The sequence below is a fragment of the Pristis pectinata genome, chromosome 10, assembly GCF_009764475.1.
Source record: "Pristis pectinata isolate sPriPec2 chromosome 10, sPriPec2.1.pri, whole genome shotgun sequence".
NCBI lineage: Eukaryota > Metazoa > Chordata > Chondrichthyes > Rhinopristiformes > Pristidae > Pristis > Pristis pectinata.
The window spans coordinates 71,882,907-72,011,436 of NC_067414.1; the positions used below are offsets into that span (position 1 = coordinate 71,882,907).

At 40.0% G+C, this 128,530-nt stretch overlaps 1 protein-coding gene across 1 annotated transcript; it reads right to left on the reverse strand.

The window, feature by feature from the left end:
- Positions 1-974: 974 nt before the first annotated feature.
- taf1b (TATA box binding protein (Tbp)-associated factor, RNA polymerase I, B) lies at positions 975-65,573 on the reverse strand. Its single transcript, XM_052025012.1, has 15 exons — positions 65,415-65,573; positions 64,219-64,317; positions 62,294-62,381; positions 58,751-58,848; positions 47,748-47,843; positions 39,894-40,041; positions 38,199-38,361; positions 31,941-32,040; positions 20,811-20,958; positions 17,885-18,062; positions 17,747-17,793; positions 14,960-15,050; positions 11,570-11,640; positions 7,972-8,194; positions 975-1,362 (listed from the first exon to the last, which is right to left on the reverse strand). Exons 1-15 carry the CDS (start codon positions 65,430-65,432, stop codon positions 1,161-1,163), a joined length of 1,770 nt encoding a protein of 589 aa, XP_051880972.1. The 5' UTR covers positions 65,433-65,573; the 3' UTR covers positions 975-1,160.
- Positions 65,574-128,530: the final 62,957 nt, after the last annotated feature.

Below are 128,530 nucleotides of genomic sequence, written 5' to 3' on the forward strand. Positions count from 1 at the left end.
TCAGATGGCAACGAGGAGGCTTACAGGAGTGAGATAGATCGGCTGGTTGAGTGATGTCTCAACAACAACCACCTCGCACTCAATGTCAGCAAGACCAAGGAATTGATTGTGGACTTCAGGAAGGGAAAGTCAGGAGAACCAGTCTTCACTGAGAGGTCAGCAGTGGAAAGGATGAGCAGCTTCAAGTTCCTGGGCATCAACATCTCAGAGGATCTATCTTGGGCCCAACACATTGATGTAATCACGAAGAAGGCACGCCAGTGGCTCTACTTCATTAGGAGTTTGAGGAGATTTGGTATGTCACCAAAAGACACTTACAAATTTCTATAGATGTACAATGAAGAGCATTCTGACTGGTTGTGTCACCACCTAGTATGGAGGCTTCCATGTGCAGGATCGAAAGAGGTTGCAGAGGGTTGCAAACTCAGCCAGCTCCATCACGGGCACAACCTTCCCACCATCAAGGACATCTTCAAGAGGCAGTGCCTCAAGGTGGCAGCATCCATCATTAAGGACCCTCACTATCCAGGACATGCTCTCTTCTCATTACTACCATGGAGGAAGTGGTACAGGAGCCTGAAGACCCACACTCAATGATTCAGGAACAGTTTCTTCCCCTATGCCATCAGATTTCCGAATAGTCCATGAACCCATGATCGCTACCTCGTTATTAGTCTTTTGCACAAATTTACTTAGTTTTTGGCAACTTGTAGTAATTTATGTCTTGCACTGTACTGCTGCCACAAAACAACAAATTTCACTACGTATGTTAGTGATAATAAACCTGATTCTGACGGTTAGAAAATCTAGCAAAGCAGCACGATCACAGGCCCACAAAGTGGCTGAGGAGTCTCAGAGGAAAATAGGCCAACATTTAACATTAATCTCAGGAAACCACTGTCATCTTGTCTTCCTACAGGGTTGGAAATATGATAAGAAATGCCTAACAAACACAAACTCAACACAGGAAATTTAAGGCAAATCTTGAGGGTATATGTAGTTATTTTATTATTAAAATTTTCATCCCAGATACAACTGGTTATTATCTAAACAATTTTAAGTTGATCTTCAAAAAAAACAAATCTTAGCAACTTCCAGCAAAACAGTTCAAAACTGTCAATTTTCAGTTAGAGTTGATTGAAGCATGCAATATTTTCTCTTCATGGAACCAATTTAGTTTTCTTGCAAGTTTTTCCAGGTTTCAGTACTTCTGATACATCAAACAGTTTATGTTCCAATTGACAAACTTCATTATGTAGTATGGAGAACTCTACTCCAAGTAGGAAAGAGAAAAGTTTTAGCACAAACAGGTAACTTCCAGGAAAGTGCTTCATTTCAGACTTGGTTAAGTGTCTGCAGGACCTGAATTGGGGGAAAAAAATTAATCAGAAAAATTCAGTTCTCAATAACATTCTGCATTTATTTATAAAAGGGTGGTTTTAAAAATATGGAATTATAATTCCAAATGACATGCTTCGATTTGAATAACCTTCCTCCCAATTGAAACACCATTCCCTCTTCCATCTACCCACATAGGCACTTTACCATAACTTCCCAAAGCCTACCAATTAAATGCAAGAGAACTAATTTAAAATGATTTTAAACAATACCCGTTAAAAAATGTTATTAAATAGGTAAAAGTTCCTTGCAACCAGAATAGAGGTTTTTATTCTGCTAATCTGATAGATTTATAATTAGCTCCCAGAGATCAAAGGAGATATTTTCAAGCCCATTTTGTGAAGAGAAGATCACTGTAGTATCCTCCTATTTATTAAATAAATTGTGAATACTCAAGCCCTAATAATTACCAATACACCTATTATTTGTAAGATTTTGGTAAATTAACATTCCCAAAGCAAATTCCAGGTTTCCTCTGGATAGTCCCTCAGGTTTAGTGCAATTAAATCTCCAGATCATGAGCTTTATCACCATATTTAATCAAACAACTGTGTGACCCAAGGCATTGGTGAGACAATGCCAGATGCAAATCACCCAGCTGCTTTGCATTACAGTTATCAAGTGAACATGGAGAACAAGTTATAGCACTTACCTTAAATTCAGGAACACAGGAACAAAAATAAATTATTCAGCCCCTGAAGCATGTTCTGTTTGTCAATTAGATCATGGCTAATCTGCACCTTAACCCCATTCATCTACCTTTGTTCCATAATTCTTAAAGCCCTTACATAATGGTTACAAAGTTCTGAAAATTTCATTTGTCCCAGCACTTACATCATTGAGTGGGTTCCAGATTCCTGTTGATCTTTGCCTGACAAAGCACTTACCGATTTCACTAAGTGACTCAGTTCTAATGTGATTTTGCTTCCTTTGCTCTGGATTCCTCACCAGAAGTAATAGTTTGTGTATGCACCTTAGAGAAATCCTTGATTTTTAAACACCTCAATCACACTTCTTACTTTTTCATCCAAGCTTCTAAATTTCTAAGGAATGAGAAGAATTGCATCATCGTTGTCCTCTCATTGCTTATTGCTTCTATTCACATAAACTACTCTGAACCAGGATATACGATTTTCTACTCCTTCATGCAAACTCCATTATATAGAAAACTAAATACAAAATAAACATCTGCTCTTAATTAACCCTTTCACTAACTTCTTGTAACTGGATCCAAGTTAAACAATACAAATTTGCCTAACTACCATCTTCCTTACCAACTTTCTTACAAAACTGATCCAGGTCATTTATTTTTTTGTCCAAAAGGAGGATAAGGGCCAACTCAGCCTTTGACCAATCAATCACTTTCTAGGTGCTGGCTAGTAGGGTTATCAACTAGTTATTCTATTATTTCCTCTATTCCACCACCCCACCCACCATGCATACTGATACTGTCTGACTTGCTGAGTATTTTCACTACTTGGTTTTATTTCAGATTTTTAGCATCAATAGTATTTGTTGTAATATAGTCCCCTGCATATCATCTTTTGGTAGCTAATAAATGAATAGGGTCATGTCAAAAATAAGCTTGGGATAAATCAATTGACACTCAGCATCTCAGCTGGATGTGTAATTAGCTATATTCCACACACTATTTGGTTTAGCTGTAATATTTATAGTCCCTTAGATATTGTTGTATTTTTTTTAACTCTAGTGGGACTATCATGATTTTTCAGTGGAAAAACATGCTTAATCATTAAATCACCTGAAATCTTAAAAGTACAGCTGAATTAGCACTAATAAATTTAAAATGCAATTCAATGAAACTACAAAAGCAAACCTGAAAGCTTAAAAAGAGACACTTTAAGCAAAAACAAAAGGACTCTGTTGGGGTTTTAAATGTTGGAACACTCAAAGAAAATGAGCAAGCTCTGAATCCACCAGTAATACATGAACAAAAGGAATAATGTTCTTTAAAGTCTGAATAAACCATGTTAACAATTTGCTTCCTTCAACACGTACAAAAATATGCATTTTATTGATATAATCTACCTAGCATCGATAGGACTCCATTTTGGAATCAGCTCCAAAAATTCCAAGGTTTTACCAAAAAGATTATGTTACAATTCATAAAAACACCTTATAAACAATTAGATATATTTAAGTTTTTTTTTAAATCTGCAATTATTACATTTGCTGTACAAAATCACTCCTACTTGAAAGGATTTTGGTTTGCTGGAGCTTCTGAAATATGACATTTCTAGCTACACTTTCCTCAGTACAATTATGAGGGATGGGAGTCAATTAAAATGGTAAAGCACAGTTGCTGGCCGTTAACACTCAGTCCTACTGTAAAATAAAATGGCAACAAACACGGATGTAAATTTTTGTCTGCAAATCTTTAGTGAGACTTGGAGAGAAAAAAAACAATATTATGCTCACCACACTATATCCTTAAATGCCTTTGCATTTACATAGGGTTAATTGAACAGGGATGGAGATGGTGTTGAACCACTTCTCTACATTCATTTCAAATAGCCACATACCACAGATTTTGCATTGATGCAAAACCAAAGAATGTCAAGACCATTGATGCAGGAGATCTACAAAAATATCCTGTTCAACTGAAACATGCTGTTTATGTCAGCAACAAATACTGGAACAGATTGCTCACAACTCCTGTCATGGTTGAACATAGGCAGCACACAGGTACTTTCATTGTTTTAGATCTTTAGAAGCAGTGGCAGCAGGTAAATTCACTCCAAAGATGAAATGTATACATTATCCTTACCAGCATTTTTGTTATCAAGCAAGATAAGGGGCTCAAAGTCAGTATCTTGTTTGATAACAAAAATGCTGGTAAGGATAATGTATACATTATAATGTACACTAGGCCCAATTGAAACTCAAGTCAGAAGGTCAGTTGTTTAAGGCCCACTCTACTGATTTGGGTGCAAATCAACAGAGTGCTAAACCAAGGCCTTCTGCACTGTCATGTGGATGTAAAAGAACTCATAGTCCTATTTTAGAGGAACATGAGAATGGTGTTCTTGACAGTATCCCTCAATCCACAACACTAAAACAGGTTAGCATGTGCAAATTCCCCTCTGCATTTTCTGTTACATAACATTACAACAATTAAATATTCTGGAGCTGTAGTCAGTGTTTTGGGATGTCCTGTGTTTGTGAAAATTTGTTTAAGGTATACTTGGTTTTGTTTATTTCTTCAATTCAGTTACTACATTTGTTAGTGCCAAAAGATCAATAAAACTACAAATGATTTTTTTTTAAAAAGAGTTCCATTGGATATGGCACTAGCAAAGCACACACACCAAGAAGTTGCAAACAAGAAAGCATTTCAAAGAAAATTAATATTAAGCCGTAATCTGTATTTTTCAAGCTAATAAAAGGTGTTTCTTAATATTTAGCATGGCAAAATTGCTGATTTAATAATATTAATATAAATTTCAATTTTTAAAAACGCTTTTATTTGAACAAATACTGCATCGAGGCCTGGCAGAATTCATTACTCAATAGACTTCGATAAACGATTCTACCTCATGCTCACAAATATATTCATCATTATTAATAGTTGCAAGCAAAACAAAGCCCATATTACTGCAGTTTAACTATCCATTGCAACAAATGTAACTGTGTCAAATGACTTTTCTCAACCTTAACCCTGACGTACTTGATGCACAGAAATTATTCAAAGTTCAATCCTGGAAGAGAGAGTTCTCGTCACGGAAATACAATGCTGGCCCATTGATTGTGTTTTACACGTACTAAAGAACTGATTATTAAATGATAAAAATACTTGTCTGTGAGTATGAAGTAGAACCATTTATCAAAATCTATTGATAAATAATGAATTCTGCCAGGCCGAGATACAATATTTGTTATACAGTTAATCTGAAGTCAAATCTCATTATTTGATATCTTAAATGATACACCTTTGCAGAAAAAAACTCAGAAATTACTCATAACTCTAAAATTCTTTCTGCAATGAAAGAATTTACACTAAAACGTGCCTGACTTGTCATATCTTGGAAAATTCTACATACCCAGAAAAAACGCACCTGTGAATAAGCAAATGTAATACAACACTTTGTTTACTTTTCATCTGCCATACAATGAAGGCTCAGTCAAGAAAGGGATATACATTCAAGCACGGACAAGTATGATACGAAAAACTATGCAACTGCCATCATGGATTACCCAATATTTTCCAAGCATAAATCAAATATACATTTTAAAAAAATCTTTAAATAGAATATCAGTATGGAATTTCACTACAATTATCAAGAGAATTGCTGGAAATCTGAAAAAGAAATTGCTGTAAACTGCAAGTCAGGCAGCATCTGTGGAAAAGGAAACAGCTAATGTTTCAGGTCAAAGGCCCTTCATCTGAAGACTAGAAATGTTAACTCTGTTTTTCTTTTCAAGAATGCTGTCTGACTTGAAGGTTCCAGTTTTTTGTTTTATTATAGAATTTTGCTACCCCTGTTGCATAGAAAATTTTTAATTTTACTTTTAACTTATTTAGTTTCATGAGGAGAAATTGCTTTCCACAGAGGATTGCAAATCTTGGGGATTCTACATCTTAGATGGCTGTGGCTGTTTAAGTACATTTAAAGCAGAGTTCAATAGACTTTTGGTCATTAAGGGAATCATAACATAAGAAACAGAAGTAGGAGAAGGCCCCTCATATCTGCTCTGCCATTCAATAAAATCATAGTTGATTTTCTTCCTCAATGCCTCCTTACTGCACTACCCATATGCAAAAAGTCTATCAATCACTATTTTGAAAATGCTCAGTGACTGAGTCTCCAGAACTTCCCTCTCAGTGAAGAAATTACTTCTCAGCTTAGCCCTGAATGACTAACCCCTTATTTTGTTTCTGTAACCCTTCGGGCTAAATGCTTCAGTCAGGGAAAACAGCATTCCCTCAATTTTGGTTTTTTTTTGCTTTTAGTAGGGTTGACAAGTTGCTGGAGGAACTCAGTGGGTCAGGCACCATCTATGGAGGTAAAGGAATAGTCGATGTTTTGCAGGTCCTGATGCAGGGTCTCAGCCCAAAATGCCAACTATCCCTTTGCCTTCACAGGTGCAGCCTGACCCGCTGAGTTCCTCCAGCAACTTGTTTGTTTGCTTAAGATTCCAGAATCTGCAGTCTCATGCCTCCAACCCTGCTAAAATGTTGTACATTTCAATGAGATCACCCCTCATTCTTCTACACCCTTGAGAATACAAGCCCAGGTCTGCTTGATAGCTTCTTATATATTCCTTGTACCTTAATATATCCCTTCCACATCCACACTCTCTCAGAAGTGCATCTGATGAATACTTGTTGCATTCCCTCTGTTGGAATTATATTTCAGGTGTGCTCTCACCCTGTATAATTGCAATAGGATGTCTGTACCCTTATACTCAAATCCTCTTGTAATAAAGGTCAACATACTGTTTGCCCTCCTAATTTCTTGCTGTACCTGCACATTACCTTTCAGTGTTTGTGTGTGAGGATACTCAGGTCCTCCTGAACACCAGCACATTTCAATCCCTCAACATTTAAAAAAAAATTAACTATTTCCACCCCCCCCCCAAAGTGAATGACCATACACTTTTTCACCTTTTATTCCACCTGCCAAGTCCTCACCTATTCATTTAGCATGCCCACATATGCCTTTGAAGCCTCTCCACATTCTCCTCACAACTCATAATGCAATCCAACTTCGTATCTCAACAAGTCTTGATATATTACAGCTTGTCCCCTCATCGAAATCATGAATATTGGATCAACAAACAATCTGCCGGAGGAACTCAGTGGGTGTCTCCCCAAACATTAGACTGTGAACAGCTAGGATGCCAGCATCGATTCCCACAACACCTCCCCGGTCATGGCCTCCCAGCTAAAGCAAAACATCTGTTAATAAATCCTCAATCCACTGCTGTACATTATCCTCAATCCCATTTAGTCTAATTTTGTTTAATAATCTGTTGTTTGGTACCCAACAAAGGCCTTCTGAAAATCCAAATACACCACGACTACTGGTTCTTCCTATTGTATTTTGTTCATTATACCCTTAGTCTACTCTAAGAGATTCGTCAAATACAATTTCTCTTTTACAAGTCAATGTTCATTCTGCCCAATCTTATCATTAATTTCTAGGTGTCCTGAACTTCATTAATAATGGATTTGAGCATTTTCCAAACTACTAATGCCAGACTAACTGGTCATTTGCTGCCTTCCAAACTGTGGGAATCATTCTATATCTATGAAATTAAGGGATACTGGCATTAAACAGGAAAGCAGAGTTAAAGCCAGCATCGGTCAGGATTCTAGCGAATTGCAGAGCAGACCAGAGGGACAATAGGGACCTGATCCTGCTGCTTGTTGTATTCTTATTTATAAAAATTGTGTAAAATTATATTTAACCACTCTTACAGATACGCCTGACACTAAATTGAATGTGACCTTATTAATAATTCTGATATTTAATTGCAAAGTCAAATTCAAGAACTGATGATTATAAATTTTCAAATGATTGCATTGTTTTTAGAATAAAATTAACATACTTCTCATTGCAGATCTTCAGACAACAGAGCCAGTAGCGATCGTTGACATTTACGATCCTTTCACTTTTTTCATTATCGTATCCTTTGAGATTGTCTCCATGAAAGCAAGGTCTCTCCGGGTTGCCTTCATTCCAACTGAACCGGAAACTGGAAGGTTCTCTCTTTTCCAATGCTGGCTGGGAACCAAGTCTAACAAATTGTTTCATAAGGCTGTGGATAATACCTAAAATTAAAGAATTGCCAAATTTAAAACTGGAAGGTAACAAGACTCCAGTTTCTTTTACAAGCACCAACTTCTCAATACTAGCTAACTTTGAGATTATGTGGTCAGTTTTCTGTTCAACAAGGTGCAGGATATCAATAGTTTTTTCTGCCACCTCGCATCAGTTACCAATGCACCCCAGTGATCAGCTCCCTCCAATGGCTGGTGAAGAATTATATGACATGACAAGTCTGAGCTAAATAGAAGAAAATTGCTCACTAGTTCATTCAGAGTTCAGCCAGAACCTCAACTGGGCCATGAAAGTTAGCTACAGCTCCCTGCCCTTTCAAGCGGGAGTTTGTTTGGAGCGACGAGAGGAGCAAAGTCTCTGAGGTGGTGGAGAAATCATCTAGTATGTTCTTTCTTGATTTTGGTTTTGCTAACAAACCATTGGTAGCCCATGGATGTCGGCTGACGCTATCAGGTTCAGCGACAGAACCTTGGAGCCTTCCTTAGTGTACTATTACACCAATGCTCACTACTCAGGCTCAGTCATCTGCCAAGATATCAAGTAGCTGCCAGTACTTGCTAAGTAAAATTTAAAGAGTCAGTGGCTCCTTCATGAACGAGTTGAAAAAAATGTGATATTTAAGAGGCATTTAGACAGGCAGAGAACGGAGGGATATGGATCAGATGCAGGCAGATGGGATTAGTTTCATTTGACATCATGGTTGGCACAGACATCATAGGCCAAAGGACCTGTTCCTGTGCTGTTCCATGTTCACCCTCAATTTAGTTCCAACCTAAAATACCTCCAGCAAGATGTATTCACTAATAAAACAAAATGTAGGTTTCCACTTTCCCAAATCAGCCACCTCTGTGGCGCTGAAAGTGCTAATTTCTGGTAGGTTGTCAGTTCTGTGTTAAAGATCTCTCTCTGTAGTATTTTGATCAGAACTAATGCATCTGGCTAAGAGCAAACCATATATTTCAGTGATCTACCACTCATTTGGTGATCCAAGCAATCTTCAGGTTTTGACAAAATTCCATGTGTTCCCGTCTTTTCATAATTGCTTTAATCAGATGATTTTAATTATAATCTGACACCAATTGTTAATAAATTAATTGGCATCTCATGTCCAAGATTTGAAATATCACTGCAGAGTCCATTTCTGATCAAACCTTTTACTTGAATCTACAACTTTGATTTTCTCAATTCTTCCTCATTATCTTCGTCCCAAAATAATATCAATGAATAATACAGGCTACTTACTTAATGATAGTCTTCCAACAGCAACCCACTAGTAACCTTTTCTGATAGTTGTTTTGCCTCACATTCATTTCCAGCTAATGAAAATGATAAAAAGGCTGCAAATGCTGTAAATCAGAAATATAACCAGAAAATGCAGGAAACATTCAGCAGGCTAGGTAGTGTCTGTGGAAAGTAAAAACAGTAATTTTTTTTTAAAGTTATAAACCTTTCATACAAGTGGCTTATTGAACGTTTCTGGCATTTTCTGCTTCTATTTCCTTTCCAGCTAAATTCATTTTTGCAGCTCGATAATTCTCTGGGCAGGTCCCGGCAGATCGGAAGACCGTTAATGTCACGCCACTGCTTAAAAAAAGGATATAGGCAAAAAGCAGGTAACTATAGACCAGTTAGCTTAACGTCTGTAGTCGGGAAAATGCTTGAAGCCATCAGTAAGGAAGAAATAGTGAGACATCTGGATAGAAGTGGTTCCATCAGGCAGACACAGCATAGATTCAGGAAGGGCAGGTCCTGTTTGACAAACGTACTGAGGATATAATGAGCGCAGTGGACGGAGAGGAACAGGTGGATGTTGTATACTTGTATTTCAAGAAGGCGTTCGATAAGGTGCTGCATAAAAGACACATCCATAAGGATGCATGGAGTTGGGAGTAATGTATTAGCATGGATAAAGAATTGGTTAACCAATAGAAGGCAGAGAGTTAGGATAAATGGATGTTTCTCTGGTTGGCAATCAATGGTGAGCGATGTGCCATGGGGTCAGTGGTGGGCCCACAACTGTTCACGATATACATTAACAATTTGGAAGAGGGGACCGAGTGTAGTGTATCCAAGTTTGCTGATGACACTAAATTGAGTGGAAAAGCAAATTATGCAAGAGGATGCAGAGAGTCTGCAGAGAGATATAGATAGGTTAAGTTGAGTGGGCAAGGGTCTGGCAGATGGAGTACAATGTTGGTAATGCAAGGAAAAATAGAAGATCAGATTATTATGTAAATGGTGAAAGACTGCAGCATTCTGTTGTGCAGAGGGACTTGGGAGTGCTTGTGCATGAATCGCAAAAGGTTGGTTTGCAGGTTGCAACAGGTTATCAAGGCGGCAAATGGAACATTGGCCTTCATTGCTAGAGGGATTGAAGTTAAGAGCAGGGAGGTTATGCTGCAAATGTACAAGGTACTGGTGAGGCCACACTGACTACTGCATGCAGATCTGATCTCCTTACTTGAGAAAAGATATACTGGCTTTGGAGGCAGTGCAGAGGAGGTTCACCAGGTTGATTTTGGAGATGAGGGGTTAGCCTGTGAGGAGAGGGACCAGCTGGAATTCAGAAGAATGGAGAGGGGATCTTATAGAAACATAAAATTATGAAAGGGATAAACAAGATAGAGGCAGGAAAGTCATTTCCACTGGTAGGTGAGACTAGAACAAGGGGACATAGCCTCAAGATTTGGGGGAGTAGATTTAAGACTGAGATGAGGAGAAACTGCTTTTCCCAGAGAGTAGTGAATCTGTGGAATTCTCTGCTTAGGGAAGCAGTGAAGGCTACCTCGTTAAATATATTTAAGACACAGTTAGATTTTTGCACAGTAGGGGAATTAAGAATTATGGGGAAAAGGCAAGTAGGTGGATCCGAGTCCACGGCCAGATCAGCCATAATTTTATTGAATGGTGGAGCAGGCTCGATGGGCCAGATAGCCTACTCCTGCTCCTGGTTCTTATGTTCTCATGTAATTGGTCATTGGTTAACACTAATAATTGGGAGAGCATCAAAATCACCATTAAGCAAAACCAATAGCCTATTTCAAGAATCAGAAATCTAGAATAACTTCTACGGATCACAACATTTTATATGTGAGCTCCAACCACTGAGCACAAATAGGCAATACCCACTCTTGGAAAGTTGGAACGGGTATAGAGTCACTTCCTCCAGGTGCACAGGACCTGACTTTGCTTGTATCCTTAGAAGCCAACATAGATAAAATTTTACAATTTTCCTCAACTGAATTGTTTAGACAATGCTCATGCATATTGATATAATTTAGAAATATTTGAAAACTGAAAAATTTACACCAAAAACAAAAAACATCGATGACCAGTAGTAATACTAAGAAGATAAAAGCACCTACGTTTCCTTTTGTAGACTACTGCCTGGTCTTTTACAGAAAAGAAGAGTGGTTTTTCACATTTCCACAGGTACCTGTGAAATATAATGCACATCTTAGCACTGTTTTTAGACATATGTTGCAATATCTTAATCCAAGTTTTCTTCACCAATGTGAAATGAAGGCACTCAAATGCACACCATCACAAGGAAGACAAATACTACTACAATGACTCAGAATTACAGTTAGATAAATCTTTCCAATTTGTCTTTGCTGAAATCAATGCACAACTCAATTGCTGGGCAAAGCTAGGATACTGGCCCAGAAATTCATTCAAACAGTATTTTTTTTTGAAAAGATGCATTATGCAAATTAAGTATGAAAGTCAAACCACTCAATAGTCAGCGCATTCAAGGAGGATGAGAGTCTTGTGTCTGTGCACGTGACACGCCTGTGCAAAGTGGTCACCCCGCTTTGATGCTGATGTTTGAGGTTGCTGCTACAAAGCTGACGTGTACACACGTAGGCAAAAGTATAGTCTGAAGAAGGAAAATCTTAACAAAAGCACGAAGGTCTGCTGGAATATTACTTAAAAGCTAGATTCTCTACCCAACCTATTATAGGGAGTTCGCCATAGAGGAGAACAAGGATTCTTCTTTAATGGACCACATGCCCTGAAAAATTGCAGTTAAGACTTTGTACTTTTGCAATGGGAGGTGGAGGACTGACCTTTCCAATTCTTACACTGGACGTTCAATGTGTTGCCATAATGTCTGATTGTGCAGTGGGGTGCTTGCTTCCATGCCTGCCTGCTCCAGGGTCAAGTCATTTGATTCCACCTCATTTCTTGCAAAGGTGACCCCATTGTGGTGGAAGATCATGCAGATAAGTTAGCAATTCCTAGAAATTATATGTGCTTACTGTGCACTACGACATCGATGGGCTGGAAATTGTAGCACTTATGTGCACAAATGTGCATGCAAAAAAATACCCCCATCTCAACATCATACACCTCTTCCCCAAAAGAACCTGGTACATAATGGCATTTTTCTTGCATTTGATGATTTTCTACTTGAAATGCTGACTGATATTGCTCAATCCCTTTTGCAAATCATTATACAGTCAAAATCTTTTCCAAGGGCCAACTCAAGGACTTAATAAAGGCTGCAAATTCAATAGTTAATGGGACATACAGGTGTTTCAGTGGTAGCACGTATGACCCTAGAATGGTATGTAGTCTCCCTGGTGCCATGGTCAAGTATGTCATGGAACAGTTGCAGAACATCTTGCAGCTGGAGTGTAAACAGTCACAGGTTATGGTCCATATCATAACAGCAACATGGGTAGAAAGTGAGGTGAGGTCCTTCAGGCAGAGTTTAGGGAGCTAGGAAAGATTTTTAAATCAAACAGGATTTCAAAGGTGATTGCTGGGTTACTATCAGCGGATATTCGTGAGTACAGAAATAGGAAGATAAAACAAGTGAATGTATAACTGGAGAAATAGTACAGGAGGGAAGGCTTTAAATTCTAGACAAATTGGGACTGTTTCTGGGCTTGATGGGTTGGATTTTTAACAGGAATGCAACCAATATCTTCAAGGGCAAGATGGGTTTAAGCTAGTTTGGCAGTGGGGTGGGAAACAGAGGGTTTAATCAGAAAGCAGAAAAGCTAAGTTGGAAACAGAAGGCTGGGTTCAAGTGAAGGCAAAGAAAGAAGAAAAGGGAATAATGAAAGGGAATAAAGGGGTAACAATATCCAGAGTACATCAGGAAGGGGCAAAAAGTATAAGCTCAAGAGTACAGCTCTAATAAGAGGGCAAGAAAAAAAAGCCTCAATTTCTAAACTTGGCAGTATTGTAAGTGTGAAGAGGATAGTGAAAGATTGCAGCAGGGTATAAACAGGCCAATGGAATTTGCAGAAGTGTGGAAATATGAAGTTTAATGCAAAACAATGCAAGGAGTTGCATTTTTGGTAGGAAGCAAGAGAAGAGGCATTAGAGAATAAAGGATACTGTTCTAAAGGATTGTAGGAGCAAATGGACCTGGGGGCAGGGGTTGGTGGGTATGTGTGTACACATATCATTGAAAGTGACAGAGTAGCTTGAAAGACACACACAGTTCTAAAGGTACATATATCAAAAGGCACAGAATACAAAAGCTAAAAGCCAGAAAGTTTTGCACTGGTCCAGAATCAACTGGACATGCTGTTCACAATAGGATGCAAAGGGGGGGGGGGGGTCCAGGAAAGATTTATGAGAATGGTTCCTGGAATGAGGGACTACAATTAAAAAAGGGATAGATTAGAGAGGCTGGACTTTTCTTTGAAGAGAATGCAAAGGGAGATTTGATAGAAGTATTTAAAATGATGAGGGTCTGGTCAGAGTTGATAGTGGAGGCCAGTTTCCCTTGGTGGATAGGTCAAGGACTAGACATGACCAGCATGAAGTAAAGGGGAAGTGTCTGCTGTCACATTAGATTGGTTTGAAAAGATTACACCTTGAAGAATTATAGGTAATAAGAGTATAAATTTTATGCAGTGTGTGGTTGGAATCTGGAAAGCACTGCCTCTGAACGGTTGAGCCAGGTTCTGCTGTAGCCTTCAAGGAAGCACTTGGATATGGTGCACATTGGCTGCACCATATCCTATACTACTTCTGTGACTAGAACTCAAAAGTATTCATTTGACTGTAAAATGTTTCATGTGGTCACATCAGATAGATATTAATTCAAGTTTATTTTGATGATAACAGGGATGGAATCACTTTAAATGTTCAAGGCTGTTTGCAGAATGATTGCATCCTCCTGATCCCTCCGATTAGATCCTTAGCAGAGGTAGGTAGGTAACTGGGTGAAGAACCATGAAAGAATAGGGCAAGGAATCTTCAGGCATTCTGAAATAACTTTTTGTTTAAAAATTGGGGGAAAGAATACAATTTTCTAAGAACAAATTTCTGTAAATGATTATAAACTTGAGATAACTGAATAATTCAACAGATCAAAAATAAAATCTCTGCAGATTTCTTGGCTTATGCCCTCTTCCAAGTCTATGCCCCAGCTCTAGTGTACTTTACACTCGGCATGTGTTTACAGAACTTTGTTTACTATACCCTACATGTGGAACTCTTTCCTCCCAATCTATTTAAACAACGATAGTCACATCCATCCAACGCTGGTTGATCACACTCTCATCCTTCTCAAAGCATCTGTATAGAGATTTTCAGTTTTAATCAGAAATTTACATTTTTGGTTCATCTTTGGTCAAATCTTTCATATGGTTACAAACTTTTAATCTAGACATTTATAGAAACAGATCAAAAATTAGGCCACCATAAATGGATTTTTTTAAAAAATCTGAATTTTCTCATAAGTGAACTGCTTGGTAATGTTTCTATAAAAGCAATAATGGATTGTGTACCTGGCTGCCTGCTCTTCCACTTCCTTTTCACTTTCATCCAAACAGCTTTTCATTACCTTGTACCATTTTCTGAACTGAAAGTGTTTAATACCTAACAAGAATGCAAGTCATGAAAGGAAAAAAAAGTTGTAATGAAGATCTATCAGGATTGACTATTTTCAACATTCTGATTTTATTTTAAAGTCACAAAGTTAAATCACCTATTTAAAATACTTATTTTTTGCTTAATTATGGTGTAATTTAAAAGAAAAATGTATTTGAAGCAGATTGGCACATTCACAGAGGGCATTTTTTTTTCATCCTAATGTGTACCAGCTTATTATGAACATTTGTATTTTGAAGGCAGAAGCCCCCTAATTTATTTCTGAACTGGTGGATCAGGATTATCACTTCACTTGCAGATGCATGTTAATACATAACCATGCCATAGAGCTCAGTCCATACACTAAAGCTTTTGGGAGCTGACAAATCAAATAAAAGTAAACATTTTATAATTAAGTGATTCACTGCACTTTTCTCAATAGTATTTGTTAAGAAATAAAGGCACTATTAATTTCTTTTTTGAAATGGAAGCATAATTGCATTAAAAAGGTCTAGGTGATAAGGTCACAAGGATTCTCCCAGACCACCGCAGTTCAGGTGACCACAAGAATTACAATCATTCACACAACTGAACTGATTCCAAGCTCACACTTAATGCAAATACACAGCTGCATTTTCCTACTGAGGCACATACTGTATCCTTCTTCATAACAAATTCTTAGCTGCAGCAGATATCACAAATATAGGAAGCTGGGAGAGATCTTGGAGGCTCATTCAGCACAGTGTCTTTCATATATCAACTCACCCACTAACCATGGAGATAGTGGTTCCAATTAGTAATATTGCTAATATACAGGGACCTTTTAATATTTTACACCCAGCCACCAAGCCCAACTCATCTTAAGATGAGACATATTGACTTAAGTGCTTGGTCACATATAAATGAGAGAGGGGACAAGAAACATGTCTATTCTCTGCTAACATTATTAGTAAAATTGTTCAATGCATAAAATTTATATATGAATAGTCTTTTTCCAAAAGTTAAATTAACAGAAAGCTGTAAATTTAGAACTAATAAAGGAAAATCACCACAGATTAGTTGGATTAATCAAATATGACTCTATCCTAAGTTTTATTTTGAAGAGATAGGCGAGGACAATGTAATTGTTATATGGGCTTTCAAAAGCATTCAAAATGTGATTCGATGTCTAAAATAAGAACCATGGGTTAATACCAAAATGGGTACAAAACTGATTAAAGGACAGGAGTGAAGAATTATGATGAATGGCTGTTTACCCAGACTGGAGGAAGGCCTCCCAAAGTTCAGTATCAGGACTGCATTTTTTTTTGTGTGTATACATTAACATCTTTAGCTTAGGGGTAAAGTTACAATGCCAAAACTGCAGATGACAAAACAACAGTGCAGTGAATAAAGTATATAACTGTAATGGCACAAGAGACTTCCATTCATCCCATTAAGTCCATGCCAACTCCTTGGAGAGCAACTCTCATTCTCCTGCTCTTCCCTCCACATCTCTGCAAATGATTTTCCCTCAAGTACCTACCCACTTTCCCTTTTGAAGGCATCAAATGATTTTGTTTTACCACCACCATTACAGGCAGAGAGTTCCAAATCCTAACTACTCACTTCCCCATTGCATCTTTTGCCCAAAAAATTTAAGTGTGTCCCCAATTCCTGATCCATTCACTAATATGAATGGCTTCTATTTATCCTCTTGAAGCCAGTTAATATCTTGTTCACCTCTATTATTCTCCCCTTAACCTTCTTTGCTCCAAGAAGAATCCCAATTTCTCCAGTCTAACCTCACAGCTGAAATCCTCATTCCTGGAACTATTTTAGGGAATCTTTTTCTGTATCCTCTCCATGACCTTCTGAAGTATCTAAGTGTGGCACTCAAAATTGGAATAATAGACCAGTTGTGACCTAACCAATGTCTTGTACAGATTCAACACAACTTCCTTGCTTTTGTGCTCTATGCCCCTTTTTATGGACCCCAGGATCAAATACACTTCACTAACTACACTCTCATCATGCCCTTCCACTTTCAATGATTTACGTACATATACACACCCTGGTGCCTCTGTTCCTGTACCATGTGGAAGATGGTAATAGATTTCAAGAACACACAGCAAATAAAATTGGAACTTAAAAAATGCAGGAGTGCAAATAAAAAAATTTTTTAGAACATTTCAGCAATACAGTTACATGGATTCAGAAGCTCAGGTTGTCCTTCCAGCAGAGGAGGCTAAGAAATTTATTTAGGATGACGTTGAGAACAGAGTCAATTCACTGAGACCATACAGAAGCCTAGCATAAAGGGCAGGTGTCCACCATATCACAAACTACCCATCAGGCAATTCTTGCCTCATCTGTAGCAGAGACTGCAGTTCCCGTATGGACCTCATTGGTCACACCAGATGCTAAGGAACCAGAATGGAAGCAAGTCATCCTTTACCACGAAGGACCACCTACCAAGACAAAGTCTTTGAGAATTGGATAAATACAGAGCAAAAAGAACACAGATAGAATATGACGAGTGGAAGAAAAATGGCTTGCTCTGTGAAAGGGCCAATCTATATTTGATGACTTCTTGATCTTCCTCTATACTGTACAATTCAATGACCAGAATATAAAACCAAAAAGAAATGTATGGTATGTCACTCCTGATTGCCATAATACTGGAATGTAGATTCACATATCTTACAACAAATAGCATGAAATACCTTCACAGTTTTGCTTGTTTATCTCATCTGCTCTGTTAGATAGCAACCTGTTAAATGGTACAAAATTAAAAAACAATTTTTAAAAATCAGACTGTTGCAACTTCTGCAATACTTTACAATATACATCAAGTGACTTACCATTCATGCTTGTCATCAAGCATAAACAGGAGTTTCAGAGTAATCACAATCACTGCTACAGCCTGAACTTCATAATTGATGGTCTTTGCCCCTCTAGACAATGGGTGAAAGGTCAGATAATCCACATTGCCAATGCCCATTTTCTTCACCAATCTTTGTGTCCAAATATGCATGCTCTCTGGTTTGAGATCACCAATTAAAAAAAAAGAAAAAGTTACTTTAACCACAAAGTATTTCTTAAAGCTTTATAGGAAATTGTCCATATTTTCCTTAAGCCTAGTAAAAAGCAGTTTGGGTTCCAATGCAAACACCACCACCTCACTCATTACTCATCCCAGTTTAGTTGAATGTTTATAAACAAACATTACATCTTAGCAAGATTTATTTTCATCTTTAGGATAATATATTGCCAGAGCAGCTAGATTAATTAACAATCTGTGATAGTCAACCTTCTAGTATAAATGACTGTGAACAATAGAGAAAAACAACTAATGGTTGGTGCCAACTAGTCTTTACACTTCTAACTGAAGGTAAAATAGTTTGCTGGAGTAGGCAGGACTCACTGCAAAGTTGGATTAATATCATGTTGGTGACTGTTCTTGTAGTAATAATTTTGATCATCCAATGCTGTGAAAGACTAAGATTTAGTCCCTTACATAATGATCACCCTGTGGGATGTTTTATTATGTATATAATGCACTATGCAATATACTCCTGTAAGTGTTTGGCTGCTTATACAGACCTTAAATCAATAACATTTAGGATTTATTGGTATAACTATTAATCCATTTGCACTGTTGAAATTACTTCCATTTTATACACAGCTTCAAGTAACAACATTTTGTATTTTCAAAAGATTGGCTTTCACATCATTTGTAAAGTAATAGACATATACAAATGGAAATTAATACAGGGCCAAGTTCAGAGTTTTAACATTATTTAAAACCTTTACCTCAACTACTTATCTGTTCAATACCCAAGTAGCAAATGACCTGAATTTTATAGATTTATTGACAATGAAATTATCAATGTCTACTGTCACTTCACCACAAAATGGCAGCAATATCTGGAGCGTGCAGATTCACAGTTAAACATGGAAACTGAGAAGCTGCTCCTACACAAGCAGCACCGTCTTGCAGCCTTCTCCAGTTTATCAAGAAAAATTGGTGACCAGGGAAGAAATGAATGGGTTTAAGAGAAAATCATGCTATCACTTACCCTGAACGAGTTAGCTTCATTATACAAAGTGAGTTTTTGAAATAGCATGGTCATAATTTTTGCTTGACAAACTCTCAACCTCCATATTACCAAATTTGTTTGCTTGCGGATTGTAAGTCAGTTGAATAAACTTTAACTTTAAAACTAATAAAAAAAATACTCCATGTTTGTGATGTTTCAGTATCAACCTTGATCTTATGTGAAGGCACCATTTTTATTAAATGCTCCGTAAAATGATTAAAACATTTAAAAATTTCACTTCTTACTTATTGGTGTGTTGGTAAGAAATTTTCAATATGGTTGGCTGCATGGTCTAATATACACCACTATTGGTGGACAATTGAACTGGTGCCTGACAGCAACTGACATCAGAAAGAGGAAGTTAATGTCACAGGGGCAGCTAGATCTTAAATGAGCAGCTTTAAGGTCAATGGCAGATGTTGTTGCTTTCCCAACAAATGCAAAATCCAAGTCAGAATATTGAGAAGGTAATTCAATAACCGAATGTTTTACTTTTTGTTTAAAATATACTACTGCACCCACTTTGAGACCGAAGCTGCAGGGATTCAGATTCTTTAAAGATTTGTAAAAAGACAAAAATTGGTAAAGTTTAACACAGTTGTTGTTTAACAGCTCTTAAACCTGCCAGCTAAAGAGCTACATCCCAAACGGCAATCTCCCTGGAAAGAGCAAACAACCATTGTAAATCCATTATTTTGCAGAATATTGTACATATTTATTCCAAAAAAAAACACAAGTGTTTAGGCAGGGCTTTTAACCCATGATGTCCCTGTCAGCTGAAAATGAGCCACCCAGTCTAATCCCCTTTAGCATTTTGTCCATCATGGCCCTTCAAGTATAAATCAACGTACATTTTACACGCAATGAGGGTTTTACTCCCTCTACAATATTTTCAGGCCGAGAGTTCTGGACGATCTCTGGGTGAAAAACAGTTTTCTCATCACTTCAAGTACCTCCCCTTGCTAACACCAATTCATCTTCAAATAGCTGTATCTAGTTCAAGTCACTAAATAATTTCCCAGCCTTGTAAAAGTGCCTTACCCTACTGTAAAATATTTACATTTATTCTACCTTTACCTTCTCCATAACCATGTTAAACCAAACTAAAATTATGACTATCGTACTTGTATTCCTTTCACTGCCCTGCTTTACTCCCTAGAAATAAATCCAACACTCCCCAACCCCAAATGTAATATCAAATAACCCAAATGTAATATCAAGTACATTGTGTACTTGATACTTAATAGACAAAAAAGTGCAATTTAGAAATTCTGCAGCCTTGTATGATTACATCCTCATTAATGTTAATAGTAATTGAAATACTTCACTTTTGTTGACTTGTTGGTTTGCATGTCAGAAATGTGCCTATAAATTTGTTCTTCTATCTACTTCAGACCGTTTGCAAGTCTAGAGTATATTTCCAAGGTTTCTTTCTTTATTGTTCTTTAGTTCAAACCATAAAGCATCACTTGACGATCCTTCCAACACATCTTGCTTCCCCTTTTATTCCTCTCCCTATCTCATCTAAAAACCCTGAGAACACACATATTAATTTGCATTCCTGTTCCAGCCCCCCCACCCCCAGCATGTTTCAGCTAAAATATGCTTCCAATTTAGATAAGGCAGAAGTAGCAACAGTCACTGATGTTCTTAGCTGTATTTTTTTTTAGTACTTGTAATAGTTTACCTGGCAAATTAGCTTCCAACAAATACTTGATACAGAGTAAATTTGGATGCAAGAAACATTTTTCAGTTATTTCAGGAAAACGAGGCATATCCAGAAACTCAGCAAGTTGGTGCATTTTCCTTTGGATTTCATCATAGGATGGAATAGACTGCAACAAAAGTCAACACAAAAGGATCTTAAATTAGCATAACAGCAACATTGAAAAGCACCAAAGCTCCATAGAGAGGTGTAATGAACAATAAGACTAGGGCAGTACAGTAGCATAGTGGTTAACGTAATGCATTATAGCGCCAGCGACCTGGGGGTTCAATTCCGGCCACTGTCTGTAAGGGGTTTGTACGTTCTCCCCGTGTCTGTGTGGGTTTCCTCCAGGTGCTCTGGTTTCCTCCCACATCCCAAAGACATACAGGTTAGGAGCTGTGGGCATGCTATGTTGGCGCCAGAAGAGTGGCGACACTTGTGGGCTGCCCCCAGCACATTCTTAGCAACGCAAAAATATGTATTTCACTGTGTTTCAATGTACATGTGACAAATAAATAAATATCTTATCTTTTGTAGTTGGCAATATTAATTAGTTGCTGCTAATTAATCCACACAAGATCATGGGTAGATAAAGGAACTGGTAATCCAAAACAATGATGGAACCATACTCCAAGAAATTAGGTATTGAAAATAATCACATGGTCTTAGTAAGTCTCTCTTTTCAATCCTTCCAATTTGTAAAATTTTTTTATTTCACCTCTGGAACCTTTCAATTCAAAACAGACACGACGAAAGGCTTGCAAAGATGGGTGTGATGGGAAATGGAAATTTCACTGTAATGCACAGCTCTTCAGAAAAAAAAAGAACCATGGATATCAGGAGAAGCCATTCCTGATAATTCTCTGGCTGTGGCAAGTACAAAATTAGATAAGTGTTATCCCACCCAGCCATCTGATGATAGAGAGGCATTGTCAGAGGATGGTGTGGTTCACCCTGTCAATTAACTCAATTGGACATTCCTGTGATATTTGCTGCTTGATCCTCATCATTTTCCAATAACAAAACATTTACAGTAAATGAAAATCAAAAATCCAGATGCCAAATATCTGATGAGTTCTAGACTTGAAACATTAACTGTTTCTCTTTCCACAGATGCTGCCCAACATGTAATGTGCTTCCAAAATTTTCCTTTTAATTCACATTTACAGGTTCTCTTCTATAGGTTTTCATATCTCCCAAGCAATTTTAAAGAACCACACAACAATTCAACCAATGTCCAAATAATAAAATCACCATACTTCCTTTGGAAGATCTTCAGATAAGGTATCAAGACTAATATATCATGGCATAAGTTAGCTCAAACAGCATCAAACAAAAAAGTGAACCATGGAATTGTGGACTCCTGTAACATCAATGACAAGGTCAGTTTTTAAAAGTGAGTTTATTATAAGGAAAGATAAACACAAAGAGACCACATTACAATTTATGAGTTGGAGATGGGGGTGAGAGGTTTCTATTTGCAGGTCTAGATATACAGGCAATAATTTTGCATTGCAATCTTCCATAGGGAAGAAGGTAATTAAGACGTCACATGTAGCCAAAGTGCATTCAAGTTCACTATTCAATTAACTTGGAGGTTAATTCAAAAGACGATTTGCAAAATGTTGCCTTAGAACAGGATGCACAATATGCTGCACAACTACAGCTACTTCAAAAGAATGAATGATTTCCCCCCTTCTCAGTCAAGAAACTTCACCAATTTGCTTACCGCATGATAATCCACTTTTCAGCATGAGCCATAGCCAGTCTAGCTCGAGTCAGAAAGTTGTGGTTCCAGCCCAATTCCAGAGGCTTGAATAGAAAAATATAGACCCACACTCCAGTATAGTACCAGAGGACCACAACAGCGTCAAAGAAACTTTAATATTGATATCTAGCTTTGCTGAAAAGTGGCTTCTTTGGTGTGGAAACTAGTCCATGTTTTCTAGGATTTTCTTCTGAATCTTTACTGTCGGGGGCAATATCATACACTAGGGTAGGTAGATGCATCAAGCTTATAAAAGGAGAGAAAAAAACTCTGGAGGACTCGGGCTTCGGTTCGGAGGACTCGGAGCAGCTAAGTGTTTTCTCTGTTTATCACTTTTATTAGGGTTTTTGGGTGTAAGGGTTGGTTTTTTGTTAGGGTTTTTAGTGTAAGGTTTAGATTTTTTAATAAGTTTTTTTAAGTAGTCGAGTGGGGGCTGGACTGCGCCAGGCGCGGCGCGGGTAGCTTAAAAAGGAAGCAGTCTATAGAGCGGGCAGCGGAGTGAGTGGCAGCAGAGTGTTCTGGGCTTTGGCTCAAGGGGCTTCGGCGTGAAGGGGCAAGGAGGGTAAGTAGCTGGTAAGTAGGTAAAGGCAAGGTTTACCTTTTGTTCATTATAGATTTGTAGGTGGGACTAACTAGGGAAAAAAGAAAGGTAGTCAGATGGAGGACATGGTGGTATGCTGCAGCTGTTTGATGTGGGAACTCGTGGACCTTGCTGCGGTCCAAGATGGCCACATCTGCAGTAAGTGCTTGAGGCTGGACGAACTTCGGCTCAGAGTTTGATGAGCTGAGTCGCAGCTACAAACACTGCGCAGCATAAGGGAAGGAGAGAGTTAGTAGACACGGTGCATCAGGTGACAGTCACCCCCTTAGGGTAGGTACATCTGAGGTTCAGGAGGCAGATAGAATGGTGACTGTCAGGGGAGGGAAGAGGATAAGAAGGAGTCAGGCAGGCAGACAGGACAGAGAACCCCGGAGGCTGTTCCCCTCAGTAACAAGTTTTCTGCCTTGGAAGCTGTTGAGAGGGGAATGACCTGCAGGGTCCTAGCTGCAGTTACCAGGTCTCTGGCACTGGGACTGGTACTGCTGCTCAGAAGGAAGGGTGGGAAGAGACATGCAGTAGTGATAGGGGACTCGATAGTCAGGGAAACTGACAGGAGGTTTCTGTGGCAGTGAGCATGAATCCCGGATGGTATGTTGCCTCCCAGGTGCCAGGGTCCGGGATGTCACTGATCGGGTCCACAGAATTCTTGAGTGGGAGGGAGAGCAGCCAGAAGTTGTGGTCCATATTGGCACAATGACATAGGTTAGGAAGGGGGATGAGGTCCTGAAGAGTGAGTTCAGGGAGCTAGGCAGGAAAATTGAGGAACAGGACCTCAAGGGTAGCAATCTCGGGATTGCTGCCAGTGCCACGTGATAGTGAAGGTAGGAATAGGAGGAGGTGGCAGATAAATGCGTGGCTGAGAAGCTGGTGCAGGAGGGAGGGTTTTAGATTTCTGATCATTGGGATCTCTTCTCGGGAAGGTGGGACCTGTACAGAGAGGACGGGTTACACCCGAACCAGAAGGGGGCCAATATCCTTGCGGCGAGATTTGCTAGGGTGGTTCAGGAGGGTTTAAACTAGTTTGTGAGGGGGAAGGGAACCGGAGTAGTAGGTCAGAGGAAGAAGGGAATGGGGAAAAGTTAGATCAAACAGGTAGAGAGGCTTTTGGGGAAGGGGAAGCAGAATACAGGCTATAAAAGTAGTAAGGTAGATGGACTGAAGTGTGTTTACTTAAATACAAGAAGTGTCAGGAATAAGGGGGATGAACTGAGGGCTTGGATAAGTATGGGGGACTATGATATCGTGGCTATTACTGAGACGTGGCTGACATCAGGAGAGGAGTGGATATTGAATATTCCTGGTTTTTGGTGTTTTAAGAGGATAGGGAAGGGGGGGAAGAAGAGGTGGAGGGGTGGCGATACTGGTCAGGGACACTGTTACGGCTGTGGAAAAGATGGATGTTGTAGAAGGATCATCTCTAGAGTCTGTATGGGTGGAATTAAGGAACAAGAAAGGAGCAGTTACTCTACTAGGAGTATTCTATAGGCCCCCCGGTAGCAGTAGAGATATAGAGGAGCAGATTGGCAGGCAGTGTTTGGAGAGAAGCAGAAATAACAGGGTTGTTATAATGGGAGACTTCAACTTCCCAAATATAAACTGGAACCTGCTTAGTGCCAAAGGTTTAGATGGGACGGAATTTGTTAAGTGTGTCCAGGAGGGATTCCTGACGCAGTATGTTGACAGGCCGACTAGAGGGAATGCCATGTTAGATCTAGTTTTAGGAAATGAACCGGGACAGGTGAAGGATCTATTGGTGGGTGAGCATTTGGGGGACAGTGACCATTGCTCCATAACCTTTAAACTTGTCATGGACAGGGACAGGTGCAGAGAGGACAGGAGGTTTTTCAATTGGGGAAGGGCTAACTACAAGGCTATAAGGAGAGAACTTGGGAGTGTAAATTGGGATGTCCTTTTTGAAGGAAAATGTACCATGGAGATGTGGTCGATGTTCAGGGATCTTATGCAGGATGTTAGGGATAAATATGTCCCGGTGAGGCAAAGAAGGAATGGCAGGGTGAAGGAACCGTGGGTGATGAGAGAGGTGGAACGACTTGTTAGGGAGAAGAAGGTAACATACGTGAGGTATAAGCAGCAAGGTTCAGACAGGGCCCGTGAGGAATATAGGGTAGCAAGGAAGGAACTTAAGAAAGGGCTGAGGAGAGCTAGAAGGGGACATGAAAAGGCTTTGGCTAGTAGGGTTAAGGAAAATCCCAAGACCTTTTTCAAGTACGTGAAGGGTAGGAGGATGGCTAGGGGTGAAGGTAGGTCCAATTAAGGACAAAGGTGGGAGAATTTGCCTGGAGGCGGCGGAAGTGGGAGAAGTTCTCAATGAGTACTTCTCTTCGGTATTCACCAGGGAGAGGGGTCTTGATGATGCGGAGGGAGTGCTGGTAGGGGTAATGTTCTCGAGGTTGTTGATATCAAGAGAGAGGATGTGTTGAAGTTGTTAAATAATATTAAGACAGATAAATCTCCAGGGCCTGACGGGATTTTCCCCAGGCTGCTTCGAGAGGCTAGGGAGGAGATTGCTGAACCGCTTGGTAAGGATCTTTGAGTCCTCGTTGTCTACGGGGGTGGTGCCGGAGGATTGGAGGGTTGCGAATGTTGTCCCCTTGTTCAAAAAAGGTAATAGGGATAGGCCAGGGAATTATAGACTGGTGAGTCTCACGTCTGTGGTGGGTAAGCTGTTAGAAAGGATTCTAAGGGATAGGATTTATGAACACCTTGAGAATCATGGACTGATTAGGGACAGCCAGCATGGCTTGTGAGGCAAGATCTTCCCTTCACAAGCCTGATAGAGTTCTTTGAGGAGGTGACCAGGAAGATTGATGAGGGCAGTGCGGTGGATGTGGTTTACATGGATTTTAGTAAGGCATTTGATAAGGTTCCTCATGGTAGGCTTCTTCAGAAGGTCAGAGGCCAAGGGATCCAAGGAAGCTTGGCTGTGTGGATTAGGAATTGGCTTGCATGTAGAAAGCAGAGGGTTGTGGTGGAAGGAGTGCCCTCAGATTGGAAGGCAGTGACTAGTGGTGTCCCGCAGGGATTGGTTCTGGGACCTCTACTTTTTGTGATATTTATAGATGACTTAGATGAGGGGGTGGAGGGCTGGGTTAGTAAGTTTGCAGACGACACTAAGGTAGGCGGTGTTGTGGATAGTGTGGAGGGCTATCAGAGCTTACAGAGGGTATATTGATAGGATGCAGAGCTGGGCTGACAAGTGGCAGATGGAGTTCAATCTGGAGAAGTGTGAGGTGGTACACTTTGGAAGGACAAACTCCAGGGCAGAGTACTGGGTGAATGGCAAGGTACTTGGCAGTGTGGAGGAGCAGAGGGATCTGGGGGTTCATATTCACAGTTCATTGAAAGTTGCCTCACAGGTGGATAAGAGCAGTTAAGAAGGCCAATGGGATGTTGGCTTTCATAAGTCGCGGGATTGAGTTTAAGAGCCACGAGGTCTATGATGCAGCTTTACAAAACTCTAGTTAGGCCACACTTAGAGTACTGTGTTCAGTTCTGGTCGCCTCATTATAGGAAGGATGTGGAGGCATTGGAGAGGGTGCAGAGGAGATTTACCAGGATGCTGCCTGGATTGGAGAGTATTGAATATGAGGAGAGGCTTAAGGTGCTAGGGCTTTATTCACTGGAAAGGAGGAGGATGAGAGGAGACATGATAGAGGTATATAAAATATTGAGAGGAATAGATAGACAGTCAGCGCCTCCTTCCCAGGGCACCAATGCTCAAGACGAGAGGTCATGGCTTTAAGGTTATGGGTGGGAGGTTCAGGGGAGATGTCAGAGGGAGGTTTTTCACCCAGAGAGTGGTTGGTGCATGGAATGCACTGCCTGGGGTGGTGGTGGTGGAGGCAGATACATTGAACAGGTTCAAGAGCTTGTTGGATAGGCATATGGAGGAATGTGAGATAGAAGGATATGCGGGAGGAAGGGGTTAGGTAGTGTGAGGGTGGTCTGATGGACGGCACAACATGGTGGGCCGAAGGGCCTGTTTTGTGCTGTATGGTTCTATAATGAGATGTTGAGTAGTTAGTTGAAAATAGGGCTGATGAAATCATTGTCTTCTTTTAGACAGTTCCTTGGATCAAGGATAACTTGCATCCAGTGGATGGTAAGGACTCTGAGGTGGCAAACGAGACCAAAGTTGGAACAATAGATTCTTCCACAGATGGGGCACGTGGTGGTTGGGTGGCTAGCTTTTGAGGTGGTCTGCTCTTTCCTGCTGCTTATGCAGGGTCTCTGTGTGCTCCCAATGCATAGCAGGAGATTCTCAACACCATCTCAAATCCTCCTTCCCCACTTTGGCAATCATGGGCTAGGGATTCCCTGAAGTCAGTGGGGATTTCGTATGTTGAAGGCGGCTTCAGGAACATGTTTGAATTATTTTTCTCCTGTTGCCTGGTAATCTTTGCCCCATGATAGGATTCAGAATAGATTGTTTATTTCGGGAGTCTGGCATTGTACTTGGAACCAAAGCAATTGCCCAATATAGCCACCTGAGAATAACTCGGGCCTCAGTGCTGGCCTGGGAGAGGACAGTGGCATTGATTCACATGTCCCTCCAATGAATTTGAAGGATTTTGTAGACAACATTGGTGCTGTTTTGTTTTTAAGTGCCTTAAGATGCTGCTGTCAGTAGCCCAGGTCTCAGAATCATATAGAAGAACAAGGGTCACTGTTGCCTTCTACACACAAATATGTGTCAAATAGGGGGGATGACCTTCATACACTCTTTTCCTTAAATAGATGAAAGACTGAACCTGCAAATTGAAAGTAATGGTGAATTTCATCATTCATGTCTATTTTCACAGAGAAGTGGCTCCCAAGATATAGGAAAGTGTTCTATGTTTTCCAGGGTTTCTCCATGAATATTCTAGTCAGAGGGCTGTGCATGCAGCAGGGCAGATTGGTAGGGAACTTGTGTCTTGCAGATGTTGAATCCAAGGCCCATCCTCTTGTATGCTTCAGTGAAAGTATATGATCGTTTGAAACTTAGCCCCCGAGCATGTGCAAATTAGGCATCATCAGCATACTGCAGCTCAACTACTGAGATCTGGGTTACTGTGGTTCTGCAGTATCTTTCAAAGGTTGAAAGCTTCTCATTCACTGATTAGCTTGACTCCTGTGGGAAATTTGTTGGAAGCAAGATGAAACACTGCCACAAGGAGGATTGAAAAATACATCGTGGCAATGATTCGGCCTTGTTTGGCATCAGATCTCAATGACAATGGTCATGTTATACATTAATATGTTAATATCATGACTTACATACCAGCATGGAGAAAACCCAAGATGGAGATGAATTTCTGTGAACAGCCAAATTTGAGGAAGATGTTCACAGTCCATCTTGATTGATGGAGTCAAAGGATGGTGGTGCTTGATGCATTTTTCTTTGAATTGGTTGCCAATGTGCCTCTGGATGGGCAGAATCCACAGTGGTTCAAGGAGCTGCTCTTCAACCACCAGGAGGAGCGATGGACAAGGAGCTAGCCATGACATTCCCTGTGTAGGACACCCATGGAACCCCCTGTAGTTACCACGGTCTTTTCTTACAGTTGGTCACGATTACAGCATCTCACAGATACCCCAAAATACCCACCATTTCCTAGATGAGGCGATAACGTAGTAGGTCTGTGAGGAGTCCTTCACCAGCAAGTTTTAGCATTTCAATGGGGATACCATCTACACCCAACATCTTGTTATTTTTGAGCTTGGATATGGTCTTCTCAACTTGTTTTTGCTCAGGAATGCTAGCCCAGACAAGCTGCTCGGGGACAGCATCATGGTTGAGGAGGTCTTTGAAGTGTTCCTTCCATCAAGTGTCAACTTACTTCACTGTCTCTTAATTCCTTAGTTCTCAGTGGGGTGGGGCCTTTGATAGTTTTTATGGTGTTGTACCACCCATATGTCATGGCTGTTGACAATTTGCTGAGCTACTTGTGTTCTCTCCATCCTCCATCTGTTCTTTTCCCTGGAAAAGCAGAGCTTCCAGTTCAGGAACACCTTGTCTGTGGTTAATTAGCTCCTCCATCTCTTATTTTCTATAACAAGAAGAACCAAGAGTGATTGGATGAGAATGACTAAGAGTCTGCTCACAGGTGCCAATTGCAGCAGACTTCAGTGCAGCTCATAAACTGTGCACATTCTGTGATCCTATTGGCTGGGAACTAGAAGGTTGTTTGTGTAGCACTGTCTGAGAACTGCCAGCTTTGTGGGGTTCTTGAGAAGTTCAAAATGGATCTTCAAGCAGCAATATTTCTGTTGTACTGGTGGCTTGCGGCCAAATTGATGGAGATCATAGATTAGATGGCAGTCGGTCCAGCAGCAATTGGTGCATGTCATGGCATGGATGATATGCAAATTCTGCAGCCCTTTGCTAGGATGATAAAATAACCTGGCAGGTACCATTACTTGCAGAGGGTGTAGTGAAACAAGTAAACATCACAATGGAGCATCAACCTGTTCTAAGGCAACATTTATAACAGGTAAATTGTAATCAGGGACAATGACAGATTTCTTTCTCACTAACCTTAGTCAGAAGAATTAAATCTTATTGAAACCTACAAGATCCTAAGCAGGCACAACAGGACAGATGTTGAGATGTTTTCACTAGTGGTAGAATCTTGAATGCAGGAACATAGTTTCAAGATAAGGGGTCAGTCATCTAAAACTGATGTACATAAGAAATTTCTACTTGCAGAGAGTGGCGAATCTCTGGAATTCTGTCCCAGAGCATTAGAAGTATTTAAAGGGTAGGTTGGTACATTTTTGAAAGATCAGGGGATCGACTGCTATAGTGATCTGCACAGGGGAGTTGAGGCCTATGGTAGATTAGCCATGATTATATTGAATGGTGAGGGGTCGAGTGGCCGACTCCTGCTCCGATTTTCTTGTGTTTTTGCATGTAACCTAGGGAGCACCAAGATGAAATGTATTTTTATGCTTTATTCATTGTTGCTTCTGCTGAAAATAGCTAAATTAACACAGACTATGGATTAAAACTGGGACCTTATTTCGTTGCTCACTGGATAAATGCAAATAGAAAATGGGTGCTTATACAAATACCCTGCCATGTTCTAGCAATAATTAAATCAGCAATTCTATACTTATATATAAAAAAATGCTTCTGAGTACTATCTGGTAAAAAACATAGAATGGATGCATTATGAAAATAGAAAATGGACCAATGAGAAGGTGACAAATTCTTGTCCTGACCGCACAAAGATTTCCACAGAGAAATTCAAGTGGAAAGAGAAGCTATTACAATATCCAAAGCCAATTCAGAAAAAAGTTGTTGGTGTTACTGAATATATTCAAAAATAATAAATTGAAATCATGAAGTTTTCCCAAAACAAAAGTATTTTGGTTGCCAATCATCATCATCATCAAGTGGAACTGCCTCAAGTCCACTCAAGATTAACATCCATGACCTGACTGGGAAAAAAAAATGCCTAGGCAGAGGGAGGGAGCATAGAAACAAGCAGCATTATTTTCAGCTAACAACATGAAAACAAAGTACAGGACATTTGCTAATGTTTAGGATCGTACTGGGCCTTTTTCAAGAGTATATTACACACCATCCAAATAGTACTACAACTCGTCCATAAAATAGTCAGAGATATCAGATTCAAAATCCCTCAAACTCCAAGCGTACTTCCACAAATGTACTGTTGAAAGTATGCTGACTGGTTGCATCATGGTCTGGTACGGCAATTTGAATGCACAGGAACACAAGAAACTGCAGAGAGTAGGGACTTTCCCGAATACATCATGGGCACATCCCTCCCCATCAGTGGTAGTATCTACAGGAGGCACTGCCTCAGGAAGGCAACATCCATCAAAGACCCCTATCATCCGGGCCATGCCACCTTTGTGCAGCTGCCATCGGACAGGAGGTACAGAAGCCTGGAGTCCCACCACCACCAGATACAAGAATACCTACTTCCCTTCAGCCATTTGGTTCTTGAACCAACCAGCAAAACCCTAAATCATCACTACAGTTTAGCAACACCATGACCACTCTGATCACTTTACACTAAAATGGACTGTTTCTTTTTGTTCTAATTATGTTTTTTTTCTTGTAAAAATTGTGTATCATTTATGTTTAATTTACGTTTTCCTCGTGAATGCTGCTTATATTGTGTTATGTGCCTGGGTGCTGCTGCAAGTAAGTTTTTCATTGCACCTGTGCATACGCCAATAAACTCAACTTTGGACATTATACATGTGGATGTACCTTCCTATACTCATTTGTGATTCCTTTTCCTTTAATTGGTCCACTAGTAACAGATGCAACTTTTACTTAAGTTGAATAAATCCAGTAGATTTTATATCAAACTATCCCCACACATTTTTGTAACATACATTTTACTACAAAATCCAAACACTAAACTCTGAATTCTTAAAAGAGCAATTGCTGTCCAAAAAGACCTCTCAATTTGAGTATTAGATGTGCTTTCAACGGACAACTATTGCATCATTCATTTACCATAATCTTTATCCATACACACATGTAGTACTGCTCGGACTGGTTAGAACAAATCTGCTAATTACATGCAAAAACAAGGAAACCGAAATCCTACACTTTTCTTGTGGTAGGAATACTAGACAGCATCACAAGACAGTGCAGCAAGTTGATAAGAGATATAATGTCACGATCTACTTTCACAATATTACATTAGTATCTGCAGCACATTTTCTTTCAACTTAGGAAGATGTACATCTTTACCTGTACTTGAAAGATACGGATGTCTGGTCCATAAAGTTTCATCTCTTCAGGAAAATACTGGAAGGCATTTATATATGGTACATGCAGGTCTGAAACAAACCTATTATTTCAAAAAATGCATATTGAAGAAAAATTAAAGGTTAAACTGGATTTCAGAATGGCATAGAAGTTGCACCCTCAACGAGTGTTTGTTTCACTTAAAATATGGTAGAATTGATTCTGTTGGCATCCCAAACCTTTTTTTAAAAATAAAAAGGCTGAAGTCTCCCAGCCCTTTAAAAAGGGTAAGTATTTTTTTTTGCCTCCAATTTCCAACCACCAAAATCCTGGTCTAAACCATTAATCACTATTCACAAATAAGGAAGACAAGACAGTAGCAAATCCAGTCACAAAACACAGGCAGAGCATGAAAATTTGGACATCCAAAATGCCATTATTACCCAAAGAGGAATCTCTATTAAGTCAAAATAGATGACAGAAAACAAACCTGCTCTTGCAGAGTAGCTTTGATGTAGTGAAACATTCCAAGCTGCTTCACACTGAGCACCGAGCAATGTAGCCAATGGTAATAGTAAAATGGCTTTCAATCACATTGGATTGAGTGACCTTGGAGACCCTTTACCAAAATAGCAAGTTCAGGTAATTTTCAGTCATAAGGAGAATAGTCACTACATTTAGCTCAATAGAACCATGATTTACACCAAATGGTTTTATGAATAAAATAGGAACCAAACCTTGACAAACTTACCAACTTGAAAACAGGAATAAATATTTTGAAATCAAGGCATTATACACTGGGTTACGGTTAAATAAATCAGCAAGCACAGAAATGGTAAATGCACAGAATAGTATGAGTTAGGACATGGCCAGTAAGGTTTTAGATGTTCCTATTTGGCGAGGATCCAAACAGCAAGGAGTTCATTGAGTCTAGTAACAAGGTCATAGGAAATAGGTTCTCCACGAAGATTTGCTGTTGATGTAGCCCCATTAATGCAAGAATTAAAAGATAATCTGCTATCCGACAATTCAGAAATCCCAATGATTCAGCATCTAGCTCACTGGGTACCAATTACTGGATTCACAAGATCACAAGATAAGGGAGCAGAAGCAGGCCATTCGGCCCATCGAGTCTGCTCCAAGGAAAAGGGAAAAAGAAATGGGGTGGGAAAAAAAGAGAGAGAAAAAAAACTATTCTAATCCCATTTGCCAGCCTTATCCCCATATCCCTTGATACCCTGACTATTTGATATCTGTCTATCCTCCTTGAATACCCCCACTGATCTGGCCTCCACTGCTGTGCGTGGCAAGGAGTTCCACAATTTCACCACCCTCTGGGTAAAGAAACTTCTCCTCATCTCTGTCTTGAAACTGTACCCTCTAATTCTAAGATTGTGCCCTCTGGTCCTGGACACGCCCACCAAGGGAAACAGCCTAGCCACATCTACTCTATCCTTACCTGTCAACATTTTAAATGTCGCTACGAGGTCCCCTCTCATCCTTCTGTACTCCAGCGAGTACAGTCCAAGAGCCGACAAACGCTCATCATACTTAAGCCCTTTCATCCTGGAATCATTCTCGTAAATCTCCTCTGAACCCTCTCCAACGTCAGCACATCTTCCTAAGATGCGGGGCCCAAAACTGCGCACAGTATTCCAAATGAGGCCTCACTAGCGCCCCATAGAGCCTCATCAACACTTCCTTACTTTTTATACACTATACCTCTCGAGATGAATGCCAACATAGCATTCGCTTTCTTAACCACCGATCCAACCTGGTGGTTAACTTTTAAGGTATTTGTATGAGTACCCCCAAGTCCCTTTGTACTACCGCACTATCAATCTTCTCTCCTTCTAGATAATAATCTACCCGCTTATTTCTACTTCCAAAGTGTACAACTGCACATTCTCCAACATTGAATCTCATCTGCCATTTCCTTGCCCATTCTCCTAAACTGTCTAGGTCCCTCCTGCATTCTTTCTATTTCCTCTATGCTCCCTACTCCTCCACTTATCTTGGTGTCATCCACAAACTTAGCCACACAACCATTTATTCCATCATCCAAATCATTGATGTACAAGGTAAAAAGGAGAGGCCCCAACACCGACCCTTGCGGCACACCACTAGTAACCGGTAACCAACCAGAACGAGATCCTTTTATTTCCACCCTTTGCTTCCTGCCAACCAGCCAATTCTCCACCCATTTTGCTACCCTGCCCATAATTCCATGACCTCTCATCTTATTAATCAGTCTCTTGTGAGGCACCTTATCGAAGGCCTTTTTGAAAGTCTAAATACACAACATCTACCGCCTCTCCCTTATCCACCCTACCTGTGATTTCTTCAAAAAACTCCAATAGGTTGGTCAGACAGGACCTCCCCTTCACAAAACCATGTGACTAGGTCCTATCTTGCCTTGCGCCTCTAGGTATTCGGTAACCTCCTCCTTGAGGATAGACTCCAATAATTTTCCCACCACTGACGTCAGACTAATAGGTCTGTAATTGCCTTTGTGCTGCCTCCCAACCTTTCTTATACAACGGAACTACATTCGCTACCCTCCAGTCCTCTGGAACCATGCCAGAATCTATCGATTCCTGAAAAATAATCGCCAACGCCTCCGCTATCTCCACAGCCACCTCCTTCAGAACCCGGGGATGCACCCCATCCGGTCCGGGAGACTTATCAGCCTTAAGCCCCTTTAGTTTTCCAAGCACCTTCTCCCTATTAATCTCAATTGAACTCAGCTCCAATTCGTGAGACTCCTGACTAATGGGCACATTGCTTATGTCCTCCACGGTGAAGACCGATGCAAAATATTCATTCAATTCCCTTGCCATCTCACTATCATCCATTATAATACCTCCTGCACGTTATCAATTGGTCCTATGTCAACCCGTGTCTCTCTTTTATTCCTTATGTATTTAAAAAAACTCTTAGAATCCTTCCGAATGTTGTCCGCCAGCTTCCTTTCGAACTCATCTTTGCTTTCCTAATGACCTTCTTAGTTTCTCTCTGCAGATTTTTAAAATCGTTCCAATCTTCTGTTTTCCCACTAATTTTTGCTACTTTGTACGCCGCCCCTTTTGCTTTTATTTTATCCTTCACCTCCCTCGTTATCCACATCTGTGCCTTTTTTCCATTCAAAACCTTCTTTTTTTCTTGGAATATATCTGTCCTGCATTGTCCTTATTTCCTGTAGAAATTTCTTCCATTTTTCCTCTGCCGTCCCTCCAGCTAACTTACTCCTCAATCAATTTGGGCCAACTCATCTCTCATACCTTTGTAATTTCCCTTATTCCACTGAAATATCGATACACCAGTTATCAGCTTCTCCTTCTCAAACTTGAAACTAAACTCAATCATATTGTGATCACTTGTTCCCAGTGGTTCCTTTACCTTTAGTTCCCTAATCACCTCGGGTTCACTACACAGCACCCAATCCAAAACAGCCGATCCCCTGGTGGGCTCCTCAATAAGTTGCTCCAGAAAAACATCCCTTAGACATTCCACAAACTCACTCTCCTGAGTACTACCGCCTTGCTGCATTTCCCAGTCCACCTTCATGTTAAAATCCCCATAATTATCTTCACATTGTCACTCTGACATGCTTTTTCTATCTCAATCTGCAACTTATGGTCCACTTCCTGACTACTGTTCGGGGGCCTATATATGACTGCTATTATTGTTCTTTTACCCTTGCTATTTCTCAGCTCCACCCATAAGGATTCCACCTCCTCTGACCCAATGTCCTTCCTTTCTATTGATTTTATATCGCTACTAACCATCATGGCCACACCTCCCCCTCTGCCTACCCTCCTATCCTTCCTATATACTGTATACCCCTTGACATTCAGTTCCCAATCACATCCATCATGAAGCCACGACTCAGTGATTGCAACGATGTCATATTTATTAACCTGTAGTTGTGCCACTAGGTCATCTACTTTATTCCTGATGCTACGTGCATTTAAATATAGTATGTTTAGACTGGTATCTGCTATTGATTTTATTGTACCTCTATTGATCAGCAGATTATCCTGACTTTCTACCTGTCCATCCTTCTTACTATCTTCGCTACCTACTATCTTAGACATGTTCGTGTAGACCTCATCCCCTATCCTAACATTCGGTATCCGAACATCCTCATCCCCGATCCTAACATTCTGTATCCTAACATCCGGATTTGTTGTACTTCTCTTATTCAGTAAATTATCCTGACTTATCACCTGCCTGTCATTCTTGCCATCCTCAATGGATTCGTTCTATACACTTTCTCCCTCACCTTAGCATCTTGTAACCTAGCATCCTGGTTACCATCCCCCTGCCAGATCAGTTTAAACCCTCCCCTACAACTAAATTAAACATTCCCGCCAGGATATTGGACCCTTTGGAGTTTAGATGCAACCCATCCTTAGCAAATAGGTCTTGCCTCCCCCAAAAAAGGTCCCAGGTATCCAAGAATCTGAAGCCCTGCCCCTTGCACCAGTCACTCAGCCACGCATTTAACTGCCAGAGCTTTCTATTCTTCCTGTCATTGATACGCGACACGGGTAGTAGTCCTGAGATTACTACCCTTGAGGTCCTACTTTTCAACCTTCTCCCTAATGCCTTGTATTCCTCCTTCAGGACCTCTTCTCTTTTCCTACCTACATCATTGGTACCTACATGTACCAAGATTTCTGGCTGCTCACCCTCCCCCCTCAGAATATTCTCGACACGGTCTGTGATATCCCGTACCCTGGCACCAGGGAGGCAACACACCATCCGAGACTCATTTTCGCTATCGCAGAATCTCCTATCCGTACCCCTTACTATCGAATCCCCAATAACCACTGCATGTCTCTTCCTCTGCTGGACCACAGTATCAGACACGGTGCCAAGGTCCTGGCTGCTGAGGTCTTCCTCTATGAAGTCATCCTCTCCAACCGAATCCAAAATGAGATATCGGTTTTTGAGGGGGACTGCCACTGAGGTGCTGTCTACATAATCTTTATAACTCCTGTCTATCTCCTGCTCGCTCTCCCTAACCAACCGAAGGTCATCCAGCTGCTGCTCCAGACTCTCAATCCGTTCCTTGAGGAGCCGCATCTCGGTGCACTTTGCGCAGATGTAGTTATCAGGGAGTCTGGTCGTCTCCCAGGGGCCCCACATCTGACACTCCAAACACAACACTAATCCCAGATGCATCCTGCTGAATATCACTGAGCTCAACACTAAACTAAACTAATAACTCACCCCTCTCTATAATCTCGCCTCTTTCCCGCTCTCGCCGAAGCCCGTTGAGCCAAAGCCGAACCCACTCTGCTCCCTCTCACTCAGCTGCCCGCTCCGACGCTGCCCGCTAGGTATGCTCGTCTGCTTTTTAAACCGCCCGCGCGCTTCCGGGTGACGTCACGCGCCTGCGCAGTCACTCGCCGCTGTCCCGAACGCTAGAAAGAGAAAAAAAAACCTCGTTATTTTCCGGCAATCTCCGCTCTCTCGTCGCTGGAAAGAAAACCTGAAGGCGAACCTTCGACTTTTTAAATCGCCTCCGCGCACTTCCGGGTGACGTCACGCGCCTGCGCAGTCACTCGCCGCTGTCCCGAACGCTAGAAAGAGAAAAAAAAACCTCGTTATTTTCCGGCAATCTCCGCTCTCTCGTCCCTTTCCACCCACTGGGGCTCTGGTTCCCCTTCTCCTTTGAAACCTGCTTGGTTTTGTTTCCCATTGTTTCCCTTACACATACCAAGGCAACTGGAAATTTTACTGTTCTATATTAAAATCTAAAAAAGTGAAGTATTCATCGGAACAACATCGAATACTCTTGAAGATCTGTTAATCCAGCATTGCCAAAGTCCAGAGTATGCCAGATTAATGGAATTTTACTGGCGTTTAAAAGGAAGAGGAAACTGCCTTTGCAAGCATATGTTTTTCTATACACCTACAGAGAATATTTTTTTTGAGTGTGACCTTCACACTAAGTGTTAGACGATTATACAAAAGTCAATACAGTGATTTCACAGTGCTTTTTTCTGACCTGGAAATTTACACATTTGCAAAGGCATTTAGACTTTTGAGATCTTACAAAAGCAATTCAGCTGAAACGCAATTGCATTTTCCTAGTAGAATTACACCTTGTGTATTGCCTTTCTGTACTGCAGAGAGGGAGAATGAAGATACATGCAATCTACTACTTTACAAAAAACCTCAACATCTTTTATTGTGAAACACTTAATATAATCAAAACACTAAGATAAAAAGTCAATGCCATTGCCTTACCGTAGGAGATCTGCAAGAGTAATTGATTCTCTGAGCCAAAGCAGTCCCAAGTAACAAAATGCTAGTGTCATAGGCATAGACATCAGTAATCTCTTACGACGTGCAGCACGCAAATATAGGCTGCCATCAACGGATCCTGACCGTATAGATGATCTTTCATCCTCTGAGAAAGAAATGCATGACAATGTTGGTGGTTTTTTTTTTGAAAATATAAAATACTCCCATCTTCTTTCCCTTCATGATGTGCTTCATGACTGGCGCTAGTCATGACAACATAATAACTGGCATTCACCATCAGTATTCTGCAAAACTTACAGCAACTCCAGGATTGGAACACATTTGTTCAAACAAGTAAATCCAGACATTGCTGTGAATGATTCCACATTATCCTGCAAGCTACATGACAGATTGAACTCAACACACAGACTAAGGGAGTGAGAACTTGGGCTAATTGCTCACTGTTTACAGAGGGAACTCCAAGAATCTGTACCAGATCCGAGGAGGCACAAAGAGTGATTCCCCATAGATTTTTTTTTTAAAATGGAAAATCATGGGACTTTATAATGCAGAAATTTGTGAGAGACCAAGGCAATTGTTAATTTAAAATAAACTCTTGCATGGTGCTTTCATTTTAAAAGACAATCTTTTAAGACAGGTCTGTTTTAATTCTACCTAATGGTTTGTTAATTTAGATTTTATTTTCTACTTAAAGTATTGGAATTTTTGTTTCAAGTATTCAAAGATTTGAAAGTTTCTGAATATTTTTAAATTTTAAAATTGAAGCAGCTCTGGATAAATTTGGGACATGACAACCTGTTAATTTTTTTTTAGTTCCTTATTTTATGGGTGGTACTAGTCTTGACAGCCCCAAGTTTACACTCACAAGACACCACGACGTCAAAGGTCACTTTATGGAACAAAAAATCTCCACATTGATTTTGGAAGGATCAATGAAGTGTGCAGATTTTAAAAATCAAGTTCAGCAGTGAACAACGTCAATTTGCTGCTGAACACACAACCTAGCAATTATGAATGCAAAATAATTTTACTGCAAAACTCTAAAATCAGGCACACTTGGAACTTTGGTGGCACTGGATTAGCAGATTTTCCAAACTGTATGCCATTATTAATTCGAACACATCTTTAGTTCACTTTTATTTTAAATACAAGATGTTACATGGTAAAATAATAAATGTTACAGTAAATCTGGTGAGTTTGGGAATTAGGGCCTGAGGAGCCAGATGCCGAACCATTGGGATATCCAGTAGATTATCAGAGTTCTACTGTGGTGAAATGTGATTAGTACATTGATCTGATGGTCTCTTGAATTGTCTCCCTCCCCCAAAAGGAGATCCACAGCTAAAATAACTTCTAACCAAGTAGTACAAATTTGGATAAACCTGAAGACACCAGGAACAGATAGTATTGCAACTGATTATAACAGATACCAATTCCTTACAATGGACAACATCTTCAACAATTTTGTCACACTCTTCCAGTGCATCAAAACAAAATAATTAGAACTGATCCATCTACTTGACTCTAGGACATAATAAACTATATCGTGGGAATGGGAGTGGGTGGTAGCATATTTTCATAGTAGGAGATATGGATAAGTAGCAAAACCTTCATCTCAAGTGAATATTATATAGTGTAGCCTAGAAACAGTAAAATGTTATTCAAGCAGTCTCATACCTGATAAAAATGCATTTTTGGATAAGTTAATACTGTTGTCTTGAGAGGCACATTCAGAATTATTTTCAAACAATGAAGGGCATCCACACAAGGATGATATGTCTGTATCGGTGTCAAATCCTGATGAACTAGAATTGACTTCAGAATTCTGTATTAAGATGGAAATATAGAGGCAAGAGAAAAGAGAAAAATGATTAAGGAAAACATTTAATTTCAAGAGCTTGCTTAGGCAATTAGAGGAAAATTAATAAGCCCAATGTAGACTTTTTAAAAATTAATACACTAGGTTTGCATTGAATTCAATACACAAGTTAGCCATTTAACACCTACTTGGTTCTGGATAATTTGATAACCAATTCACCCTTGTTTAATATCAATGAACAATTAAATTCATATCCAGAGTTGATGAAAAAAATGACTGTCCTTTCTCCTGTAAGTAGTCCAATCCATTCAAAGTTCTGACGATCTGAAACATTAAATGTTTTCTTTCCTGTTGCCTAATCTGCTGAGAGTTTTCAACTTTTTCTGTTATTGGAGTATTTGGATTGAAAAAAAATTCTATTAACATGCAACGTCTTTCTTTTCCAAGAGAAATGCTTCTTGAATAAAAACTGATGGGTTGGATCACATCTTGCGTACTCCACTCACAGGAAGCCCACCTTACAGTGCTGCCAGTTTTGTTGCTGTGGCTGTTCTATGAGGTGGAGTGGCACACAGGTGGTGGAAACAAGTAGCCCTGACCTCAGACTTCCCCAATTGCATCTTGGCAGTTCGTACCATCAGAAAGCATTTTCCACTATTTCTAAATGTCTCTGATAATCATGGACATTTAGAAACAATGAGAAAACATTTATATAATTAAATATAATTAAACAATTCATGAAAACTAACATTCAACTTACATAAATTTTAAAACATTATTAAATAAAATTTAAAAGACACAAGTGAAGATCAGTGGACCCATTCAAATGAATGAGGTCACAATCGATACGACTGCCATGGCTGTTTCTGCTAATGGACTTGATATGAAGAAGTATTTCCAGCCTCTCAGTTCTGTGTATTGTACAATCACCACTGACTTGGTGCGGAAGGCTGTAATGTGCTGACACATATTACAGTCAGTGAACAGCTGTCCAAATTACAAATTCGCAGGAATTAAAGCCATTGGAACTAGGTGACACAGTGGGACAGAACACTGTCCATTTGCCTTTGAAAATGAACTAAATACAAACAGAAACGAAGGGGAGGTTTTCCATCCCCCATACAAGGTTCCCACTTAAAAAAAATTGGTCAATCTCAACACAACTAACTTTATAAAGGTGGCCTTAAAGCAGCATACTGGTGATTGTTGTAACAACATTTTCAGTTGCAGTTAATATTAAAGTAAAATTTTGGGACAATATGGAGGAAGCTTTGTTTTTTTGCACGCCCCCCCCCCCACCAAAACCCAAATAAATACATATATGAAATAACCATTTCTACTGCAATTAACCAATGCAACTAGCCCATGTGCAGGATGATCTTTTGCAGAATTTAAAAAAAAAGTATATAAACAACAGGACTGAGAGCAGTACCCCCAATGTTACAACAAAAATCTCTGTAAAGACCAGGAATGGCAAAAGTGCTTCACCAGCTTGAACAGTTGGTAACAACTTTACAATCCCTTTACAACTCCAGAGATATTGTTACTGAAGGAGCCAATCCAGATCATTTAAAATGTACACTTTCTCTTTCGGCCACAGTACAGCACTTGCATTACTGCCTCAATATCATTGGCAGAGAAAGTAATTATGCCAAACTTGTAACAGGTTTCTGATGTACTTAAGAAACAGGCATCAACACTCACAGGTTTGTTAATTTTGTAAAGTGTATCAGCATACTGTGAATCTCTGGGAATGAACAGAACTGAGAATTATCCAGATGGTGATGAGGTGGCGTACAGGAGTGAGATAGATTGGCTGGTTGAGTGATGTCTGAATGACAACCTTGCACTCAACGTCAACAAGACCAAGGAATTGATTGTGGTCTTCAGGAAGGGGAAGTTGAGCGAACACACACCAGTCCTCATTGAGGGGTCAGTGGTGGAAAGGGTGAGCAGCTTCAAGTTCCTGGGCGTCGACATCTCAGAGGATCTATCTTGGGTTCAACACATTGATGCAATCATGAAAGAAGCCAATGTAGAGCCAGTGGCTCTACCTCATTAGGAGTCTGAGGAAATTTGGTATGTCACCAAAGGCTCTTACAAGTTTCTATAGATATACAGTGGACAGCGTACTGACTGGTTGCATCACCGCCTGGTATGGAGGCTCCAATGCACAGGATCGAAAGAGGCTGCAGAGGGTTGTAGATTCAGCCAGCTCCATCACGGACACAACCCTCCCCACCATCGAGGACATCCTCAAGAGGCAGCGCCTTAAGGCAGCGGCATCCATCATTAAGGATCCTCACCATCCAGGACGTGCCCTCTTCGCGTTACTACTATCAGGGAGGTGGTACAGGAGCCTGAAGATCCACACTCAATGTTTCAGAAACAGCTTCCTCCCCTCTGCCATCAGATTTCTGAACGGTCCACAAACCCTTCAACACTATCTCATTATTCCTCTTCTGCACTATTTATTTTTGTAACATAGTAATTTTTAATGTCTTTATGTCTTGCACTGTACTGCTGCCGCAAAACAAATTTCATGACATGTCAGTGATGATAAACCTGATTCTGATCAGTACAGTGACACCTTCACACAGATATGCCACCGATTGCAGGCATACAATATACAAGACTGACCTTTTTACTTTAAATTTAGAAATAAAAACCAGGGTTCATGAAAGCAACAATAACACACCCAGTGATTAGCTTAATAGTTGTGGGTAGGCTTCCTGGAATCTAAAAGAACAATTGAAGTATCTGCAAAGATGCAAATATATGGAATCTATTACACATTAAGCCAAAGTGAAAATTCTACTGCCACTATAAATCGATAACTCATAGAAAACATTTCAACTAGTCCTTAAATCACTAAGTGTACAAAAGATCTACATGTCAAATAAGCTATTATATACAATTACACATAATTACTACTAAACATAATCCTAATATTTTGTTAATTTTCTCAAGTTAATAAAGGGTATAGTCAACCAAACAAAACTTAATAGCCAAGGAACTTAATTTAATAGTGCTGGGATTCATCCACTGGGGATTATCACGACTTAAAAGAAACTTTTGGACTCATCCATGACTCTCCAGTTAGACTGCTACTTTACAAGCAGTAAAACAATGCAAATGTGTTAAGAACTCCAAGGCCTAAGACTGCTGCATGATGAGACTGCTCATTTGATAACTGCTGATAACCAGGTGAATCCAAAACTATTCACTTTTTTCTTTTACATGTGTATATTAAAGGGACAGTAATCACTAAAATACTCAAGTTCTTAGAGCTGCATCTTGATAAACAATTGTGGAAGAGCCACAGAGCCAAGGCCTGGTGAATTATATATAAAAATGACCAATAATTTACAATGTCCTGGTAATGAACCAATAGCCAGAAGATTGAAAAATATACCCCCAAAAATACCAAAGAAAGTCACACAGTTTAATCCTATATGTATGGTCTTCCCCATCCTATGCTCTTCTACATGTTGCAAATCAGGTTATTTAAGGAAATTTGCTGCACAATCATACAATTGTTAATGAACAGAAGGAAGCTATTTGGCTCATTGCATCCATAGATGTCGTGTTTAGTTAGTTCCATTACACTTTCAACAAAACAGATTATAGGGATAAAAATTTTACTGATAAAATTTTGTTACTGCTCATTTTACAATTAATTTTAAAGAATAAAAATTCATGTACAGATTGAACCAAAAGAGCAATGTACAATTTAAGAAACAAAAACAACAAGTTGCCTCAACATGGAGATAGATCTAGAAAATGTCTGGATCTCCACACAATTGTTCTATCAAATTAATCTGATTAAATCTATTCTAGCACTTGTGGGCAAGAATTACATGAAAAGCATATTACATTCAAGATTCTAAATCGCTTAAGTGTAATTCCAAGTGCAGCATACTTTTTTTTGTAAAATAGTGGCTGCATTACACCTTGTAGCTTCATTAAATGCAAAGCAGCACACTTATTGGAATCAACCTCCTGCAAGGTTTTTGAATGGTAGAGATTGTGTTTCATTCATGTTCAAACATGTAAAGACGTGCATGCAAACAAAACACCTATACTAGAATATGGTGTGCTCCACCACATTCACTTGGGTCCATTGGTATTCCACTTTTTATACAAAAACAGAACACACAATAGACTAAGATTTTTTTTTCTATTCATGACTTTTAATGAAATGCATCACTTTGCTTTTACAAAAAGAACCAATTCAGAACTTTGTTAATTCCAATCGCTGCACTAAGAAGGGTCAATAGCAATAAACCTTGCCTTTGATGAAAATTAAAAAAAACAGCTAGTTCTGATACAGTGTTACAGACCCAAAACACTGACAGTCTCTCTTCCAACAGATGCTGCCTGACTTGCTGAATTTTTCCAGCATTTGTTTTTGTTTCAGTAGTGGTTAGCGTAACACTATTACAGCATAAGTGACCCAGGTTCAGTTCCAGCAGCTGCCTGTAAGGAGTTTGTACATTCTCCCCATGTCTGCATGGGTTTCCTCCGGGTGCTCCGGTTTCCTCCCACATTCCAAAAGACGTACGGGTTAGGAAGTCGTGGGCGTGCTATGTTGGCGCCGGAAGCGTGGCGACACTTGCGGGCTGCCCCGAGAACACTCGATGCAAAAGGTGTATTTCACTGTGTGTTTCAACATACATGTGACTAATAAAGGTATCTTATCTAGATCAAGACCTGAGTAATTATAGGGAGAAATCCCATGTTGGATACCATGGACTTCCAAACTTTCTTTTAAAAAGGGTTCCATCATTTCTTTAATTATTTTTGACCATAACAAATTTAAAAGCTTTATATTGCACTAAATTAAAGAAAATTATATTGGGACAGCAGCAAAAAAAATTATGCATTATTCACTATGATAGTAGAAAATTGGCTTACAAGATGTGGTAGAAAATTTGGAACTAACCATCGAGTTATTGAGAAAACAATTAGAAGCAACCATCATTGATTTTGAAGGAACAATTGTGCTTCAGGCAGTGACAGAATTTAGTGCAACATGCAATTGTGAAAATACAGCAAGTGGATTTAACGGAAAAGCAGATTTACTCAAAGTGTCTAGCAAGATACCACAGAGATCATATAAAACAAAAGCAATGGCAATGGAATTAGGAAAGTCATACTTATTAGAAGAGGAGAAATAGAGAGTTGAAGTTAGGCAAGGTTCTTGTGGATGGATAGGGTGAAAGTAACTGTGTGCCACTGTGGTCAGTTTCAGTTCCAATTTTATATGCAACTACTTGGATGCAAGGAGAGAGTTGTCTGGCAAACTTTGAATAACAGACTAATTACAATATAGACCCCACAATAATTCTGAGAGTCAGGAAATTACAAGAGGATATTCATAAGATATGCTAGAGTGGAATATGGAAAGAAATGTCAGTAAATGTGAGGTGGTACATTTAGGTTAAAAATACTTCGGAGGGTATTGGTTTATTATGGTCACATGTACGGAGATACAGTGAAAAGCTTTTGATTTGCATGCCATCCAGACAAATCATGCCATACATAATTACAACAAGGTAGTAATCAGAAAACAGAATATGGTGCTACAATTACAGAGAAAGTACAGTGCAGATCAAATAAAGTGCAAGATGGGAGAAAGATAGATGATGTACTGGAGAATTCACAAGTTTGCAAGACATTAAAAAGCAGCACCTCAAGTGGATGAGACCATTGAGCAGTTCCCTCAGGGATGTGTCCTTGGTTCAATTACCTTTAGGTGCTTCACTGGCATTCTGTCCATCTTGTAGTCAAAAGTATCATTCCCTCCCTCCATCATGACAGCTGCCTGGCTGTACTGTGTATTGTCGACAAATGCACCGCAGCACAAGTTTTCACCTTCAAAACCTGCAACCTTGCCATCTAGCAAGATGAGTGCAGCAAGTGCACAAAAATATTTCACTTCAGTTTCTCACCAAGGCACAGACCATCTGACTTGAAAATATATCATCATGTTAGTCAAAATTCTGGAACCTCCAATGGGAGCATCCTCAACAAACAGAATGCCATAGTTCAAGAAGTTAGCTCACTGCTACCTTTTTAAGGACAAATAGGGATGAAAAATAAATGCTGGCCTTTTGAGTAAATGCTGGAAGAACTCAGCAGGTCAGGCAGCATCTGTAGAAAGAGAAATAGTTAACATTTCATCAGAACTGGGAAAGAGAGAAAGAAATTAGTTGAGGTAGCACAGAAGCTGGGGATGGGAGATGGGTGGAACAAGGAGAATTTCTCTGATGGGGTGAAATTGGTGGTTGTCAAAAATCAGATTAAGATTCTTCGTCTGTGTAATGTGCTGCTAATGTTGAGTAGTCCAGACTACATATAAAAAAGGGAAAAAGAAAAAAAAAGTTTCTCATTTCCCAGTTCCAATGATGGGTCCCAGATCTTAAACAGATGCTGCCTGACCTGCTGAGCTTTTCCAGCATTTGTCTTTTATTGGTATTGGTTTATTATTGTCACTTGTACCGAGGTAGTGAAAAACTGGTCTTGCATACCGATCGTACAGGTCAATTCATTACACAGTGCAGTTACATTGAGTTAGTACAAAGTGCATTGATGTAGTACAGGTAAAAACAATAACAGTACAGAGTAAAGTGTCACAGCTACAGAGAAAGTGCAGTGCAATCAGGTGCCAGGTCACAACAAGGTAGATCTTGAGGTCATAGTCCATCTCATTGTATAAGGGAACCGTTCAATAGTCTTATTTTCAGCATCTGCAGTCTGCTTCGGATTTTCATTTATTGGCCTATTCAGTAATGCCCAGATTCCATTAACAAAATAAATAAACATATGCTTTAGAACAAGGCGTACAAAATAAAAATTCAAGATGGATTGGTAATCTATACAAACCATAACAAAGTTAACAATGGGGATCTATGTACAGTTTGGCTCTATGTTCTTGAAAAGATGGTAAGGAAATAGCAAAGGTACATTGCAGAGTCACTGGGATCTTGCTTGGCATGAGGAAATATACAGAATGACTTGAAAAATTCTAATGTTAAGTTCCCATTAGAAGATTGGAAGGTGATAAATTGGCTGTGCTTAAAATTACGAAAGGATGGCCCTTATTGGATGGAAATAGTGTTTGCAATGATGGAATAATAAGACAAATACACAAAGATTAAATGCAAGAGATTTAGGACAGACAGTAGTGCAGTCATAGAGTTGTAAGACTGTGGAATGTTCTAGTGTGACTGATGCAAGATCAAGATAATAGAAATTAGATCGGTAGTTAAGTGGCTGGAAATCAAAGGCATATGGGAACAGGACATGCATATTAGAATATGGTTGTATGGAGGATAAACACCGGCATGCAACTTCAGTGAAGAGTTCACTTTGTATCCCTAATTTTTAGCACAATAGAGGTCAAATATTCCAAAATATAGACACAAGAGACTGCAGATGCTGAAATCTGGAGCAAAAAAAAAATCAGCTGCTGGAGGAACTTGGCAGACCAGGCAGCATCTGTGGAGGGAAATGGACCAAGACGAAGGGTCTTGACGTGAAATTTCAACTGTCCATGTGCCTCCACAGATGCTGCCTGACCCACTGAGTTCCTCCAGCAACTTGTTCTAAAATATACTTGAGATTAAGCATCTTTTTCCATATACTAAAAACATAGCAGTTTTCTTACTCACAGCTGATACCGCCAATATTTGTTTAATCACACCTACCGTCCGTTTTCCGGTGAAGGCGGCAACTGGTTTGTTTGTATAAGCCTGTTCACTTTTTTGCAAGTAACGCCTCCAAACATTGCACAGGATTTCATCCTAGGAAAAGAAAAATACATTCATCTATAATGCTTCAATATAGGGAGTGGTTCAGTGATACTACACTAGTGGTGTTCAATTGCACTTGAAAGTAATAGACTGCAAGTTCCCAGAACATTTGAGATCATAATCTCAGTTTCATTGGGAAGAATCCGAGCAGAAAATGGAGATGGCGAAGACAAGAAAATCAAAAGGCAATAGGAGATAGATTTAAGCTACTTGGAGTAATCTTTTCTACAATCATTATTTAAGCTACTTGGAGTAATCTTTCCTACAATCATTATCCAAAAATATATTGTTTGCTATCACCTACCTACTTACCCATTCAATATCACAATAGATGTGAATAAGTGTTAACGAAGTAAGAAATTAGACAAAAAAATAATTATGCAGTGAGATTATAGTTAAGTTAACAAAGAAAAACCAGCCTTGTGCATACATTTCAAATTAAACAAACTATTGCAAGTAGAATAAACAGGTCTTAATAAAGTCAGAGAGTGCCCCCTGCTGGATTTTTAAAATCCTATAAAGGATGCTCCATATTTTCACTAAAATACTGAATATTAGAGATAGCAAAGATACTTTAAAACAATGTATTTTGCAACAGCATCACAAACCCCCTCTAGGTACTTTCTCTGGTAAACACTAACAGTAGTTTAATGTCATAGTGGAAGTGTAACACAAATACAGAAGCATATTCTCAGTGAATATGCATACTAGGTTGAGGCTTAAAAGCAGTTTTTTTTAAGATCAGAGACAAATCTATTGCTAGTTAAGGTTCTTCCACACAATAACACAAAACACTCGTTATTTACTCCATTGTCAAACCAGTAGGTTTAAACATGAAAGATTAAGTAGAAGAGATGGGAGGCTATATCAGATGAATACCATGGAAGCATAAAAGCAATTTGGAATTTGGATAAAAGACTAAATAGCAAGAAGAAAAATGAAAAGGGCATAAAGAAAACCAAGATATCAGATGTCAAATTGCAACTTGAGCACCAAATATAGATCTCAAAACCCTAATTTGATTCACTGACTAAATCCTCAGTGCACAGAATTAAAAATGATTACGGTGTTATTTAGGTTCATGCATTTTAAATATTTTAAAATGGTTGTTTCTCCAGTTCTGGCAGTGCTCACATATCTACCTGTATTTAGACTTAAATTTATACATAACACTTATACAGAATAGAAGGAATAAAAAAGTAACATGAAGATGAAAGTATCGACCAATATAATTAGATCACCTACAGTACTAACAAAAGATACAGGGTAGGCCCAACTAATTTTGTTGAAACTGCATAAGGCTTTGTTTACTGCATTACCAATGCATGTTAAAAATGACCATCTCTTTATAAATGTTTCATAAATGATCAGTAAGCAGGGGATTAAAAAAATCTTTTTTGCTATACAGTGCTCGATTCAATGGGGTGTACCCCAACTGGGTTGAAGAGAGTTTAAACTAAATTGGCAGGAGAATGAATAATGGTAGAAGAGGAATGAAACACACAAAGGAGTGAGAGTGTAAAATAATACTAAGCAGCAGCAGCAATTAATTGGGAACATATTCTGAGAGATGACAATGAATAAAAGGTGGGTTTAGAATGCAAAAAATGTGAATAACAAAGGTTTATGAGCTGCAAAAATAAAGAGTCATAGATTCATACAGCACAGAAACTGGCCCTTGGGCTGCCGACCATCAACCATCCATTTACATTAACCCCAATTTTTTCTCTCCACATGCTGATCAACTTCCCTCAGATTCCGCCATTAGGGACAATTTAGAGTGACTAATTAACCTACCAATGCAAATCCTCAGGATGCGGGAGGAAACTGGTTCACCGGGAGGAAACACACACAGTTGCAGGGAGAATGTGCAAACTCCAGACACATAGGGCCAGGTCAGGACTGAACCTAGTTGTGCAACTCTAGTAGTTGTGTGAGGGTGTGATGCACTATCAATAACAAACATGACTCAAAATAAAAAGGACAGAAATGGCACCTGTAGGGTTGTGCAGATGGCCTGTCAAAAGGTCCATAGACAATCACAGGATAGCTGCTGGTGAGCATCAGCAACTTCTGTCCCTGAACTCATTGAATCCTGAGGCAATTCATAATCACCCAGGGGAACAAGTACATCATATCTGATCCCCAAAACTTTATGCCAGTCATAGCCATGTATAAGTGTGGTTTTAAGTTATCATTCACATTTTTATTAAATGACGTAACTGTTTCTAAACATTTCCAGCCATTAGAAGCAAGTGGCACAATGGCACAGCTAGTAGAACGGCTGCCTCAGAGTTCCAGCAATTGGGTTCAATCCTGACTTCTGCTACTATGTGGCGTCTGCATGTTCTCCTTGTGACTGCATGGGTTTCCCCACCCGTTCTCTGGATTCCTCCCACACTCTACCAAGATGTGTGGGTTGGTAGGTTAATTGGCCACTGTAAATTGGCCCTAAGTGAGTGGCAGAATCTGAGGGGAATTAATGGAAATGTGGGGAGGATAGAAATGTGTGCTTAATGGTGCATAGACTCAGTGGGCCTACTTCCATGCTGTATATGTCTATGACATTTGGAAAAAGTGAAAGGATCTTCAGAAAAGTAAGAGCTGTCAAAAGGCTCAGGGTGGTCCTTGGGCAAGTCCTGGAATTTAAGTGTGAAGTAATGCACTTTGGGAAGTTAAACCAGGGCACAGTGAATGACAGGGCCCAGGAGAGTGTTGTAGAATAGAGAGACCCAGGGGTACAAATACCTATTTCCCCAAAAATTATGTCACAGGTAGATAGGGTGGTGAAGGCAGTGTACAGCATGCCTGCCTTCATCAGATTGGGCATTAAGTACAAGAGTTCAGACATCATATTACAGCTGTACAAGATGTTTCCGAGACTGCACCTGGAATATTGTGCAGTTCTGGTCACCGTACTATAGGAAGGATGTAATTAAGATAGAGAGGGTGCAGAAAAGACTCACGAGGATGCTGTCAGACAGGAGGGCTTAAGTTATGAGGATAACTTAAGGATAGGCAGGGATTGTAGCAAAGGAGGATGAGGGGTGACCTTATAGAGGTTTATAAGGTCATGGGGGACATAAATAGAGTTGGATTGCCAGTCTTTTTCCCAGGGTAGGGGAGTCTAAAACTAGAGAGCATAGGTTTAAACTTAGAGTGAAAGATTTAAAAGGGACCCAAGAAACAAGTTTTTCCACACAGGGGGTGGAAGGTATATGGAATGAGCTGCCAGTCAAAGTGAAAGAAGGGGGTACAATTACAACATTTGAAAGACATTTGGATGCGTACCTGGATAGGAAAGGTTTAGAAGGATATGGGTCAAATGGGACTAGTTCAGGAAGACACCTTAGTCAGCATGGATGAGTTGGGCCAAAGGGCCTGTTTCTTTGCTGTATAAGCTCTATGAATCCATGATTTTGGAATGACCATGGTGGTTAGACCTTGCATGTGTTGGGAACCCTGCAGCTGCAATAGATTATTGCAGATCCAGGGCTAATGTGAGTGAGGGGGTGAGTGTAGACAGGCTCTTGTCCAAACCAGGCCTATATTCTGGATACAAAGTGTTCACAAAAGATAGTGAAAGAAAATGTGGAAGAAATATTGTCGGAAAGGGCAGTTTGAAGTTATATTGCTTAGAAATGCCATACAGAATCCATCTGGTTGGAGATAAGAACTAGCAGGGAGTTATCAGATTACTGAGAAATTCTGTACCACCAAATAATGAGGGATTCAGCAGCACATCTGCAGAGAAAAAAAAAATCACCCAAATGTCCAATAACCGGTGATATTGGAGCACTTCAATATTAATTGGGATAATATTACAATAAAGAATAAGAGACGAAGAGCTTTCTGAAATGTGTTCAAGATAACTTCCTTCATCAGTAGGTTTTCAACCAACTAGGAAGGAGGTTCTGGTTACATTTGATTTTGGGAAATGGAGTGGTCCAAGTGGGCTTTGTAACAATGGGAAGATGATGGGAAATGCAATCAGATGCTGGTGTTTCGGATTAATAATGAAGAGGGACAGGAAGGAATATAAAATAGAGAATTGGAGAATGACATACTTCAATGGGATGAGACAAGATGTGCCCAGGATTAAATGGAACCAGACAGTTGCATATAAAGCTTAAAAAGAGGACAATAAGTTACTTTTAAAGAGCAAGTGTTTCAGGTACAAATTAGTGACATTCCTCAGGGGGTTGTAAGAGAACTAAACCCAGAGATCCCTGGGTGACAAAAAAAAGATGAAAAAAAAGTAGGATCATATATTGCATGTCAGGTCAGTAATTCCAGTATGAATCGGGTATATTATGTGGAGAGAGGGAGGAAGTAACAAGAATGAGAGATTATAAGAGAATGGCAGTTAACACAAAAAGAAAACCCAAAAGTCTTATGCACATAAATAGCAAATGGATGGCAAGAAAACAGGTAGAGCCAATTAATGATGGTTTTTTTTACATAGAAGCAGAAGGCATGCTAATTGAGTACAGAGGGTGGAGGGTATAAGTGTCTTCCTTTGTAGGGAGATTGATGCAATGTTGCCAAAATTTTAGTAGAAGTAATGATGCAAAAATAAAAATGTTGCAAATACTCAGCTGATCAGGCAGTATACATGGAGAAAGAAAGAGTTAACATTTCAGGTTGATGACCTTTTATTACCTTTTACCAGATGCCATCTGACCTTCTGAGAGTTTGCAACATTTTCTGTTTTATTTCAGACTTGCAGCGTCATGCTGCTATTGACTTAATTCCATGGAACTCAATTATTGCACATTTCGATGATTTCCCTGAAGACGTCTACTGGATCCCTCATCATTTAGTAGCACAGAATAGCTCAGTTACTTGATAACTCCCTGCTGTTTCTTATCTTTTGGAGATAGTAGAGTTAATGGATGGGAGGATATGTTAGAATAAAGCAGATGGGATGCTCCCTAACTTGAAAGTGGTGAGAATGCAGAGGGTTTTTCCACATAATTTTGCAAACCTCTCCAAGCACAGTGTACAGTGTAGAGCCAGTACAGATTTGTTAAGGCAAATCATGGTTACTAATTTGGTTTAATTACTTGATGAGATAGCAAAGAATATATTGAAAGAATGCAGCAGGTAAAGTCCACAGAAAAAAAAATACGAATTAGCAAAACTGAGTTCCAAATAATTAAAGGTCAATAGCAGAATGGATGAAAAAAATGACCTGAGAGCTAAGAGTTATGTTTAAAGCACATAGCAGATAGTGGTATCCCCAAGGACCAGTGTTGGCACCACTGTTTCTTTTGACATGGACATGGTAACAACATGATAGGTCACATGTATATAACTTTCTTTAGAATTTCCAAATAAGCAAATGACACAAAACTGAGAACTGAAGAGCAAGGAGAACAGTAATAAATTGCATAGGGACATGGATAAGCTGGTTGAACGGATAGATAATGGCAGATGAAATTTAACAGAGAAGTGTTGAATTAAAGTGGATCAGGGCAACACAAAGTCTAGAATTCAATCCTGAACTCAGGTCCTGTCTGTGTGGTGTTTGCATGTTCTCCCTGTGATCACGTGGGTTTTCTCTGGCTGCTCCAGTTTTCTCCCATATTCCAAAGACATTCAAGTTGGAACGTTATCTGGCCACTAGAAATTGCCCCTGGTTTATAAGATTAAGATATTTATTAGTCACATGTACATCGAAATACACAGTGAAATATGTCTTTTTGCATTGCTAAGAATGTGCTGGGGGCAGCCCACAAGTGTCACCACTCTTCCGGTGCCGACATAGCATGCCCACAGCTCCTAACCTGTACGTCTTTTTTGGAAAGTGGGAGGAAACTGGAGCACCTGGAGAAAACCCACGCAGACATGGGGAGAATGCACAAACTCCTTATAGGCAACAGCGGGAATTGAACCCAGGTTGCTGGTGCTGTAATAGCATTAAACTAACTGCTATGCTACCGTGCTAAGTGATAGCATCTCAAACGAGTTTATGAGAATGTGGGAAGAACAAATAACAAGGGATTAATGTAGGAGTAAAGTAAATGGGTGGTTGATGATCAGCATGGACTTGATGGCCCAAAGGGCCCGTTTCTATGCTGTATTTCTCTATGACTCTGAGGTACATGGAAAAGGTAGTGCAAGATTTGAATCAGAACTATTAAAGACAAAAAAAATAAGAGCAGAAAGAATATTCACAAAGAAAAGGCACAAAAAAGGAAATGAAGTGTAGCATGGCAGAGATAAAGATACAAACTGTGTTCTGCACCTCAGTTTCATTAGAATGAAAATGTTATTTAAAATATACTTTAATACTCCAATATCAATTCACTCCCCCAGTTTCACGAGTGCAGGCTGAAAATAAACCATCTCCCAAAAGCAAAACTTTTTTGAAGCTGCTGGTATTCAGAAATATTAAACAGAGGATATAAGATAACATCAATGATAACAGCTTTTACTTAAAGAAAATGCTTGACCACATATGTGAGGACTCAAATTATCAAGAACTGTTGAAGATGAAAGAATCCATAATTAATCACAATGCCTCCACTAATAACATATCATGTCATAGAAAACATTCAAGATTGCTCTGCAATGAGGTTTTCAGGACTCTCATCGATAAAATTGTTCAAAAACAGAGGCAATTAAACTTAACCAAACTTAAATAGGAATCAAACCCATCAAAGCTACTGAATATCTTTGACATTATGAAATAATCAATTTCCCTGCCAATTTAATGAATTTAATCTCCCTGCCAATTTAATGAATTTAATCTCTCTGGTCTATCCTTTTTAGAATTGTTAAAATAATATTCTTAAAGTAATATTGCTCATGGGAATAGAACATTAGTTTTTAAACATACTTTACACATTTTATACCTATATATAAACCTAAGGAACACAGCAAAAGCAAGCAAAAAAAAAGCATAATTCAGAGATTTACTCATGCCTTGGTAAACTGCAGGAATTTTCAGAGGAGGAAACAAATTAATGGATGAAAGCTATCCAGCAGATAGCCGCATGATAATTTTGCACACAAAGACTAAAGAATGTTAAACCCCACTAAATTAAATAGAAAAAGGCACATGATGAATAGAAAAAAAATAAATCACCAGCTTAGAGCAGCAAGTAGTGGTGTTCCAGTAATGGTTTGGGTCTCTGCTATTCACAGTCATCTCACATAATAATAAAATATGATGAAAATATAAAGCTATGTGGCCATGTTATGAGCACAGGGACACTGATAAGACTTAAAGAAGTCTCCTTCAATTAATTGGATGGGTTAAAGAACAGCAAATAGGATTTAAATTGGATAAATCTAATTAAAACAAGGTGAGTGAAATCTGCACACAGAATGACCTTTTTTTTAAGAAAAGGGGAAATACTCCATTTATTGCAAGTTACTGCAAAGACAAGCAATGACATCATAGACATATGACAATGACCCGAATTTATCTTTGGGGCAATATCACATGCCAACAAAATAATAGCTTTCATTGTAATAACTTGCAGACAAACCAAAAATTGAAAAGCAGCAATACAAAACTTAAAAAGGCAGCAAATGTCGGTCACAAGACACCATGGGAAATCCAGAGTGATTGACAACCACTGAAAGCTTCTACTCATTATAAAGCCATTATCAATGAGGTTAATCAAGAACTAGGATGCCTCTCAAGGGCAACTAACAAAGGAACAATCCATTCAAGTCCTGTGCAGATCATGGTGAGACATTTGGAACAGTATGCATAATTTATGGCACACTCTCTGTAAAATAACACTAATGTATTGCATTAGTGACAACATCAGACAACAAAAGAATAATTCTGAAATTCTAAGTTATGAAGTTACATTAAGCCAGAGTTTACCACTAGTGGCAACCTATTCTGCTGACCTATGTTGCAAGTATGAACATGCCTTTTGTGCATTAGCCATTATGAACTAACTCTCCAAAGCTGCCCAATCTAAAATAGTGTGTCCTGGACGACCTAGTAATGCTCTCATGCAAGGATCCCAGAAAAAAAAAACTTCACTCACAAAACAGCTGGAAAATTTTTCCACATTTTTAATCCTCTGGTTTAAATAGGAATTAAACCTGTCAATGCTGCTGAATGTCCATATACATCAATTGCATTTCCCTCAATGGCCCTCTCTGTTACTTCATCAAAATCTCCATGAAGTTGGTTAGACTCAAATTTTTCTTTAAATTCACGCTGCTTTCTGTAATCAATCCATTCTTGTCAGAGAACTGCTAATTCTGCCCCTTATTATTTTAGTTACTAAAATGGTGCTTACTAAGCAGATTACTTGAAGTGGGGAATTAAAGATTTAAAGTAAAGTAAAATTTGACTAGACTCAGCCAACACTAAAAGAATTGAAGCAAATCCCTGCCATCCATCATCCCATCCAACAACACTTGATGTGTAGAAGAGACAGAAAAATTACATTACCATGCCATCAAAAAAAGAGAGAGTATAACTGGTTAGGAAAAGCATTAAACATTAAAGTAGATAGATAGTTAACACTGGAGATCAGGACTATCTGGAGTTTGCACATTTTCCCTGTGACCACATGGGCTTCCCCTGGTGCTCCCACTTCCAAAGACATGCAGTTAGTAGGTTACTTAGTTAGTGTAAATTGCCTCTAGTGTGTAGGTGAGTGGTACAATCTTGGAGAGATGGGCAGTTGATAGGAATCTGGCGAAAATGAAATTCGATCAGCGTAAATGGGTGCTTAATGATCTGTCCAGACACTGTGAGACAGAGGGCCCGTATCTGTGCAGTAACTCCATGATTATGACTCCATGATACAATTAAATGATTTGAGATAGGACATCAAAAAGTGTTACAAGGAGACCAGTTGTCAACTGCAGAGTTGGTCAGGTTTGAATAGTGGGATTGGGTGAAGAGGAGTTTCATTAGATCAAGGGTTTGGAGAACATTAAGCTGAGCCTTTGCTCAAGAGATTAAATATGGGACAAAGTTCAATACAAGGATATAATCGTATAAATTTCTGTTTTAGATATGAATCTCTAGCATCTTTTGTTTTTATTGACAGATAGATTGTACCCATTCTACAGGAAAATCCAGTCTTTAGTCTAAATGTAATACCCTTATTCTGTAGCTAGGCCACCAATGCAACAATGTGATTACAGTGGACGTTATGAAGTAGTTAAAAAACATTACAAAGAAAGAAGACCCACGTGAACTGGAAGACAGTTTAAACAAGGAACAGTAAAACCATATTGGCTGGCTCCCATCTTTGGACAGGGCTCCAATACCATATCCTAACACCCAGCTCCAATGAAAGCTACAAACCTTACCTCACATCTATTTTACCCATTTCAATGGGTAACATGCTTCACCACATCTCTCCTTTTCTACTTGCCTCATTGTCTACCACCCGTGGAGAGAGAGTGTGATATGTCTTTTGAAATTACAAAGCCACAACTGAAGCTCTAGTGTATGGGAGGTTAAACTGAAAGTCAAAGGAAAATGGGAAGCAAAGAGTAGTTCAAGTCAGATGGGCAATGAAGTTTCTAAGTGCATTGAAGGCATATTTCTAGAGTAGTAAGTCCAAGAGCCAGCAAAAAGGAAAGTCAGACTTGGTTACTAATCCAACAATAAGGGGCATTAATTGAACATCTATCATAACATAATGATTTAAATATTAGGTTTAAGAAGAAGAAACTTAACGTTTTTACTAGGATATGTGATTTGCCAATTCTAATTTCAATAGGATGAGATGAAGACCAATGACAGCAAGCTGGGATTAGACAAAATTATAGAAGTGCTCAAGAAATTATTTAGGTTAATACAGAATCAACATACATCCTGAATAAGACCTCCACTTATCAAATAAAACATTATGGTCAATGGAAGCAGTAAGGTTATGTGAAATTGAAGGAAAAGGCATACAAATGTGTAAAGAATACTTTAAACTCAAGCAATCAGAAAGACAAAGAACAGCAAAGAGAAAAGAAATAGATCAAGGACTGCAAAAACAAAAAGGAATAAGAAAAGAAATATATGAGCAATATGAAGATTAAGGGTCTTTGTACAATTATATTAGAAGGAAATGATTGTCATTGGAAATGACAGACAAAGGTAATGCTGTGAACTAAAATAAGAAAATAGAGAATTTGTTGAATGACTGTCAGTAGAGCAAGCAGATAATAAACCTGACATTCTCAAGGAAATTAATAATGAATCAAAGCACTGGACTTCACACCAGGAAAATGAATTACAAAAACAACAACACTTAACTCTAACAAATCTTACTGTGCTATGACCTCATAAACACCCCTATTAGGGCATACAATAAATTATTAGTCAGGAAGTCTGGATATGAATCATAAAAATAAGATCCCAAAAAAGCCACTGTTACAATAGTTACTGAATAAATATTTCTGTGCAAGTCCTCTGGACAAATTATGCATTTTGTTTTTTAAAAAGCAGAATATTTACTCCTGATAAATTATGATCTATACACAAGTTAAAGCAGCAATCTTTCCATGATGCGTTATTCAGAAAAAAAAATTGCTCTTCTAAAATCTAAAACATTATTGCATTGCCCACCTGCAACAAAACTGCCCTTTATCGTGTCCACAGTTCTATTATTAAGGCACCACACAGATCTACCTGCAGACTGGTAGACACAACACAGACACAATCTAACGTAACTTGTACACTATCATTCTTGTCACTATCTTTGATGCCAATATCTGTCCACTCAAAATAAGACAAGTCCACACATGCTACTTCAAGAAAGCAACCTTTCTGTGTTTGATTTTAATAAATGATAATAAAATTAGATTGCATGGCAGCAATTAATATCGGAAACAGTGTGCTGATTTGAGCTGGTAAGCCTCAGCTCATCCTCTAAATCCTTATAATCTATGATTTTAAGTATCACACTTACTTTGATCAGTGGAGATGCCCCCAAGGCTACCAAAGCCTTAGCTTGCTGATTCAAAATATACTGAAAGCCTTCACAAACATACCATTCCCAGCCTTGATCTGCAACACAACATGAAATGCAGATTAATACATTGCAAATTCAGATTTGAAATTATTTATTCATCATTATTCATAGGAGATCAAATATGGACTTTCATGTGACTAGATATAACATTCCATCTAATTCTATTCATGCATGTTAAAAGGTTTTTCTCTTTATCTGGACTGAGGACGGCCAAGACTGTTCAATTACAAATCTTCCACTAGATGTATTGCAGCAATTAAAGATAATTTTAATGTTATTTGCACAATTCAATTTGGAGCAATATAGTACACTTCGCACTTATCCTTGAGATTCAAAGGCATTACTGTTACAGAGTGCCCCACCATTCGTGGAGGTCACCATTGATTAGAAACTGAACTGGATCAGCCACATAAATACTGTGGCTAGAAAAGCAGGTCAAAATCTGGGTATCCTGTGCTGAGTGACTTACCTCCTGACACCCCAAATCCTGTATGATAAAATATTCTCCCTTTGCCTAGATGAATACAACTCCCACAACTCTCAAGATGCTGGACACCCTTCAGGACAAAGCAGCCTGCTTGTTTGGTATCCCATCCAAGCCACTAAACATACATTCCCTCCAGCACAGTCACTGCAGTGGGTACCATCCACAAAATACACTGCAGTTACTCATCCAGGCTAATCTGAAAACACCAATGAGCTCCAAGACTTTTACCAGCAAGCAGTACTTTTTTTGAAGGTGGCAAATCATTTTTCTGGAAAGGTTTTTAAAAACAAATAGGCAGAACTGAATAGAATGATTAAGAATCTGGAATTATGCCACATTTACTGTGGACCACAGTATGGAGCATCATTGGCATTTTGCTAATGGTATATCATGAAGTGACTTTATAGAAGTTTGCTTCCTCTATAGCAACATACTGAATTTTAGCCTAAAGAATCCTGCATGATGCAATAGGAATAAAACATTTAAGGTAACTTCCTGTACTACTGCTGTCTATTTTATCCACTCCAGTAGTAACCATTTTTCAGTAATTTCAATTTGTGTTTGAGGTGCAACAAATGAAGTTAGCTTCTTTCAGCAAACCATGTATTTGCTTTGAAACAAAATGTATTTGTAGCAGATTGCTTGCAGGATAGAGGTACTTAATACCAGAGACAAAATGATGTACATTGTGCCTCCAATGAGTGCTAAAGAAGCCAACTATAGCACATCTCTGATAATCTGCTATCCGATTATGCCAATGGTTGGGCATTGAGTCACCAGGTGATATTTTAACCCTTTCAACTGACTGAGGCCCTGGTTCCAGTGCTCCCTTTCAACACAGGGCTTACTGATAAATTTATTATAATACTGTGCAAGTTATTTTTTTTAAAAATGAATCCAAATTTCATTGTAATACAAGGAACAGCATCTGAAAATCTGCTAGTCCAGCACCATCTAAATCCCAAACATGCCCAATTATTAGATATTTACTGTATTTTGATATTGGAGCAAGAAACTGCAAATGCTAGAAATTCAAAACAATATCAGGAAATGCTGGAAACACTCAGCAGGTCAAGCAGCATCAGCAAGGAGAGAAAAGTTGACATTTCAGGTTATGGCCCTTCTCTCTCACTCTCTACAGATGTGGCTTACTTTGTTTCAATTTGTTTCTTATTTCTCTTTATTCCTCTCCTGGCTTTAGTTGCCAGTTTTTAAAAAGTAAACTTTGCCTTGACAACTTTGGTTGGCACCCTACCATAGATACACTATTTTCTCCACTCCTCCCATCTCTGCAACTTTAAACATATCACACTTTTCCTCTTCTGAGGAAGGGTCCTAGACTTGCTATGTTGACAAATTCCCTCTGCTTTACCTGTCAAATGCTTTCAGAATTTGCTGCTTTTGGCTTTATATAAATAACTTTACTCAATTTGGAAAGTCATCATTTTTATTTTATTTTCACACATCAATGGGTTTGAATAAAGTTAGGTTGAGTCTATCCTTGGACAATTGAGTCAAATAGCATGGGTCTGGATGCTTACAACTTGACTTCAAATACATTGGTTCAGGTCACCAGCATTTGGAAAGTTTACAAAACATTACATCTCTTTAATTTTCCAAGGACATGCAAGTTACTTATCCAAGTGAAATCTGTTGTGTAACTTTCCCTTTTATTTCCCCCCCCACCCCTAAAATTTTGATGAACAGTATTCATGATTTCCAGTCCATCATATCATCTTTACTAGGAAAACACATGGGCTCTTATCAATTTTAGTAAGCAAAATGACAGTGTTTAATCCTGAAGCAATGTATTTTAGCATACATTTGGCTTATATAGTCATAGTAATTCCTATTAGAGCAGGGTTCACTTAAAGGTTTCAAATATATTTCCATCAAGAATTTTTGTTTTAAATATATGGCTGGTACAAAAATGCAAGGTACTTCAAATCCAGAAATTTAATAGATGGGTAGAAGGGATTAGAGGGACATAGGAGTATGCAAACAGAAGTTGACAACTTTCAGCAGAGTATAGAGTAGCTGAAAGCTCAGCAGTACTCTGTTTATAGTACTTGGACATATAAATTTAAATTGCAATGCTGAAGGTTAAATGTAAATTTTCAATAAGGGAATTAATCTGATGCAATGATTCTAGTGAAGTAAAATCTCCCCAGCCTTCAAATAGCCATTTGTGTCCAGTTCCGATCATCACTGCTGTGAAGTTGGAAATCTCATGGTGATGAAATCATATGTGATGTAATCTATTATGCTATCTTTGTATACTGATTCAACAGATACATGATGGGCCAGATCTGATCAGTGAGCCACCCAAACTTCCATTCATTGGCAAGACCCAGGTAAAACAAGGTCTCTCCAAGTACAAATGGCTGTGGCTGGCTATAATCTCAGATAGGCTTCGATATCTAGTGAGGCCCCACCCTAGACTCAAGTTCTGGAAGACTGAAGATTTACAAAAGATTTATTTTTAATTACTACACTAAAATTATTCACATACACTTTAACACAAATATTTAAATTAACTGAATTAAATAATGATCTATTTACCATTCTCTGGACAGCTGTTTCTGTCATCAAAATCAATAGTATAATGGGCTGACTATATTAGTGTCAAGTTAAGCAGACAAGTACAGTAGGTGCTGTTAAGCTGTTCAAAATGTTTAATTGGCAAATATATTTCACTACTTCCCATTCAATCACAATAGCCTCCTCTGAGATCTTACTTTAAAGCAAGTGGCATCAATCTTAAACAAAATCTTTTTCTACATATGCTAAATTTGATATGAAGCAATTCAGCCCTGGATAAAATGACATAAATACATAACCAGAAACATTCTAAATGCCTTGCCTTATTGATATACTTTTAAATCTACAGAGAAATCTTCCCAAAAATGTTATGATAAAGCAGAAATCAAATGCAAGCTGACAAACAAAAGAACTCACATTGTAAGACTACATGATAGAGAATCTACACCCACCTAGTTTGTTTCTTTTCTTCAGTCCCCTGGAAATAGTATTCACTCTTGCATTTTGCATAAATAATTCAGAGGCAATATCTGCTGTTTTCTGCCAGAACAAGGAAAAAATGTTTTAAATTAAGTACATTTCACAACATGGCTGAAATAATTCAATATTTGAATAAACAACATTGAAACTGACAGCATTCAGAATGGTGCCTTCCCAAATGTCATGCCTATTTTCCCAAAGAGGAAGATTGAAAAAGACCAAAATGTGAATAAACACTGCATTCTTCTTCCAATAGCTCCCTAGAGAAACTAGTATTTAACAATGTTGACCAAAATTAAGACCATTATTGGAATTGATGCCTTCAGTTTCATGACTAAGCAGGAACAGAAAGGGAAATCATTCACAATCAAAAGCTTTAAGAACAAATACAGAACACAGATGTTCAAAAAATCTAACCTACAGTAATAGAAGAAAAATATTTTCTCACAAAAATCATTCCTTTAAAATTTCTCCTGAAATTGTTGAGTAACAGGATAATTTTGATTTTCAAACTTTCAGGTGAGAGGAAAAAAAGTCAACTAGCAAAAGGAATATTTATCCAGATCACAACAATGCTCAGAGAGATAACAAATAGCAATGTAGCAAAACTGATGTTCAAACATGTGAATGTTCATAAAGTTTGCTAAAACTATCCTGTGTGAAATAACATTACATATTTCAAATAATCTTATTCATGTCCTAAACCAATCTCTTTGTTTCATCCTGAATTCTTAAGGCTTCCCATGAAGTTTTAATTAGACTTTCAGAAACATTTTATTATTATAAAGTATGCAAAATTTTATCTGTACAAGTCTCAAAAGAGATCTTTCAGTATCTTCTCCTTCAAATAAGTACTGGCTGTTGTCCTTGATCAAACTATTGTCCTTTATCCATGACGGCAAAATAATTTCCTCCATAACTTCAACACTATTATAGAAAACTTAGCACAAGAGAAAATAACCTTCCCATTGAACCTGCTTTCATCAACCTTTCAGGAAACACATTCAAAGGCACAATTTGCTACATGGAAAATATTTTCCTTATGTTACCTCTCATTCTATTGTCACTTAAATCTCTGGTTATCCATCAGTCTATCACTGGAAACATGACCACCCTGAGGATTTATTTTGATCTCATCTCTCACCTTCACTAATTTAAGAACTAACTTCAGCATCTCTAGTTAACTGGAATTCCTCATCCATGGCAATATAAAGTAAATCTTTTCTGCACCCTCTCCAAGGTGGGATTCTAAAACTGTGCACATTGGAAGATGAGCATAACATTGCAACATAATGTCTTCCTTCTCATCTACATCTTATTTTTGTCTTGAACGTCAAAAAAAATTGTTGACATTCTGCTTTAGGCCCCAATTCTTTCTTACTTCACAATTTACTGATGTTTTTATCATACTCAATATCATTCAGTGTCAGCAGCAATGTTATTTTGAATTGTTTTAGGAAATTCCTGCTCCTATAAGCAGTTATCATTTTCCTAAAACTTTACAAAGAAAAACCATAGGTGCTGGATATCTGAAATTTCACGTGAACTTTAGTTTCTTTTTCTCATTTTAACTGATATATTCTTATATTTGGATGAATTTCAGTAATTTGCATTTATTTAACCCAAGCATGCATGCTTTTATTCATCCTGCTTATTCAACACAGATGTTAAATGGTGTTCTCTTTTTGCTCAGCAGATATACTTCAAGAATTTTCAAAATTTTAATTATCGTGCAGATTTCATTTTTGATGATTTATACCTGGCAAGCTGTCAGATAATTGTACATATAATTATACTGCAATTAAGTTATTGCCATCAGTATCCTGCTCTGTTCCCTGATGAACAGAAGGCATCTGTCAACATACCAAGCATTTAACCTTCACTTAATTATACTCACCTCAATAACATTATGGCAGGACTTGCAAAAGAACTTGCCTTCATCAGAGATCCCCCAGTTAATAACAGAACATTGTTCACATGGCTGTCTAAAATCTCTCTGAAAAATATACAAACATACAACTCATCAACATTTTAAAAACTCTTATGTTGTACTTGAAGACAGTGAATTAAAAATTAGGCTGAGGAAATAGTATTCTCATAAAACATTATGCGAAGATTAAAATTCAAACCCACTATGGTGATCCACTAGTTACACTGCAAACTGTAAAGGTATCAATTGTACATCTTAATACTGGCCAATTAATTTACACATGCATACATTTATTCTAATTTAACTTGGTTCTCTTTCTCTAAATTAGAAAGAATTTAGGGGGGTGGGGTGGGGAGGGGACGGGAGGGGAGGGGAGGGGAGGGGAGGAGGGGAGGGGAGGGGAGGGGAGGAGGGGGGGAGGGGAGGAGGGGGGGAGGGGAGGGAGGGGGAGGGGAGGGGAGGGGAGGAGGGGGGGAGGGAGGGAGGGGGGGAGGGGGGGAGGGGGGGAGGGGAGGGGGGGGAGGGGGAGGGGGGGGGAGGGGGGGAGGGGGGGGAGGGGGGGGAGGGGGGAGGGGGGAGGGGGGAGGGGGGGGAGGGGGAGGGGGGGAGGGGGAGGGAGGGGGGGAGGGGGAGGGAGGGGGGAGGGGGAGGGAGGGGGGGAGGGGAGGGGGGGAGGGGAGGGGGGGGAGGGGAGGGAGGGGAGGGGGGGAGGGGGGGGAGGGGAGGGGGGGAGGGGGGGAGGGGGGAGGGGAGGGGGGGAGGGGGGGAGGGGGGAGGGGAGGGGGGGAGGGGAGGGGGGAGGGGAGGGGGGGAGGGGAGGGGGGGAGGGGAGGGGAGGGGAGGGGGGGAGGGGAGGGGAGGGGGGGAGGGGAGGGGAGGGGGGGAGGGGAGGGGAGGGGGGGGAGGGGAGGGGAGGAGGGGAGGGGAGGAGGGGAGGGAGGGGAGGGGGGAGGGGAGGGAGGGGAGGGGGGGAGGGGAGGGAGGGGAGGGGGGAGGGGGGAGGGAGGGAGGGGAGGGGGGGAGGGAGGGGGGGAGGAGGGGGGGAGGGAGGGGGGGAGGAGAAGGGAGGGAGGGAGGGGAGGGGGAGGGGGAGGGGGGAGGGGGATCGGAAGGTGTGGGGGGGGGTTACGTGGGCTCAGGAGGACGGGGCTGCGAGCGCTCACCGTGTTCTCCTCGTCCATCTTCGGGTCTCACCCGACCTTTCGCCCCCCTCCCCGATGACAACAGCGAACCCGGAGCACTTTCTCCGTGCACACTCCGCGGTCCGCTGGTGAAATCGGGCCGGGTAAACTCTCGTTCAACAGTTTCTCCTGCTCGAGATAACACCGAAATCTTAGCCGGTGTGTTTCGTTTTATAGGCTCAATATGTGTTTGTATTGATGTTTTATTCTTTTATTTGGCCTCTACTGATATGTTTAGATGAATTTTAACAACGTCAATTTGGTAAGTTTTACTAGGTAAATTTGATGAGTTTTAGCAATTTATCGGTCATAAATTTCAGTAGTTCTCGTGGTCTTAAACTCTGTTTAAGTGTAATGATTAATGACCAAATACATCTTATTTGAGAACGACTTTAATCGATTGAGTTGAAAAATACACCGACAGAATTGACTAATAAATGTTATCAAAACTTGGCATAAATTGCAACCTATTATCTCTGATTTTTTTTAATACTCGTCAGATTGGTGCAATGCACCAAGTGAAGGGACAGAGGCCATATAGGCACAGAGACTGATGGGTTGTAAGTACAAGTCACTGTAGTAAACTCCGATTATCTGCTCTCCCATTGTTCGGTAATCCCGATGGTTCGATAATATGGTTCCCTCGGTTTTTTCCCGCACCTCCTCTGACCCACCTCACCCTTTTCTACATCGTTTTCATGCTGACAGTTGTTCTGAATGCTCCCTAAAATACTAAGTCCACCATATTAAAACAATTTGTCGGAATTTTCTGATTTGTCAGTCTGCACACTGAACAATTTCACAAGAAATGATTTGTAAAGGTCTGGAGATTGCACCTTATTGCTGGTGTTTCTAGCCTCACCATATATTTGCCAACTAATTCCTCTGGATTATGGTTGCACGTGGCAAATTTGCGGTTGTCAAAAATCTCCATTGGCATCAGATAAAAATGTCCCTTCAAGGTGTTCATTATGTCCTCTTATCAGATCTCCTCTGTGGTCTAGTCGATTCACTGTCACCTGTGTATCTCAGCAGTAACATTGTCTTCCTCTTCTCATGTATGGCTACATTTATCTGATCTCTATATTCATTCAGGACCTCAAATACACCATTCACCCTCAGAAACACTTCATTCCATGTCCACTGCCAGCCATCACCATTTCTTTATTTGGACTTGATTAATGCCCTAATACTCCCTCAAATTCAACACTGATGTAGTGTGTGGGCTCTTTATTGCTGCTGTGTACAAAGATCAGTAACAACAGTAGAGTTACCTTTATTGAAGGCAGTAAACTCTCAATTAATGGCAATGTCTGATACAATAATATATCTGAAGTCAAACCACACATGTAAATCTTTGTAAAGGTACACTTACGCTTATATACATTAAAGTAGAGGTAATTTATGGTCTGAAAAGTAATAGGGAGGATGTCTGGAAAGATTGGCTGCTTTGAGTGGATTAGTTGACTGGATCAGATGACTTCTATCCCAGGTTGCAAAGGGGAGTGATGGTGGAGATAGGGCTTGTTAAAATCTTCCAATATTTCTTTGAAAAGGAGGATTTGCCAGAGGAGTGTGAATGTGACACCCTTGTTGGGAAAGGGTGCAAGGACATTCCAAGTAATCAATTTAATATTGGTGGTGGGTGAAGTTTATAAACTATAAAAGGGGGGAAAAATAAATGAGCATTGGAATGGTTTAAGTTAATTAAGGAGAACCAGCAACAAATCTAATTGAATTTTTGATGAAGTAACAGAGAAGGTTAGTGAAAGATATTGCAATGAATGTTGCCAATATGGATTTTCAGAAAGTGTTTGACAAAGTTCCTCATACTTAGTTGGCTAACAAAATTGAGGCTGTGGAACAGATGGGCCTATCTGGATAAAAAAAGAAGCTTAAGGACAGGGAACAAGAAATTGTGGTAAATGGTTATTTTTCAGGACAGTAGACAGTGATGATTGAATACAGAGTACAATGTTAACATTTGCTGATACCAGATGCACAAGGACTGGAGACACAGATTTCATGTTTTGGGCAAGGGATACAGTAAAAAATGTGAAAAATAACTTATTTTACACAATAAGTGGTAATGACCTGAAACTCACTGCGTAGAGGGATGGTGGAAGCAGAGAGGATCAATAACCTCAAAAGCAAATTGAACAGGCAAATGAGAAAAAGAACATGCAGGTCCACAGGAACAGTGCTGGGGAAATGTGACTGTCTGGTTTTGTCTACATAAAGCCAGCAAGAATTTGATGGATCAAATGTTCGACTACTACACCAAAGAGGTTGTAAAAATAAGACAGGATGATTGAAAAGAATAATAGAAAAGACAAGTTTAATCAGCTGTACCACCTTGGGACTTACAAAGTGATTCACTTTTAAGGAAGGAGGAGTCGAACAGTGAGTCAATTGGGCTATTCTGGTATACATTCCATAGACATGTTTTGACGTGAGAATGAACTTGAGAGGCATACTTAATAATGTGAAGAAATATTTCAGATGTACAATGAGTCACAAAGATTATCTGGACTGAACTTCTCAAAGATTACGTTCTTTTCCTTCAATTCTCTTTGGGGTCTTTATAGATAAAAGTGCTTCCAAACATTTTGGCCTCAGATAAAAGCATTAGAATGGAGAGCAGGTGTATTGGCCACTCGAGCCAGCTCAGCCATTTAGCAGATTTGATATTGGCATCAGTTCTATTTTCTTGTCTATTCCTCATAACCCTTGACTGCCCTATAAACCAAAAATCTACGGTGGCCTTGAATAATCAATGATTCAGCTGTCACAGTTCTCGGGGATATACAGTTTTAATGATTCATGGCTATGAGAGAAGACTTTCCTCCTCAATGTTGTCATAAATGGGCAAATGCTTATTCTGAAACTTTGTCCCATAGTTCAAGTTTCTCTGTGAGGGGAGACATTCTCTTGGCATCAAGTTCTCTCAGAATCAATAAGATCACTTCTTATTCTTCTAAACTCCAATGTACAGAGGCCCAACTTGCTCAACTTTTCCTCACAAGTCAAACCCTTCACCCAAGGATTCTTCTCTGAACTGCCTGCAATGCAACTATATCACTCCTTAAATAAGCAGGACAAATCATTTTGTGGTACTCCTGTTGTGGTCTCACCACACTCTCTTCAGTAGGAGCAAGGTTTCCCTGCTTTTATGCTGCACCTATCCTCATCTACTAGCCATAAAAAGTATTTAAAATGTTACCTTCTGACCAACAAATAGACTGAATATTTGGGAAATTGCTGCCTGACATTGATTGATCCTCTTTCAGTCATGAGAGAGATGTGAATAGAGAATGTGGTCTAGGTCAGTTGAAAAATTGCAAAGCAAGGCACGAAAGATGATTTAAATTTATGCTAAGATAATTGCTAATATCAGCTAATGAGAATGGAGATGTTTAAATCCCCTAGGTTTAATGGAGGAAAAAGGGTAAAAATATGTCAGTATAGACATATTAAACATTGAATGCAGATTGGATACTCTGTGTTATACACTGTTTAATAAAGTGTTTTTTTATGGCCATGTGAATGAATACTGAACTAAAGAAAATTTTATTGGAGATGCTCACAACTTAACCTTTGGTAACATTGTGGTGAATCTTCACTGCATTTCTTGCATAACCAGTATATCATTTCTGAGTTGCAGTGCATAGAATGGTAAACAGATGTGTTCTAACCAGCACTTTGGATAGTGGTAGCAAATCTTCCATCCTTTGTATTCTGAACCTCTGGTTACAAAAACTAAAATTGCATTAACCTATTTGATTTCCTTTATGACTGATTTGTGCAAATGGACCTTGTTTTTCTCAGCTTTTCATATCTTGAAAGATGCTAAGACATAAAAATTAAGGCTTAAAATGAATTGTTTTTCACTTATGTATTTTGAAATATAACCATCATTTTTTTGGGGGGGAGGGTGGAATATGGGTGTATTGTATCTCAATATGTGATCTTATGATGAATCCCTCTGTTGGTATTTCAGAATCTGGAAAAAAAATTGTTTAGTGCCAAAGTAACAAATATACACTGAAATTATTGTGTTCAATTTCTCTTTTTGTTAACCAATTTATGGATAACTGAAATGTATGTGCAGATTATTTGAAAAATATCAAATAACAGAACAGTTATTAATTTAAAAAGCATGAAAGGACTGTTTCCAGAAATATAGCAATATAGGAGTGTTAGAGAACCCATGTCGATATTGACTTTCCAGTTCCTGAACTATGTTAAGCTGTAATGTAAATGGGACTCATTCTGCACTTGTTTGGGTGAGATAAGGTTAATAAAGTACTTCATAAAACTACTGAATATTGCAGATGGCACTGTATTAAATCTGCAGTAGGGCATTATATAACCACTTGTGATAGAGCATTTTTATCTATAATCAGTATTTGTTTTTTTGTCAAATTCAGATCGTGCATAATAATTTTTCCTCTTCTGAAATTAAGATCTATTCACTTTCAATACTATAATTCTAAAAAAGAACCTATTAAAGATAAAACATACATTTTCATATTATTATCTGCACAAAGTTGTGCTGGGAACTGTGTCAAATATCTGTTTATTTTCCTTCATACTGAAGTGGTGTTGCTTTCTCTTCATTCTGCTAATCACAGACAATGCTGACTGTTAATGGCTTGTTTACTGTTTTCATATAATTTCTCATTAGTGGATTTACTTTCAACTTTCCTCAATTTAGTTTCTTATGGATTTCACCTTTTCAGATGATCTGTCATTGTTTAATCAACGTAAACTCTAATCCATTATACAAAGGCCTATACTGTGGTAATTGAAGTTTGCTTTTAGACTTTGGCATAGAGCTGAATTTCCTTACGGGTTTCTGCTTGCCACCTTGATATCACTCCGAACCCAACCCATTTTACTGGGCCAAGTCTTATGCAGCATGAAAGAAGGCCTGCCAGACCGATGCTTCCATTTAAAAGAGATATACCCCATGGCGGCCATTCTTCATGGTGAAAGTCCTGGCAGTGTTGAGAGGGAGGAAAGGAAGGGAATACAATTATAAAGGGCATATGAAGGGAGAGAAATGAGGATGAAGCAGGTAAGGAGGAGAAGAATAAAATAGAAATAGTGAGGATAGGAGAAAATGCAAAAGCAAAATATTGCAGATGCTGGAGGTCTGAAATAAAACAGAAAATGCTGGAAATAGTTTTACCAGTCAGGCAACATCTATGGAGATTGAAACAGAGTTAGCATTTTAGGTTGATGATCTTTCATTAGAATTGGGAGATGTTAGAGATCAAAAAGGTTCTAACTTGCCAACAATGAAGGGACAAACAGAACAAGAGGGATGTCTGAAAGGGTTGAAAGCAGGAGAGATTGAAGGACAATAGCAATGCCTGCTAAAAGAAGGTGGTAAAAACTAGTAAAATAGCAGGAGGCACATCTGGAAGATGTATAAATAGGAGGAGATAAATGACATCTGAAATTTCCAAAAAAAAAACTGTGAATACAGGGAAGCTTAGATGCAAAACTGGAATGTCCAGGAGAGGAGGGAAGGAGAGGAAATGCACACGGGAAGGATGAGAAAAAAGGACATGAGCCAAGAGAAATGAGATAGGCAGGGCTGAAGGTGGATTTAAAGGAAGGAAATTGTTTGGATTAGAAGAGGTGGCTGAGATAATTAATATTAATTACTCAGGGGTGGAGAGTAATTCAGAAAACAGCTCAGGGAAAGGTGGCCATGAACAGTGTCAATGGAAGGGAGCCATTTTCAACATGGCTGGGAAAACATTGCCAACAGTTTGGAAGGTGAGGTACCAAGGGAGGGTTAGGGATGCAGGCGTGTATGGAGAATGGGGAGGAGTTGGAGATATGCCTAGCAGAAGAAAGGTGGTTGGTTGGTTGGGAAATATGTTACTGCGATATGTAGAGTGAAGGTTGCTGTTTTATGGAGCAGAGCAAATGAAAGTTAATGTCATAAATGGAGGGGCAATTCATTAGGACGGAGTCATGCACTGGGGGATTGTGCAGTATTTTCCACACTATTAATGGGGTAATCATTGTTTTGCAACAGCTTCCAGGTGTACAAGAGACATACTCAGAATATAGAATTGGAACGAATGTAGAGAGGTCCAGGTTTCAATAACAGAGCTTTTCCCTTAAGTTTTAGACCAATTCAGCTGCCAAACAAGAGATCAGAATTGCCCAAAGGGTGTTGCATGCAGGGCCATGGGATAGGTCAGCAACAATACAGTTAGGAAAGTACTGATGGTTTGCAAATATTGCCCTTATGAACCCTTGGAAAAATAATGTGGGCCCAGCCTTCTGTCATAGCTGTGCCCCACTTTAATCCAGTGATCTGTAATGGTGCATTCATTTGTCACTACATCTCATCATCCTCAGCCTATCTGTTCGACAATAATGAGGCCTTTGCCTCAACATCATGGCTTCCTATTTACAATGGATGTGGTAATTAGCAGAACACTGCCAGCTGGTTACCAGAAATCAAAAACTATTAACACTAGCCATAACATAGGGGCAATTTTAACTTTTGGTTATGGTGCAAAATGAATTATATCAGATTGGCCATTCTATATACAGTTTACCAGATTTCTGAAGATCATACAGGGTGTATGAGTCGGCCGATTTGATATCGCTTGTTTTACACCATCACCCATTAATTCCAACACATTGTGACTGCTGAGCTAGAGAAAGCCGCAGCTAATTAAGGCAGTGCATACCTGCTGCAGGAGATTACAGGAGAGCATTGGAGGAGTGAGTGCAGACACCCACACATTGTCATCATGAAGAGCAGGCACTGTTAATGATTGGATTTAAACCTGGGCTGACAATTGGGAATGGAGGCTTGGCAGTCATTATGCTCTTAGTGGGTTTGTGATTAACCATAAGAATGTTCATTTATATAAAAAATTAACATCTAAAAGCATGGCAAATGAATTTGCAAATGCATAATCAAAAAGAAAGTTCATAAATTTTTTCTTCAGTTTTTTTCAGGTACGAGTTTCATCAGATCCAAAAATTAATTGTTTAAGTTAGCGTGCTCATTAAGTAAGCCAAAGCTAACAGGTCTATTTTGATCAGGAAACGACAAAGAAAGCTGATAAGAAACTGAAAGATGGCAATTCCCTTCATCATTCACAACATTTGTACCTATTAACCCAGTCCTTCTGTGAATATAAAGTCTTAGAGTCACTAGTGGAAGTATAGATGGTGCAGATGAGGAAGAGTTACACATGGAGACAGAAAACATGCATTTGTAGGAGCAGAATGTAAGTTAACTAAGTTTGATTTTGGGAACTGTCGGTAAAGCATTTGAACAATATTCTCAGGCAGCCTACCATGAAAGAATGAATGCATGTTGAGCATCAGACACATACAGAGATTTGCAGTGCTCTCCCAAGATTTGCAGCATATTGCTTAAAAAGCACCTAAGTCAGCTGCTGTGTTGTATAACAGCATCCCTGAGCATTTTATGTCATTAGAATACAATCTGGAAGTGGCACATCCATATCTTCCCAAACTCCTTATGAAGCATTTTGCCAAATCGCTATGTAGACCATGGTGCAGGTTAACTATTTCAGCTATATTTGGGGAATAGCATATTTGCTTATTCTGCATATTTTATACTTAAACATAAAGGAATGGATTTCCATATTGTTGGTGGGATAGTGATATGGTTGGATATTCCTGTTATCTACCCAAACAACCTCATCTACCCATTTCCCAGGGTAAGACCTCATTTGCTGTGCAGAGACTACTTTTATTATGATAAAGGGGACCAATAATACCATAGAGCATGGTAAAAGGGTGTTTCAGGAACAACAGAGAGAACAAATGACACAGTAAATGAGAAAAGTAAAAGCTCAGGAATCCAGTTTTAAAAAATAACTTAATCACTCTACAATATTCATCAGGAAATCATTAAAGCACAATACAATAAAATCACTCAAAGTAGCATCACTGGAAAAACCAGATTACAAATGTTGGTCCACTTATACCATTCCATAATACCCCCGCCCTCTCCCCAGTAGATAAAAGGCACTTGCTGTTTAAGTGCAAGGATAATCACTATAAGTACATGTGTAATTTCATCTTTGATTCTACCCTTTCATTAGGGAATTAAGTTTCTCCTTTGGATGAGAAGGTGAATTAGTGGCTTCTCAGTCCTCATGGGTGAATGTGGAAGATTCACAAGCCTATTTAAAAAAAGCCTGTCTTCTTGGCCGATATTTATTCCTCAGTCAACATCAGAGAAATTACCTAATCATATTTATGCTTGTGGGTGTCCACCTGTCGAGGACTTCGGCAAGAGGCAGTGCCTCAAGAGGGTGGCATCCATCATTAAGGATCCTCACCACCCGGGACATGCCCTCTTCATGTTACTACCATTGAGGAAGAAGTACAGGAGTTTGAAGACCCACACTCAACATTTCAGGAACAGCTTATTCCCCTCCGCCATCAGATTTCTGAACAGTTCATGAACCCATGAACACTACCTCATTATTCCTCTTTTGCACTATTTATGTTTGTAACTTTTAGTAATTTTTATACCTTTATGTCTTGCACTGTACTGCTGCCGCAAAACAACGAATTTCACGACATATGTCAGTGATAATAAACCTGATTCTGATCAAAGTTAGTTTCTTCAAATATGAGATTTGCAATTTATCTTGATTCCATACCTTAGTTTGCTTTCACTTTTTTGTTTTATCAATTTATTGTTTTTAATGAGATAAAAGTCCTTGAAGGTGGAGAAAAGGCTGCCAGATAGAGGAGGTGTTGGTTCGCCACACTTGTGCAAATTAACATTCTGTTGATTTTGAAAGCCTTCCAGAGAAATCAAGAATACTATAAATATTTTACTTAACTTGCCCAAAGACAGATTGTAATGATATTAATTTAAATTAAATGCTTTAAAAATTGACAGGCACTGTTGCTGTAAGTTTTCATTTGTATTGTTCAGTTAAAGTGGATTTGATTTATAAATTGGAAGGTGTGGCAATGAGCAAGACAGCAAGTATGTCATCTCAAAGTGTTTTCTAAAAGGAATGCTTTTAGAAAACATTTCGGGTTTAAACATGGATTTGCATTACTGATTTGGTTAATTTTATGCTGTGCTCATGTGGTGCTTCATGCATGTATCTGATCTGCTGCATTCATATTACAGGCTGATCTGAATGTAGTTGGGTGGTATTCTGTAAAAAAGATAGAAACAAGACTTTGCATCTATGAGTCAGCCAAGTAGATGTAGGGGTATAGTGGATTAGGTTCAAAGGGTAGTGATGTTCTTCTCTGAAAATTTGGCTGAGCGTGAAGTAAATGTCTGTTGTGTAGTCACTCCTCTGTGACTCATTGCATTTGTGAAGTGATGTGAAACAGAGTTAATCTCTGCAGAGCAATGAAATACTGGCTCCTTGAACTATTCCTTGACTGATCCACTAGATGGCCATTAGGGAACTACAGAATTAATTGTTGAATCTCACATAGAAAAACAACTGCTAAATCAGACAGGAAGACTGGCTACCAGTTAGGATAGTTTCTTTAAGCATATCAGATCTTTGACATGCATTACAGATTGAGAATGCTGTTCACAGAAGCAGGGGATTCCAGATAGCCATTTGATAGGTGTTTGGTTGGGTATTCTGGTAGGAAAGCAAATGTGACAAGATACTTAACAAATCGGCTTTATGGGAGAAATTATATATGTTCACATAATTATAGAATTGCCAAAGAACTAATAATGATTTATGACATAGTTCAAACAATAAGATTTCATTAAACAGAAGAGCATGTTAAAATTTGCCATTAATTCCTCATTCAAGAAACAAAGTTAACGTGGAGGATCAGATCAGCTAGTAATTAGGAAGGTAAATATAATGCAAGGGAAATGGAGTAAAAAAAAAGTAGGGAAGTTTTGCAACAATTGTACAGGGCTTTAGTGAGACCACATGTGAGGCACTGCATGCAGTTTTGTTCTTATTTAAGGAAGAATCTAATTGCTGTAGAGATGGTACAGCAGAAGGTTCAATAGATTGATTTGTGGGTTTAGAGCAGAATGGCTTACATTATCTGGAGTTCAGAAGATTGAAAGGTAATCTCATTGAAACAAATGAATATGATGCTGTGAGGATGTTCCCTCCCATGAGGGTGAATAGAACTTGTGGTGCATAATCACAGGATTTGATTTTGGCCATGTAACTGAGCTAAGGAAGAATTTCTGAGATGAGATAGATTCAGGACCTTAGCACAATCAAGAGTTATGGGAAACAAGCAGGAAAGAGGAATTGAAACTAAGATCAGATCATACATGGTCTTACTGAATGGTGGAGCTGGCTAAGAGACCATAGAGCCCATTCTTATTCGTGGTTTGATAATTGGTGTGGATTTTGTGCATCTTCTGCTTACTGTGATATAACAGGTTAATAAGAATGGGCTCTATGGCCTCTTGAGCCAGCTCCACCATTCAGTAAGACCATGGCCGATCCTATCTTAGTTTCAACTCTGCTTTTCTGCTTGTTCCCCATAACCCTTGATTTTGCTAAAGCTCTAAATCTTCCGATTAATTATATCTTTTCATGCTTCCTCCGCATCCCCATCAAATACTGATCTTTCAGTCATTATAGCCAGTCAGGGAGCAGCTTGGAGTGAGCAAACAGTGGCAGAAGCAGGTAGGGCAGGCAGCAACAGTTAGCAGCAAGTGGATGGAGAGCAGGGTAAGGGAGAGAGGAAGGGCGAATGGGAGATAGGGGTGAAGATAAAATGCAAGGGAGGTCAGGAGAGAAGGGGAGAAGAGTGGGTGAAAAGGAAAATGTGGGGAGAAAGGGGATGAGAAGAAAGGGGAGAGGGGAGCTACAGTGGAAGATGATGAGGGAGAGTGAAGGAGCTAAGGGGAAGGGAGTGATTGCATCAAGACCACACAGTAAATACCATGCAATGGCCAATATATATCAAAAGAATTCATGCAAAGTATATTTCATTGGGTAGAAACAAGTCATCCTCAGCTCTAAGAAATTGCCCAAGAAAAAGAGGATATTCAACCCTTTGGAATTCTATTGCACAAGTTTTCATTTTTTTGTGTCTTCTCAGAATAAAAGGCGTTTTCACTGTCCTTTACACACTTCCTTCCATAAAATATGTTTACCACTTACTTGGGACCCATTGCTCCACCTAAGTTAATTGGCAATGGAAAGTTGCCCTACTCAAGGTGGGTGGCAGGACTTGAGCACGTAAAAGAGAATAGGTTACAGGGAAATAAATGGGGAAATGGGATTGCTCTGAGAGCCAACAGAGACTCAGTGGACTGAATGGCTTCCTCCTATGTCATAAGAAAATATCAAATATGTGTGGACACTTGCGAAGCCTGCCTATGTTAGTTTTTGTAAGGTGTTGTATGACGTGAATTTATGTTCACAAAAGTATAAAGGTAAATGCCTTTATTGGCCTGCTACATTATTAACTAGAAGGAGAAACAGTCAACATTTCAGGTCTGTTGACCTTTTGTCAGAATTGTAGAAGGGCTAAGGACCCAGAATGTTGATTGTTTCTCTTTTCTACATGAGGTTTTTCAGCATTTTTCTGTTCCAGATTTTCAGCATCTGCACTTTTTTGATTTACGTTATTAATTGGTTTCACATGAAACTTTGAACTGACCTGAAAGTGCGAGTCTTGACTCAAAGTGCTGGATCTTGCATTTTATGGTAAACTACTGACATTTACCCTGTTTAAAGTTGGGGCAGTGCATGTGTGTTTCGGAGGGGAAGAATACGTATGCCAGGATCCTCTTCATCGACTTCAGCTCAGCATTTAACATGATCATTCCACAACAGCTGGTGGAAAAGCTGAGGCTGTTAGAGGTGGATACTGGCATTTGCAATCGGATCCTCGATTTTCTGACGCAGCGGCAGCAGATAGTTAGAGTTGGCAGTCATACATAAGGATCCATCTCAGTGAGCACAGGCTCACCTCAAGGCTGCATCCTGAGCCCTTTATTGTTTAGCCTGCTCACACACAACTGCATTGCTAGATTCAGCACCAACTACATCATTAAGTTCGCTGATGACACAGCAGTGGTGGGTCTTGTCAGTGACAGTGATGAGTCTGCATATAGGATGGAGGTGGAGCAGCTAACGGCGTGGTGTAGATTCCACAATCTCGCCCTCAATGTGGACAAAACAAAGGAGATGGTGATTAATTTTAGGAGGGCTGGCAAGCATGATCATACACCGCTGACTATTGATCGTGCTGCTGTGGAGAGGGTCAGCAACATTAAGTTCCTGGGGGTTCACTTAGTGGATGATCTGACCTCCACTATTAGCACTGCAGCCATCGTTAAAAAAGCCCAGCAGTGGCTTTACCCCCTCTAGAGACTCAGAAAGGCAGGCCTCCCTATTCCATACCTCATCACTTTTTACAGGGGCACCATTGGAAGCATCCTGACCTACTGCCTCACCTCCTGGTTTGGTAGCTGCAAGGCCTACAAGCAACAGCAGCTCAGTAGGATGGTGAAGACAGCTAGCAGGATCATTGGTGCCCCTCTCCCCTTTTTGATGGAGATCTATCAGCAACACTGCATTCACAGAGCTACGGCCATCATTAAGGACTTTCATCACTCTTCTCACGACCTGTTTTCCCTCCTGCCATTGGGGAAGAGATATAGGAGCATCTGCTCTAGATCTAGTAGGATGCTGAACAGCTTTTTTCCACAAGTAGTCAGGATCATAAATGGACTGTGTCCCCTTCCACTTCCACCGACAAGCTCTCCCTCCACACACACGTACATACTCACATCAATACAGAAACAATTGGATAGTTAGTTACCTGATACATTGAACTTCATCTCGAGCTGAATAAGCACTTATTAATACATAAACACACTTTAAGAGATATGAATATGTAGTGTTGATATGTTTTTAGTTTTGTTTTAGAGATGTTTTTATAGACTATTTTACATATTTATCACTGTTCTTTTTGTTGCACTGATATGAGCTGGTGAGAAACAGTATTTCGTTTTTTTTTGTGTATGTAAATACTCAGAGAAATGACAATAAAGCAAATCTTGAATCTTAAATTTGTGGAAGTACGTTCCTTACTGACAGTTTTAGAACACTGAATCCATCAGCTTGCACTGCTGCTTGACTCCATGTGAACTGGAGAAAACTGGGACTCCGCTCGCAGTCTCTGGCACACTGTCAGCGAACTCATTGATTTCAAAGGGATATGTTAATAGTGTCGCCTCAGACAGCAGCACTGAACAAATCAGCAGGACTTGGTGACCTCAAGGGGAGAGTAGGAAAGAGGAAATTAAAGTAACTTAAGCAAAATTACACAACAGAAGTCTTGCAATTAGTATTAAAATCAACTGTTGTTAGTGTCTTGCCCAAGCACTTACAAATCTTCATTAACCTTTGACTGCAATAGTTAAAATTTACAAAAAATATCTATTGCTTTTTTAAATTTACCAGTGGTTTGTAAAAGTTTTTAAAAGCATTTGGAGACTTAAATATCATTGCAGAGTGTCTTTAAACTGCAGCAATTCAGTAATTTAGGCTGGTTTTGGGGAATATCCTGGCTGTCAATCTATGTGGGTAGTGCCTGGTCCAAGACATCCCAAGTGATAACCTAGATTTGTTGTTGGGCTCTGCAAGGCTTGAGGTCTAAGCCAACTGATTCCAACTCTGCAAAAATGGCAGATCATCGAGATTATAGGTAGGTATAAAATATTGACAAAAAATATTGCTGGATCTAAGTGGTGGGTATGGGACAGTATGATTTGGCTCTTTGAGTCAGAAGGTTGTGAGTTCAAGACCCATTCCAGAGACTTGAGCACATACAGTATTCTAGGCTGACACCTTAGTGGGATACGGAGAGACTGCTGGAGATGCTGTCCTCCAAATTCAGGACCAAATGATAATTCTAGCCAGTTCAATTCTTTTTTTACTTTCAATATTTCTAGTCAGTCTGTTTTACTCTCACTTAATTAAACAGTTGACTATAGTAATGTGTTGGGAACTGCCAGCGTACTGACCTTTAAGTGAAAAATAGGAAGACTAATAATTTTTAAATTAGAAAAAAACTATAGGGTGGCACTTCGAAGAAAGAGTGTTCAGATTTAAGGGATAATATGGTAGGTCTGGTACTCTAATCCATGTTCCCTTTGAGTGGAGCTTTCCCACCATGTATGCAAAACCAAAGAATCATCTCTAATATTTAGAGTAAAGCCTTGTGTTCATACACTAGGACTGAATCCTGGAACAGATAACAAGGAGGAGACGTGATCAGAATCAGATTTATTATCACTGACATATGACGTGAAATTTGTTGTCTTGCTGCAGCAGTACAGTGCAAGACATAAAAATGACTAAAAGTTACAAAAATAAATAGTGCAAAAGAGGAATAATGAGGTAGTGTTCATGGACTGTTCAGAAATCTGATGGTGTAGGGGAAGAGCTGTTCCTGAAACATTGAGTGTGGGTCTTCAGGCTCCTTTACCTCCTCCCCAATGCTAGTAACGTGAAGAAGGCATGTCCCAGATGCTGAGGGTCCTTAATGATGGATGCTGCCTTCTTGAGGCACTGCCTCGAAGATGTTCTCGATGGCGGGGAGGGTTGTGCCCATGATAGAGCTGGCTGAGTTTACAACCCTCTGCAGCCTCTTTCAATCCTGCACATTGGAGCCTTCATACCAGGCTGTGATGCAACCAGTCAGAATGCTCTCCTCCATACATTTGTAGGAATTTGCAAGAGTCTTTGCAAATTCACAAGAGATTAACAAAAGAAATTGCAAAATATTTGCAAAAGAATGTGTGCAAAAGAAATTCCATCTTTCAAGACATCAGGACTCCTCAACAATCTTCACATCAGTGAAATGCTTTCAAAGTGTATTATTTCATTATAATATCGGGAAATTTGGCAACCAATTTGCACACAGCAAGCTCCTACAAACAATAATCATATCAATTAATTGATAATGTGTTTTGGTATTATTGGTTGAGGGATGAATGTTGGTTAGGGCATCAGCAGGATTCCACAGTTCTTTGAATTGTGATAAGAGATCTTTAACAAACACCTTGGTTTAAAATCTCACTCACGGGTTAAGAACAGCTTGAAGTTTGCAAGGTGAGTTTGTGCAGATATCATGCATCCCTAACTCTCAGATGGAGATCAGCATAATTATAGAACTGGAACCTTACCTTCCCACCTGGGTTGTTAACCACAATATTTATGTAGATAAGAGGAAAAGAAGGGAAAACAGACTAGCAATTCTATTAAGAAGGGTGATTCAGAAACATTGTGTTGAGCTTTCATGCATAACACATTTGAACTTGTTTTGTAATTTACTCTGACAGCGAAGTAGATCATTTTGAGCTTAATTGTTATATAAATTTTCCGTTTTTGAAAAGACATATTCTTTAAACGAACCTTATTACAAATGGAACTTCTTGCTTATTAAGCATTTAATTGTAATGTATGCATGCTCAGTAAGTTCTTAATCTATAATACAGTTCTTATAATATACCAGCTGATACACAAGGAACTCAGACAAGTTGTGTTCAGTTTTGATGTTTTGCTCTGTGATCTTTGATCACAGCACCTTTGATCCTTAAGTTTTCTTCAATGTTCCTCTTGTCTATGTGAACTTTTCTGAAGCTCTTATCAAACCTCATCATAGATTATAGAACAATACAGCACAATACAGGCCCTTCAGTCCACAATGTTGTGCCAACCTTTAAACCTCGCCTAAGACTACCTAACTCCTTCCTCCCACGTATCCCTCTATTTTAAATTCCTCTTGAATTTGACCAATGTACCTGCTTCCACCACCACCCCAGGTAGTGCATTCCATGCCCCAACCACTCTCTGGCTAAAAAACCTTCCTCTGATATCTCTCTTGAACTTTCCATCCATTACTTTAAAGCCATGCCCTCTTGTATTGAGCATTGGTGCCCTGGGAAAGAGCCGCTAGCTGTCCACTCTATCTATTCCTCTTAATATTTTGTACACCTCTATCATGTCTCCTCTCATCATCCTCCTCTCCAAAGAGTAAAGCCCTAGATCCCTTAGTCTCTTCTCATAATGCATATTCTCTAAACCAGGCAGCATCCTGGTAAATCTCCTCTGCACCCTTTCCAATGCTTCCACATCTTTCCTATAATGAGGAGAGCAGAACTGGACACAGTATTCTAAGTGTGGTCTAACCAGAGCTTTATAGAGCTGTATCATTACCTCGCGGCTCTTAAACTCAATCCCACGACTTATGAAAGCTAACACCCCATAAGCTTTCTTAACTACCCTATTCACCTGTGAGGCAACTTTCAGGGATCTGTGGATATGAACTCCCAGATCCTTCTGCTCCTCCACACTACCCAGAATCCTGCCATTAACTTTGTACTCCACCTTGGAGTTTGTCCTTCCAAAGTGTACCACCTCACACTTCTCCGGATTGAACTCCATCTGCCACTTCTCAGCCCAGCTCTGCATCCTATCAATGTCCCTCTGCAATCTTCGACAATCCTCCACACTATCCACAACACCACCGACCTTTGTGTCATCTGCAAGTTTGCCAACCCACCCTTCTACCCCCTCATCCAAGTCATTAATAAAAATCACAAAAAGCAGAGGTCCCAAAACTGATCCTTGTGGGACACCATTAGTCACAGTCCTCCAATCTGAATGCACTCCCTCCACCACAATCCTCTGCTTTGTACAGGCAAGCCCGTTTTGAATCCTCATGGCCAAGCTTCCCTGGATCCCATGCCCTCTGACCTTCTGAAGAAGCCAACCATGTGGAACCTTGTCAAATGCCTTACTAAAATCCATGTAGACCACATCTACTGCACTACCCTCATCAATCTGCCTGGTCACCTCCTCAAAGAACACTATCAGGCTTGTGAGACATGATCTTCCCTTCACAAAGCCATGCTGGCTGTCCCTGATCAGACCATGGTTCTCTAAATGCCCATAGATCCTATCTCTAAGAATCCTCTCCAACAGCTTGCCCACCACAGACATAAGGCTCACTGGTCTATAATTCCCTGGACTATTCCTACTACCTTTTTTGAATATGGGGACAACATTTGCCACCCTCCAATCCTCTGGTACCATTCCCGTGGACAACAAGGACTCAAAGATCCTAGCCAACGGTTCAGCAATCTCCTCCCTCACCTCACGGAGCAGCCTGAGGAATATTCCATCAGGCCCCGGGGACTTATCTGTTCTAATATTTTCTAACAGCTCCAACACATGCTCTCTCTTGATATCAACATGCTCTAGAACATTAACCTTACCAACACTGTCCTCAGCGTCATCAAGGCCCATCTCCTTGGTGAATACTGAAGAGAAGTATTCAATGAGGACCTCACTCACCTCCACAGCTTCCAGACACATCTTCCCACCTTTGTCTCTAATCCGTCCTACCTTTATTCTTGTCATCCTTCTGCTCTTCACATAAGTGAAAAATGCCTTGGGATTTTCCTTAACCTTACTCGCCAAGGCCTTTTCATGTCCCCTTCTTGCTTTCCTCAGCCCCTTCTTAAATTCCTTCCTTGCTACCCTATATTCCTCATAAGCCCTATCTGATCCTTGCTGCCTACACCTGATGTATGCTGCCTTCTTCCTCCTAGCTAGATGTTCCACCTCTCTTGTCACCCATTTTCCTTCACACTGTCATACCTTCTCTGCCTCACCGGGACAAATTTATCCCTAACATCCTGCAAGAGATCCCTGAACATTGACCACATCTCCAGAGTACATTTCCCTTCAAAAATGTCATCCCAATTTACACTTGCAAGTTCTAGCCTTATAGCCTCATAATTTGCCCTTCCCCAATTAAATATCTTCCTGTCCTCTTTGCTCCTATCCTTGTCCATGACAATGCTAAAGGTTAGGGAGCGGTGGTCACTGTCCCCCAAATGCTCACCCACTGATAGATCTGTCACCTGACCCGGTTCATTACCTAATACTAGATCTAATATGGCATTCCCTCTAGTCAGCCTGTCAACATACTGTGACAGGAATCCGTCCTGGACACACTTAGCAAACTCTGCCCGGTCTGAACCTTTGGTACTAAGCCGGTGCCAATCAATATTTGGGAAGTTGAAGTTTCCCATGATAACAACCCTATTATTCTTGCACCTTTCCAAAATCTGCCTCCCAATCTGCTCCTCAGTATCCTTGCTGCTACCAGGGAGCTTATAGAATACTCCCAGTAGAGTAACTGCTCCTTTCTTGTTCGAAACTTCCACCCATACTGACTCTAGAGAGGATCCTTTTACATTATCCACCCTTTCTGCAGCTGTAATAGTATCCCTGACCAGTAATGCCACCCTTCCTCCTCTTCTCCCCCCCCTCCCTATCCCTTTTAAAACACTGAAATCTAGCAATATTCAGTATTCATTCCTGCCCTGGTGACAGCCAAGTCTCTGCAAGAGCCACAATATCATAGTTCCATATACTTATCCAAGCTCTCAATTCATCACCCTTATTCCTGATATTTCTTGCATTTAAGTAAATTCACTTTAGCCCATCCACCTTTCTACTTTTATACCCTATACTCTGCTTCTCCTTTCTCAAAGCCTCTCTATATGTTAGATCTGACTTTACTCCATGCACTTCTTCCACTGACCTATCCCTCCAGTTCCCATCCCCCTTGCAAATTAGTTTAAACCCTCCCGAACCACACTAGCAAACCTGCCTGTAATGATATTGGTTCCCCTCGAGTTCAGGTGTAACCCATCCGCTCTGTAACAGGTCCCACCTTCCTCAGAAGAGACCCCAATGATCCAAAAATCTAAAACCTTGCCCCCTGCACCAACTCCTCTGCCACACATTCATCTGCCATCTCCTTTCCTTCAATGTCACATGGCACTGGCAGTAATCTTGAGATTGCTACCCTTGAGGTCCTGTTCTTCAGCCTTCTGCCTAGCTCCCTAAACTCCCTTTTCAGGACCTCATCCTTCCTGCCTATGTCCTTGGTACCAACGTGTACCACGACTTCTGGCTGCTTTCCCTCCCGCTCAAGAATGCTGTGGACCCGATCAGAGACATCCTGGCACTTGGGAGGCAATATACCATCCGGGATTCTCGCTCACATCCACAGAAGCTCCTGTCTGTTCCCCTGACTATCAAGTCCCCTACCACTATTGCCCTCCTCTTCTCCTCCCTTCCCTTCTGAGCAGCAGGACCAGTTCCAGTGCCAGAGACCTGGCTTCTGCCGCTTGATCCCTGTAGGTCATCCCCGTCAACAGCATCCAAAGCGGAATATCTGTTATTGAGGGGAACAGCCTCTGGGGTCCTCTGCACTGTCTGCCTATCCCCTTTCTCTTTCTCTCCCCAAACAGTCACCCATCTATCTGCCTCCTGGACCCTAGAAGTACCTGCTCTAAGGGGGGGTGACTGCCTCCTGATGCACAACATCTACATACCTCTCTCCCTCCCTGATACTTCGCAGTGTTTGAAGCTGCGACTCCAGCTCATCAATTCTGAGCCAAAGTTCCTCCAGCCTCAAGCGCTTACTGCATATGTGGTCACTGTGCACCACAGCAGGGTCCACTAGCTTCCACATCAAGCAGCTGCAGCATATCACCTTGCCTTCCATCTGAACTATTTTTTTCCTACCTAGCTGTATTCTACTTAAAAGTTATAACAATAACAGTAAACCTTACCTTTACTTACCAGCTACTCACCAGTGTTGTTGCAGATGGCCTCCACCTCTTGATGCGGAAAAGAATAATAGATAAGTGGATCTCACCTCACCCCTTTACCGCCTAAACCCGTTGAGTCAAAGCCCAATCACTCTGCTATCTCTCACTCTGCTGCCCGCTCTGACGCTGCCCACTAGATATGGCGGTCTTCTTTTTAAACCGTTCATGTGCTACCCGCTGACGTCAGGTGCCTGTGCAGTCTTGCCCCACTATTCCCAATTAGTAAAATAAAAACTACTTAGCCGCTCCAAAGTCCTCGGCTGATTCTCTCGCCGAAACGAAACTTCATGAAATTATCTCATGAGATAATTCTTGGCAATGTATTCCACCACAATTTCCCTGATATCCCATCTGTTCATCTTTGACCCACTGTGAGTACACAACTTTCATTGCAGATTGAACCTTTTCTCCTTGAGGTTTGTCATGATGCTTACTCTGTTTCTACTGCCTTCCCTCCAGTTTTCTTTCCAAATTAGGTTGAATCCTGAGCCTTGTGTGTATTAACACTTCAATGTCTTAATATTAACCTTTATTTTTGAAATGACAGTGTTTGTTATATCACTATCAGTAGGATGTATATTGTTGAAAATGAGCACTTCACATTTGCTCATCTTCCTCAATGTTCTATAAACCTTTCTTCTGTAATTTTCTGTTTCTGTTGGGACACCTTTTGACTACTTTGGCTTTCTATATTCTGGTTTGCCCAGCATATAGAGGTTGTATGTCCTTCCTTTAAAGCATCTTGCTGCTTTGAACGGACACACCTGTGTTGAGTGATTCCCATTGCAACACTTGCTGAGTATCTCTGCAGACTGAATTTTTGCACCACTTGTGCTCACATGGTCCAGACTCAATGTCAGAGCTGCTGCCTTTGCTCCCGCTATTGGTCTGTGCACTAACATTTTGTTGCAGCTGAAATTTCTTCACATTATTAGAGGATATTTCCATTGGTATCATAATCTTGCATGCCTGTTTGAAAGTTAGATCTAAAACATTCAGTGAGTCGAACTGGATGTGCTCATCAGTTAGTCCACACATTAACTCAGTGTAGGATCCAGGAACACACTGAAGTTGCAATGCCCTGCCTGATTTTTTAGAATGACCATATAATTGTTAATCATTGTTCCTTTTCTATGATTGCAGGTTTAAAACCTTTAACTTTCTACAGTGTCTGATAGTGCACAGTTTAAATGGTTGTACAGATTTTCTATTCCTCATTAAGTGGAGCGTTGAGAGTAAGTTTGCCAATGTTGCCTTAGTATCTGCCCCAGTTTCTACTAATAGAATCATCATCATGCTTTCATATATGGCCTCATTTTCTCTCTCGCCCTCTATTTTGATAATGTTATTCACCATCCCCCACCCCCAAACGTCTCCATGTACAAATTGAAGGGCTCTTGCACTTCAAGACTGTAACCATCAAGATTTCCAATGTTTGAGACTTCATTGCCTTTTTATATTATCTTTCACTGAAACAATTATTAGTTTCGTTTTTTTTATTTGCAAGAAATTTTGCAGGCATTGCCTTTATCTTTATGCTCATGTCACAACCTCAGACTTGCTGCAACTAACCGTGAGTTTCAGAGATTCGGCAAACCTATCCATGAGGTCACTTGATGCCATTGACTTCATTGTTAATAGCTGTATTCTTCAGTATTCTCATTGCTAATGTTAAGTATGTGAACATAGAACAGTACAGCACAGGAACAGGCCCTTCGGCCCATGATGTTGTGCCGAACTAATTAAGCTAATGACATTTAATCACTTCAGCCCGTACATAAGACCATAAGACATCAGAGCAGAATTAGGCCATTCAGCCCTTGGTCCATATCCCTCAATTCTCTGCATATTCATGTACCTCTCTAAGAGCCTCTTAAATGCCTCTATTGTATATGTGTCTTCAGTGATTTCTTTATCTACGACAAAGTACATCGTAAAATATATGGATTGATACACAAAAAACAAGGAGCTAAACAAGGTATATCTAGTTCATTCAACGGTTCTACGCATACTGTCCTTGTGCAGAGTCATTCTGTGCTCTCTCATCTCTTATCCACAGTCGCTGCTAGGGATTGCAGTTGCTTTATCTTTTTAATTTCAAAATTAGACTTTATGCATTAATCATAGAAACAAGAAATACAGCACAGAAAGATCCCTTTCACCCACCCTATCTGTGCCAACCATTGAGTACCAATCAATACTAGACCCACGTTCCAGCATTTGACTCATAGTTCAAGTGCTCATCTTGCTAATTCTTAAATCGTCACCTCTTCAGGCAAAGGATTCCAGATTCCAACCACCTTCTGGGTGAAAAATATCTTTTTCAGATCCGCTCTAAACTTCTTACTGCCTTACCTTAAACCCATGCCCTCTGCTTTTATATAGCTCTGCTATAGGGGAAAGTTTCTTACTCTCTACTCAACCTTTGCCCCTAATAGTTTTGTATATCTCTATCATGTCCCCTCTCAGCCTCCTTTGTTCGAAGGAGAACAAGCCCAACCAATCTAATCTCTCCTCATAACTGAAACAATCCATCCCAAGCAATATCTTGGTGAATATCCTTTGCTCCTTGCAATCATTTCCATCTTTTAGTGTGTGATCAGAACTGCATTCACTACTGCAGCCATGGCCTGACTAATGTTTTATAAAGTTTTCCATAAACTCCCTGCTCTTATATTTCATGCCCCAGTTAGTAAAGGCCAGTATCCCATTTTCACCACCTTATTTTCAGGACTCCTTGGACTTGCACACCAAGGTCCCCCTGTTCCTCAATATTTCCTACCAAATTCCATCTGCCATTGCTCTGCCAATTTAACCAACATCAAAATTGTCCCATAGCCTAAGAATACTCACCTCCTTACCCATTAATAACCCCACCGTTTCATTGTCACCCACAAACGTATTAATCAGTTTCTTCGACAGTCACATCCAAATAGTTAATGTACAGTATATAACAAACAGCAAGTGTCCCAGCACCAATCCCTGTAGTATATCATTTGTCACAGACTTTCCAACAACAAACCAACCCTCCACCATTACCCTGTGCCTCCAAAAATCAAGCCAATTTTGTATCCAATTTGCCAACTTGCCCTGGATCCCATGGAGTCTCACCTTTTTGACCAGTCTCCCTTGTGGGACCTTGGCAAAGGTCTTACTGAAGTCCATTTAGACTACATCAACCATATTATCTGCATCAAAATACTTTGTTACCTCTTTGAAAAATTCAGTCAAATCTTGCCTGAACTATCTGATTAATGCTGACTATTTTTGATTAATCCCTGCCTTTCCAAGTGTAGATTAATCCTGTCACTCAGGTTTTATGCAATAGCTTCCTACCACTGACATTAGAGTCACAGGCCTTTGATTACCTGCCTTATCTCAGCTGTCCTTCAAAAATAAAGGTACCATTTTGCTGTCCTCCTGCCATCTGGCACATCACCTGTGGCTGGCAATGATTTAAAAAATTCTATGAGAGCCCCAGCAATCTCCTCCCTTTCCTCCCATATCACCCATTACAATTCATCAGGCCCTGGGAATTCATTATCTTTTAACCCCATTCCCACACTTCTTTAAAACTCACCATTGCCCCATTTCCATGCTCACTTTAAGCACACCAGGGCCCTGTTCCCTTGCTCCCTTTAAACACATTAGGGTCTCGTTCCCATGTTTCTTTTAAACTCACCCAAGCCCTATTTCCTGCACTCCCTTTAAATTCACCAGATTCACTGGAAACCGTATCATACTACCATGTAATATCTTAGAAGAAGTGAATTAAAAGTGTGGGACATCTAATAGTCCAAAAAATCTGCCAGTCCAGCAGTACCAAAGTCCTGAGGGTGATGAATTATTGGAGTTTTACTGTATTTCACTTTTTAACTGATTCATGCTTATTTGCAAGTAGCTGCTCCCAACCTAGTTTTGCCAGGTCCTGTCTTACCATATTAAAATCAGCCTTCTTCTAATTCAGATCTTTAGTTTCTAGTCCATCCTTACCCTTTTTCAAAACTAATTTGAAACTTCTGGATTTATGGTCACTATCTTCAAAATGCACCTGACTGACTCCAGCCTGGCTAAGATTAGGTCCAGTACTGCTCCATTTCTGTTAGGACTATCTATATATTGGCTCAAATATCTCAAGTGCACACATTTTAAGAGCTTTACCCCCTTTAAGTCTTTCACACTAAGATGATCTTAGTTGAGATTGGGGAAGTTGAAATCTCCAACAACTAGAATCCTATTATTCTTATACCTCGCCATGATTTGCCTAAAGATCTGCTCTACTGTCTCTTGCTGTTAGTAGGCTGTACTACACCCCCAGCAAATTCTAACCACCTTCTCACACCCCCAACCTTTTCTATCAAGGTTGGTGATAGGCGAGGAGGTGGTTAAAATCTGCATCTTTTTTAAAAACTTCAGTCCATGACCAGCCCAGGAGATAAGTCAGTGATGCATTTAATGTTGGAACAGCTGAGAGAAGATCTGTGGGCAGGAAAGGTGGAGTCGGTCAGCACTTTTCACAAAGAAACCCACAGAAGTCCCTGTAAATAAGAGTGATACAGTGAGCTTCTGGTAATAATGATAAACAATTACAGTTCAGCCTGAATAAATACATTTGTGCATAATTTATAATCTGGCTCAAGCTGCATGATGTGGGTGTAAGTGGGCAATTTAGCCTGCACTGTAATCACAGAGGACATGTGTACTACATTAGCAAGCCTCAAGCAAATATTAAGATATAAAGAAATATTTTCCTCTGTCGCATTTGTGGAACAGAGCCCACCAAAAGCAATTAATGGCAATAAAAAAATTCTTTAAGCAACTACTGGATAAACATTTGAAATGTTGAGAATAAACTAGGAAAGAGGGCATTCCACAAGAAGAGCTGAGTTGTGGTACCTCTGGGGCAGATCCTTTTTTTTTAATAACTGCATTTTTCCTTGCCAACTGAACCTCAACACAATATCCCTACCCTGCAAAAATCTTCCAAAGCATTAATAGTTGGGTGAGGTCTCCATCTCCTTTTTCTAGTCTTTGCACCCAAAGAAGTAAACCAATCTCAGTGCCAAAAAGGGACCTGGAAAATCTACCCCCAAGACTTAGTTTTGGCTGAGCTCTTGTAAGCATCTGAATTTTTCAGAAGTGCTCCATACTGGTTTACAGACAAGTAATCTGATTAACCTGTTGCCTGGCAACAGTCGGCTCCCATTTAACATGGCAAAACATTGCTCTAGTTGGAACCAGCATGGATTCAATGACCTGAATGGCCTCCCTCTGTGCTGTGATAAATCTATGAAGAGACAATTCTGTGGTAGGTGATGTGGAAACCTGCAAAACATCAGGTAAAGATTATCCAGTACTCTACTAAGTATATTCAAGTTAACTTCCTAAATAATCCAAATATCTGAATTTTCTGGCATTTCCAAGATTATTTCAATGATCCATCGTGAAGCCTGTAATGCCTCTGATTTTTTTTCTGGAATGCAACAAGAGGCCATGCTGAAGCATAACTATTCACGCCTTATAAAAGCTAAGGTGGGGCTGAGACAGAATGAAGGAGTGACAGTGTAGTCATAATATCTGCTTTTATGTTCAGTATATTTGGTCATGGGAAAGCCAGCACTCAAGATTTCTTTGTCCATGGAATGTGGACATCACTTGGAAGGCCAGCATTATTGTTCATCTTTAATTTCCTCTAACAGAGTGGCTTGCAGAACCTTTTCAGAGTACAGTTGAGTTAGCCACCTTGGTGGATTTGAAGATGTGTATAGCCAGATAGGGTAGGAATGGCAGATTTCCTTTACTGAACAAGATTAGTGAACTACATGTGTTTTTATGACAATCTCATACATTAATGGTCAACATTACTGATACTGTTCTTTCATTCCAGACTTATTTAGTTGACAGTATTAACTACCTGAGTTGCCAAGGTGGGATTCAAACATATTTCCAAATCAATAGTGCAGACATCTGGATACACCCAGTAACTTAGCTACTAAATTGCAATTAATGAGCAAGGGTTTATCATACATAGTGATCCCCTGTACAAGAAATCGAGGTATGACCTTCGGAAAGCTATCAGGGATGCTAAGAGGCAATACCGACTCAAAATAGAGTCCCTGACCAGCCGTCAGTTATAGCAGGGCTTACATGCCATAACAGGCTACAAGATGAGGTCGGGCTGCATAGCTAACAACAGCGCATCCCTTCTGGATGAGCTTAAACACATTCTATGCGCGTTTTGAACTGAAGGGAAGTGGATTGTCACCATCCACCCTGACAGCCTCCAATGAAGCTGAACCTGTGATCACAGTGGAGGACACAAGATCAGTCTTCCGGAGAGTGAACACAAGGAAAGCACCTGGCCCAGATGGTGTCCCTGGCTGTGTGCTCAAATCTTGTGCTGATCAGCCGGCAGAAGTATTTGCAGACATATTTAACCGCTTCCTGCTTCAAGCTCAGGTTCCCACCTGTTTTAAGAAGACCGCCATCATCCCAGTACCGAAGAAAAGCAAGGTAACATGCCTCAATGACTACCGACCAGTGGCTCTGACATCCACCACCAAGAAGTGCTTTGAGAGGTTGGTCATGGCACGCATCAACTCTAGCCTACCAGACAACCTGGACCCACTGCAATTCGCCTATCACTGAAACAGGTCTGCAGCAGATGCCATCTCCCTGGCCCTACACTCAGCTCTGGAGCATCTGGACAGTAAAGACACCTACGTTAGACTATTGTTTATTGACTACAGCTCTGCCTTCAATACAATAATCCCAAGTAAGCTTGTCACCAGACTCCGAGACCTAGGACTCAACACCTCCCTCTGTAACTGGACCCTTGACTTTCTAACAAACAGATGGCAATCAGTGAGGATAGGCAGCAACACCTCTGGCACGATTACTCTCAACACTGGTGCCCCACAACGCTGTGTCCTCAGCCCTCTACTCCCTATACACACATGACCGCGTGGCCAGATTCTGCTCTAACTCCATCTACAAGTTTGCAGATGATACCACCGTTGTAGGCCGTATCTCAAACAACGATGAGTCGAAGTACAGGAAGGAGATAGAGAGCTCAGTGGAATGGTGTCATGACAACAACCTTTCCCTCAATGTCAGCAAAACGAAAGAGTTGGTCATTGACTTCAGGAAAGGGGACGGTGTACATGCACCTGTCTACATCAATGGTGCTGAGGTCGAGAGGGTTGAGAGCTTCAAGTTCCTGGGGGTGAACATCACCAACAGCCTGTCCTGGTCAAATCATGTAGAAGCCATGGCCAAGAAAGCTCACCAGTGCCTCTACTTCCTCAGGAGGCTAAAGAAATTTGGTTTTTCCCCTTCGACCCTCACCAACTTTTACAGATGCACCATAGAAAGCATCCTACCTGGATGTATCATGGCTTGGTACGGCAACTGCTCTGCCCAGGACCACAAGAAACTGCAGAGAGCTGTGGACACAGCCCAGTGCATTACGGACACCAGCCTCCCCTCCTTAAGACTCTGTCTTTACCTCTCGCTGTCTTGGTGAAGCAGCCAGCATAATCAAAGACCCCACCCACCCAGGACATTCTCTCTTTTCTCCTCTTCCATTGGGTAGAAGATACAGGGGCCTGAAGGTACATACCACCAGACTTAAGGACAGCTTCTACCCCACTGTGATAAGACTATTGAACAGTTCCCTTATACAATGAAATGGACTATGACCTAACGATCTACATTGTTGTGACCTCGCACCTTATTGCACTGAACTTTCTCTGTAGCTGTGACATTTTACTCTGTACTGTTATTGTTTTTACCTGTACTACATCAATGCACTCTGTACTGACTCAATGTAACTGCACTGTGTAATGAATTGACCTGTACGATTGGTTTGTAAGACAAGCTTTTCACTGTACCTCAGTACAAGTGACAATAATAAAGCAATACCAATACCTTATCTGTTGGAGGCTTTTGAATTTAGCCCCACAGACTTTCTGATTAGTGCAACCCTTGCTCATTACTGTGCTGAAGTGTTGGTCTGAAATACTGTGTATTAATTTCAGTAGTGGGACATGAATCTGCAACCTTCTAGATTAGAGGCAAAAGTGAAGCACTTTACCACATGTAACACTATTTGGTAAAGGATTAAGCAAAAGATTTAGAATCATAAATCATCTGGTAATAAAGTAATTTCAACCTGCTTCCAGCATGTTTACAAAATGTATTCTTTTGTGTTGCTGTACATTCCATTTTCTAAGATTAAATTACAAAGCTACCGAACCAGTTCTTAAAAAAATAATAATTGTTTTTAATTAAATTTTCTTGTGCAGGACACTTGTAACTCTAAGAAACAGAATGTTCATGGGAGAAATGTTCAGTAAACCTGAACTTGCTGTTTTAGACAAAGTAACAGTACAATCAGGAATTGTTGAGTGCTTTAATGAACACAGATCACATATAAGGATTATTTCAGAATACTTTATTATTTTTAATTGGATTTGACACCAATCATTCCAGCACTGTATAAATACTATGCTAAATTCTGTATGAACAGTCTATTTGTTTACATAAGTTAGTTTCAGCACTATTGGTGCTGCAAAATCTGGTTTATCATGCTGACAATATCTGAGGATTTTGTTATAGCAGCTGAGAAGCCATTTTGCAGCACCTGTCAGATATTCACACTTACACATCTGCAGTGAGATGCTCCTATCTGTGGTTGACTAACCAGCAATGCTTCAGAAGAGTGCACTTCTCCTTGATGTATTTATTTTCATATTGTTATGTTACCTTATGTCATAGAAGGAGGCCATTCAGTTCATCAAGTCTATGCTAGCTCTTAGAGCAATCCTATCCTCAATTATTTTACCTCTGCCCCATTCTCTCCACGTTCTCATAAATTCACCCAAGATTCTGCCACTCACCAACATGCTGGGGGCAGTGTACAGTGGCCACTTAACCTAAAACCCCACACATTTTTGCGATGTGAAAGGAAATTGGAGCACCTGGGGGAAATGCACGTGGCCACAGGGAGAGTGTACATACTCCATATAGACAGCACCGGAAGTCAGGATTGAATGGTTGCTGGAGTTGTGAGGCAGCTGTGCCACTTTGCCACCCTAGTAGAAAGGTGCAACAGTACACAACCAGCAGCATGGCTCATGCAACTTGGAGTCGCCACCAATACCACTCCCCACAGATCACATTCTAGGTTCCAATCCCTACCCCACTCCCACCAGATTTTCCTTTGCTGTGAACTGTTCCCATGGGTTTCCAGACACCTTTCATGCTGCACCAGATCTTTCTTCCAGCTTACTTCACTGTTTAGAAGAAAACCATAGTTCAAATGACAGCTGGGAGTTAAAACAATCCTGCCTTTATACACATGAATCTGATGCTCTTCCTGCCATTCCTGCACTTAGTCCTTCCCCCTCATTAAAACCAAGGCTGTAGTGAGGTTATGGGTCACCTTTTCTTTAAAAAGTTTGCATATAATACAATGCAGTTATCTTCATGCAGAATGTATGGTATAAATATACACTCTTTAATAGACATGGTAGAAGATGAGTATGCATGGATAGTTGTTGATATAAGGTATGACTGCCTCCCCAGCTAGACTGGTAATGTCACTGAACTTCCTCTAGCATTGAACTGCTGGTGAAAGCTGACTGCCAAAGATCTTTATCAATTTTGGCATTAGTTTCCTACCATTACCCTCAAAGATTTGCTTCCTCCACACTGATGGCTGCTGCTTGATGATTCTTATGTGAGTTTTAAATTTTATTCATTCTTAGGATATGGTCAATCTTAGAAAGGCCGGATTTTACTGTACTAATGATAGTGGGCCTTCCTTCATAGGTGTGACCTTGTTTGTGGCAGGATTGCTTTCTTGGCCGTGAGATTTTAACACAGTCAAGCAGCTTCAGTGCTTATTTTTCTGTTGCTGTTCTATAGAATACCATGCTTATAGAATTCAGTTTCAAAACTTGGCACAGTGGGATTTCAATATAATATCTGCTTTGCAGCTAAGAATGCTAATCCTCTTCTGGTTGCTTCCTGGTGTTACAGTGTTGTTCTGCAGCCAGTTAATTATCATATCAGTTGACAGATGACACGAAGCTGATGGAACACAAACATGTAACTTAGGTTGCTGGAACAATAAATATTTCTTCCTTTCTGTCCATGAAAGCTTGAAAAGATTAAATAATCGTTAATGGAACAGGATTTATTTACTGGATGTTTGGGGCACATACTCTACCATCCCTTTCTCCCAACCAATGGTCTCCGGACTAGAACAGCCACAGATTTCTCCATTTACTTCCGTCCCTTGGCTTCTTTCTTTGCCCACACTCCCCCTTTGTCCTCTCCACCATGTGCTGCTTCTGGTTTTTCACTTTAAATTACATTTGGAGGAGGGATTAAACTGGATTTTGTTATTCGTGTTGTTATAAACCAGTGATCTTAGAATTAATTGGAAGAAAATTGGTGACAGAGCAGAAGGTCAACATTTTGGAAACAAAATTCATGCTGGCAGATCCATTAAATTTTCATGATCTTGTGAAAATATAAAGTTAGCAATGAAAGTGGAGAATTGGAATTCCATTTGAGAAAAAAATGCCAAAATAATAATTACAAAAGAAAAGGTAGTTATGTAACTATTAATTTTATATTTCAGGTTGAACTGATGGAAGGTCATTAATTAAAAAACATAACTATGTTTATCTTTCCACAGATGCTGCCTTAGCTACTGAGTATTTCCAGCTGCATCTTTTTGTTACAGGTTAATGCAGGACATACATTTTTGTCTATGGGATGCAATGCTTAACTTAAGGATACAAAATAACATCTTAGTAATCTGGGGAGGTCAGCTGAAATTTGTCTGCATGTTCAGGTATTTGCATTGTGAGAAGGAATACACCACCCCATAATAGAGGAAGTGTTTAAACTATTTGCCTAGAATACAAATGTTTTGATTCTGTTACTGAAACTTCATCCTGATGGAAAATAGTTTCCTTTTAGACTATGGGCAGCAGCTGCTTGGAAGAGTATGTCCTGTCCAACTTCGTTTTAAGCTGATTTTTGAAGGTTGAAGCCCCTCGAGTTTCATGCTACACTAATTTGCCTGCCAGTGTTGCTTTGGTTCAGTGACAAAACCACTAGATGGAGTGTTTCACTTTGGGTAGCAACTCCATTCCATGGATAACTTTTCAACTTCACTGGATGGGCAGACTTCCAAGTGGGAGGATCCTACCTGTTGCCAAACCTGCCCTCATTTAATTCTATTTAGTTCAGATAGTTCCACGATGGGAAGCAATGTACTGTGCCAAATTTCCACTGTGATATATAGAGGAAAAGTTAGTCTGAGGTCTGATTAATTTCCTCGTCCACAAATAGATACATTTTCCAGCAGCTATATAAAATTAAATAGGACATACAAAACAAAAACAGACCTTGCAACCCATCCAATTCATGCTCACATTTATGTTCCTTTTGAGTCATCTCCCATTTTTCTTCATCTAGCTAATCAGCATGACCTTTTCATTCCTAAAGCATCCTGGGCAGAGCTCTGTCTAGCTGGAAATGTAAATGTGTTACTGGCATGTTACTTATTATATTACAACTTTGCATTGCAAATATTGCACACCTTGGAGACTGAACACCAGCAGCAATCTAATAAGGGTGTAAGATGCATTCGAGCTGTCAGATATGGAAGATCCTCCCTTGACTACTGAATCAAGTTGATTCATCAACATCCTTGATGACCTCTTCTCCCAGCCCATTAATATAGGCCCCATCATCTTCAAATCTTTCTCTGTGCACTTAACACAGATATATTCTATTCATTTTACTTCATCAAAAGCATTTAAGAACAATGTCTTTGTTGCCCAAATTCATTTGCAAGGATGTGAAAAGACAATCCTGTCCATTCTGGTGTCCATGCTTTCTATATCTGAACTTCCATGGTAAGAGCTAAGATTGTCCTTTGTCCTCTGGTATGAGTGTCTCTGTCGCAGATCAGCATGAAGCTTTAAGGTGGACTTCATTGCTGCAAAGATGCAGGTATTGGGCTCTTCCATTTGGATGGCCATCTGCAGCAAATTCTCAGGGACTGTTTTCAACAACTGAACAGAAAATTATGCATTGGAATTGTTTTGTTAACTGGATTCTTAAGATCACCTGACCCTGTAGTGGGAAATGTCTTTTTTTCCCCTCATCTTCCAATCCTGGCTTCTCCTGTCCTTCCATATTTAATACATGTTGTGCATTGTCTTATGCCTCAACTCACTTATTCCTCCCAGGTTCATGTCTCTAAATTGACATTTAAGAAGGCAAGAATGAGTAAGTGATGTTGATGGGCTGCCTTTAACAAAGTCATGGCTCAGGTATATTCTCACGAGAGACAAAGGAAAAGCAAATAAATCCAGACCTACCTGAATGGTAAAAGATAGAGGAAGAAAAAGCAAAATAAAAATTGCATATGACAAGTGTTGGGTTGTAAATACCAGTGACAATCAGGCTGATTACAAAAGAATAAGAGAAAGTGAAAATTAAAATGAGAGAAGAGTTAAACAGGTAATATATGGAGGAGTGGGGCCCAGTAAGACAAAAACGGGATCTGCAGAAAGATACTGAGGGCATTGTTAATGAACTAAATGAGTACTTTGCATTTGTCTTCGCCGGGGAAGGGGATACTTCCAAAGCAATATTGAGGGAGGAGATGGTTGATATACTAGATATGTTAAACATTGATAGCACAGAGTTATTAGAAAAGTTGACTGAGCTTAGAATGGGTAAAGTAACCAGGACCAAATGGAATCATCTAAAGATTTTATGGGAAGGATGGGAGTATGGTAAGAACACAGACCATAATCTTCCGATACTCTCCAGAGGACTGAAGAATAGGAAATGTTATTTTCTTGTTCAAAAAAGGCAGGAAGAGTAAATGCAGCAACTGTCAGTTTAACCACAGTTGTGAGAAAGGTTTTAGGAGCATTGATCAAGGACAGGATTAATTGTCATTGATATTGGTTTGCTATTGTCACTTGTACCGAGGTACAGTGAAAAGCTTGTCTTACAAACCGATTGTACAGGTCAATTCATTACACAGTGCAGTTACATTGAGTTAGTACAGAGTGCATTGATGTAGTACAGGTAAAAACAATAACGGTACAGAGTAAGTCACTTGGAGGAAATGGATTAATTAAGGCAAATTGGCATGGATTTGTTAAATCGCATTTAATCAATTTGATAGAATTGTTTGAGGTATTGGATAGGGTTATTGAGGGTAATACAGTAAAATGTGGTATTCATGGATATCCAGAAGGCTTTTGATGAGATGCCATATAACAGAATTATCAGAAGAGTTGAATCAGATGGCATGAAGGAGGCATGGATACAAAGCTGGCTAAGTGACAGACACAGAGGGTTCATAGTAAATGGTTGAAGAAGGTGAATATTGGCATTCCCCAGGGATCAGTGTTAGAGCCATGGTGTGTTTTTTTAAATTTATATTAGTGACCCAGACTTGAGGGTCTGAGTTACGATTTCTAAATTTTCAGGTGACACAAAACTTGACAGTATTGTAAACAGCAAAGAAGATGGTGATTGTTTGCAGTACAATGTAAACAGGCTTGTGAAATGCCCACATTAGGTCCATATCTAAAGTCGTCCAATTCAGGCAACATCCTGGTGAATCTCCTCTGCACTCATTCCAGTGCAACCACATCCTTCCTCTAGTGTAGTGACCAGAACTGCGCACAATACTCCCAGCACGGTCTAACCAGTGTTTTAGTAAAGTTGCAATATAATGTTGCAACTTGTATATTCTATGCCCCAGCCTATAAAGACAAACATGTCATGTGTCTTTTTAAACACCTATTGACCTGTGTTATCATCTTCTGGGAACTATGGATTTGAACCCTGAGATCCCTCTGTTCATCAACGTTCCTTAGTGCTCTACCACTTCTCCAAATAATTTGATTTCCCAAGACTGCATTAGCTTGCACTGTTGAGATTAAATTAAATCTGCCATCTCAACGCCCAACTTTTCATCTGATCTATATCTTGCTGTATCCTTGAGACAACCTTCCATGCTATCCACAACATCACTGACTTTAGTGTCATTTGCAATTTACTAATCTTACCTCCTTCATTCACATGCAAATCATTAATATACAGTATATCACAAACATCACGTGTCCCAGCACTGATCATAGATTTCTGTTTAGAAAAATATCCTTCCACCACCACCCTCTGCCTCCTGTCAATTTTGGATCCAGTTCACCAGCTCGCCTTGGATCTCATGTGCTTTACCCTTCTGGACCAGCCTGTCAGGCGGGACCTTGTCAAATGCCTTTAGTAAGTCCATTTAGACAATGTCTACCACTCTGCCTTCATCAGCCTTCTTAGTTACCTCCTCAAAAATCTCAATCAAATTCATGAGGCAAGACTTTCCTTGCACAAAGCCATGCTGACTATCCCTGATCATCCCCTGCCTTTCCAAGTCTACATAAATCATATCTCATAGGATTTTCTTCAATAACTTCCCTACTGCTGACATGAGGCTCACCAGCCTGTAGTTACCTGGCTTATCCCTGCTGTCCTTTTTAAATAAAAGAACAACCTTAGCTATTCTCCAGTCTTCTGGCACCTCACGTGTGTCTAACAAAGATACAACAATCTCCTTCAGGGCTCCAGCTATCTCCTCCCTTGCTTCCCATAGCAACTTGATATAGATTGCATGTGAATACAGATGAGAAGTATTCGCTTATGATCTTGCCCACATTGCCTGGCTCCACACATAGATTACCCCTTAGGTCCCTAAGGGGACTCGCTCTTTCCCTAGCTACCCTCTTGCTCCTGATATAAAATGTATTGGGATTCACCTTTACTTGCCAAGGGTATTTCATGACCCCCTTTTGCCCTCCTAATTACTTCCTTAAGTTCTCTCCTACACTCTCTATATCCCTCAAGAGACTCCCTCGATCCTAGTTGCCTATGCTTGCCATATATTTCCTTTTTTCCTTGATCAGACCTTCAGTATCCTTTGTCATCCAAAGTTATCTAATCTGGCCATCTTTGTCTTTTACCTTCACCAGAACATGCTGCCCCTGAACTCTTACTAACTTTCTTTTAAAGTACTCACACTTGTCACCTGTTGTTTTACCTGCAAGCATCTGCTTCCAGTCTACTTTTGCCAGGCCCTCTTTTACACTATTGAAATCAGTCCTCTTGTAATTCAAGGTCTCAACTTGAGGACAAACCTTATCTCTTTCCATAACTACCATAAAACCTACAGAATTATGGTCACTGTTCCCATAGTGTTCCCTCACTAACATTTCCACCATCTGTCCAGTTTCATTTCCTAAGATCCATCTCCAGTAAGACTCTCTGCAGACTGTCTCAAAAAGTGTTCTTGGATACACTTAACATATTCTGCCCCATCTGAGCCCCTTGCACTAAGGCAATCCCATTCAACATTGGGAAAGTTAAAATCTATACCCCTATTGCTCTTACACCTTTCTATGATTTGCTTGCATAACTGTTCTTCTAATTCCCACTGAGGCCTGTAGTATAACCGCAGCAAATTGATTGCCCCTCCCTTTTTCCTAAATTCTATCCATATGGCTTCTTTGGACAAACCTTCCAGGATATTCTCTCTAAGTGCTGCCATTATGATAAAGTGGCCAAAGAGGTTACAGACATTCAATAAAGGTGAGAAGAATTAAGTATTAATACAGCATGTGGATGGAATCTGGAATGAACTGCCTGCAGATGTGATGAAGACAGGTTCCATTGTAGCCTCCGAGAAGAAATTGGATAAATATATGAAGGAGAAAAATTTGGAAGACTAGGAGAAAGGTCCAGTGGACAGAGTTGGAGAGTTACCTCTGGTGGAGTGCTGGCATGAACATGAATGTTCTTCAGATGAAAAACACGATGATGGTGGAGGTACTCAGCAGGCCAGGCGGAGAGATATTCTCTTTGTTTCACCTAGCTCTCTCCCCCACCTTCTCTGCTACATAAAGCTAACTTATTTTTCCTTGTTTCCCCTGTTCTCACAGTTGGTCCCAGACCAGAAACATTAACCGTTTCTCTTTCTGCAGATGCTGCTTGACCTGCTGAGTATTTCAGGCATTTTCTGTTTTAAATGTACATGGAAGTACTTCCTCGGCACTTGAAGTCCTTATTCTTTTGATGATAGAAGTTGTGGGTTTGGGAGATGGAGTTAGACTAAACCTGGCTGCATAACTGCAGTGCCTTTTGGAGATGTACATCCTGCAGCCACTGTGCACCAGTGGTAGCGGGAATGTATGTTTAGGGTGGTTGATGGTGTTGAACTTCTTGAGTATTGTTAGAACTGCACACATCCAGGCAAGTGGATGGTATTCCATCACAATTCTTATTTGTCCCTTCAGAATGGTGGAAAGTTTTTTTGTATGTTTGGAGATGAGTCACTCACAGCAAGATACACAGCCCTTGTAGCCACAGTATTTATGGGGCTGGTTCAGTTGAGTTTCTGGTTAATGTTGACCCGAGGAGGTTGTTGGTGGATTTGATCAATGATGGTAATGTTAGTAAATGTCAAATGTAGTGTTTGGGCATTCTCTTATTGGGGATAGTCATTGCTTTGAACTTTTGTGGTGTGATTTCAACTTTTTTATTGCTTTGTTTCCACACATGAGGTGGTGGAATTGGCAGTGATTTCCCCAGCCCTGTGTATTGATGAGCATCATTATGGGATTCTAACTGTTCATTAAAATTTTTTCCAGCACCCCAAATGTGAACCTGAAAGTTTTCAGTCATTCTCCTGGATAGTAAGGCATTTCCTCTCAAAGGTTACTGGAAGTTTCTGATTTTGCCTCATTCAGTTGCTGCAGACTTTTGAATCCTACAGCAGAACAGATGTTTAATCCCCACATTGGTGAGCTGACATGTGGCATTCCTGATCCATTTAAGACATTTTTGTGGCTCCTTCACATTATTGCAGACTCAGTCAACCTTGGAAGTTCCAGGAGATTAAGCAAATTTCTTGATGAGCAGACAAGGATTGGTCACCGATTTTCCTTCCCAAGTTTTACCCAAATATCTATGCCATGAAACATAGCAGTTTTAGAGTGGAAAGCAACCCATAACACTACACTGGTGCCTAGTTAGACAGGCATTGGCACCAATCAAAAAGGAGACAGTGGAATAGGTGATCAAGCAATTGACCAAAGTGGTAAGTTTTAAACAGTATCTAAAAAGAGGACAATTGGTAAGTTGAAAAGGATGGGAAACTCTTATCAGAAACATAGGTGAAGGCACAGGGACTGTGGATGTAAAAGAGATCATAGGTGGAGGAATGTAGAGTTGTAGGACTGTAGGAGCTTATAAAGCCTCCCCCTGAAAGACATATGCCTTGATATTCAGCTGTCCACCCCCATGAGAGTTGCTTGATGAAAAGGTAATCAAGCCTGACGAGCTCTGTATACAATTGGTAGCAATTTTACAGTGCCAGGTACTGAGACCCCAAGTGCTACATCAAAAGGCTATACAGTACCTGAATCTGATTCCTAGAAAACAATTGGGAATCAAAATTGAATTTAACACTTGCTCCACAGATTTCTTGGTGCTTAGATTATGAGGGCCTGGCAGCTATGCACTACCAGTAGCTGTAAAGGTTCCTTCCAGGCACTAGCAAGGACGTGGAAATGATCTCACCGTTAGCTTCACATAATGCATGTGGTAGCAAATGGCTTGATTGATTGGATGAATAGATAGTTTGGCAAGACTGGGAGGTACATAAACCTACCTGCTGATAGCAATAACAAGAATGAGCAGTGCCTCAGGTGTGCATCTCAGGCTAGTCACCTAAAACTAGGGAGACTTGACTCCACAGGTGTGGCAATTCAAGCACCTCCAAATTGGAGTACTTGTCAATGCAAGAGATTTCATTCCATCAAAATTTACTTAGCGTGCAACCAAAAGAACAGAATTATGCCAATCTATGCCAGGTTCCCAAGGAACTGCCAATACAATTTTAAGTTGAGGCAGTCAAACATCCCCAAAATGTTCCAGAAAGGAACCAGACTTAAAGGTGGCTCCTAAGCAGCAAAGCAAATCCTTTCAAGCATAGCTGATGTCAACTTTGAGAAATCTCGATGATGAACACCGAGAGCATTATAATTCAGGTGAAAACCAGTTGAATCACAAGCAAACCAATGGTTTGCTCAAGTTGCACTTTAGGTCTGTAGACAACCGTACTCACCAGCAAGGGTCTCCAGAATAATCATAACGTGCTGGGTTCTGCACAATGCTGGAGCATGGGCTAGACAAGCAAGAATAATAAACCACACCGTGTTCCTCATCTATTGAGGATTCCAGTAGAGAGGAGAAGGAACAAGAGGAAGATGGAGGGCCCAATCCCAGACCAGTCAATCACATTGCTTTTTGTGATGCCAGAGATCTGCTGAAGGTCTAGTTGGTCATACAGTAACTTTTACATCCTCTGCCCCCACTTGCCTCACTTACAAGAAGAATCAGTAACTACCCACCCACAAGGTGCAAGTCCACCAGTTGATCCCAGTGAATTCTATATCCTACAATGAGCTAAAATAGTGTAGATGCTGGAAAAATGGAAGAAAAATATAGGTGGATTATATTTACATTAATTGCTCCACAGCATCTATAGCCTTGATATTAACATAGATTGATGAACTGAGTAGGAATGGACAGCAATTGATTGGAAGACCCCCAAGGAACAAGTGAGTTAGTAATTTAAATATTTTAATCACTCATCAAGAGGAGCTAACTGCAATTTTTGGATTTAATCAAGGATGTCCTGAGCTCTCTGAATCTTGTCCGTGAAACCCAAGTGAGAGCATTTCAGCTTTGGATGGGCGTTGAAGGGCTGACAGTATAATCACAATAAATTTGCAGTCATACACAACTGCTCAAAAGAGTGATTCTGGAACATTTTCTTCTCAGGAGCTGTGCTGTTTCTTTTATTAAGAAGCCATGGAGGAACTTTTGAGAAGATGAGTGCTAATCAATCTTCCCGCTGCCTCAGGAAAGCAACCAGCATAACCGGGGACTCCTCCTACTCTGGTCATTCTCTCTTCTTCCCTCCTTCCATCGGGCAGAAGATACAAAATCTTGAGAACACCTACCATCAGGCCCAAGGACAGTTTCTATCCCATTATTATAAGACTCATGAACAGACCTCTTATACACTAAAGATGAACTCTTGATCTCTCAATCTACCTTGTTGTGGCCCTTGCATTTTATTGTCTTCCTGCACTGGACTTGCCCTGGAACTGTAACACCATATTCTTCATTCTGTTTTGTTTTCCTTTTGTACTACCTCAATGTACTTGTGTCTGGAAGGATCTATCTGGATGGCATGCAAACAAAAGCTTTTCACTGTATCTCTGTATATGTGACAATAATAAACCAATTACCAATTTTGCTGTTTGATATCTGCATTTTTGAATTGGTTCCTTGCAATCATCAGTTATGCACCAAGAATTGAACATGAGTGCAGCTCAAGGATGAATTATGATAACAGATGGAAGATACCCAGAAGATCGATGAATCTCCAACTCTGCTCCCCTTTCCAAACCTGATTCGATCATGACAGCTCTTTGGATACTGGACCCATGTCCTCATAAACATGATCCTATTGCACTTGTCTTTGTTCTGACATGCAACCTTTGCTGGCAAAAAGAGCGTCCTTCTCAATGTTCACTACAACCAACAGAATATAGAGAGAAGACTTCTTCCATCTATGACTTTTACTTTTCCACCTTAAAACCAAAATGACAAGCTTCAGACTTTCTTCTGATTGTCAGCTGTGGGTCAGTTGTTAACACCCTCACCTCTGATTCAAACAGTTGTGGGTTGGAATCCCACACTAGACACCAGTGTCTAAACTCTAGGTTAACACTCCAGTCCTGTACTGTTTGAAGTGCTGTATTTTGGATTTGATATTAAACTGAGGCCAGCCTGCTCTCGCAGATAGAGGAGCAACAGAGTTATCCTTGGAATTCTGCCCAATATGTTGTGTTGAACCAACATCTCTAATAAAGTCTTATTATCTGGTCATTATTACATTACTCTCTGTGGCAGCAGAATCTAATTTGACTCCTGGAGAGTTAAAATTATCCCAGCTGTACTTAAAAAGTATGGGAAATGCAAATATTTCAACAACCAACAGCTTCTAACTTTGAATGCAAGCCTTAATGACCCAAGGAAGAACTATACTATGAAATGCAGCAATGATAGTCTTTAATCAAGAGTAGAAGCACTGTGCTGAGCTGTGGCTTGAGTTCCCGTTAGATAGTGAATGAAAGTTATTAGGAGTGAAACAAAAGGTTTTGATGTAATTAGTAATCCATATCATCATTTGTAGACTGAGGCTGACTGAAATATTTGATTTATGTAAGGAAACAGGCGGCTGCAGCAGTGGGAGAGGTTATCCAGTTCTCTGGCCAGGTGTTGCAGTTCACAGTAGCCGAGTCCCACCCCAGTGAACAATTGACTATTCATTCACAGCAGACACCACACCTCTTGTGGCAGCAAGTCTGCCAGGGTTTGTCGTCTCACAATAAGGAGAGGTCTTGAACATATTTTTCAATTCTTTTGGTTAAAAATGAAAGCTCGGGTAAATCAGTTTTCACCTAAAAATGAGGACTATCAGAAAAATTGGCAAAATAAAGGATGCTTCTGAATTACTTTTCCAAAGCGTGGTATTGCTATCTTTAATCTACACCTCAGCAGATGCTGGATGAGCTCATCGCCAAACATGTGTGAGCATGCAGTGTAACATAACTCTGAAACCGATCAGATATCCACGCCCTGAGTGAGTAATGGGGGTGCAGGCAAGGTTCTTAATTCTCAGCGCTATGGACAAATTTAATCACTATCAGATTACAGAGGGCACTAGTAAATATATCCTTACAATTTCTGATAACTCTCTACCTCCCTTTCATTTATATCTTCTTAGAATGGAGAGACTTGTGGCAGGGATATGTAGGTGAGGGGTAATAGAGAAGGTAAATGAGTAGAAGGGCGAGAACCTGGAGGAAAGAGACCACACATTTGTGCCTAGAAATTCGAGCCCTTTTGCATGATTTTTATGCAGGATTTGCTCATTAAGCCATTCTGTGCACATTAGATCACCCTAGTCACTTTTAGAGTTGATTAGCAACCCAAGGGAAATTGCCCTGGGCACTTCCACCTTTGAGTTCCTAATATTTGACCAGCACCAAGCACTCAGCTAATGACAACATCCAGTGTACAGCAGCCTTCTCGGCATTTACTGACAAAACAATTGGTTATTAAAGCTGTGAGCTATGTCCCATATTACTCACAGTAAAATAAAGGAGAAAACCCTACAGTAAGATGGCAAAGAGATCCAAATCAGAGGTTGCCATTGTGGCATTGGATCACTCACAACCTCACCGGTTCTGCCTGGCTCATCCTTATGTACTCAATTTTGCCATAACCATTGATGACAAAGGTTGCAGCATTTCTGTATCATGCACTCAGCAGAAGATTCTATGGTCCCTTGATACACCTGTACCTCACAGTTGTTTTGGGCCATTTGTAGTATGGAGGTGGACTGGACCACATCATTGTGTGCGGGGTTCTTGACCACACGGGAGTACATCATGTTCAGTCACTCCCACCCCAATGTCTCTCACCTACGCAACAGTCAAGAATGCTGTTGTACTGTGGCTGCCGTGCTTCCCAGTGATCAGCACAACAACAACATACAGGTAAAGTTTTACCAATGATTCAGGATGTAAATTGCCTTAATTTTTTTTAGAATGTTTTTCTCCATTTTTCTGATTTTTGTTTTGCATGTGGTGCCCATTCATGAACCAAAACAAAGGTATGAACTCTGATTTCTAGGTGTTGATATATCCAGCTCCTGGCAAAAGCACTGTGCCATATATCATGTGTATTTATTTCATATTTGTACAAGAAATGGTTGAAAGCCTGTTCCCTTCAGTCCTGAAATTTCTGTAATTTGCCTATTTTCAGGCTGCCTTTAACACAGTAGTTTTAAAAGAAATCCTAAGGTGCACCATGTTCAAAATCTGCATGAGGTTCACAGCTCACAAATTGCACTGTCTTTCAATAAAATAACCAAAATACTTTGCTTAGATTGATGCACGTTTAAAGGTAGATAGCTTCTACAAATTTGCTCTGCTCCTTTAACTTGTATAATACAGCCTTTGGACAATATGATTCATCATTACTGTGAATGGGTTGGTCTGTATGCCTTTGATTGAAGTAAGTTAAAAAGAATTTATTTGTGAAGTCCAAACTTCCTGTCAGTTGATGACACTGAATTATTTCCGATGATAAAATTGCAAATGGAGGGCAATTTTCCAACACGTAGATCCAGTTTTAAAATCAACAGCTGGTGTTACTTAATTTATGAGAAAGACCCACCCAGAGTGGCAGAAATCTTATCATAAGAGTCAAGTTGCAACAAGGCAGGGTTCTTTATTGCAATTTTCCTTCAACAAGCACTTCTCTCCCATTAATGTCATTTGAATCTACAGGTTGAGTCCTGCTCAGATCAAAACAAGATTGCTCACATGAGCTGAGGAATTTTTTTTCAAATAAAGACCTAAAACCCAGAAAATTCAGGATTTCAGATACCTTATAACAAACCTACTCGATAATTCCTAATTTATTCTCTATATCTAAATTTCAGTCAGGTCATCCCTATATTTCTTCTAATGCATAGTATACAGGATCTTTCAGCCTTTGTGATAAGTAAACTATTTTAAACTGGAATTTAGCAGTCAGTCCCCTGTGTCCTTTCTGAGGTAAGAGTGACATCGACTGTCCGAGGAAAGAATCTATATCATAGTCATTAAAATATAATCAGCCAGACCTAGCTGTTTGGGATTTCCTGAGCCTATGAAAGCCTCTATGTGAATGCAAGACTTTTTTGTTTTCAAAATGCCAAAAGTAATTATGCCTTTATATGCATCATTCAACAGATACACAAATTTAAAAGTAGGAGTTAATAAAACTAGTTGACATAATTAATTGACTGAGCCACTTCAACTATTCATTCCGACCATTTTTCAAATGTAGTGAGACAATGTGTCAGACACTAACCTAAACCAGATTTAGTAATTTAAATAACCAGCCAATTAAAACACAACAAGAGCACAACTTTTAAGACAAATATGTCACAAAATATGATAAAATGCATTGTACTGATGGTGAAACAGTTAATATGGAACAAAGTGTGGGTCAGGTTAATTATAACAAGTTTAAACATTTTCATTGTAGGATTAGTGTATGTGAAATGTCACAGCATGCAGGGTGAATAGCAAAGCTTAAGTCTATGTTGGTAGAGTATTATCAATTTGGGTGTAGGCAGCTTTGTGTAGCATGCTGACATAACACAGTGAATGACACAGCAGGCAGACTGCTTTGATGATTATCACTGTGAATGACTAAAATAAGTTGCATCACCAGGTAGCTGTGTAAAAATAAGCTATTCAACTGCATTGAAGTTTCCTAGGATGTAAACTTTTTTTAAATTTTAGCTACAAAAATACTTTAGTCTGCACTGCTAATTATTTTGGCGAAGGTATTAGTCTGTTAATTTGAGGAAGAGCAGGGGAGTTGTCTGTGTCCTGATCAACATTTAACTCTCAATCAACTTAAATAAAACAGTTTATCTGGTCTTTGTCACAAGATAGTTTGTGGGTGACTGCAAGATGCACATTGGCTGATGCTTTTTATACATTACAACAGTTAGAATACTTATATAGAAATGCAAACTTTTTATTTCTTTATGAATGTAATTTTTTCATATGATTACATTTGTGCAATTTCAAGACATCTCAACACAGTTCTCAACCTTACTATTGGAATGCAAACATATACCTGAAATGATGGGCGTAACTTTCACCTATGGCAGAAGTGTAGACAAAAGCATTATTAGACTGGCTATCTGTTATATTTCCAACAGATTTTCCTCTCCTCAGAAAGGAAAAGCAAAGCTGTGACAGATGACCATTCATATACCATCGCTTGCCTACTGTAACCAAAAATTTCATCAGTTATTTCTGCTGAATTGATGTTTAGATTAAGTTTTTGACTGGAATTAATTATTTGGGAAGTGTTTGCAGCATTATGCAAACAGGGCAGACTAGTTGGATGGCTGTTTTAAAGAACGGTGAGATGGGTCAGAATGACATCCCTCTTGGCCTACTGTTTTTATGACTCTTTTAAGTATTATTTGAGTCTGAATAGGGCCTGGTCATGTGTGGCTACTTTGTTGGGATGATTGTTCTTCATTGCTTTCATGAATGATTTAAATGAGCATAATTACAGTTTATCAGTAGATCTGAAAGTGTGCACAGAGTTTATTATTTTAGGACAATCAAAATGTTAGAAGCCTATTTAAACAGTCTAAGGGCATTTATGTTTTTATTCATTTATGTGGCATGGTAGGGTAAGCACTTATTATCCATCCCTAATTGACCCTGAGAGAAGTGTGGTGAGCTAGCTTCATGATCTACCGCAGCCTTTTCGGTGAAAGTACTCCCACAGTGCTGTTGCCTATAGAGTTCCAGGATTTTCACTCAGTGAAAATGAAGGAACATCAGTATATTTCCAAGGCAGGATGATTTGTGGGATCAATTCTAGAGGAACTTGGAGATTGTGTTACTCCCACTCATTTGCTTCTCTTGTCCGTGTAGGGATTGAGGGCCCAGCTTTGGAGGATCGAGTCAAAGAAGTCTCAGTAAGTTTTACAGGTTGTAAGTACTACTAACATGTTGTGCAGCTATGGATTCAGTGACTATTTGAGATGGTGAATGGGGTAGCAATCACCTACAATTGCTTTATCCTGGACAATATGAAACTTCTAGAGTGTAATTTAAGGCTCACCCATCTGGGCAAGTGGAGGGTATTCCATCTCTCTCCTGATTCATCAGTTATAACTCGTGGAAAATATTTGCAAATTCATGATTTGAAGCCTCTCATCTGGTCTTGCAACCACATTATTTATGTCGATTTCTTCTTAAGTTTATGTAAGTGGTAACTGTCAAGACGTTGATGGTGGTAAATTCCAGATTCCAGCATCTGCAGTCTCTTGTGTTTCCAAGATGTTGATGGTGGTGAATTTGATGATATTAATGTTTGAATGTTAAGAGGAGATTAGATTCTGCCTTGTCAAAGGTGGTCATTGCTTGTCTGTTGTGTACTGTGAATGTTATTTGACACTCATCAGCCCATGATTGATTTTTGTCCAGGTCTGTTGAGCCCAAGTTGCTTCACTATACACGGAGTGAAAATGAGCACTGTGATCATCAATCAGGATCCACACTTTTGACCTTATGATGGAGGAAAGTTACTGATAACAAAGCTGAAGAATTTTAAGCCTAGGAAATTCGGCAGTATGTCAGTGTCCTGAATTCATGTATGGCAGTCTCATAAATTTCAGGTTGAGAATTCATCCACCGGTAACCTGCTTAAAGTTAAACATCAAGGGAGTGATCTGCCGATGATAATTGATTACTCAACAACTATAAACAAGCAGGGTAAAGTGGTAGTAGGAAAAGGAAAAAAGGTTTCAATTTGTATTCCAAGGATTTCTTATACAAAACAAAGAGTTTTATATTTCTGCTGTACCAGGCTTCAGCACTTGTGCACTTGAGTATTACTTCCAGTTTTGGTCCCTGCAGATGAAGAATTCTGATGTAGAGGTGCTGAGAAAGATGCATATCAAAGATTGTCAATGGTACTCTGAGTTACCAGGATAGCCTATTGCAGTCAGGGCAATTTGATTTTTTTTAAATGAAATGATTGAACTCAGAATATCTGAATAACCTATTTAAAATTAATAGGGAATAATAGGTTTAGAGAAAAAAAAACTGCTGGAGGAACTCAGCGGGTCGAACAGCATCTGTGGGGGGGGAAGGAATTGTTGATATTTCAGGTCAAGACCCTGTATCAGGACGGAGAATGGAGAGGAAAGATAGCCGGTATAAAGAGGAGAGGGGCAGGGGTGATACAGGGGCCAGGAAGTAATAGGTGAATTGAGGAGGGGTGAGGGATGATGGGCAGAAGGAGCCAGGAGGGGGAGGGGTGGAGTTGGGAGGCAGGTGGGTGATAAATGGAAGCAGACAAGGAAGAAAAAGAAAGGGGCAGATACAGCCAGGTGGTGGGGGAATGAGGGAAGGGTGAAGGTGGAGAAAGAGCCTAGAGGGTGATGGGCAGGTACACAAAAGCTACGTGCTGGAATTTGATAAGAAAAGGTGATAATAGGGACTATTTAAGGGAGAGATGAAAGGCACATGGAACCAGATGGGGGGGAACCAGATAGGTCTAGAGAATGTGCTTAATACATCTCTACATCAAGAATTAGGTCAGATACCTATTTCTGTGCACAGAGAATCACTGCCCTCTAAAACAGCCGAACAAAATGTGCAACTTATGGATTCACCACGTGCTTCAGAAGGAGAACTAGATGACTAATTTTGAAGTGAAAAAGACATGTCAAACTGTTATAGAGAGCAAGTTGCTAGTTAACTGGAATTATGAAGAGTTAAGTTAAAGGTTAGATATCTGTTGATATCTAACCATTAGTAGATATAACTGCATAATATAAACATGTCTGGAAATTCTCCCTGTGGAATTTATAACTTTGCTTGTCTGGATGGATATCTTCTAGAATCTAACTTAGGAAATCGGGAAATTTTCCATAACCTGTGGCTGAGTTAGTCACAGCTTTCCAGAATTTTAGGGGATAAATTTCATCTAATTCGCCAGACAGAACTCATGAGATGATGTCATTATGAGGTTATGTGAAATGGTGGTTTTATATCTTGTCAACTATTCCACTCCTCACCTCAGTACAGAGTAAAATTGTGCAGTTATTAAACCAGAGTTGCACTTAAGTCTTGTCACCTACTCAAAAGTTGGGTTAGGTTAAAATTCACATGAAGGATGTTGCAAAGTTAGATTTGGTGTTACTAGTGTATGTGCGGTTACTTTGTCTCTATATAGGATGGGTTTGTTAGGCTTGGTCATCATTTCCTGTTTTGTTGAATGTGTGAAAATAATTTGTAGCACTCTAACTATATTTTCTGACCTCATATTTTCTTTATTAACATATCAATGAATAAGTCGTGCTTAAGTAACTGAAAATGGAACGGAAAGCAACTTGCAATCTTAGTCGATGATATTAAACATATCATTGTAACCAATGCACAGGAGCAATCAATGAAGTTAATAGAACCTTAACTACATAACCACAAAAGCTCAGCCTAAAATAGGGAGTAATGGTCAAATCTTGTAGTGCAGTTTGAATCCCTCATACATATTTACTTGCCGGATACATGGAAATAATTCAAGCACTGGGGATTCTGCAAATGCAAGCCACTAGTCTGATCAATGTAAAGATTCTGATTTATGAGGAAAAAGTGTTACCCTTCTGCTTAGTAAGGAAGCATCTGAGTGTCGATATTATGGCTTTGTAACAGAAGCAAAAAACTTAGTATATTTTTTCCCAAAATCTACTTTATTCATAAAATAAACAGTTATACAAATGGGAGTTAGCATTATTGTAATTTACTGTCCAAAGCATTTAATTATATTTAATATTTACAGTATATCAACTTGTCACAAAAGTCAATCTGCTGGAGGAACTCAGCAGGTTGAGCAGCATCTACAGAGTGAAAAGGAATTGTTGACGTTTTGGGTTGAGAGCTTGCATCAGGACTGAGAGAGACTTGTCACTATGTTTCATTCTTAAACATCTCATCAGCGAAATCTTTGAAAGGATATTACACAAGGCCCAACCCTTAGTGTTTGATGATGGGTGGACCTTATCCTGTGGCCTTTCCCCATTCAGCCCTTGCAAAAGCTGCACCAGACCTTCAATGTGGCCCTTAGGATGTAATGTGGAATGTACTATTCCGCAGTACTCAGTTGCAGATTGCTGCTTCTACTGGAAAACCAGCAAATTTTGGGCAGACCATTGTGTATGTTGCATCACAATGTGTGTAGAGCAAAAAACAGACTGATGGAAGAACTTATCGGGTTGACTGGATGAACTCAGCAAGGTCACTGGATGTGTTCTTCCAGCAGTCTTTTTTTTCTCCAGGTTCCAGCATCTTCAGTCTCTTGTGTCTACATACAATGTAAAGCCTGGGTATGCAAGTGTCACTACGTGCTAAGGTTCTACCTGATATCAGTGTTGTGAAGGATGGTCCTGACTGTGTTGCCTTTGACCAGTCCATTCATTGGACTTGACCTTTATAGAAAAGTTTCCAGGGTCAGTTTTTATGTTGAGAATTAGCATAGGAAAAACATCTTGGACTACTTAAATCAGGCGGTAGTCTGCATGGAATGTCCTCATGACCTTGGGGGGAAAAGAAGACGGTGGAACCTGTTGGATGGTTCCCCAAATGTCAAGGTCATTTAGCAAAATGCCTCAACACCAGAACTTTTAAATAAGCACCAAACTTCACTTAGCTGGTGGTGAGAAGGGCCCTTCCCCATCAGATTCTTCATGCTCAGCCACAACGCACGCTGCCCTCGGGATGACTATGGTGCGGATGAGATCATCACCCACTTCATTGTGGACTGTGCGTTTGCCAAGAAGATCTGAAAAGGGAGGCACTAGTCTTTCTCAAGGTTCATTCTGAACAGCTGCAATCTAACTGGTCCCAGTTACAGATAACATCAACTACTGCTGGAAGATCAGCATATTACTTTGAATTAAATTTTGATAGTAAAACCTGGGAACTCTTGTTAATATAATACAATTAGGGACTAAAACTACAAAATTACACTTAACACTAACATAAGCTTCCAGAACTGAAGGCCTATTAATGATTTAATAAATAACTGGGTTCTAAAGTGAGGAAGATTGAGAATCTTTCTTCATGGCTAAATTATAATGTACTGACTAACATTTTCATTTGTAAATATCTTGTGAATATTTAATTGTGTTGGAGACACAAACACATGATTAATCACAACATCAAATGTGCAGCTCGTTGCTGCTGCTAGCTTTCAAAGTTCACATTAATAACTTTTCTACATTCATGGTTTGATGTAACTTGCAATCTCAAATGGATGAAATCATGATTTTAGCTTGCAATCGCTTCATTGCCTTGCTTAAATGTATTTTCGCATCCTCTGAAATTTGGTAGATTGAAGAGAATTGTGTAAATGCCAATCTTCCACTGTATGAAGGCACCTCAGAAGTCCTTTAATATTTTTGTCGTATTTGTTATAGTGGTTATATAGCAATCTTCAGTTTTTCTGCTACATATTCTGTTTGCATTCACGTGTTACTAGGTATTCCTTTCCATCCCCCATGAACCTAAGTGTTTGTGGGGGATGGAAAGGAATACCTAGCAATAGCAAAACACATTATATAATCCAGGCAGCTGAATCAGGAAACCTTGTCACCATTGTTAGCTTACCGGGATATATTACCAGCTGACATGTGATCTCCCTAACTTTAGGAGAATTTACAGACAAAAATACAACAGACACATTTACTTAACAATAAATATTAAAGCGACAGTATGCTTACATTAATTATACATTTTTAATAGTCTCAACAAAAAAAATCAAGGAAAGATCTTTCTTATGCTAATTCTCAATATAAAACCAGATCCTTGTATGAAAGTTGTTCTCTTTCCATGTGGTGAAATGCAGGCCATATTCCATATTTTTGCTGGGTTCAGGCTGACTATTGAGCTGTATCCAGTACAGTTAATAAAGTCTAAGAAAATGTCCCTTGCTACAGAAGCTGTCCTTCAGAAGGACAACAAAATATGATTCCCCCTCCCCCGCAAACCTGGCACATGATGATTTCAGATGCAGCCGTTAACTAAATCTATTAATTTGAAAAACTCCATGGGAATTGAATCATCATAAGAAACAATCTCCAGAAAGTTCATGGAGGACAAATTGAATTTATTTTTAATGGTGCAAACTAGGAAGAGCAAAGGAACTTTGGCTGCTATATAAACAACTATCTGCAAACTGGTTCACAAGTACAAATAGTAATTGAAAGTACTGACAGAATAAACTTTTTCACACAACATAGCTTTCCCTGTATCGTTGCCATTAAGGCAGTGGTTCAAACCCAGTTCAGTGAGAGCACAGAAGAGCAGGTCAGGATCAGGACCTGCACCTAAAGTCAAAGATCTAACCTGGTGAGGGCAAAACATTCCTGTGCTTTCATTTTAATCATTTACAGGTTGTGGGCATTGTTGGCAAGGCCAAGTTTGGGAGCTGTTGTCAAAGAAGCTTTGGTAACTGATGCTTCACAGTATATCATTGTAGATGTTACTGATTGCAGCCATGGTCCATCAGTGGTATGAGCACTGACTATTTGGGTGGTGGGTGTCAGTCAAATGGGCTGTTTTGATCTGGATGGAGTCGAAGTTCCAGAGTACTGTTCTTGTGTCAACATCCAAGTAAAGAGAGAGCATTCCATAACATTCCAACGTGTAGATAGTGCAAAGCTTTTGGGAAGTCACAACATGAAGTGTCATTGATACTGATCTGCTCTTGGACCTGGAGTATTTATATGGCCAAATTAGAAACAGAAAATGCTGGAAATACTCAACAGGTCAGGCAGCATCTGAAGGGAGAAACAGCTCCTGTTTCAGGTTGATGACCTTTCACTAGTACAGATTTTTAAGTATTGGTTTAATGTTGTTCATGTTACAAGGAAGGACAACAGAATTGTATTCTTTAAATCAAGAAAAGCTACAAAAAGCTACAGCACCAAGAGATCAGATGGTATTTGTGCATGAAATACAGAAAACCAGCACACAGATAAGCTGGTAGTAGGAAAAGCTAATGGAATGTTGACCATTATTTCAAGGGGGTAAGAGTACAAAAGGGAAATGTTATTGCAACCCTACAAGCCACTAATGAGACTACATCTAGAGTGCTGTAAGCAATTCTGATCCCACCTTTAAGGAAATATATTATTTCATTGAAGCAGCTCAGAGGACGTTCACAAGGATGATCCTGGGTTTGGAGGTGTTGTCCTGTGAGGAAAGATTAAAAGGTTGAGACTCTGCTCATTAGAGTTTAGAAGAATAAGGGGCAATCTTATTGAAACATGTAAAATTCCTAGGAAGTTAGATAGGGTAAATGGTAAAAGGCTGCTTCCTCTCCTGAGAGAGTCCAAAACCAAAGGAGATGGTCTTGGAGCACCCATTTATGACTGAGATGGGAAAGAATTTCTGCTCTCAGAGGGACGTGAGTCTTTGAAATTCCATGTCACAGAAGGATGTGGGAGCAGAGCCCTTGGGTATATTTAAGGCTGAGATAGATAGATTTCTGGTCAGTAAGGGAATCAAGAGTAATGGAGAAAGGGTAGGGAAGTGGACAAGGAATATCAGAACAACCATAATCCCACTGAATGGTGGAGCAGGCTCGAGGGACTGAATAGTCTATTCCTGTTCTTACCACTTTTGGTCTTATGGTCTCTGGTCCTGCAAAGAAAGGGTAAGAACAACGAAGCAGTGTTTATCTTAATCTAAAAGTAGGAGAATACATTGAGGAGGAGATGGAGTAAAAGGAGTGGAAGAATTGGGAAGAGCAGGTGAGAATGCTAGAAGGAGAGAAGGAGGATGGGGATGATGATGATAATGCACTATTGAATCTGAAACCCCACACCACTACCACGGACACTGGCACCACAAGTGATGAGCAGTTTAGGTTAGAGGGATGCATGTCACAGAGAGATACACAGGGATCCAGTAGGCTGTAGTCTGGCACAAGGTAGAGGGAATCTGGTGTGGGGTTTCCTGGGGAGTGACATGACAGAGGGCATAGAGCCATCCATCTCCAAGCTCCCCAAGTCAGGAGACCATGAGCTCCACCCTGGAGGTGAAGTGCACTTCTTTTCTGGGTATCCGTGACAATCACATCACACAGTGCCCGTGGTTCAGCTGAGAGCTGCTGTGAAAGCACAAACAGAGACCACATTAGGACACATAAGAGACCACAGATGCTGGGATTTGGAGCAAAAAAACAATCTGCTGGTGGAACTCAGCAGGTCAGGAGGCAAAGCGATAGTCAAAGTTTTGGGTCGAGACTCTGCATCAGTCATTTGCCTCCACAGATGCTGCCTGATCTGCTGAGTTCCTCCAGTAGTTTTTTTTTGCTCCAGATCCCAGCATGTGTGTCTCTTGTGTCTCCTAATGTGCTGCTTCTTGTTGCTTCAATGCAGTTTCATCATGATCCAAACAGAGGTCGGGTCTTTGCAAAATAGCAGAAGCTTGGTTGCATTGATGCCCTTTGTGCACAGATTGCTACTCTCAATGGACACAAGAATGCAACCCATGAGCAGCTCATAGTTCTCCAGGAGTGAATGGATGCATGTTAGCAGCTGGCTGTTCTTCACAAACAAAGGTGCAGCATATCAACAGATGGCTTCACTGTCTGAGCAGAGCAGTGCCACGTGTGAGCAGATTGTTCTGCAGAGGTAAAGCATGTGGGAACAAATGCATCTTCTGCAGGTTCAGAGACCTCCTGAATTCACACCCCCTTTCATCATGAACAAATATCTCCCTTTACGATGTTACAATGTCTCATTACGCTCAAGCATCAAAGGCAGTATGTTCTGCCATGCTCTGCAGCCAGCCATCCCAGAATATCTCTCAAATTGGCCCTGGGCAGCAGTCTGAAGCTGACCCATCTAGGGCAGGGGCTTTTTGTGGGCCTTCAAGGACATCTGCATGCTCTCAAAGTAAAAAGGAACAACCTTCCAGCAGCCACACAGGAGACTCTGTAACATAGAAACCCACATAGAAGATAGTGAAATGGGAAAGGCATTAAGTTAAGTAATTTTACTAAAACATTTTCTGACTTTCAATATTTGTACTAATTGATTTCATTTCTGTTATTATGATAATGAACACACTAGCATTGCTGAAATACATTGTCATTTAGGGCACATCCTTCATAGTGCAAAGAATTGACACTGGAGTGCCATGCCTCAGCTGACGGATTGCTGCCAGCAGTGCAACAATGGAAGCACCCATTGTATGAATATGTCAGCAGCTAAATGCAGAGAAACCACTCCCTGTTAGTTTAAGCAAACTCTGTCAACTTTGGAAGGTATCTGAGCATCTAGCAGAGGGCTCCAAAGCTGTCCAGTCACAGTGTGGAGTTTGCACGTTCTCCCTGTGACTGCGTGGGTTTCCTCCGGGCGCTCCTGTTTCCTCCCACATGCTAAAGATGTGTGGGTTGGTAGGTTAATTGGCTGCTGTAAATTACCCCTAGTATGTATTTGAGTGCTTGAATCTGAGGGAGGTTGATGAGAATGTGGGGGTGAATAAAAAAGTATGGGATTAATGTAGGATTATGTGGGTGGTTGATGGCTGGTATGGACTCTGTGGGCTGAAGGCCTGTTTCCATATCTCTCTGTGACCCTATCTCCCAGTGTCAGCCAAGGGTCTGTTTAAATAGACATAAGTGCAATGAAGTAGCTCAGTGTGCTCTTGGTTTGCCCAACAAAGGGCAAAGGTTGCATACAAAGGCTTCAATTTATGTTGGTAAGTGAGGAAATGTGTGGTGCACAGCATGTGATGTAATTCAGCACCCAACTGACACTGGAAAATTGTGCATGGAATTGCCTGGGCCAATTTCCCGATAAGTTTATTTCACTCAGAAATGATCAGTTGTGTGGTTTAAATTGCTTTTATGTTTGAATGGGTGCACCTAACCTCTAGGCTAGTGCTCCTTTGCTCTTGGTTTTACAGCCAAATAAAATTGCTTTCCATTTTTACCCAAGAAGATTTGTGTATTTTAATAGCTAGACTATCTGATTTCTCAAACGTCCAAGCTCAAGTGTTTGCAAACCAACTTAATTCAGGCTGTAGTTATAATGTAAGTTCAAGCAAGGATCATTTTATAAATTGCCACTTTATCTGTGCTGCACTATTGAGTCTAAAACCACATGCAGTACTCCAGTGAGGTTCTGAGTAAGTCTCATTGCACATGGAGTTTAACTTCCTTCCCTTTGTATTCCAGCCTGTTTAAGATAAAGGTCAACATTTCATTAACCTTCTTCATGGTTCTGCCATCAGTGGTTGTACACTGCAGAAACAGGAAATATACAGTGACACTATTACCTCTAGGAAGCTCTGAATAATTAATGTTACTAAATCTATTGGCTGTTTCCAGACTATTATAAATTAATTGTGTGAACTTCCACGGTCTCTTACCATCATTAACTGAGAAAAGGTACAGATATGTATGCTCATCACTTGACTTTTAGTGAAGCATTAAAAATGGACATGTTCAGTTGGGTCTTTCTGATTGAAGACTCTCAATAGAATAAATACAGAGGATTTGACTTTTTTGGCATTAACTGATAATAAATGAATAAACACCACCAAAGGGTTACCTGCAAAATATTTTTTTCTCACTGATAAGGCTTCATGCAGCCGATCAATATACCCTGAAGAAATTTTCATTAATTTTGCATGAAGAATGTCAAACATGGCTCTCAATGGGCTCCTGTAGATTATTGACTGATTCCACAGGATGCACTGGTTGGTAACGTGACAGTGCTGTCCTGATGGGAAAAAAAGCCAGAAAACTAAAAGTAAAGACTCCTATGAAGGGTCTCTGTACTAAAACGTTAACAGTTTCTATTTCCACAGATGCTACCCAACCTGCTGAGTGCTTCCAGCATTTTCTATTTTTTTACAAGTTAGCAGCTGACTGTTCTCCACAAACAAAGAGGTACAGCATGTCAACAGATGGCTTCACTGTTTTATTTAAGCAAGTATTGCTCTGATCTTAGAGATACAAATTAGTTGTGAATTGTATTAAATTTCTCATTGGACATCTCCCATTGGTCTGTTAACATTTTACCTATTAACATAATTCCTCAGTTTGTTGCTATATTCTATCTCATTGTATGAAATGCAGGCTCACCTATATCAGAAGTCTGTTATATGTATATCCTTTCAACATGTTGAAGCCAATCACATTATCATTGTGGTTAGATAAAGGTCCATGCATGGTAAGGCTGATAGCTAAATATTTTTCAAATACAAGGCATATAGGGAACAAATTTAATTAACCTCATTATTTATTACTAAAACTAATATAACCTGCCTCTGTGTCGATTCTAGGTTCTATTGCTGCAGAAGGGTATTCTAAAAACATTAGAGAAATGTGCTACCTTTCCAACAAAAGCAAGCCTGCTTCTCTCAATCTCCAATGAAATTAAAATACCCCTTTAAAGCTACTTTGATTTGCCACATGGTTGTCCGGTCTTAGTGTTCACACATTCTTCCACTTCACAGCTGCTGTCAGGGTACCTGTACATTGCCCCCATGAAAGTATCAAATCCTTTCCTATTTCTTAATTCCATCCATAAAGCATCATTGCCTGCTAATCTCGTCATACCCTCACTCATCACTCATAATTTTCTCATTAATCATAAGGCTATTGCTCTTCCTTCACCATTTCCCCTTCTTTCTGTAGATATTATAAACTGATATATTTAGTTGCCAGTGCAGTTTGCAGTCATATTTCAAGGACAGCTACCATGTCATACCTTCCATGTTGAACTCTGGTGCAGTTCATTAAGTTTGTTTCTTACATTCTTTGTATTTAAAAAGGAATAGTTATTTGGGACACATCTTCTGCTCAAGTGCCTTACTCATACATTTTTTATTTCTGTCTCCTGGTTTTGAATATTCAAGTCAAGTCAAGTCGAGTTTGTTGTCATGTGCACAAGTACAGTGAGGTAATGTATAATGAAAACTTGCAATGATAAGGAATCATGAGGCTTCAGTATCACATGTGAGTTGGGCCTATCTTCTTACTGCAGTGCCTTGTGGCCATTTCTGCAGCAATCAAATTTCTAGGCCATTGTATCTAATTTAGATTTTATGAGGTGTCTGTTGCCAACATCATTTTCTACTAATGGAGTGGAAAATGCTATCTGCATAGTCAAATTGATTGATTTCCCCAAAATAAGCCAGAAGTATTTGTAACCTGGATGATTGATTACCCCTATTATTTCACATGAAAAAATATGCCTAGTGATATCGGTCGCAACCACTCTGTCTGAAGCAGACAATGTCTCCTTTGCAAATAAATATAGACCAGTACAATGATCCAGCAGTGCATGTATACCTATCACTCACTGATTTATTCACACTATTAGCATCCGAGCATTGATAGCAGCTGATATGTTGATGAGGTGGAAACATTATTAACAGCTTTAGTTGTGTAAGAGGCTTGAAAATCGATTCCATAAAACACCTGGCTTTGAGCATATTCTTGAATTTCTTCCTCTGTCCACGTGGTTGTCTCTTCCTGTGACAATCTGTTATGGGAATCTCGTGTTGGTTGCGCAAATGACATTACCTCCCCAGCAGCAACCTCCCCAGCGAGGGCTTCAGTGCTGGGTTGGGGGAGTTCATTGAGATTGGTTCATTTATCCTTGCAGTGAATTTGGAGGATTTTGTGGAGACAGTATTGGTGGTAACTTTCCAGTGCCTTGAGATGCCTGCTGTAGGTAGTCCAGATCTTATAAGTATATAGATTCACATTAAGAGCTTACCATTAAGGGTTTTGGAGTCATAGAAACGTAGAATTATACAGCATATAAACAGGCCCCTCGACCAAACTCATCCATGCCAACCAAGGTGCCTTCAGGAGCTAGTCCTGTTTGCCTGCATTTGGCCCATATCCCTCTAAAATTTTCTAATCCATGTACCTGTCCAAATGTCTTTTAAATGTAATTGTACCTGGCTTAACCATTTCCTCTGGCAGCTCATTCCACCCTGCTCATTCTATCTTCTCCCTTCTTCCATACAAAAGCTTGAGAATACGTACCACCAGGCTCAAGGACAGCTCCTATCCCGCTGTTATAAGACTCTTGAATAGACCTCTTATATGATAGTGATGAATTCTTGATCTCTCTATCTATCTTGTCATGGCCCTTGCACTTTATTTTCCTTCCTGTACTGCACTTTCTGTGTAACTCTAACACTATATTCTACATTCTGTTATTGTTTTCCTTTTATACTACCTTGATGTACTTATAAATGGAAGGATCTGTCTGGATGCATGCAAACAAAAGCTTTTCGCTGTATCTCGGTACATGTGACAACAATAAACTGATTACAATTCTCAGGTGACCTTTAAGTCTTTCCCCTCTCACCTTAATCCTATGGCCTATAGTTTTAGGCTTCCCTACCCTGGAAAAAAGACTGTGACTACTTACTCTATCTATGCCCTTTATGATTTTATAAACCTCTATAAGATTACCCCTCAGCCTCCTTCACTCCAGGGAAAACATCCCAGCCTATCTAGTCTCTTCTTTTAACTCAAGACCTCCACTCCGGCAACATCCTTGTGAATCTTTTCTGCACCCTCTTTAGCTTAATCACATCCTTCCTATAGCGTGGCAACCAGAACTGCACACAATGCATCCTATTTCTCATTGATAGTAAAATCAGATGTAAATCATATGTTAAGGTACTGACTGCTGCTGAGTATCTCACTCCCTTTGCTTTATATAGTTTCCTGCATCATAACTGTGACAATCTTCAAGAAGTATTTCATAGAATTTAAAAGGCTTTACAATGTCCTCAAAGCACAGTAAAAGACAGCATCCAATCCAACTCTGCCTGTCTGCCTTCTCAATATTTTACTCTCTTCTTTCCTTCTTTCTTGAGGGGCCAAGGTTCTGCTTTCAGGTTTTTATTATGTAATCACTGTGGGCTGATGGTACAGTTGTAATGTTAATGCAACCTTTGTTTCTCATTCCCATTATCAAGGCTTATTCTTTCCAATTTCTCATTTTTTATGACAAACTTGCTTTTATTTACACTTTTTATGGCAGGAAGGACCAGCCGCTGTGACATCAGTGAATCCAGTGGTGGTAGCCCCGCAATTGCCCTTCTGGTTAGTTTAGCAGAAAGGTTTTTCTGATAGTAGTGGGATGAAAATAGATTTACATTTGGATAAATTGGAACCTTGCCCCATGTTTTGTGTGTCAAATTATATAAGACTGTTTCAAGTTATATAAGAATGAACAGAAGAAGGGACCAAAGTTGTCCCTTGTTTAGAAAATCTTCTTAAGGTGTGGGGGGCTATATCTGTTGGCAACTAGCAGTTCAAAGACATGAAATATAAACTTACTTTACAAATTCATTTATACTGTAACTTATCATTCCTTGCAATGTTTCTTTGGACAATCCAGACTTGCTTCTTATCTTTATCAATAGATTGTCTTTTGTACACTATCAATTTTAATTTACTCATGGCAGCTGTGTCTCCAGCAGCCAGGCCCTACCATGGGAATATTTTGTAAAATCCTGCCTGCCTTTCTACCTTTGTCCCCCTTCAAAACCTGCCTTTTTATTTTATTTGTTGTGTGGTTTGGTATCAATTTTGTTTGCTACCTCTCTTATGAAGCATCTTGGCAAACAATTGTTTTTGTTGTGAAGAATTCTGGGATATCCTGAGGTTGTAAAAGACACCATATAATTCCAGAGCAACACACAGAGCACTGGAGGAACTCAGTGGGTCAGTCAGCATCTTATGGAGGCAAATGGACAGTCGACATTTTGGATTGAGACCCTTCATCAGAACTGGAAAGAAAGAGGGGAGGTAGCCAGTATAAAAAAGTGGGGGGAAAGGGATGGAGCAAGAGCTGGCGGGTGATAGGTGGATCCAGGTGAGGGAGGGTGGGAATGATGTACGAAGCTGGGAGGTGATTGGTGAAAGTGACAAAGACCTCAGATGGAATCTGATGGGAGGGGACAGTGTGTCCACTGAGATCTTCTACAAATCCACTGACTACCACAGTTACCTTGACTACACCTCTTCCCACCCTGTTGCCTGCATGGACACATTTCCTTTTTCTCAGTTCCTCCATCTCTGACGCACCTGTTCTTGTGACGAGGCTTTCCACTCTAGGACATACGAGACGTCCTCTTTTTTCAGAGAATGGGGTTCTTCCCCACAGCTATCGATGGAGCTCTCACCCACACCTCATCTATTTCCCATATGTCTGCCCTTTCCCCATTCCCCCCCCCCCCAAGGCATAACAGGGATAGAGTTCCCCTAGTCCTCACCTACCAGCCCACCAGCCTACGCAACTAATGTATCATCCTCTGCAACTTCCGCCATCTCCAATGGGATCCCACCACCAGGCACATCTTCCTCTCCCCTCCTCTCCCCTCCCCACTTTCCACAGGGATTGCTCTCTCTGTTACATACTGTCCACTTGTCCCTCCCCACTGATTCCCCCTCCAGGCACTTATCCCTGCAACCATGCTAAGTATTGCACCTGCTTCTACAATTCCTCCCTTACCACCATTCAGGGCCCTAAACAGTCCTTCCAGGTGAGGCAGTCCACACGTGAATCCATCAATGTCATTTATTGCGTCCAGTGCTCCTGGTGCAGCCTCCTCTACATCGGTGAGATCCGACACAGATTGGGGGATCACTTTGTTGAGCACCTTCGCTCCGTCTGCCCTACCAGCTGGGATCTCCCGGTGGCCAGCCATTTTAATTCCACTTCCCATTCCCACACCGACATGTCTGTCCACAGCCTCCTCCACTGCTGAGTTGAGGCTAGATGCAGATTAAATGAACGGCACCTCATATTCCGCCTTGGTAATCTCCAACCTGATGGCATGAACATCAATTTCTCTAACTTCCAGTAACCACTCCTCTCTGTCCCTTCTCTTTTTTTCTTGATCCCACTGGCCCCCATCACCCTATCCCTTTCCCCTCTTCTACTATCTCCATCTGCCCATCACCCACACACTCCTCCCACTGGTTCCCCTCCACACCTTCTTCCCTTTATTCCATGGTGCACTGTCCTCTCCAATCAGATTCCATCTTCTTCAGCCTTTTGTCACTTCCACCTATCACCTCCCAGCTTCTTACATCATTCCTACTTTCTCTCCTCCCTCCCCTGCCTATCACACTCCTCCCTCACCTGGATCCACCTGTCACCCGCCAGCTCTTGCTCCACCGCCTCCCCCCACCTTTTTATACCCACTATCTCCCCTCTTTCCAGTCCTGAAGAAAGGTCTTGACCCGAAATGTCGACTGTCCATTTCCCTGCATAGATGCTGCCTGACCCATTGAGTTCCTCGAGCCTCTTTGTGTGTTGCTCCAGATTTCCAGCATCTGCAGTCCCTTATGTCTCAAAATTTTCTCTTCTACTTTTATAATAGTATAGAATATTATTTTCTCTTTTACACTGACTTTCTAAATTCATTTCTGTAATTCGCCAGGTTCCTTCGTGTCTGTAACTTCTGGGGTGTTTTACCTTGATTTAGGTTTGTTTTACCAAAAAGCTGTCAGAGATGGGCCAAAGAGCCACCTTCTGTGCTGCAAATAGCCACATTTGTAGGGGCACAGCAGATTAATGATGGGAGTAAACATAATGCTCTGTATTTTGTGACCAGCAGCAAAAGAATATGCTCACCTTTTAGGAGCTCACCTCCAACACTTTTTGGATTATTGAACAGCAGTTTGGTGTCCGATCCAATGTTGTGCCCTCCACAGCAGACCAGTGACACATACAAGGAAATAAAGCACCAGTGCAACTCTTCAACCAATCAGATTAAAGAATCATCACTGAGTCACATGGGCCTGAGTGTTAGCCTGGATGGCATGTTCTTTTGGGGAGAGGGCTGTTGCTTTAAGCTTCAGACTCCCAGGAGAATGGGTTTGCAGAATGCCCTGTTGTTTTAAAACAAAGGTGCCCCTTTAATTTTTTTCTGACAGTCCCCAGCCACAGGCACGCTGATAAACAGGCTGGAAGACTGCCAGGATGCAATCCTGCAGAAGCTGCAGTGAGCATGTAAGGCTAGCTGAGGTGTCGGTCCCCATCGTGGTTTGTGATGTCTAATTGTGAGGTGTGTGGATTGTAGGGGAAGTGGCTAACCATTCCAATGGTGGGTGGTGTTCTGGGAATACTAATGTTGTGGGATTCAGTAAGGGTTTGAGAGTGGGGAGGGTGAGAGGCTGTGCAGTGTGGAGATCTGATGGTAAGTGGGTGATAGATAGTCATCAGGCTGTTTCAGTGGGAGTAGGTTTACTCATTATCTTCTGGCCTAAAAGCAGAACTGTAAAGCACTTAAATAATAGATTCAGCTTTTCTGGTCTCTTTGCAGGTTCTGGATTTCTTCAGGTTTGTGAAGCAGGGCGATCATCAATTAAAGATAGAATGACTGTTAACATGAAAGCAGGAAACCTTGCCATTATATTGCCATTGCCTAACCTGCTTCCCGTAGGCAGAGATAGAGAACAGGGATCTGCAGAAAATGCTCTTATCTAATAGGCACTATGATATCTGTGAGGTAAAAATTGTCAGAAGGATAACTGGAGTGCTGATAATGGCACTGTGGAATAGGAGAATGGCACAAGAATACAAGAAGATAGGAGCAGGAGTAGGTCACCTAGGTACTTAAGCCTGACTCACCATTCAATATGATCATGGCTGATCTACTCCAGGCTTCAACTCCTCCTTTGTGCCAGATTACCAAAGCCCTCAATTTTCAAAAAATTATCTACTTCTACTTTAAATATTTCCAATGAACTGGCCTCCACAACTCTAAATGGTCGAGAATTCTAGAGATTCATTGTGCACTTCAAGAAGAAATTTCTACATGCCTCAATTTTAAAATAACTAGCCTTTATCTTGAATCTATGGCCCCTTGTTTGAGATTCTCCTGCTAAAGAAAATATCTCAACATTTACCCTGTTATGCCCCTTTGAAGTCTTATTTGTTCCAATAGATCACCCTTCATTCTTCTAAACTCCAAAGAAAGCAGCCCCAACCTTTTTAGCCTCTCCTCCCAGAAATTAGCCTGGTGAATCTTCTTTTGACTGCCTCCAATGATACTATATCCTTTTTTAGGTAAGAGGACCAAAGCTGTGTGCAGTACTCCAGATTTGACATCAGCAAAACCCTGTAAAATTGTAACAAAACTTCCCTCTTTCTTAGCTGCAACCCCAGTGCAAAACCTCTTCCCAAGAGGAAAAGAAAGAATGGGGGAAGTATAATAACAGTAACTACAGAGGAATTAATAAGAAGGGATTACTAATTAGGGAATTGGTAATGAATAGATCCGCTGAGAGACCTTGCATAGAGTTGCCACACTCCGGCGCCATCTTGGTATGAACAGAGTATCTAAGCAAGGTCAAATGTCCCATACAGTATGTTACCCATCTTGTGAGAGAGAGAGAGATCTCAAAATGCTTTGAAGGTATATAGGGAAACAGGAGAGGAGCCAGTCATTGTGATGTATGTTCGGATCAGGAATTCAAGGTTGAGTAGGCAGGAGGTTAAGCTGGAGTGCACCAGGAGCTCAGAACTAAGTTACAAACTGGACCTTAATCTCTGAATCATTACTCAAGCCAATTAGCATAGGGGTGAACACAAAGTTGACAGAGAGATATAGGGAAGAGCAACTCCATTTTTCTGGGGCATGCGTAAAATAATGGTTCCACTGGGATGATCAATGCTTGAAAAGGCTGGGACTAGGGTCCCAGTGGAAAGAATGATTAGGCTAATCAATAGAACTCCAAATGAATAATTAGTGGGACTAGGCACAGGTGATAATGGGAGTGTAAATCATACTTCTACAGCTCAAGAAAGGGAGAGAGTAGAATAATAGTCAGAAACCGTGCTTTAGGGATTCTATATACAAAAACTAACATAAATGAAGTATGTTTGTAAAGTATTCAAAACCAGGAGACAGAAATTTAAAAAAAAGTATGAGTAAAGCATTTGAGCAGAAGATGTGTGTCCCAAATAACTATTCTCTTTTAAATACAAGGAATGTAAGAAACAAAGTTAATGAACTGCACCAGAGTTCAACATGGAAGGTATGACATGGTAGCTGTCCTTGAAATATGACTGCAAACTGCACTGGCAACTAAATATATCAGTTTATAATATCTACAGAAAGAAGGGGAAATGGTGAAGGAAGAGCAATAGCCTTATGATTAATGAGAAAATTATGAGTGATGAGTGAGGGTATAACGAGATTAGCAGGCAATGATGCTTTATGGATGGAATTAAGAAATAGGAAAGAATTTGATACTTTCATGGGGACAATGTACAGGTACCCTGACAGCAGCTGTGTAGTGGAAGAATGTGTGAACACTAAGACCGGACAACCATGTGGCAAATCAAAGTAGCTTTAAAGGGGCATTTTAATTTCATTGGAGATTGAGAGAAGCAGGCTTGCTTTTGTTGGAAAGGTAGCACATTTCTCTAATGTTTTTAGGATACCCTTCTGCAGCAATAGAACCTAGAATCGACACAGAGGCAGGTTATATTAGTTTTAGTAATAAATAATGAAGTTAATCAAATTTGTTCCCTATATGCCTTGTATTTGAAAAATATTTA

Coding starts and splice junctions, on each gene's coding strand:
- taf1b (XM_052025012.1), bottom strand. Junction 15,051..17,746: donor AAACAAGCAAAACTGTGAAG/GTATTTCATGCT, acceptor CATTCTTGTTAG/GTATTAAACACTTTCAGTTC. Junction 11,641..14,959: donor GTGGAAGAGCAGGCAGCCAG/GTACACAATCCA, acceptor TATATTTCACAG/GTACCTGTGGAAATGTGAAA.